General features: G+C 43.1%; 2 protein-coding genes across 5 annotated transcripts; one reads left to right on the forward strand and one right to left on the reverse strand.

Annotated features, from left to right (window-relative positions):
- Positions 1-56,014: 56,014 nt before the first annotated feature.
- Positions 56,015-90,265, reverse strand: LIG4 (DNA ligase 4). 3 transcript variants are annotated; one of them, XM_073614477.1, is made up of 3 exons: positions 90,246-90,265; positions 62,355-62,435; positions 56,015-59,075 (listed from the first exon to the last, which is right to left on the reverse strand). In XM_073614477.1, exon 3 carries the CDS (start codon positions 59,065-59,067, stop codon positions 56,332-56,334), a length of 2,736 nt encoding a protein of 911 aa, XP_073470578.1. In that variant the 5' UTR covers positions 59,068-59,075; positions 62,355-62,435; positions 90,246-90,265; the 3' UTR covers positions 56,015-56,331. The 3 variants fall into 3 exon arrangements, with proteins under 3 accessions (XP_073470578.1, XP_073470577.1, XP_073470579.1); XM_073614476.1 differs by having other exon boundaries at positions 90,147-90,262; XM_073614478.1 differs by lacking the exon at positions 90,246-90,265 and adding an exon at positions 80,713-80,731.
- Positions 90,266-90,345: 80 nt separating this feature from the next.
- On the forward strand, positions 90,346-119,719 carry ABHD13 (abhydrolase domain containing 13). 2 transcript variants are annotated; one of them, XM_073614480.1, is made up of 3 exons: positions 90,346-90,647; positions 93,445-93,606; positions 115,622-119,719. In XM_073614480.1, the coding sequence occupies exon 3, from the start codon at positions 115,642-115,644 to the stop codon at positions 116,650-116,652; it is 1,011 nt and encodes a 336-aa protein (XP_073470581.1). In that variant the 5' UTR covers positions 90,346-90,647; positions 93,445-93,606; positions 115,622-115,641; the 3' UTR covers positions 116,653-119,719. The 2 variants fall into 2 exon arrangements, with proteins under 2 accessions (XP_073470581.1, XP_073470580.1); XM_073614479.1 differs by having other exon boundaries at positions 90,346-90,619.
- Positions 119,720-144,179: the final 24,460 nt, after the last annotated feature.

The following is a 144,179-nucleotide window of genomic DNA, read 5'->3' on the forward strand; positions in this document are numbered from 1 at the left end:
TGTACCGAGTGATACTCACATTTAGGACCCTTTGCATTTAGGGACAAAAAGCAGAATACAGGTACTGAGAGTACTGCACCTAAGACTAAAGATCTGTATCTTTTGCTGCATATTTTCCTATACAACAGCATTTGCTTGTCAGCAGAAATATTTTACGCGTGATTAACTGTATTACTCATTTTCAATATCATTTCCATACAACACCACAGAAGATGATAACGTTTTATAAAAAATACACTCTAATAAATATTCAGTGTCAAAGAATGATATTTCTTCTAAACAAAAGGTAATCATTTATATTGATATTCTTCAACATCTTCAAGCATCCCATCGTCAACTACAATAAAAAAAAAAAAAAAACACCCCAATGTTCACCTAAAAACTGTACTTCCACAATCGTCATCAGCCCACACCCCACAGCTATTACATTTTGTACCACTTCCCCCTCCCTTTTAGATTGTAAGCTCCATGAGTGGGGCAAATTCATGAACTTACACTACTTGCTTTCTAATGGAAGCACACAGCAAGTGTTTCTAAGTTGTTAGAAACTGACTGAATCTCAACTATAGAGTCTTTGCTGTGATCTTTGAGAATAAATACATTTGCGCTTAAAGTGTATCTAAAGGCCAGATTTTTATCCTCCTAAAGTATTTCCTACCTTGTCCTTCCATCACCCTTAAATAGATGTCTGCTCTAACTCCTCATTAATAATATTGTCTGTCCTTGTTTTCTTTCCCCTAATGACACCATCCAGTCAAGAGAAGAATGGCTGTTACCCGGGGATGCTCATTCCTGAAGTAAACTACACTTTAACGTGCCAATGCGTGTCTCACAGACATAACCCTCCGCCCCCCCATTTGCAACTCCAAACATTTCTAGGCATAGCCTTCTTCTCAGTCAACCCTGTTGCATCCCTTTCAGTATTGGCTGATCCTCTGCTGTACAGACTGTGAGAGGAGAAACAGGAGGATGCTTGCACATTTATATCTTGCACCTTGAGGCTGGGTTCACACTTATGTGAACTGGATGTGGGTTTACCCCCATCCAATTCGCATGACAGGAGAGTGTGCCTGGCTCGTAATGGAGCCGGTTCGCACACCTACGGGGCGGCCGCAGTTCACAGGGTCCTGTGTGTCTTTGGTTTTGATTCCGGTGCGAATTCAGGCCAAAATTCTGACCTGATTCGCACCTAAATCAGAGAACAGGGATGCATCGGAACCCATGTTGTGAACCGCAGCCGCAGTACGTGTGAACCCAGCCTGACAAAATGCTCACTGGAAATCATAGTCTAATCAGCAACATGCACCCATGGTTTATGTGCTGGTGTTACAAGCAAGAAATAGCACTGCAATTGTACATAGAGGTCAGTTTTTGTTATTTCAAATTTGGGAAATTTTGTTATTATCTAATTTGGGAAAAAGTTTTATAAAAAAAGAGTTGAGTGATTCGAACTATAGAAAAATCCACTGCAATTAAAATGCTTTTACTGCTTGTTAATAATATATAAATAGTTTAAGGTCCATAATCTGTGCACATGTGTTCTTTTAGAATATTTTAGTTATTTTGCACCATTACACAAAGCCAAATAACTAATAGGCAACAATTAGAAATCATCCACTTATCCCACTTTAGTAAATTGACATCTGATAAGTATGCTTTAGGTTACTGCACTTTCACAGCCTCATTGCTCTTTGGATTGCATTGATAAATCACTCCATAAGTGGCAGGTAATGTAAGGTCACATGAACGATTCCATAGTTTGCTCATTGTCCTCCAGTGATCACACAAATATCTGAGAATATCTTTAGTGTTACTAAACCCAGGACCCTGCATTCACTATATCTGGTCCCCCACAGTACACAGAAAATGGAAATGCAATTACATTAGTAAATATAAACTGCTAAATACGTTTTCTCATCAGCAGTATATAGCAGTCTTGTGACTTCTATCAGTGTCCCGCTGAGCACAGGTTAAAGCTTGTAGGAGGAGTTTTCATTCTCTGACTGTCCTATGAGGCTGCATGACCCCTGACCCTCTGTCTGGACAGTGCTGATTGGCCCTGTGCCAATCATATGCACCCTCCCAAGAAAAAGAAAAAAACTTTCTAGCAATACACACTGAACTGAGCATGTACAGAGTGCCTCCAAGGCACCAGTCTTGTTCACTTCTGCCCCAGAATGTAAGTGGCCCTCAAAGTCATCACAAACAATGTAGGGACAGCATTGGCTACTGGTCCCACATACTACATAGTGACAACAATGAGAGGGCGATGACATAACCGGAGAAGAGCAGTAGATTCAAGGCACAAGTGATCAATACAGGAAATGGGAGCCTGCAGGACCATGGCGTAAGGTAAGGAATCGTTTAAAAAAAAACCTTCTAGAACAAGCAAGCATTTTAACCTGTATATATGGGAAAGGCAACCACATTCCACCGTTGTTCAGCTTAATGTGCAAGTATGCACAGTACAACTACATATTAAGGCACATGCAAGTTACAAGTTTACCCTTCTCCAGTAAAAAATTGTGTACTTAAGCGCTGATGTGAACCAAAAATATTAAAAAGATAAATAAATGATTAAATCTGCAGCTATTTCAAAAGTGTACTGATATCACCATATAGTGCTAGGTTAATAAAGTAATAATGCGCTAAAATCAACCTTCCAATATTACATAAATTTATACACATTCCAAAATAGCACCTGTGAAAGTCCAAAATGTGAACAATTAGTCACCACTATCAGTTAGTGGGTGTACTGCTCACCTAAGGCTTCACGTACACGGGAGGTTTTTACAACCTCTCCTGAACGATTTAACTTGACAGATAGTAACCCACGTTTAAAATGTCCATTTTGCCGCGTTTACATGCCACGTTTAGCAGCGTTTAGATGCATTGGCATCTAAAACGTCAGAAACTTCGGCATCTGAACTTATTTTTTTGCCTTCAAAAAAAGGCCTATAAACGCAACTGCCTAAAAACGACAGTAAACGAACCTGTGTACATGTACACATAAGATAACATTAAATGAGTTCAGGGGCAGTTGAAAAAAGTGTCCAACTGCCTCTGAACATCCGTTTAGCAGCAGCAGTGTTCATGGGGCCTAACGGTAAATTAGTAGTTGATTGCCAAGAGAAAGGAAAAAACACACATCTATCTTGATTGAGAGAGCTCCCTGGAGTATTATCCAGATAGAAGTCCTGAAGGGACTTCTAGTAAAGAAGAACATGAGTCTTTGGATGTCCTGGTGGCCCTCTTACAGGTGAACCCTGATTTTGATTCTGATACAGAATCATCTACCCAGCTACAAATTAATCCACGTAAATCAAATATGACCATTAGATCACTCAAAATGCCCCCACTTTCTAAACATAAATGGATCAGCCTGTTCTTAGAACAAGTTAAAAAGGACCTTTCCAAAGTAGATTGGCAAAGAAGAGGTTTGGATAATTTAACTAAAGAAGAGAGAAAGGCCTGTAGGGAATTGGAAGAAGCCACTGATATTATAATCAAAAGTAGTGATAGGGGGGCAATACGGTCCTTCTATCACAGACCCTATATGAGGGAGAAACATGACGTCTTTTACAAGATGAAACCACATATCAGAGGCTCTCTTCCAATCCCTTTCAGGAGATCGTAATAGATCTGAATTGTAGATTGAGATATGCTCTAGAGGAACAACTTGTTACAAAAAAAGAATACGACTATCTGACTGTGCAGGAGTTAAACATCCAGACTTTTTATACGATCCCAAAGCTCCACAAATCCATGTCCAAACCGCCAGGGCGACCAATTATGTCAGCCATAAAAGGCCCCTTAGAGAGAGTGGGAAAGTATGTGGATACTTTGATTAAAGAGCTAGTGCAGGACCTACCTTCCTTAGTTCAAGACACCCGCGATGTCCTTTGGAAATTGGAGAACTTCACTCTCCTACCCCAGGCCCTACTGGTGGGAATAGATGTGGAGTCACTATATACTTCAATTCCACACCAATGGGGACGCAAGGCTGTCTATCATTTCTTGGAATCCAAATTTCCATTGCTTGCTCCACAAAACTAATTCACTGTGGATATCCTACAATTCATGCTTGAACACAATTGTTTCCAGTTTTTGGGGATAAATTACCGACAGATGAGAGGCACGGCGATGGGAGCCCCGTGGGCCCCTTCCTATGCGTGTTTACATCTGGGTCTTTGGGAGGGGGATCTTGTTTGCTCCTCACCGATGTACCTCAGCCACTGTTTGTTGTGGCTGAGGTACATCGATGACGTGTTTATGGTATGGGGGGGCACACCCCAAGATCTTATTCTTTTCATTGACGAACTTAATGACAATGACCGCAATATCCAACTTACCTTTTCTTATGACTTGATGAAACTGCCGCTTCTGGACCTTACCATATATGTAGAGGAGGGCAGAATTAAGACAAAAACTTTCAGGAAGGAGACAGCGACCAACACACTTTTGTTGGCCTCGAGTCACCACCCAAAATCTCTAGTACAAGGAATTCCCGTTGGCCAGTTTCTCCGCATAAGGCGAAACTGCTCTGATTTGGAGAATTTTAAGAATGAGACACGGGAATTATACGGAAGGTTCCGTGATAGAGGTTATTCACATACCTCTATCAGAAGAGCTAAAAAGAGAGCCTTCCAGACAGCGAGGGGTGAACTTTGACTAATAACAAAGTACAAACACATAATACGGGGAAAAAATCATCAAAAAAATATGAAATCCACCCCACTAAGAATAATCACCAGATATGGAGCACAATGGGAGCAAATTAAAAATATTCTCAACCAACACTGGCACATCCTAGCAGATGCTCCAATCCTTGGTAACTTTGTGGGTGATAGACCCCTCCTCATGGCCAGAAGGGTACCAAACCTTAAACATAGGTTGGTACATTCGGAATATTAGAGACCAAAAAAACTTAACTGGCTCACTGACCTCCCGCCAATGAAAGGCATGTTTGCATGTGGAAAATGCCATATTTGCAAATATGTAGACAAAACTGACACCTTTGCTGACTCAGAAGGCAGAAAATGGTATAAGATAAACAACTTTATCAATTGCTCTACGGAGCGTGTTATCTATATGCTCACCTGCCCTTGTGGCTTAAACTATGTGGGGAAAACCAAAAGACAGTTCAAAATAAGAATAGATGAGCATATACAGAGTATAATAAAAAAGGAGGACAATCGTCCATTATCTTTACACTTTCTCAAGTTTCATGGTGGTAGACCAACTGGCCTTAACTTCATTAAAACTAAACATAAATAATCCAAGTGGCTATCTCGGTTTACAAACGTCTTTTTCTTCTGAAGATATGTGGGGAAGCTGTCTCTACCAACAGTACAATATATTGGAATTTATAACTGCATTTATAAGGTATGATTAAAACAACTGCTGCATGGGGGGATCTTTTTGTACAAAATGTTGGCAATGGGTGACTGCACAGGGTGAAAGTCTATTGTATATACATGGTGAGACTGGATATTTACTTACCGCAGTCTAAACAAGGTGTTAATTTGATATGTACTTAATCAATTAAGCTTTTTGACATTTAAGGATACACCTTTATCAACTGCGCATGCTCTGAGGAAGCTTGGGTTACAAGCGAAACATGTAAGCAAGTAAGACATACTCACATGTCTCCAGAGATGTGAACACCGACCTATCTATCCATCTGGCAAACCCAGCTCACTCATCTGAATCTCAGCTCAGCATCCAGTACTCAGCAACCTTTTTGAGCCATCCCATGGTGTGACTAGGACAACTTGGCAAGCATCTGCATGATACGCAGAATACCCTGAAAAACTAACCGGGACCACTCAACTGGGAATAATTCTAAGGAAGGTCTATAAAGGACTATTGAATAAAATATAGGTGGGACTTTATATGAGCCGTGACCATCCAGTGCACAGGTCTCCATCCCTAATTATTTGATAAGGAAGGGGGAATTGGGACTTTATATGAAACAAGACACTTGGGTAGATTAAATCAAAAATTGATTGATTTAATCTACCCAAGTGTCATGTTTCATATAAAGTCCCAATTCCCCCTTCCTTATAAAGGACTATTACCCATTGTTCTTTCAAATGGAAGGATGACTGAGTATACTCTGTGACTTATGAGTTTCTATCCCTGATCAATTAACTGTGATCCATATTCATATAGAGGATCAACCAACGATCCGTGCATTTCAAATTGTGCGATTTGAAATCTTTAATGCATTGCTCCGCTACAAGTCTGAGTGGAAGTGAATTGCTGAGCGGAACACATGAACTTTGTATACAAAAGTCTAACACATGGCTAATACAAATGGCTAACTTTGTTCAAATTACAGCGACTTTTGTCTCTATTGAGTTCATAGGCCAATTTGTGGTGAATATACAGCAATCAGATTGATTCGTGTGTGTGAGATGGGTGACTGATTCGTATGGCTGGCTCTGCTATGGACACCGGTGTTCCATTAAGACTTTCTTGTCTTAATTTTAACTTAATGTGTTTGGAGGAGGGTATTAGGAACTAACTTTTTCACTAATTTAGATAAGTATCATCTGAGGTGCTTATTTTTTTAGTCTTGGTAAATTTATAATAAAGATTATTAGTCCTTTATACTATTGTATCCTTTTAGAAGAATACCTTTGGGGACTTCTGTCCCAACTTTATTGAATATTATCCAGATAGAAGCTCACATCAGAGACTGATAATCTTCATATATAGTGGATAATTATATCATGACTTCTCCGAATACAGTGATTCTCAAAGAAAAATGAAGACATCATCATTGCACAAGTTTGCTATGGGATAGTAGAACAAGAGCTTTGGATAGCTACACTCACATTTAACTTGATAATGTAACGCTTATAGAGTGGTCAGAGCAGACAGCCGAATCCTTCTCCCTCCACATCCAGCACATTCAAGCACTGTGGGTAGTGTCACTGGGTCCTCCCAGTCAGTGCTGTCTTAACTGAGCGCTCTATAAGCGTTACACTATCAAGTTAAATGTGAGTGTAGCTATCCAAAGCTCTCTGATCTAGCTGTCAGTCATTGCCCATCTCCTCTGCTGCTTCTTCCAGGTTCCCAGTTGTTCTCTTCAGCCACTGGACAACAGTTGATGTAACTTCTGTGCATGCACATAGCCATTACATCGTCCCTGGAGCAATTTACAGAATGGGGTGGGAGGGTACATTGCACGACATATGCACATTTACAAAAAATGAAAAAACATTGTTAGAGGGAAACGTTTTTTTAGGCATAAAACCTTTGCTTGTCTCTTTGGCCAAAATCCCTACCCCCATGCATTTTTACATGCTTGCTCTTCTATGTTTTTATTGTATTAAATATAGAGAATTTTATGAACCACCAGAGGGAGCTGTCTTTCCTTGCAATCCCATTGCCCACCTTTTTTTTTTTTTATTTATTTATTTTTTTTTAATGCACACTCTTAAACTGCAAAGACGAATTGTTCAGGCATGCATACTGCATACTTGCAGAGCAGTGTTAACTTTTGCATTATCTAGTCTTTTTAATTATCCACATGCCATCTTGCCTAGTCTGTTATTTATCATTAGTTGGAGGTGATGAAGGGGTTCTGCCATCTAAGAAAGTGATACAATAATTTCCTTACGGAATCTTCTCTTTAGGAACAATTGTTTTTTAATTTGTTGCCAAGAATATGACATTTCATAGGGCAATTCTATCCTCAACGAATCCTCCTTCTCTCCTGCTCTGTTACGTGTTTTTACATAAAACAAATGAGAAGGCAGTACACAGGACAGAACTGGGAGAAGTCACGATGTTCTGTCCAGTAATGGTCTCTGCTCCTTATGCAGATATATATAATGACATACTAAAGAAAGGGGGTGAGAAGCTTATAACCTGTGGACTGTTCAGCCTGTAGAGCTGAAGTAAAAACATCAAACAAAATCCTGGGTCCTGAGTTGATGTTACTCTGGGTTAAATTTACCCATACAAGGAGACCCCCCACACTGCATGGGTTAAATGTTCATTTGGCTAAGGGGGAAAGGAATACATAGAAATACTTACCTTATTATTTGACCCCTGAAGATGCTTCACTTCACTGCTCAGCCAGTCGCAACTAGACAGATACCAGGTCAAAGCAAAACCTTATTGTTATATCAAAAAAGAAACGCTGACAACTACTCTCATCTGGGGTCAGTGTGTGAAGATAAGAAAGCCAACAACCAACTCATAGTTTACTCGAGTCTCTTTTAACTTGTGCAAATCAACAGCCACCCAAATGATAGAGAGTGGATCAACTTGGCAGGCATGTGAGCAGCTCAGTACCTGTTCAAAGATTATTTGGTCTGGGAAAGCACTACTTCCAATTGGTTTACATGGGATAATACATCTAGCCCTATTATGCAGCTACAAACATCTGGAAGCCCAGACAACCCTTTGCACTCTCATGAATTAGCAAGTGGAGCTTGGCGGCATTCAGAACACACCAAAACTTTACCCAGGCATTTGACTATGTACTAAATAATTGTATCAAGTTTTAAAGTGTGACAGAGAAGGGGGTGATGTGCATTTGGTACATTATGTATATTGTTTTTTTTAAGAAAATGTTACGGCATTTCTGCTTTAAGAGAAAATAGGAGGAGATCGAACAGGAAGTTTGCAAGGTTAAGGTAAGTGTGTATATTTATTCCTTTCTAGTCAAATGAGAATTTAACACATGCATTGGAGGGCACTGCATATATACCTAAAAACAAAAGAACAAAATACATTGCTTCCAAAAATTAACCGATTCACAAAAAATGTTCTCACAAGTTTAATATACTTTTAATTAATACATTAATTAATTAATTTTAATTTTGGTATTACATATTTTTTTGCTATATTTTTATATTTTACAAACACAAATCCCCATCATGTTAACAGAACAAAAATATAGTTTGCAAGCAATTATTTGTGTAATGTTAGTAGCGTACTTACTAACTATAAGCATGTTAATTCTTTAATGCAGTAAACTTAGAAAGCAATCAGAACTCATCTGTACCTGATCTGACCTCAACAGACACAATAATGATCAGTTGTTTTGGGTGAGTACACTTCAGAATTATAAAATTATTGAATAAGATCATTACATTTAAATATTTTACAAGCCTACCAACTGGTAGATTAATACACTGATTGGTATAATATTATACTTTATACTTATTCATTAATTCATCTCTTCTGCGAAAAAGATCCAAAAGGCAAGAAGATGTAGAGGCCAACCCTGACTAACTTTCTTTAATGGCCCACAACCTCCACAATAAAGATTAATCACCTTTAATACTTGTACTATTCTTCAGCTCATTATAACCAGCTGCACTTCTGTCACATAAATACATTTGTTTTACCTTTTTTGTTTAGCACTTTCTAAAAAATAATGTCTTACACTTTAAGGGGATGTCAGGTTAGAAAAAAGGAAGTCCCTACATCAGTATCACACTCCTGAACCTGTTCTTATGCTAAATCTGGTGATTGTCTCCATCTGCAGGAGATTGAATACCCATACAGGTACCTTGTATCACATATACTGGGACTACGTTAAATAAAACCTTTTCAGTGAACTATCCAGTCTCTTCTAAATACATTAATTGATCAACCTGTTCCTCTTGAACTGGTCCACTTCATCCTGGACCTACTCATAGCAAATTCCCCCAGATGTTCCATTAAATTAATGAATGGTTATGACTGTCGCAAAACACTAAATAGCCTTAACATCGAGACACACAACTGGACCATCCAAATCCAGTCTATACAATCACATTTACAATATTCAATGGACAGGCACACCAAAACAACACTGGCAAACCAGCCCAACAAGAAAAACAACAAAGGGGAAACAAGGGCAATAAATAGCCACTTGGAGATATTTCCAGCTGAAACCAGAAACTGCAGAGGCAGATGTATCAACCCTGCTGAACTTAGAGAATATGCAAACAGAAAACTAGTTCACAGCCTAACAGATCCGAGGCCACAGAGGGTTAACAATGAAAAGCCCAAGAAGTACTCACTACTCTAGTGATGCGGGCTTTAACGGGAAAAGGAGGCATTTTTTCTCACAAAATGAATGGGCCTGCAAAACAGATTGTCGAATCCACTCAGAAACAGTGGACATGGAGTCTAGAGAACCTTTTTTGAGGACCTTCTGGAATAACAAAAAGCAATCCATCTGCCTAAAAGAAACAGTGGGCGAGAGGTAACACCGTTGGCCCTTACAACAGCCAAACAATAGAGATATTTCCCTGGGTAAACTGGAGCTGGGCATAACAATGATAACACAATATCCTCAATAAGAAAAAGCAGAAATCACATTGGGCAAAAAAAGATGTAATTGGTCTCAAAAAACCCTGTCTTTATGTAAAATCCCCTTATGGGATAACATGAGTTAATGTTCCAAATAGGTTCAAATGGGGTTTTTGAAAAACCAACACTGCGTGAATTATATCCCATGGTTGGCACGAAGCTGAACAGGGGGAGCAATGTATGAAACTCCTCAAATAAAAATAAATTATGAGTTAATTATTGAAAAAGAACAGGCAGGTCAGACACCTGTTCCTTGATGGTGCTAAGGGCTAAACAGCGTTCTACCCCAAAATGGAGAAAGGAAAGAACACAGCACACTGAAAAGGCTCATGGGAAAACCCCCAATAAGCCATTGAAACCATGGAAAATCAGGGCAGAAAATTGCCTCTTTAGATAATACTGTTACTCTGACCTATATAGTGAAGGGCACGGAAATTATTTGTAATACACTCCCCAAGGCCAATCTGAGGTTATTCTCTGAATGAACAAGGGGAGGGGAAAAGTGGATAAACAACACGATCTCTCCACTGTGAAGGAGCCATAGCTCTCAATGCTACAATGCTGAAAATACACTCTGGCTGTATTATCTAACATATACAAATTATTGAAATATACAGTAAACAGGACTGAAGGCAACACTGAACACACCTAGCACACGCCTGTTTTTTTTCCCCATAAGATTTTATATAGATGCATGTGAATGGATTTTAAAACTGTAAACAGGTTTGAAGTAATTCTTGAACTCTTTTGGTTGGGGAACAGAAAGGATACCCTCTGGGACAAAAATCCCTGAAAGGCAGAAAGACATCTATCTGACATTTCAGAGACATGGGAAAATGCAAATTGTAAAACTCACAGTCGCTGATGGTAAATGTGACACCTGGACGTGAGACCGGATGGATGGCTCAAGCCCCGGGAACTTCTGTGGTAGTGGTTGGGTGACAACATGAGTGGAGGCCAGCAGCAGCCAGGGGATCCAAAAGTGAAGCACCCGCAGGCCAGATGTGACCATCTCGAACCCAGAGATGACATCAGGTGCTGGAGGAAGCGCTCCACAGGCTTCTACTGTGTGAGGGGACCAATGGACTCAGGAACCTGTCCCAGATGGCAAAAGACTGCAGGAAACAGGTCAAAAAAGGAATACAAGAGTACTTGGTAGATAGAACCAGAGACTGCATGTTTCCGGGATTACCCCCTTCCTCAGGTCACATGGTGCAAACCGGTAGAAAGGAAGATTTATAAAAGGAGGGGCCAGGGGGATGAGTCATCCATGTTTTCCCACCTCCAGCAACAATAACACTTTATTATGTGCCTCCTATTACCCATATACCTTAGAGAATGTTAAACAACAAAAAAAAACAAAAAAATTTCATTAACCACTTAATGACCGAGCCTCTTTTTGTGATGTGCTGTTTACAAGTTAAAAACAGTTTTTTTTTTGTTAGAAAATTACTTAGAACCCCCAAACATTATACATTTTTTTCTAACACCCTAGAGAATAAAATGGCGGTCGTTGCAATACTTTCTGTTACACTGTATTTGCGCAGCGGTCTTACAAGCGCACTTTTTTGGAAAAAATACACTTTTTTGAATTAAAATATAAGACAACAGTAAAGTTAGCCCAATTTTTTTTTATATTGTGAAGGATAATTTTAAGTAATTTGATACCCAACATGTCACGCTTCAAAATTGCACCCGCTCCTGGAATGGCGACAAACTTTTACCCTTACCTCTCCATAGGCGACGTTTAAAAAATTCTACAGGTTGCATGTTTTAAGTTACAGAGGAGGTCTATGGCTAGAATTATTGCTCTCGCTCTACCGATCGCAGAGATACCTCACATGTGTGGTTTGAACACCCTTTTTTATATATGGGAGCTACTCACATATGCGTTTGCTTCTGTACGTGAGCTTGGTGGGACAGGGCGCGTTTAAAATTTTTTTTTTTCTTATTTATTTTACCTTTTATTTTTACACAGTTTTTTTTTTTTTTAAATGTCACTTTTATTCCTATTGGGGATGTTTCCATTCCTTGTAATAGAAAAAAAGCATGACGGGACCTCTTAAATATGAGATCTGCAGTCAAAAAGACCTCAGATCTAATATTTACGCTAAAATGCAAGAAAAAAAATACATAAAAAAAATTGTAATTTAAAAAAAAAATAAAAAATGGCCCTTTAAGAGCTATGGGCGGAAGTGACGTTTTGACGTCTCTTCTGCCCAGCAATGTTATGGAGACAGGTAGGGGCCATCTTCCCCTCACTCGTCTCCATGTCCAGCAAGGGTGAAGATCCGATCGCCTCCGCGGCTGCCGACGGCTCATGTAAGCGGCGGAGGGCATCAGAGCGCGGTGGGAGGGGGGCCCTCTCCCGCCGCCGATAAAAGTCGATTCTGCCCAGCAATGTTATGGAGATGGGTGGGGGCCATCTTCCCCTCACTCATCTTCATGCCCAGCAAGGATGAAGATCCGATCGCCTCCACAGCTGCCGATGGGAGGGCATCAGAGCGCGGTGGGAGGGGGCCCTCTCCCGCCGCCGATAAAAGTGATCTCGCAATGAATCCGTTGCAGAGACCACTCTTATCGGAAAGCGGACCGCCAGCCGAAGAAGAGGTTACCGGGGTTATGGCAGCTAGCTGCTGCCATAACAACAATATTCCTCTTCAAAGTGAGGACGTATATCGGAGTTTGGTGGTCTAGAAGTGGTTAAATTTGTTATCGAAGATCTAATAAAATAAAACTTGCATACAGTGAAAAATTATTCATACCCCTTGAAATTTTCCACAATTTGTCATGTTACAACCAAAAACATAAATGTATTGTATAGGGATTTTTCTGTATGTGATAAACCAACACAAAGTGGCACATAATTGTGAAGTGGAAGGAAAATGATAAATGGTTTATTTTTACAAATAAATATGTGAAAAGTGTGGCGTGCATTTGTATTCAGCCCCCCTGAGTCAATACTTTGTAGAACCAACTTTCGCTGCAATTACAGCTGCAAGTCTTTTTGGGGATGTCTCTACCAACTTTGCACATCTAGAGAGTAAAATTTTTGCACATTCTTCTTTGCAAAATAGCTCAAGCTCTGGCAGATTGGATAGAGTGCATTTGTGAACAGCAATTTTCAAGTCTTGCCACAGATTCTCAATAGGGATGAGCCGTTGTTCGAGTCGAACGTAAGTTCGACTCGAACATCGGCAGTTCACCTGTTCGCCAAACATTATGCGGTGTTGGCGGCAAATTCAAAAGCCGCGGAACACCGTTAAAGTCTATGGGACACTAACATGAAAAACCAAAAGTGCTCATTCTAAAGGCTTATATGCAATTTATTGCCATAAAAAGTGTTTGGGGACCAGGGTCCTGCCCCAGGGGACATGTATCAATGCAAAAAAAGTTTTAAAAACTGATGTTTTTTTGGGAGCAGTGATTTTAATAATGCTTAAAGTGAAACAATAAAAAGGAAATATTCCTTTAAATATCGTGCCTGGGGGGTGTCTATAGTATGCCTGTAAAGTGATACAGTTTTCCCATGTTTAGAACAGTATCACAGCAAAATGATATTTCTAAAGTAAAAAAGTAATTTAAAACTGATCGCGGCTGTAATGAATTGTCGTGTCCCGGCAATATAGATGAAAACCATTGAAAAAAACAACATGGGTTCACCCCACCCAGTCCATTACCAGTCCCTTTGGGTCTGGTATGAATATTAAGGGGAACCCCAAACCAAAAATGAAAAAAAAATGCATGGGAGTCCCCCCAAAATCCATACCAGGCCCTTCTGGTCTGGTATGGATATTAAGGGGAACGTTGTGCCAGTTTCTTTTAAAAGATATGGCGTAGGGGTCCCCCCAAAATCCATACCAGACCCTTCAGGTCTGGTATGGACTTTAGGGGAACCCTGTGCCAAATTTAAAAAAATGCCGTAGGGGTCCCCCGAAAATCCATACCAGACCCCTATCCAAGCACGCAACCTGGCAGGCCGCAAGAGGGGGGGTGAGAGAGTGCCCCCCTCCTGAACTATACCAGGCCACATGCCCTCAACATGGGGGGATGCTTTGGAGTCACCCCCAAAGCACCTTGGGGCACAAGGGCCTCATCCCCACAACCTTTGCCCGTTGGTTGTGGGGGTCTGTGGGTGGGGGCTTATCGGAATCTGGAAGCCCCCTTTAACAAGGGGATCCCCAGATCCTGGCCTCCCCCCATGTGAATTGGTAACGGGTACATTGTACCCCTACCATTTCACAAAAAAAAATGTCTAAAGACAGGAGACACTTTGGGACAAGTCCTTTATTAAAAGATAAAAAATAAAAATGTCCCGCGATGTAGATCCATCTTACTCCGCCCGACGAGCTGAAAAAAAGGAAAAAAGCGCAACAGCTCCGCCTCAATGGGAGGCTCCCGCCAAGTGACACTTCTTCTCACTTCTTCTCTGTGACAGCTGTTATATAGCTGAGGGTGGGGCCACTTGGTGATGTAAACTGGCAACCCCGCCTTCCTCTGACGTCACGTGGAGTCAGAGGGGGCGGAGTCACCGATTTACGTCACTGGGTGGCCCCCCTCAGCTATATAACAGCTGTCACAGAGCTGAAGAATCACTCAACAGGAGCCTCCCATGGAGGCGGAGCTGTTGCGGCTTTTTTTTGGCTCGGCGGCGGCGTGAGATGGATTTACATTGCGGGACATGTTTATTTTTTTAACTTTTGACAAAGGACTTGTCCCAAAGTGTCTCCTGTCTTTTTTACTATTATTGGCACTTTTTTTGTGAAATGATAGGGGTACAATGTACCCGTTACCAATTCACATAGGAGGGAGGCTGAGATATGGGGTTCCCCTTGTTAAAGGGGGCTTCCAGATTCCGATAAGCCCTCTGCCCACAAACCCCCACAACCACAGGGCAAGGGTTGTGAGGATGAGCCCCTTGTCCCTATCAAGGTGCTTTGGGGGGCTACTCCAAAGCACCCTCCCCATGTTGAGGGCATGTTGCCTGGTACAGTTCAGGAGAGGGGGGCGCTCTCTCATGCCCCATTTTTTTCCTGTGGCCTGCCCTGTTGCGTGCTCAGATAAGGGTCTGGTATGAATTTTGGGGGGACCCCTACACCATTTTTTTTAAATTTTTGCACAGGGTTCCCCTTAAAATCCATATCAGATTTCATGTCTGGTAAAGATTTTGGGGAGGACCCCCACGCAATTTGTTTTTTAATTTTTGGTTTGGGGTTCCCTTTAATATTCATACCAGCCCCAAAAGGCCTAGTAATGGACTGGGGGGGGAACCCATGCAATGAGTTTTATCTATATTGCCGAGATCCGACAATTCATTACAGCCGCGAGCAGTTTTAAATGACTTTTTTACTTTAGAAATGTAATTTTGCTGTGGTACTGTTCTAAATATGGGAAAACTGTGCCACTTTACAGTCATACTATAGACACCCCCCCAGGCACGATATTTAAAGGAATATTTCATTTTTATTGTTTCACTTTAAGCATTATTAAAATCACTGCTCCCAAAAAAGGCCATTTTTAAAACTTTTTTTTGCATTGATACATGTCCATTGGCAGGACCCGGGTCCCCAAAGACTTTTTATGACAATAACTTGCATATAAGCCTTTAAAATTAGCACTTTTGATTTTTCATGTTCGTGTCCCATAGACTTTAACGGTGTTCGCGTGTACATCCAAATGTTTTGCCTGTTTGCATGCTCTGGTGCGAACAGAACCGGGGGGTGTTCAGCTCATCCTTAATTCTCAATGGGATTTATGTCTGGACTTTGACTGGGCCATTCTTACACATGGATATGCTTTGATCTAAACCATTTTATTGTAGCTCTGGCTGTATGTTTAGGGCCCTTGTCCTGCTTAAGGGTGAACTTTTGCAGACTCTAACAGGTTTTCTTCTAAGATTGCCCTGTATTTCGCTCCATCTATCTTTCCATCAATTCTGACCAGCTTTTCTGTCCCTTCTGAAGAAAAGCATCCCCACAACATGATGCTGCCACCACCATGTTTCACGGTGGGGATGATGTGTTCAGGGTGATATGTAGTGTTAGTTTTCTGCCACGCATAACATTTTGCTTTTAGGCCAAAAAGTTCAATTTGTTTCTCATCTGACCAGAGCACCTTCTTCCACATGTTTGCTGTGTCCCCCACATGGCTTCTCGCAAACTTCAAACTGGACTTCTTATGGCTTTCTTTCGTCGTGCTGAGAATGAGAATAGTTTTTCTGTAGGGTATTTATGATTTAGTCATTTTTAAGCCATAATATTTTTAAGATACAGAATCATTTAATATGAACACAGACTAAAATTAGGAGATTTATTCACCAGACATGTATTCATACAAAATAGTTATGTATATTGGTTGACAGAAATAAATGTTACATAAAGATTGTAAGCTCTAACGAGCAGGGCCCTCTGATTCCTCCTGTATTGAATTGTATTGTACTTGTACTGTCTGCCCTAATGTTGTTGTAAAGCGCTGCGTAAACTGTCGGCGCTATATAAATCCTGTATAATAATAATAATAATAATAAAATCAAGAAAATTAATTGAAACACCCGCTAATGGGAGTGTTGTACTTTTTAAATGACACAAATGATAAAACTTCCCTGTAGAGTCATTAACCGTGTATATATGATGATTAGACAGAACATCTGTATTTCCCAAATTTAACCGTTACTATGCTGCAGGTAGAATAGACATCTGCTATGTCAACAGAAAGGAAACTACAAAAATGATTTGATGTACAAAGGAAGCTTAGAGAAATATCTACAAGGTGGTTATCAACTCGAGAGAAATAGTTATCCAACTGTATAATCAAAATCAATAATCAAGATTTTAAAAATAAAACAATTGAATATAATGTAAAATCAATGCAATAAAATGACCCTTTCCAAAATGGCTGCTGACCCTTTTCTAAAATGGTGGTTACCAAAGTTCTAAAATGGCTGCTGTAGTTTCCAAGATGGCTTCTGCTTAAAGAGGAGTTACATCTTGCGTCCTCAGAGTTTCAGAGTATAAGGTGTCAAGGAATCTTAATGAATGTGGGTGGGGTTATGAGTTGATGAATGAAGTGTGTGTGTCTGTGTGTTCGATTGAGTGTCCTTTGGGAAAATCAGTGGTCTTAAATACCACTATAAACAATGAACTCATATCATAACCTAACCCACAAAGTGTGTCTTCATTTCCATTTGCGGATCCAAGGGCATAAATACTTAACTTGAAATATCTTCTAAGTAATATGTTTAATCTTCATAATGTGTATCTGCTTGTATAGTGTTGCTGGTATACAGTATCTCACAAAAGTGAGAACACCCCTCACATTTTTGTAAATATTTTATAATATCTTTTTATGTGACAACACTAAACAAATGACACTTTGCTACAATGTAAAGTAGTGAGTGTACAGCATGTATAACAGTGTAATACCCTGTACACACGGTCGGACTTTGTTCGGACATTCCGACAACAAAATCCTAGGATTTTTTCCGACGGATGTTGGCTCAAACTTGTCTTGCATACACACGGTCACACAAAGTTGTCGGAAAATCCTAACGTTCTATACGCGGTGACGTAAAACACGTACGTCGGGACTATAAACGGGGCAGTGGCCAATAGCTTTCATCTCTTTATTTATTCTGAGCATGCGTGGCACTTTGTCCGTCGGATTTGTGTACACACGATAGGAATTTCCGACAACGGATTTTGTTGTTGGAAAATTTTATCTCCTGCTCTCCAACTTTGTGTGTCGGAAAATCCGATGGAAAATGTCCGATGGAGCCCACACACGGTCGGAATTTCCGACAACACGCTCCGATCGGACATTTTCCATCGGAAAATCCGACCGTGTGTACGGGGCATAACAGTGTAAATTTTATGTCCCCTCAAAATAACTCAACACACAGCCATTATTGTAAAAATCGCTGGCAACAAAAGTGAGTACACCCCTTAGTGAAAATGTCCAAATTGGGCCCAATTAGCCATTCCAACCCCGGTGTCATGTGACTTGTTAGTGTTACAAGGTCTCAGGTGGGAATGGGGAGCAGGTGTGTTGAATTTGGTGTTGTCGCTCTCACTCTCTCATACTGGTCACTGGAAGTTCAACATGGCACCTCATGGCAAAGAACTCTCTGAAGATCTGAAAAAAAGAATTGTTGCTCTACATAAAATGGCCTAGGCTATTTAGAAGATTGCCAAGACCCTGAAACTGAGCTGCAGCACGGTGGCCAAGACCATATAGCGGTTTAACAGGACAGGTTACACACAGAACAGGCCTCGCCATGGTCGACCAAAGAAGTTGATTGCACATGCTCAGCGTCATATCCAGAGGTTGTCTTTAGGAAATAGATGTAGGAGTGCTGCTAGCATTGCTGCAGAGGTTGAAGGGGTGGGGGTTCAGCCTGTCAGTGCTCAGACCATACGCCGCACATTGCATCAGATTGGTCTGCATGGCTGTTATCCCAGAAGGAAGCCTCTTCTAAAGATGATGCACATGAAAGCCTGCAAACAGTTTGCTGAAGACAAGCAGACTAAGGACATGGATTACTGGAACCATGTCCTTTGGTATGATGAGACCAAGGTAAACTTATTTGGTTCAGATGGTGTCGATTGTGTGGGGCAGCAACCAGGTGAGGAGTACAAAGACTAGTGTGTCTTGCCTAGAGTCAAGCATGGTGCTGGGAGTGTCATTGTCTGGGGCTGCATGAGTGCTGATGGCACTGGGGAGTTAAAGTTCATCGAGGGAACCATGAATGCCAACATGTACTGTGACATACTGAAGCCGAGCTCGATCCCATCCCTTCGGAGACAGTATTTCAACATAATAACGACCCCAAACACACCTCCAAGACGACCACTGCCTTGCTAAAGAAGCTGAGGGTAAAGGAGATGGACTGGCCAAGCATAAACCCTATTGAGTATCTGTGGGGCATCCTCAAATGGAAGGTGGAGGATTGCAAGGTCTCTAACATCCACCAGCTCCGTGATGTCGCCATGGAGGAGTGGAAGAGGACTCCAGTGGCAACCTGTGAAGCTCTGGTGAACTCCATGCCCAAGAGGGTTAAGGCAGTGCTGGAAAAATATTGGGGGCCACACACAATATTAACACTTTGGGCCCAATTTGGACAATTTCACTTAGGTGTGTACTCACTTTTGTTGCCAGCGGTTTAGACATTAATGGCTGTGTGTTGAAGTATTTTGAGGGGACAGCAAATTTACACTGTTATACAAGCTGTACACTCACTACTTTACATTGTAGTAAAGTGTAATTTCTTCAGTGTTGTCACATGAAAAGATATAATAAAATATTTACAAAAATGTGAGGGGTGTACTCACTTTTGTGAGATACTGTATGTCCTATGGATAGATTTTCCCACTGGAGCTGTGGATCTCTGCAGCTACTCCAGAGTTACCATGGGCCTCTTGGCTGCTTCTCCTTGCCTGGCCTATCAGTTTAGGTGGACGCCCTTGTCTTGGTAGGTTTGCAGTTGTGCCATACGCTTTCCATTTTCAGACGATGGATTGCACAGTGCTCCGTGAGCTGTTTAAAGCTTGGGATATTTTTTTTTCGAACCTAACCCTGCTTTAAACTTCACAACTTTATCCTTGACCTGTCTGGTGTTTTCCTTGGCCTTCATGATGCTGTTTGATCACTAAGGTTCTCTAACAACCTCTGAGGGCTTCACAGAACAGCTGTATTTATACTGAGATTAAATTACAGACAGGTGGACTCTATTTACTACGTAGGTGAGTTCTGAAGATAATTGGTTTCGCTAAATTTTAGTTAGGGGTATCAGAGTAAAGGGTGCTGAATACAAATGCATGTCACACTTTTTAGATATTTGTTTATAGAAAATTTTGAAAAACATTTATCATTTTCCTTCCACTTCACAATTATGTGCCACTTTGTGTTAGTCTATCACATAAAATCCCAATAAATTACATTTACGTTTTTGGTTGTAACATTACAAAATGTGAAAAATTTCAAGGGGTAGGTATACTTTTTCAAGCCACTGTACGTATAATTCATTTGCAGATATGGCTATGTGTGTCAAATATCATCATGATTAATATGCTGATAAACAGCATAGACATAATGAACAAAAACAAAAGCACTAGCTATAAAAACAATACAAACAATAAAATCCTGTATAACAAAACAGGAAGAAAATTGACTCTAGAAAATGTGGACTAGTACAAAAAGAAGGAAGGGGGTGGGGTGTTAATCAAAGGATGTGTAAATCACATGACAGCGTGACTGTCAAGTTTATCATTCAGCCCAAGAGGATTATCCATGAAAGACCCCTTGGCTATATGCTCAATCGCTAATGCAGGCAGCTCTTTATAATTTTTCCCATGGTGTGCGGCGAAATGGCAGGGAATGCTGTGTTTATCTTTTCCCTCTTTTATGAGCCTATGGTGTTCCCCCACTCTTGTGCGTAGAGTGTGTATAGTACACCCCACAGAGTAAAATGCAACGTAGGACATATACTACATATTGAGTGGAACAGGTGATAAACTGTCTGATGGAATAAAGATTACTAGAACTGTCACTGAAGGAGAATTGGCCATGTGTAATAAATTGGCAAGTTAAACAACCTTGTTTTCTGCACTGGAAAAAGCCAACACGGTTGTCAAAATAACATCTAATGTCTGTGGATCTCTTGGTCTCAGTTTTTTTAAGGTTACTCAGTGCAATTCAATTTTTCAAAGTCCGCGTGCTTCTGAATACAACTTACAGGTACAGATGGAAGGTGGGGACCTAGTTTGGGATTGGCGCATAGAATATGCCAGTTATTTTTCATAATACTGGTGATGGCCCTAAAATTACTATTGAAACCTGTAATGAATCTGACAATATGTTCAGAGGGAGCTGTAACTGTCTTCAGGGTACCCCTTCTCTTCAGAGTTTTTAGTGTCTTACTTTATGTGACATAATCTTGGATCCTAGGACAATTCCTTTTAAGCCTGAGAATTTCACCTTTGGGTATATTATTCTTTCATCCCGGATGGTGGCAACTGGCATAATGCAAATAAGAGTTGCCACCAACCAACTTGGAATGATTTTTAGCAACAATGGAACCATTTTCATGTGTTAATTTAGGATTCAGAAACAACAGATGGTCAGAATCGATAATGTGGATAAAGCTAAGGCCTAGGTCATTGTTGTTGCAATGTATAACAAAGGCCAGAAACACATTCATGCCACCATCCGATATAAGGAGAACATCATTGATATATCTTCCATAAAATATGATGTGTCTCGCATAGGGGTTATTATTCCATATGGAACGTTCTTCCCAAGACCCCATGGTGATGCTGGCTTAACAGGGGGCGAGGCTATTATCCATCACTGTGCCTCTGGTTTGTAAGTAAAATTTGTTAGGGAAAAAGAAGTAGTTATATTCTAAACAGAATTTTGTACCATCTAGTAAAAATTGGGCCTGGCAGGAATTCATCTGATAACCTTTACACAAAAAATGATTGAGTGCCCTGAGACCTACCTTGAGGAGGATTGAAGTATAAAGTAAACTGACGTCAAGGGACGCCCACATGTATTAACTCTCCAAACCATAATTCTGGAGAACCTCAATAACATGTCCAGAGTCCCTGATGTTGGAAAGAAGTTGTTGGATGATTGCTTGAAGAAACCAATATAACGTTGGTTAAACTGCTAGTGCCTGCCACAATGGATCTATCTGGGGTTTTTGAAGGGACTTATGCACCTTGGGTATGTGATAAAATTATTGGGTGCTTTATTTTAAACGTAAAAGGAATTGTCTCTCCTAATTGAGCACCCTGTCCCCACTTGCCTCATTCACAATTTCCCTTAGGTCCGTTGGAACGCAGGAAAGGGGGTCTTTAGACAGGGTCATGTAGGTGTTGGTGTCTAGGATTCATTGAAATAGTCTGTGCGATCTTGAATAACTAGGCTACCCCCCTTATCTGCCTGCTTGATGACAATGTTGGAATTACACTCCAAAGTGAGTAAGGCTTGGCACTCAGAAAGGGATAGATAAGATTTAGAGCTAGAGGCCTTATCCAACAAGCTTATTAAATCCCTATAAACTACTTGATAATAGTTCTATAAAAAGGACCCTCTCGATCAGGAGGGATAGAATGTGGAACTGGGTCAGAACTTAGTGTGCTTAACAGGTGGATCAAAACATTTCTCAAGGGGTTGGTTATCAATGTGGCCAGCTTCCCAAAGTTCCCATAAATTTTAAACAGTGTGTCATTATTAACCTTAAAATCATGATCCATTTAAGGGATTTTCCTGGGAACCTATATTAGTGTTTGGATCTTTAACCATAATGACGTTTAACTGTTAGGTTGCGGATAGAGGTTTAAAATTTGAATAGACTAAATTTGTTAGCTGTGGCATGGGAAGCAAAACTGATGCCCTTTATTAACAAAAAATGTTTTGCTTCACTCAGTGTATGGGAAGAAAGATTATATATTTTGATGGTACTGTTGGTGGGGTCTAGCTGTTCACCTTCCTGTCTTTTTTGTTTAATCTTAATTTGCCTTCCCCCACATCTACCTCTATGTATTTTCCTTTTCTTCCATTAAATTTGTAAGGACTGCTCTAAAAAAGGACTATTGGGGGTATTGTGTGCCCCCTGAACTGATGAGTCTGGAGCTTGACACATGGGGATCTTGGAACAGGCACCCCCTTTAATAAAGTGGGAGTGGAGAAAGATCCCTCAATGGGAGTGGTATGGGCTGCAGAACAATTGGCCAAAACGTTTGTAGAAGGACTAGGCGTATCATGTGTGGTATGAATAAGGGGAGTGTCCCCAGTACTGGGATCATTAAGCTGTACCGAAACTTCCCTAACAGGTTGTGTGGAATTAGGGGTGTTTGCAACCATATGTGGTGTGGACCCAAGATTTAAAGAAACTACCGGGGGGGCAACTAACGATGGGATATTGATGTTTGTTCTCGAGTTAAGTGTTTTTTTTTTTTTTTAGGGGGCTTATGGGTCTGGATTGTTTTCCAAGGATGGGGAGAAGCAGAGTTATAACCTTTAGTGGACATGGGTTGAGAGGAATGTAAAGAACGTCTCCAATTGAAGACACAACCCTCCTTATAGTCTCTCAGATCACGCTTAAATATACCCTTTATTTATATACCAGGTTGCCCTCAAATTCCTTTACATTTTGAGGACCTGGGACCATTTTTCAGAAACAGAAAGATGCAAAGCATTGAATATATTTCTATAGTCCATAACCATTTTTTTATGCTTTCTCAAGTTTTGTGTCCCTTTGTTTTATAATGAGTTGGATTCACTTTATAGTGCAAAAGTGCAAAAGTTAATAAAGCTGTTGCACTATTAGAAAAAAAGATGCCAATCATTCTTAAGGTCCACATCTAAAAAAAACACGATTCTCACACCTCTAGAAGTAATTTTAAATTCTAAATATATTTCTAAAAAAAAATTGTCCCACCACTGAATACATGCGTACCGGCGAGCATTCTGTAAAGCGTGAAAGGCCTTTCTCATACAGATCTATAACTCCTAAGAGTAAGGGGGTTGAGATTTGTTGATAACTTTACCAGGAGGCTGGACTTTTTATTATGATGAATATCATCCCTTGGATTGTTGGTGGCCACTTGAAGCGACCGAAACAGTGAATTAAGTCTGGTTACTCTGGCAGTAGACATCTTAAAAATAAAAAAAGGGGGGACACACAAGAACACAAATTAATACTATAGAGGCTAAAATTGTAGACCATGAGATAATGGATTAGAAACAAAAAATGTCCATTATTCACTCTATATGAACAGGGAGTGCTGCAGATGATCATGGGAAGTTCTAATAGCTGCCCAGTATCAGGAAAAGCAGTCTCAGGGCTAGAAAAGAAATTAGGTCCACAGGGAAAAAAAATCTTGCTGCCACGAAAAGGTCCAAAACAAAAACCACAAAACCAGGCGCATGGACAAATTCCCAAGCGGATATGTTGAAAGGACCACGCAGAATGCTGTCCCAACTCATGTAACCAAAATGAGGAAGCAATAAAAACATCCACATGGAGCGCTGATCCAAATGTTGTGGTAAGATAGCAGGCTCACTTATGCGAGTTTGACTTGTTCTCTCATTTGTTTTTGCACCCTGTCATCTGGAACTATCTTTGCGAGCATGCTTCACATTTTATTAAACTGTGAATTTGCACGTGATCTAGTAAGCCTACTATCTTACCACACTATTTAAATCAGTGCTCATAAAAAAAATCAGTGGATTATTTTTATGAGCCCTGACCTTAACCCAGTCAGTTTAAAGTAGAAATGCAAAATATAAATATTTTTTTCTTTTATATACAGTAAGTGATTACATGGTGGGGGTGGAGAGCGCGGGGGGGGGGTGTTAGTAGGAGGCAGAAAAACAACAGTGCACTGACCTTCCCAGTGAAGGGCTGTACAGGGGGGTGTGTCAGTAGGAGGCAGAGAAAAAGAAGTACACTGATCTTCCCAATGATTAGCTGTGCAGACCACCGGAGTACTGGCAGACTGTGCTCCCAAGTAGAATGCAAATAAACAAACTGACCAACAGAATGGATGTGCTTCTGTGCCATGGTGTGGTCAGTTTGAAAGTGTAAAGCAGGGGCACTGGCAGGATCATGAGGCATTTCACACAAAGTAAGTCATGCAAAGAGAACAGGATACTTTTTATTACAAGTACATAGTGACATACAGTAGACATATATCAGGAATATGAAATGTTGGGGTAACATACACTTTAAATTTAAGGAATATAGTAGTGACACTTCCCTGACCCTAGTGCACGTATTGGACAGTAAAAGAGCTGCAGCAAACCTAGTAGGGCCATCTCCAGGAATATAGTAGTGACACCTCCTATCAGTTTGCTACTTGTATATACATTTACATGAACCAACCTCACCCAGTCTGAGGGCTGCTGCACACAAGGCTGCAAGAAGCTAAAGCACACAATTAAGATAACTGACACAAAAAAATGAAATGTTGTTGCTTGGAGATTAGATAAATACATAGAAAATGAGGTTCTGGGTTGAAAATTACTTCCCTCCCCATTCTAAATATATTATTATTATTATTATTATACACGATTTATATAGCACCAACAGTTTAAGCAGCGCTTTACAATGTAGAGGGGGGACAGCACAATTACAGTACAGTTCAATACAGAAGGCACAGAATGGCCCTTCTCATAGAGCTTACATTCTAAAGGGAGGGGGTGGTGGTACAAAAGGTAATAGATGCAGGGAATGATTTGATAGGGGTGTTAAATATATTTAACACTTCTCACCTTAGATCACTTAGTAACCTCCTCCAGTGGCAATCACCTATGATGTTTTTTTGCAGTCCTCTTCAGGTAGTTGATGGGCAATGTGTACTGTGGATGTGTTGCTTTTTACTTTAGGCACTAATAGATAAGCTAGCCACTATCAAGCCTGCAGGCACACAGCCTCTCCATTAGAGCCTACATTTAAAGCGGGGGTCCACCTATCTATTGTTTTTTTTTTTTTGAGTTCATTCACAAACTTTTCTTCTCAGCATTACACTCTCACATATTGTGTGTAATATGCCTGCCTGTGTCAGATTTCGTCGGAAAGAATAACTTATATTATTCACTGCAGGCGGTTTCCATCTTCATTGTGGGCATTTGAAGCCCACAAGCATTTATTTCCTGGATGTGGTGAATGCTGTGCTCCCAGCATTCACCGCTCATTCCCGCACATGCTCAGTGGCATCCTGGGAAGCCTGAGACTAGCTCCCAGGAGTCTGGGAGAGGCTAGAAACACGCCTACTCCCACAGGAGGAGAACCAGGAAGTGCAAAGAAGAATAGAAAAATAGAAGGTAATTACTGCAATTTAAAATTTTTTAAACGGCATGTCAGCATCTAGGCAAGGAAGAGAATACATACAGATATTGTTCAAAATTTGGGTGGAACCCCGCTTTAAAAGCTATACATGCCAAGTAGGCCGAATTGCCAGCACCCTGTGGAGATCTGCAGAACCACTAGGTTGCAGCTGTTTCAAGATTCGTACTGTTGGGTATATAAGATGGAATTGACAAGTGGGGCAGTTAGACCTACATTTTCTAAAAGGTTAGTTATCATTAAAAGGGGACCAGTGCTTTGCTCATGCTGGACATTTAATGTCCTCTCCCTTAAGAGCACATACATACATTTCTTTTGATCCTTCACTGAGCTGTTCAGCTCCTGCTATGGAGGAGCATGTGACAGCTCTACAATTGATGACTCGCCCATCATTGTCACAAGGGGGGTAACTCACAGCTTAGAAAATTGGCACTGGAACACGTGTCCCCATTTGAAGATTTCCCCTCACCTCCTGTTCTTGTTACAATAGTAAAATTTTCAACCTCCTATCACTTTTGGTCCTAGTTAACCAGGGAAAATATTGTTCACATAGAAAACCAGCACACCACATGGGTGAACCTCAAAAATGCAATGTATTGAAGTTACTTTTTTAAATGCATAATTGTAAAGTGCACTTTCTGACAACTGTTTGTAAGTTTTGCTTGTATTTTGAGCTTCACCCATGTGGTTTGCTGGTTTTCTATGTAAATGGTTAACTAAAACCCTAACAAAGGTCTAACCTTTCCCTATTCTATTTGAAACTAGAAACAAAGTTTTGGCTACTGACATACTTTTGAACCTAAATTAATAAGGACATGAGAATTATCAATTATGAATAAAATTGTATACTTACTGGTTCTAATTAATGGTTAGTCTTCTGCTTAGTTCTCTTTGCAGAAGAGGAAACACGTGGGAACACTCTGTTTAGAGGTGGGGTTACTCTGTAGCAGGAAGATCTTAGGAAAAAAACTACTAAGTGGTTCTTTAAATGTGTAATGTTGCTTGACCTCTACAGCCCCATCTAGTGATTGAAATTCGGAGTGCTTTGCATATTTTCATCAGTGCTTCGGCTTGTGTGAAATCTGTTAAGAAACTGATCTAGCTAATGTCTTGTTACCATGGATACTGCATTTTATCCAAGTGTGGTGGCTGTAAGAAAATTGGATTTTTAAGCACACTTGATTTAACAGCATGCTTCATTGTATTTGTCCATTCCAAAGCATGCATTTCCCTCTAAAATTTGTACATTAAAATACATCTTCCAAGTTAGTGCCATCACTTCTCATCCAGGTTTAAATGTGCTAAAATGCATAGACCAACCTCTTAAAACTGTGTGTGACGTCTGACATTAATATTAAATAGTTTTCAGATCACATCATCAGTGTCCACAATGGCAAAGTCAATATATTACCTATGGGCAATCAGTTTCAAGCAGGGAGCTTGCAGAGAGGTAACATATATGCTAAAGTATGTTTAAAGGCTTCCTGCCCATGTTTATTCACAAGCATTGCAGAAAACATGACCGAACAAGACCATAATTACAGTCCAAAGTCCAGCAAAACTTATTTAGCCTCCTGACTAATAGCAAGACCACACTGGGTTTGCTCAAACATGCAGTCATAATCCAACATATCCCACATGCATCCCTTCTCCAACAACAATGATTATCACAGGGAAAGACAATTACACTCTAGGTGGGGAACAAGGTGTGGCCAGTGCTTAACACGTTGTATACTGCTACAGAACCTTCCCTGACACCAATTTATTTTATGAAATTTCAAAACCTATGAAGCAGGTACACTCTCCCCTGGACTGACAGGGGCTGCTTGCCAAACTCCACTCAGTCCCCAAGTCCAACCGAATTATGGTTCCAGAAAGGTCCTACTGTTTTTGTTAAATATGTCTTTTGCTTCCTACTTGCGGAGGAGATTCATTTTCATTTCCTCTCATTTCCACTAGGCTCTAAAGAAGGGGGGTCGTTTTTGGATCACCAAATTACAACCCCCCACACACACACACTTACCCAAATCCACCCAAATATGGTTAAGGAAAAGTCATACCTTCTGTTGAGGATCACCTTCTCCCCTGCTTTTGCTGAGCAGATTTATTCAGCTTCTTTGAGAGATATCTCTTCTTCTCCAAGGCTGTGATGAAGGGGGGCATTTATGGACCCACAAACATGTTCCCCCTCACAGCCACACACCTGCCCCCAAAATTCATCACATACACTCACACCCCAAATCCACACACATGAACATGCCACACAAAGAAAATCCTTATGTTAAAGGTGACCTTTTTCCCTGCATATCCTGAGGAGATTTATCCAGCTCCTCTAATGTAATACCTCTTCTTCTCTTATAGACTCTGAGAATGGGGGGGGGGGGCAGTTTTTAGATCCCCCTCCCAAATCCACACACCTACCCTTCAAGTCCACACACATATACACCCATCCCATGCACACGCACACACACCCACAGACATCCACCTCACTAAATCCATACACACATGCACCCAAAATTAATTATCGTATTTATCGGCATATAACATGCACAGGCGTATAACACGCACTTTCATTTTAAGAGGAACGTTTCCGGAAAATAACTTAAATTTTAAATAAAGAATTTTGAAGCAAAATAAGGGTCAGTGCCCATCAATGCAGCCCTATCAGTGTCCATCTGCAGCCTTGCTGTTGCCCATTAATGAAGCCTGATCAGTGCCCTTCTGCAGCTTTGCCATTGCCCATCTGCAGCCTCACCATTGCCCATCACTGCAGTCTGATCAGTGCCCATCTGCAGCTTTGCCACTGCCCATCATTGCAGCCTTGCCCATCATTGCAGCCTAATCAGTGCCCATCTGCAGCCTTGCCCATCATTACAGCCTGATCAGTGCCCATCTGCAGCCTTGCCCATCATTGCAGCCTGATCAGTGCCCATCTGCAGCCTTGCCCATCAGTGCAGCCTAATCAGTGCCCATCTGCAGCCTTGCCCATCATTGCAACTTGATCAGTGCCCATCTGCAGCCTTGCCCATCATTGCAGCCTACTCAGTGCCCATCTGCAGCCTTGTCCATCATTACAGCCTAATCAGTACCCATCTGCAGCCTTGTCCATAATTGCAGGCAAATCCGTGCTCATCTGCAGCCTTATCATTGCTGGAATAGACAGAGACGGATCTCTTGTGTACTCGGCTCAGCTCGCAATCACGCCACGCTGCCCCTTGGCTTGGCTCCTATGATGGACATAACATAGGCCCAATGCTGGGATGTCAACGCTAGGAGCTGTCCAGGGGGCGGGTCTGGGTGTGACTGCGAGCCGGGCCAAGTACACAGGAGATCCGGCTCTGTATTTCGGCATCGCTCGTTCCCTCCTTCCCCTTCGAGGCAGCCCTATATCGTTGTACAACACACACACAATTTTCCCCCTATTTTAAGGGGGGAAACGTACGTATTATGCACTGATAAATAATGGTAATTACATAGTTGGTAAGGTTGAATAAAGACACTAGTCCATCCAGTTCAACCTGAATGCATGTGTTTGTTCTTATGTCACCACCATTTTCTATAGCCCTGCACATTAGGCTCACTAAGAAACACATACAAAAGTTTTTTTTAAATCTATCTACATTCACTGCTGACACCACCAACTGTGAAAGGGATCTCCACATCCTTACTGCTTTAACAGTAAAGAACCCCTTATGCAGTATAATGTGGACCTTCAGTCATTTTTCATCTTTCCATCTATTAAATCTTCTGCCCTTGTTATTTTAACTTTGGATAGTAAACTTTTTTTTTTCTGCCAGTAAATACCTTATAAAGCCCACTTCCTCTTTCTCATAAGCCTAGGCTTATGACATCATGAACAGCTCTCTCTCTCTTTCTCTCTTACTCTCGTGAGAATTTGCCAGGAAGGTGGGGTGAGTCATAAGAGGGCCAAGGAGAGCTGTGGGGCTTCAGAGCTGGAGGTTGCCCTCTGTGTAAATACAGGAAGTCAACAGGCAGCAGCTTCAGCTGTCCACAGTTAAAATGGTTGCAGTCAGTCTCAGTGGAGGGAGATTTCTGCAGCATATTTGGCAAGTACAGAATCACATTATATATAAAATAATATGTGAAGTGGTTGGAGGGAAGCTTCAGAATGGTAAAGATGTTTTTATTACAAATTATGTGAGCAGACTGCAGTTCTTCTTTAAGATTGAACTGCATCTTATTCTACTTCATTGCGTGACTATGTGGCTTCTTTAGAGACCTTAGGTTAAGTAGTTTTCTCCCAATGCTGAAGTGGCCACCTAAAGATGTGTATATCGATATCATATCCCCTCTCAAGTGCCTCTTTTCCAGGGAGAATAAATGTAATGTTTGTAGTCATTCCTCATAGCCGAGATCCTTCAGCCCCCCTAATTAGCTAGGTTGCCCTTCTCTGGACTCTCTCCAGTTTAAGGATGTCCTGAGGATTGGCAATCAGATCTAAACTGCATACTCAAGATGCAGCAAAACCAGAGTTTTTTTTTGTAAATGGTAGAATTATTGTTTTACCTCTTGAGTAAATACCCCTTTTAACACATGCTAAATAGCCTACTAGCCTTGCTTGCTGCAGCCTGGCATTGAATGCTGTTCCTGGGTCTGTCATCTACTAGGACCCCCAGATCATTTTCCATCCTCAATTCCACCAGAGGTTCACCCCCTAGCATGTATCTTGTATTCAGATTTTTAGCGCCTAAGTAGATTACTTTTCATTTTTCAATAATGAACCTCCTCTGCCATATAGCTGCCCACCCATTTATTTTATTAAAGGTTCACTTGTAAAATTTCTATATCCCGTTGTGAAGTTATTGCCCTGCTTGGCTTTGTATCTTTAGCAAACACCAAGATTGTTAAACCAAACCAAAGAAAATTCCCAGCTTAACTTACCAACCAGCCTGCAAACAACCAAATGATCGTGGCTAACAGTATGCATTAAAAACAGGGGTTTAGTTTGCACACATTTGCAAATATATGTGTAAGCTGCAGAGCTACTTCATGGCACCCCATTATTATCTGCAATGCTAACTGTATTTTGAGAGCCTCCACAGAGGAAGCACGTGCCTCATAATGGATAGGCAGAGGGCAGGTGAGCCTGGAGGACACCCAGCATATAGCACAGTGATAGCAAAGGTGTTCAGTGCGTCCCCGCACCAGTATTCCAACAGTACAAACAAATGGCCACTGCCCCCACAAATAACTGGCCTTTGTAGCAAGGAGCACATGGACAGAGTTTCTCCCACTGTATTTTCTCTATCACAAATGTACCTAAAAAAGTTTTTATTCCCTTTCTTAATAGATTTAGCTATTCCTCTTCTTTCTGTGCTTTGACAATACTGATAATGCGTTTGGCCTCCTTTTATCTATTTTTATAGTCTTCTCTGTCAGCTACAGCTCCTGCTTCCTTGAATCTTCTATTTGCTCATTTTTTCTCCTTTACTATCCTACCTACCTCTTTGGAGAACCATATTGTTTTTTTCTTCTGTTTATTCTTACTAACTTGCCTAACATATACCGTAATCTAGTTGCCTCCACGATGTTAGAATTTAACAGTGCCCACTGATTACTTATTCCTGTCGTTTTACTCCAACCTTTCAGTTAATTTTTTAGAAACGTTCCCATTTCAGCAAAATTTGTCCTTTTAAACTCTAAAACTTTTGTTTTTGTCAGGCAATATATCTAGGTCAGCTGCATTCAGGAGTAAGATAGAATTTCGCAAATTATACTATACCCAAGGAGATATTGGCGTTTAGAGCCACACCCTGGTAGGACCTTCCATGAGAAAAAATTGAGTGCCTCAGACTGAGAGAGCGAGCTGTATGAGAGAAATAAATTATAAAAGACTGGCTAAAGAGGTGTCATTTTATCCAGCGATCCATGTTAAAATATTGATTCCTCCTTAACCCCTTCCCCAGTAGGACATACCCATACGTCCTATGGTTTAAGAGGATATACTGGGGCCATGGCTGCAGTCATGACCCTGGTATTGTTTTTTTTCTCTACAATGTAAAAGCAACCCTAGCAACTCACCCATCCCAGCGGGGAGCCGGGACTGAAGCTGGCGGTTCCGCCAACTTACCTTAGAGATGACGGAGGACCGGAATGTCCCCAATTATTTCTATGGTCTAAGAAACCGGAAGCGACAATTGTTTGGTCACTTTTGCTTTCGGTCTAATGGAGACATTACCAACCTGTCAAAGCATCTTATCAAACTGATCTCCCGAAGGAAGTTGCCATTTTAGCCTCTGATTTATCTCCAGTTGCCATAGTGTGGATAGGTGACCAATTCTGACACCAGCTATTTGATGGCTTGACAGTTCTGTTGAGAGCACAAGCAACTGTGACCATTATCTTTCACAGTATGCCCTAAAAGTAAGTAATTGATGGGTTCATTTCTGCTTTAAAGCCTAAGTTTAGGTAAAACTCAGCACAAGGGACATTACTTACATAGTAGGTGAGGTTGAAAAAAGACACAAGTCCAACCTATGTGTGTGATTATACAGTATGTCCGTATTTCCTTGTATATCCCTGTATGTTGTGGTCGTTCAGGTGCTTATTTAATAGTTTAAAAAAACTATTGATGCCTCGACAACAGGAACCGCCGCAACAATCTTAGGGTGCGCGGAGTGCCTGAATCGGTCACCGATTTGCTACCCACAGTGCAGAAGATTTTCCAATCCCTCTTACCAAACTCCCCACTGTCGGCCTTCTCCTGCGATAGGATTCATAGAGCCCTTTGCCCCCCCCCTCCCCCAGAGAAACCACCAAGGGATATAGTGCTCTGCCTTAAGGACTTCCTAATCAAAGAGGAAATACTTAGAGCCTCAAGGAACACCCCTAATATCCGACTGGAAGGCACCCCAATTCAAATTTACCCGGATATCTCCCCTACCACCCTTGATAAGCGCAGGAGAATGAAAGAGGTTACATCTGTTCTTCAAACTGCCAGTATTCGCTACCGCTGGGGCTTCCCCTTCAAGCTGCAGGTGCCCCACAATGGCACAACCTACACCGTAACCACACTAGCAGAGGGAAAGGAATTACTGGTGAAGATGGGCCTTCTTGATGCGGCTTCCCTGCCCAGGCTACCCTCCACCCCACGTCACTCAGCTATTTGGGCAACCCCTCCACCTAGAAGAGACCGCCGAGATCAACGCCGTGACTGACAACAAGACACATTTTTCTTTTGTCTCTCTTTTTTTTATTTACTTTTTCCCCCTACCCTTGTTTTTCTCTTTGTTCTTCCCCCTTCAAGATACCGAGATACGATCATCATCTCCCAACATGTTTAGAGAAAATTGAACTCTCCCGGCTCACTACGGACTCCCGGTTGCATCCGCGTGATTGTCCCTACACTCTTTATTGAAGAGAACTGACTGGCTCCCCGTCTGGTTAGTGACGTCAGAGCTGGTTGATTCCCCACAGGTAAACTCCTCAGACGAATTTAAGTCTATACGGATGACACGAACACTATCATGCAGAGTGTCGGACCTTTTGGTCCGAATGGACATTTTTTTTTGGGTCCATGGGACGTTTTTCCCCATGACCCCCCGGAGCTATGTTCGGCCATTTTTTGGCCTAGTTTTCAGGTTTCCAGTCTTTTTGTTTTTTTTATGTTTATGATCCTATGCTTTCGTTTTCTTTTTGTGTTACTCATATCAGATGGCTCTATCATAGTGATTTATGTGTTACTAACTCAGAGTATGGAGACGTGCAGTCCCACAGGACTGTGCGCCATAGCTGTGTCATGCCTCTGAGGAGGCCGGGTTGCTGTTTGGCTGCTCCCTCTCGGCCTGGACCCCTTATTGATCCTAGCAGATTCACTATTAAAAATCATGGGTATTAAAATAATTTCCCATAATGTAAAAGGGTTTAATACCCCTCAAAAAAGAAGAAAAGCGTTCAAAATGTATAAATCTCTTGGCGCAGATGTTATCTTGCTCCAGGAGACTCATTTTTCCAGAGATAATCACCCATCATACTTTGATAAATCTTTCAATCAAAGCTATTTCACCACGTATGGGTCCAGGTCTAGAGGGGCGGCCATTTTCATTTAAAACTCAGTGATGTTTCAGGCTCAACAGATTTATAAAGATCCCAACAGTCGTTTTGTGATAGTTCAGGGTACCATCCAGAACAAACTTCTAACTATGGCTTCAGTGTATGCCCCAAACGCCTCACAGGCTACATTCTTTAAAGAATTTTTTCAGACCTTGGATAGGTTCCACTCCCCCCACATGTTAATCGGAGGGGATTTTAACTTAGTAGCCCATTCAGGACTTGACAGAAGCCGAACATGCCCGACATCTAAGGCCTTTCCTAAATCCCTTCAACATTCTCTAAAATCCTCTCAACTCATAGATATTTGGAGAGCCCACAATATCGGCTCTAGGGAATATACGTTCTATTCCCACCCCCATGACAGTTACTCCCGCCTAGATTATATTTTTGGCACCCCCTCCCTGACAGTGAACTCTACTACAGCCAACATACATGTTTGCCCCTGGTCGGACCATCACCTCGTATCCACCCATATCTCTTGTTTAGGCCTCCCACATATAGCCAGGTCCTGACGCCTTAATGACGCACTACTCACTGATCCTGTGATTATGGCTCAGTTGATGGAACGTCTCAAAGAATATTTTAGGCTTAATAATGTAGAGAACATCTCTCCTATCTCTCTATGGACAGCACATAAGGCTGTGATGAGGGGCCACCAGATCGAGATTTCCACGACCCAAAAACGTCAAAAACAACAGGACACTCACAAACTCACCCTAGAATTGGAACAACTATATCATAGACACACTCAGACCCCTACGCAGGAGTTGCTCCTCCAAATCACCAAAAAAAGGAGAGCCCTAGATGATATACTGTCAGGTCAAATTGAGAAATCCCTTAGATGGTCTAAAGCTCGCTTCCTCCTTTACAGTAACTCCGCTTCCACGATGTTTGCGCAAAAGCTTAAACAGTCCTCCCAACCGACCCACCTTTACAAATTAAAAGATTGCCACGGCAACCTCACCTCCCATCCAAAACATGTGCTGCAGATTTTCTCCTCCTTCTATCAAAAACTTTTTTCTGGCCCAGACCCTTCGCACCTTCCCCCCATGCAATCCTGGTTGGATGCCCTCTCGCTTCCTCGACTTTCGGAGGAGCAATTGGGTATCCTAAATGCCCCCTGTTCATCTGAGGAAGTTGCCTCCATTATCTCCTCTCTCAAACCCTCCAAAGCCCCAGGCCCTGATGGCTTCTCTCCTGTTTATTACAAAAAATTTGCTGAATCCCTACTCCCCACTCTTACTAATATGTACAATCAAATACTTAAAGGACAGTGTTTCCCTGAAGAAATGCTGCTAGCCAACATGTCCCTCATTCCCAAACCCGGCAAAGATCATACCCTCCCCCAAAATTTTCGCCCCATCTCGGTAATAAATAATGATCTAAAAATATTTGGGAGGATTCTGGCTGACAGATTGGCCAAAGTTATTATAACCCTGATATCACCCGATCAAACTGGATTTATCCTATCGAGGCAGATCACAGATAATATCCGTTTAGAGAGTCTAGACATAAACAAAGCATTCGACAGTGTCCTCTGGACATATTTGGATACAGTCTTATCTAAGTTTGGTTTTAGTGGGGCATTTATACATGGCTTCAAAGCCCTTTACCATAACCCGAAAACCCGAATTAAGCTTCCAGGTTGTTACTCAGATTATTTTTCTCTGAGGTGTGGCACTAGACAGGGGTGACCTTTATCCCCGCTTCTGTTTGCGCTGGCTATGGAGCCCCTGTCTAGATCCATCTCTAATGACCCAAACATCAAAGGCTATAGAAAGGGAGATCAGGAATTTAAACTTAGCCTCTACGCGGACGACGTACTGCTATTCATTTCAGACCCCCTACTCTCCCTCCCAAACCTCATGTCCTCCCTTGACTCCTTCTATAAATTATCAGGCCTGGGCGTCAACCCCTCCAAGTGTTCGGCTCTACCAATTCACCTTCCGCAACTTCTATTGACCACTCTTACAGATAAATTTAAATTCTCATGGAACCATATCTCCCTACAATATCTAGGTGTTAAACTAGCCCCCTCTTTGAAACAGCTATATTCATTGAATTATCCTCCTGCTTTTTCAAATGTTAAATACCTTTTAAATCAATGGTCCTCATATCACATATCATTTCTAGGGAGAATTCAGGCAGTGAAAATGAACATCCTCCCCAAACTTCTATTCCTCTTCAGATCCCTACCCCTATATGTTTCTCGATCAGTCCTACAGAGGGTTCAGATGGACCTGCTTAGGTTTATATGGCAAAACAAAAAGCCACGAATGGGACATGGACTGATGTATAGAGCCCAGAGAAGGGGTGGCTTGGGATGCCCGGATCTATGGAAGTACTTCCTGGCATCTCGGCTTATCCAACTGGCACAGTGGCATTCCATCCCTGCCTCTATACCATGGCTACAATTTGAACGGGTCTCGGTGACCCCATACTACCTCCCCGGTCTTCTCTGGTCCCGCTCAATCTCCCCCAAAGATATCACCCCATTAAACAATATTGTAGGCAAATCACTTTATTTATGGTCTCTCTACCGCAAAAAATTTAAGCTACAATCAGATGTGCCCCTTTTATCCTCTTTTTTGGGAGAACCCTCATTCCCCCCAGCCTTTTCCTCCTGTTTGCCATATCTTAAATGGATTGAGCTGGGCTTGGTGAACCTCGCGTCTCTGTTGCAGAACACCTCCTTTTGTTCCTACACTCACCTGCAGCAGACATATAATATGGGCAGATCCGAGTTTCACCAATACCTGCAAATTCGACACTTCTACTTGACTCTTATGATGGGCGGGGTGGAGATGTCGAAAACTCCCTTTGAACTTTTATGTGGAGAAGTGGCGAGGGATAAGGGGACCATCTCCGTACTTTATAGATACCTTAAGGACTATAACTCCCCTCAAAAATCCTTAGCAATGGTGGCATGGGAGGTAGAGCTGGCTCAAGAGGTCCCTGATGGAGAGTGGCAAGACATGATAGACAACATGCACAAATGCACACGATCAGTGTCAATTAAAGAAACGGTTCTCAAACTTCACACTAGATGGTACTACACTCCGGACCGTCTTCATAGAATGTATCCCCTGGTCTCTAGCACATGTTTTAGAGGATGCCAGGACAGGGGTGCATTGCTGCACACGTTCTGGAGCTGCAAAGCCTTAGACACCGTTTGGCACAAGACTACATCTCTCATTAGGCTTCTCTCCGGTATATCGCTTACTCTGACATGCCAAATGTGTCTGCTGTTTGCGGAGCTTCCAGATGTTCCCCTCCCCCTACAAAAATTAATCCACACACTTTTTAGCGCGATTCAATGGGCAATAGCATTGAACTGGAAGCGCCCCCAAGTATCCTGGTCACAGGTGATTTCTCGTATGGAGTCCATCAGGTCTATGGAGAGAATACATCATACTCTCTTAGACTCCATGCATATATTTGACCGAAAGTGGAACATCTGGACAGCCCATCTGCTTAGTAACAGTCTGGAAGACCCCTCGGTACCCACGGCTGACCCTCATTAATGCAAATCTTAATTCTACTTGTTAGAACATGCCGATGGGATGCTCCTGGGCCTTCACAGCACATCTGATCTTTATGATAATAGAAACATCATTTTTTGTTCCCTGACAGTAAACTCATTTAATTAGAAGTGCACATTTATCACGATTGTATGCCTCCTGTTTTTTTTTTCTTTTTTCTTTCACTGTCTGTCTTTTTATTTCCTTATTGTTTTACTACCTCTGTTGTATGGGCTTATTTAGTACATTTATGAGAACTATGGTTCACACTGTGTGTGATATAACATTCCTCTGTTGTGGGCTTTCTAGCCATCTTGATTCATGTCACCACAGTGCCTGTACACCCAGATGTTATATTTTCCTACAATAAAAACGTTTGAAAACAAAAAAAAACTATTGATGCCCCCCGCTGAGACCGCGCTCTTACAGTAAAGAACCCTCTATGTAGTTTAAGGTTAAACCTTTCTTCTAATTTTAATGAGTGGCCATGTGTCTTGTTAAACTCCCTTCTGCGAAAAAGTTTTATCTCTATTGTGGGGTCACCAGTACGGTATTTGTAAATTTAAATCATATACCCTCTCAAGCGTCTCTTCTCCAGAGAGAATAAGTTCAGTGCTCGCAACTTTTCTTCATAACTAATATCCTCCAGACCCTTTTTTAGCTTTGCTGCCCTTCTTTGTACTCGCTCCATTTCCAGTACATCCGTCCTGTACATCCGTCCTGAGGACTGGTGCCCAGAACTGGACAGCATACTCCAGGTGCGGCTTGACCAGAGTCTTGTAGAGTGGGAGAATTATCGCTTTATCCCTGGAGTTAATCCCTTTTTTAATGCATGCCAATATTCTGTTTGCTGAGCCTATCATCTACTAGGACCCCCAGGTCCTTTTCCATCCTAGATTCCCTCAGAAGTTCACCCCCTAGTGAGTAGTTTGCATTCCTATTTTTGAGTCTTGAGTGAGGAGTCTTTTGTGCTGCTATCTCCTGGTTTAGGAGAAATCTTCTCCCTCAGATCCCTCCTTACCCCTGCTGCTGTAATCTTACAGTGCAGCAGGGGTTAAAGTGGTTGTACACCCTGTACAACCACTTTTACCTACAGGTAAGCCTATATTAAGGCTTACCTGTAGGTGCTTGAAATATCTTCTAAACCTCCACGGTTTAGGAGATATTTAGAAAAAAGCCGAGTGGCGATGACTACGCACTTCAGAAAGGGCACATCGTGCCGTTTCTAATAGGGGTCATGCCTTGACTGGTGGCTCCGGCGCGCATGCGCGGGAGTGACGTCATGTGTCAGTCACAGAGCCCATTGCATAGTAGCATAGTATGCTTTACCTTTGCAGGGAAATAAAGAGGAAGTAAAACCCACCAGCGTTTACTTCCTCTTTAATAGAGCGGAGGGAGTTCATCAAGAGTGCGCAACTATATCCCGCACCTTCCATCCAGCTCTTCCAATCATAGAAGCCGTACTATAGCTACCATGAATGAAGGCCAGGCAGAATGACTGAAAGGTACGCCTCATGTATTTATAGATCATGTTTCATTCTTGAAAGCAATAGTACAGCTTGAATAGAAGAGGTGGGCAGAAAGGGCAGTCTTGATAAGTGCCTGTTAAAACTCCTCCATTATATTAACCCCAGCCGCACTGGAAGATTGCAGGGATGGGGGTTGGGTGTCAGAGGAAGAAGATTTCCACTGAACCAGGAGACAGCAGCACAAGAGACACACCACACTGATTGTATGCAATGTCCCTTAGGCTTTGAATTAAACTGAAAAATAACGGTGGAATACTGCCTCCATTTTATATGTTTAATGATCTGTATAAAACACAATACTTACTTTGCCAAACAGCTGTGTTTATTAAAAAAACTGTAAGTCTATGTCTATGTCAGGTTTCTTCTAAGGCCCCTTTCACACGATCAGCCAGCAAAGATCCGCCTGTCCGTTTTTCAGGCGGATCCGAGCGGGCCACCCATTGACTTTTATGGGCAGGCAGATATCAGCAGAGATGTGTCCACTGACACCCATCTGCCATCCGATCCGACAAGATCCACTCAAAACAGACAGATGGCAACACACATGAAAACGGACAGGCTGTACGTTTTCATCCAATCTTGCCATAGAGGACAGAGGAGCTCTGACAGGTCTGTCCCTGCACAGAGAGCAGAGACGGACCTGTCATCTGCCAGCTCATCGGCGATCAAAAGAGCAATCGCAGCTGAGCTATCAGAATCCATCAAAACGGATCTGCTCCATGTGAAAGGGGCCTAAAAGAGTCCTGCAAAGTACAGTGGTCAGTACCCATGTTATATGAACTGATCTAAGGCAACCCACTTTTTCATTCAAGAAGCTTTCAAATGCCTAATAGAATGACACCCTGGCCCAATTAATTGTAAGGGACATCATGTAAATTGAACATGTTGAATAAATACATTGTGCAAAGCTGCGTGAAATTTAATGCTGAACACAGTTTTCAGCATTGTTTCACATAGCACAAGGTGCAGCCTCCAATACCATCATCCTTTACCTCAGCGAGTAACTGATCGGAAATGAGGTGGACTCGTGACCCATATACGCACGTTTATTATCGCTTAAAACCTCCTTTCGCTGCACTGAAACATTGGATATTTGCTGCAACTTCTCAATGGGAATTTGCTATTTAAAGCAGAACTCTGGGGGAAAATATGCTTGTTTAGTCTAGGAGGAACATAAAAACGAATTGTACACACTTTATGTCTCCCTTCAGCAGGCTTCCTCCAGCTGCACGGCCACTCTTCCAAAGCCACTTCTAGTTGCAGCTCCAACCACTGCTGGCACTCTCAATATCATCATGTACAATGTAGGACCACCAGGGGCCTTCCCACAACCTACAGCATTAGAGAGAGGAGAAGAGTGCAGGTGGCAAGAAGAGTGGGGGATAAGGTAAATACTGTTCCTTTACTCTGTCCCCCATTTGACATAAGCATTTAAGCCTTGCAGTGCTGGGGGAGCCTCACAGCCAGGGTCTTTTTTTTTTCTCTTAAATTTAAAGCTTAGCAAACTCCTGTATTGCAACTATTACCTTGTTTTTATTACTGACGTTTTACCAGAAAATTGGTGCTTGTAGAAAATGTAATACCTGATTTCACCAGCAGAAGGTGCTGTAATTGAGCTCTAGTCAACTAAGAGCTATAAGGAAAAAAATCTAGTAGAAAAAAGGTGAAGGTCACAGAGTGGGATGCCGATTAATTAGTTGAGCAAAATGAACACAACTCTATCATGCACCTTTGTAGAAGGTGACCCATACCTAACAGTTTGACACTTTGAACACATATTGTAAAAAATGCATAACCAGATGTTACCTACAGTTAAAACCACATAATCAAAATGTTTGGTGGATGTAGAGATACAGGCAACAGAAGTTATATGCAAAGCTCATCTTTTTCAGTAGCTGAGCTGTGCACTGTAATAATCTACTGCTGGGCTCTTGACGCACTTGCATGCAGTACAGCAGGATGAGAAGATGTTGCTCAACACTGTCACAGCCTGTAAGCATGTCAATCAGTGCCTGGACACTTAGTCCTGTAGACCTGCCCACTGATTTCTGGATTGACAGCACTGCCTCTGTTGGTGAAACCCATCCACTGAGAACTTCAGTGTCAGAGAGGAAGCGTGCGAGAAAGAAATAAGGGGAGGGTAAAAGTTTTTTCCTGGTGCCTATCCATGGTGGCATACCTGTGACAAGCTTCGCCTTGGCTCCTCCCTCAGGACCAGTGAATATTATAAAAGAAAAGGATTAGTGCACTCCCAGCATTCTCCTTTTTTTCCCCTCATACCTCATGGACAGTGAATGGTGGTCGAACGTCCATTACCTCTGCAGTCGACAGCTTCCAGCTGGGTTCAAGCCTCTCTCAGGTGCAGTCCCTGTTCTTGGGCAGCTAAATGCACTGATAAGATGGAGAGTCCCTTCTGTGTGTCTTTTAGGACAGCAGTTGTCTCTTAATTAAGAGCTCTTATCTGCATTTATATACTGGCATTTGTTCAAGCCTGCAGCAGAGAAAGCAGCTATATCTATTTTTCACTTAGCCTTATCCTTCCATTTCTCCCTCCTGTTATCCATTTTCTCTCACTTTCCTTTTCTTGCATTCCTCTCTCTCTTTTTCGCTTTCTTCCTCCCCCACCACCTTCCCCTCCTTGTGATATTGTACCTTCATTCCTGTTTGCTATAGTGGGAGGCATGGACCTCGCCCTGGCTTTTCTGAGCCCCTTAGCGTCTTCCTGCCCGCTCTGCGCATTCACGGATATCAGGAGCCGGCTCAGTGGGCCGGGCTGAGTCAAGTGGGCCACATAGGTCCAAGTGCCGCCGGCTGCGCATGCGAGGTCGTGGTGGCTATTTTGAATATTGGCAAATTTTACATTTTTTGCCCTTGTTTGTCAAAATAATTTTTAAGAGGGTTGTATCTTCCACAGATGTCCCCCTCTCCATTGTTTATTACTGGGGGCTTTCAGCATGGCAGCCTGTTGTCATCTAAGGAAGTTGCCTATGCGGGAGCCCCTGGAGGGGACCCTGTTTTTTGCCAATAGTAAGTGTAATTTATTTTTCTTTACTCAGGAATACCATTTCCTTGCTCCAGCTGAAATACCAGTCGCCAACTCCTTTATCTTTCTCTAGCTGCTTTTTCTGTCTGTTGCCTAAAATAAGCAGTACGTCACCCAAACAAGACCCTCTCCAACATTTAAGGTAGGGACCGTCGTCCAGATGAGTTAAAATAATATATATATATATTGGTATGTTTATGTATTTCAGCCTTGTACGCCAGAAGTCCAAGCGGACATCAAGGCGACATAAACAAACCTATGATGGCCCCAATCAGATCAGGATATTATGCAAGCGCCGAGGATTCATCTGTGAACAGACATAGTTCTTCACATTCACCAATTCTCAAATCTCTAAATGCCGAGCATGTGGGATCACCCCATTACCAGCAAATTGGTCTGCAAAAGCTGTTTTAGAGTCTATGCAGCAGACAGAGAGTCAGAGGGTTAACAGGTAAGCTGTCGTACTCAAAAGATGGGCAGGGGATACATAGCGGAAGGAGCAACAGCAGTTCTATTGCAGCAATTAGCTCAATCTCCTCCAGAGATGTTAACGCTTCCTGGCCCATCCTCGAGAGAATCCTCTCACCACGCAGCAAGTATCCCTCCTAGACATCTGGATGATGGAGGGCCATCTGAGGATACCTCAGAAGAGCTCGGCCCTCGGACTTCAACTTTTTCCTAGTTCAGCCCAATGTCCAGCCTATAAAGCCAGCTATTGGCTGGGAGAAAGCCAACACTACATCTGAGTAGTCAAAAGATGTACTTCCCATTTCTAAAGAAGCAGGTTTCCTTCTTTCGGGTCGGTTTCCACTAGTGCGACTTGTCATGCGACTTGGGACTACAAAGTCGCATGACAAGTCGTACCCCATGATCTCCAAAAAGTACCGTTTATCTGTGCGTTGTCAAGTCGCAGCAACTTCAGGAGTAGTCCCTGCACTACTTTAGTCCCACTTTGATGCGACTTGAGGTCCACAGACCTTGAGAATACACAAGCATTGTTTCAAGTTGCATCAAAATGGTGCGACTTTCAGGTCGAAATAGTGGAAACATAGGCTTACTCTGATGATATCAGAGACATTGTTGAAGAGGAAAGGAAAAAAGAAAAAAATAATGTTTTTTCCTCTCAATTGCCTAGGAAAACTTTATCCACGGTCGGAACAAGATTTTGCTATGCCAGGCGGTCCACTGTAGGTAGACGCGGCAGTGATTCATATAACAAGCAATTTCACCTCACTAATCGATAATTCAGCCTCAATTAAGGATCCTTTACACAGATGAATAGACCCCAACTTAAAAGGAGCTTACCAAATGGCGGGTAAACGCCTGGAAGTCAGCAATTGCCTTATCTGTATCCAAAGCCCTGTGGGCATGGACCAATAACATGGGAAGTGATTCATCAAAATGTTCCTAGGGATAATATAGTCAAGGCTTTGGACGAATGATGGCGACATATTCGTTACCTCGCAAGATCAATGTCACTACTTGTGATACCCATATGGGTATTGTGGTCACAACTAGGGGCAGCTGACACTGTGTCAAAACAAAATTAGTATAAAATAGCCTTTTTTTGATGGTGGTAAATCACTCTTTGCAGAAAGGTTACAGAAAGCCATTTCCTGCGTCACAGAAGGAAAGTCAGACTTGATTCCCTGGAACTGCAGAATTAGATGTACCCTGGGATTCAGGGATGCTTACTTGCAGGCACCAATACTACAACTGTTACAGAAGCATCTGAGATTTTCGGCCAGGCCCATCTACATTTCTAGAGTCTCCCCTTCGGGCCCTGCACTTCCCTCAGAGTCCTCACAAGGGCTCGGATCACTATTCAAGCTTCTTAATGAGAGCTGGGTCTCAGTTCTTATCACTAACCAGGCGATATCCTCCTTTTATCAAAAGATCCAGCCCAGCTAGTGGAACACAGGTGGATGCTGTGGCCTACACTATCAAGATACGGTTGGATGGTAAATCATCAAACGAGTCATCTTTTCTCCAGTTTAGGCGCCTTATTCAACACCGCAAAAGGGACAGTGTCCCTGCCATCTCAGAAAGTGTGGGCAATCATTCAGAAAGTAGGGAGAGTGAGGACATGGTCCTACATAACAGCTTCAAGCTAACTCAACTTAATGTTGATGCTTGTAAAGCCACGTCCATTAACGCATGTCTTCTGGACCACAGCTCTCTCAGATCAAGGACAAATCAGTTCTGATTCGGATAGACAAAAGAGCTGCAATATCATACATAAATCACCAAGGCAGAACCAACAACAGTTCCTTACTAAGGAAAGTGGAACCCATCTTCATTTGGGCAGAGGGGAATCTGAAGGACCTAAGAATAGTTTATCTTCCAGCCTACTTAAACACAGACGCCGATCAACTAGCCCAAGGATTCCTGGGTCCTTGGAACAAATGGTCCCTACAACCAAAGTTATTCAGTTGGATTGCGGGCCAGTGGACCTTTCTTGAACTGCATCCTTTTGCTACAGCAAGCAATACCAAGCTGCAGAGGTTTATTTCACATCTACCTCATCCTTGGGCAGAAGCAATAGATGCCCTGTCAAGTCCTTGGGCATGCAATCCAATTTAGGCCCCTTCCGGCCTCCTACCTCAAAAATTCTCTCGAGACTTGCAATATCAACAATAAACGCTGATAACAGTCCTGCCATATTTGCAGGGAGACCCATGATTCCCTAGGGCAATATTTCTTAGTGTCCAGCCTCCGGTAAATATTCCTCTAATACCCCTTCTTCTGGCTCGAGGCATCACACCCATCAGAATCCTCACAGATTGAACCTTCACATTAGAATGTTAAAACAGAGGGTTTAATCATAAGGATGTTCCTCCAGAGTTGTTTCAACTCTGCTCAAAGCACAGGAGCCTTCAATGAACAATACATGTAACAAGGTTTGGAATAAGTTTAGATCTTTCGCGAATGGCAGAACTTCAATCCTGAGACTCTTCCTCCCAACTCCTTGACTTCCTGCAAACAGACCTTGATTTAGGATTAAGCAATTTAAAAGGTACAGCTGGTGGCAATCTCTGCTGTGACAAGAGATGGCCGAAGATCCTTTAGCCACTTGAGGTCCGGGCCATAGCATAATGACTGCTACAGCGCGGACCTCAATCTCCGGGAGGACGTCATATGACGTCCTCCCCTTTCCTCGTTCCCCGTGCGCGCTCACGTGCGCGCATCGGGGAAATTCTGTGCTGGCCGTGTCCCTTGGACACAGCCAGTCACAGATCGCGGTAAACGGCCAATCACAGCGGCCGTTTACAGCGCGATCGCCGGTTCCAATGAGAGATGATCTCAAATGTAAACATATGAGATCATCTCTCATTGCCGTCTCTCTCTCCTCACACAGAGACCGCGTGTGAGGAGAGAGAGGATACTGCAGCGATCTGTGCCTTGTGTGAGTTCTATCACAGTTTTACTTGCTGTAAAAGTGCCCAAACAGTGCCCAAACAGTGCCCAAACAGGATCTGTGCCAGTCAGTGACCACCTGTGCCAACCGGTGACCACCTGTGCCAATCAGTGCCCACCTGTGCCAATCTGTGCTCACCTGTGCCCACCTGTGCCAATCTGTGCTCACCTGTGCCCACCTGTGCCCATCTGTGCCATTGGTGATCAGTGTCCAGACATCTGCAATCAGTGCCCACCTGTGCCACCTCATCAGTGCCCACCTGTGCCACCTCAGCAGTGCCCACCTGTGCCACCTCATCTGTGCCCATCTGTGCCACCTCATCGGTGCCCACCTGTGCCAATCAGTGCCAATCAGTGCACATCTGTGCAATCAGTGCACATCTGTGCCGCCTCATCAGTGGCCATCTGTGCTGCCTCATCGGTGCCCACCTGTGCCACCTCATAAGTGCCCATCTGTGCCGCCTCATCAGTGCCCATCTGTGCCGCCACATCTGTGCCACCTCATAAGTGCACATCTGTGCCACCTCATCAGTGCAATCAATCAGCGCACAACTGTTCTGCCCCATCAGTGCCCATCTGTGCCACCTCAGTGCCCATCTGTGCCACCTCAGTGCCCATCTGTGCCATCTCATCAGTGCCACCTCATCAGTGCATATCTGTGCCGTAAATCAGTCCCCATCTGTGCCGCCTCAGTGCACATCTGTGCAATCAATCAGTGCCTATCTGTGCAGCTTCATCAGTGCCTATCTGTGCAGCTTCATCAGTGCCCATCTGTGCAGCTTCATCAGTGCCCATCTGTGCCGCTTCATCAGTGCATATCTGTGCCGTAAATCAGTCCCCATCTGTGCCGCCTCAGTGCACATCTGTGCAATCAATCAGTGCCTATCTGTGCAGCTTCATCAGTGCCTATCTGTGCAGCTTCATCAGTGCCCATCTGTGCAGCTTCATCAGTGCCCATCTGTGCCGCTTCATCAGTGCCCATCTGTGCCGCTTCATCAGTGCCCATCTGTGCCGCTTCATCAGTGCCCATCTGTGTAATCGGTGCACATCTGTGCAGCCTCATCAGTGCACATCTGTGCAGCCTCATTAGTACCGCCTCATCAGTGCACATCTGTTCCGCCTCATCAGTGCACATCTGTTCCACCTCATCAGTGCCCCTCTGTGCCACCTCATCAGTGCCCCTCTGTGCCACCTCAGTGCCCATCTGTGCTCATCAGTACCGCCTCATCAGTGCCGGCTTAGCACACACCTGTGAAGTCGCATCATCACCAGCAAGCATGTCCAAAAGAGTTTTTTCCGCCGAGGAGGCATACCAGATTCTTTCCCAGGCCGACGAGAGCAACGGGGAGCTCTCTTGTTCGGATTCCATTTCAAACTCCGATTCTGAGTCGGACGTCAATTATGAGCCAGTCCTCAGTAGTGGAACACTGAGTGACTCAGAGGAGGAAGAAATTCGGCCCGCCAAACGAAGGCGTTCTAGTGTGGAGGCAGTGGCATCCACCAGCACCGCAGTGCCTTCCACCAGCACCGCAGTGCCTTCCACCAGCACCGCAGTACCTCCGCAAAAAAGGCCAAGGACCCATGCCAGCCTTCCCTATGCCCTTCAAAACCCCTTGTGGCTTTCTCCTAATTCAGGAGAAGCCAACATTCCCCCTTTCACTGCCCAGCCAGGAGTCCAGGTGGACAAGGAAAATTTTTCTCCAATCAATTTTTTTGATTTAATTTTTACAGAGGACATGTTATCAACAATTGCGGCCCAGTGCATCCTTTATGCACAGCAATTTATTCTAAATAACCCAACGTCCTATTATGCCCGTCCCTACGAGTGGAGAGACCTAACGGTGGAGGAGTTGAAGGTTTTTTTAGGCCTCACATTTGCTATGGGACTCACCAAAAAAAACACCTTGAATTCCTATTGGTCAACCCTCCCCATCCACCACATGCCAATCTTCTCCAAGGTAATGCCCAGAACCAGATACCAAATGATAATGAGGTTCCTTCATTTTAATAATAACACCCAGTGCCCTCCCTGAAATGACCCAAATTATGACAGGCTTTTCAAAATTCGGCCAATATTAAATTATTTTTCTGAATTATTCCCCCAGCTGTTTACCCCGGACCAACATATATGTGTGGATGAGTCCCTTGTGAAATTTAGTGGCAGGCTTAAAATTAAGCAATTTATCCCCAGCAAAAGGGCCCGCTATGGGGTGAAGGTGTACAAACTATGTGACCGAGTCACAGGGTACATGTATGCCTTCAAAGTGTACGAAGGGAAGGACACCCAGCTGCAACCCCCTAATTGCCCGGACTACTTGGGATCAAGCGGGAAAATTGTTTGGGACCTGATATACCCCCTACTGGAAAAAGGCTACCACCTGTACGTAGATAACTTCTACACATCTCTGCCCCTGTTCCACAACCTTCACCGGAAGAAGACGCCTGCATGTGGAACCATAAAAAGGAACCGGAAGGGCTTTCCTCAAAGTCTTGTCAATAAGAGGTTGAGGAAAGGAGAAACGGCAAGCCTGCGGAACAAGGAGATTTTGGCAGTGAAGTGGAGGGACAGAAGAGATGTCTATATGTTATCTTCAATCCACAATGATACCTTCGTAGAAATCCCTAGAAGAAATGGCCCCATTCAAAAACCAAAATGCGTTTATGAATATAATTTGTACATGGGGGGAGTCGACTTCAATGACCAAATGATGGAACCATACCTTGTCACAAGACGGTCATACCATTGGTATAAGAAGGTCGCAATTTATTTTTTTCAATTGGCCATATACAACTCATATGTAATTTACCGTAACTCCACCCAAAACCCCAAACGCTTCCTTGGCTACCAAGAGGAAATTTACACCGCCCTTATATTCCCGAACGGCCCCCCAGAAACCATCCGATCTGATGTTCTTAGTCGACTCTCCGAGCGCCACTTTCCAGATAGACTCCCTCCCAGACCAACAGGCCAACGACGTCAAAAAAGATGTAAGGTGTGTACCAGAGCAGGAGTCAGAAGAGATACATCTTATTACTGTGCCCAATGCCCTTCCGAACCAGGCCTCTGCATAAGTGAATGCTTTCGCCGTTACCATACTTCACTAAATTATTAGTGAAGTATGGTAACATAATCCTCAGTTCCTGCCTTCACACACCTTCACACCCCTTATGCCACTACCTGCTCTGTAACTGACCCTGGCTTGTTATTTGACCACGCTTCTGCCTGCCGATTCTGTACTTACCGCTGCCTGATCTGGAACTGACCCTGGACTGTTATTCGACCATGCTTCTGCCTAACGATTCTGAACATAACGCTGCCTGATCTGGAACTGACCCTGTACTGTTATTCGACCATGCTTCTGCCTAACGATTCTGTACATACCTCTGCCTGATCTGGAACTGACCTTGGACTGTTTGACCATGCCACTACCTGCTCTGTAACTGACCCTGGCTTGTTATTTGACCACGCTTCTGCCTGCCGATTCTGTACTTACCGCTGCCTGATCTGGAACTGACCCTGGACTGTTATTCGACCATGCTTCTGCCTAACGATTCTGAACATAACGCTGCCTGATCTGGAACTGACCCTGTACTGTTATTCGACCATGCTTCTGCCTAACGATTCTGTACATACCTCTGCCTGATCTGGAACTGACCTTGGACTGTTTGACCATGATATTTGCCTGCCTCTTGGACTGATCTTGTACCCTGAAACTGGACTAGTGGGATTCAACACAGGGGTCTCACATATGTGAGGGGCTCCAGAATTGTTTTTCTGGATGAAGAAAACAATTTTTTTTGTTTTCTCATTCCTAGATTAGGGTCTGGAGATTCGGAGGCTTCAAACAGATTTGGGTGGGAGAAGCCTCTACCCCTGTCCCCATTCTGTCCTGAATGAGGCCCTACTGCTGCCTGTAGGACTTACTGCCATTATGTCCCTGCCTGTCGCACTGACCACACCACATGGACCTGCCTACTACCAGGACCAATATTTATGGCACTTCTGACAATATCTCTGCCTGCACTAACCCTGGACTGTATATGGACAGTATCCCTGCCTGCTGCCTGGACAATTGTGTTTGCCGTTGCTGACCAAGTCCCTACCTGCTGCCTGGACCAGTGCTATCCTCCTGTGTACAACTGCGCTACTACAACCACAGGTAATCTTTTGTTTACACTTTGCTCGTCCTGTATTTTGGGGTGTAATTCTTGGTATGTGCATGCTATGTGTTCCTGGAACACCTAACGGTGTTCCTTGCATGTTGGATCTCTGTATGTGGTCAGGCTGTGTAGAAGTCTGACACATGTGGTATCGCCATACTCAGGAGGTCATTTGGTGGGTGTTTCTATTGTCCTGGTGCTCCAGGGCCTTCAAAAGTGTAATAGGTGGTTGAGAAATGAGATGTGTAATTTTTGCTCCTAGAACACCTGATGGTGCTCCCCTGCATGTTGGGCCTCTGTATGTGGCCAAGCAGTGAAAAAGTCCCACACATGTGGTATCGTAATACTCAGGAGTAGCAGAATGTATTTTGGGGTGTCATTTTTGCTATCTAAATGCTATGTGTTGGAAATATCTTATAAACTTACAACTTTGTGTAAAAAAAAAAAAATGCGTTTTCATTTTTTTCCACATTTTCCAAAAACTTCTGGAAAAAAATTAACCGTTCAAAAGACTCATTAGGCCTCATAGATTATACGTTGGGGTGTTAGCTTTCTAAAATGGGGTCATTTTGTGGGTGTTTCTATTGTCCTGATGCTCCAGGGCCTTCAAAAGTGTAATAGGTGGTTGAGAAATGAGATGTGTAATTTTTGCTCCTAGAACACCTGATGGTGCTCCCTGCATGTTGGGCCTCAGTATGTGGCCAAGCAGTGAAAAAGTCCCACACATGTGGTATTGTAATACTCAGGAGTAGCAGAATGTATTTTGGGGTGTCATTTTTGCTATCTAAATGCTATGTGTTGGAAATATCTTATAAACGTACAACTTTGTGTAAAAAAAAATGCAGTTTCATTTTTTTTCCACATTTTCCAAAAACTTCTGGAAAAAAATGAACCGTTCAAAAGACTCATTAGGCCTCATAGATTATACGTTGGGGTGTTAGCTTTCCAAAATGGTGTCATTTTGTGGGCGTTTCCATTGTCCTGGTGCTCCAGGGCCTTCAAAAGTGTAATAGGTGGTTGAGAAATGAGATGTGTAATTTATGCTCCTAGAACACCTGATGGCGCTCCCTGCATGTTGGGCCTCTGTATGTGCCCAGGCAGTGAAAAAATCCCACACATGTGGTATCGTTATACTCAGGAGGAGTAGCAGAATGTGTTTTGGGGTGTCATTTGTGGTATGCACATGCCATGTGAGAGAAATAAGTTATTACAATGAAAATTTTGTGAAAAAATAAAAATCTTAATATTGCAAAGAATTGTGGGAAAAAATTACAAACTTCAAATAACTCACCATGCCTCTTACTAAATACCTTGAAATGTCTACTTTCCAAAAAGGGGTCATTTGGGGGGCATTTGTACTTTCCTGGCTTGTTAGGGTCTCAAGAAATGAGATAGGCCACCAGTAAATCAGATGTGATACATTTTTTATGATTTGCACCATAGCTTGTAGACTCTAAAACTTTCAAACAGACCAAATAATTTCTGCTAATTTTGGGTTATTTTTACCAAAGATATGTAGCAGTATAAATTGTGGCCAAAATTTATGAAGAAAAATTAACAATTTGCAAAATGTTATCACAGAAATTAAGAAAAATTCGTTTTTTTTCAAAATTTTTGGTCTTTTTTCATTTATAGCGCAAAAAATAAAAAACCCAGAGGTGATCAAATACCACCAAAAGAAAGCTCTATTTGTATGGAAAAAAGGAGAAAAAAATCATTTGGGTAGAGTGTTGCATGACTGAGTAATTGTCATTCAAAGTGTGAGAGCACTGAAAGCTGAAAATTGGTCTGGACAGGAGGGGGGTTTAAGTGCCCAGTAAGCAAGTGGTTAATAATCAAATTCTTCAAGACAGTCAAGAAGATAAGCCCACCTATTAAAACAAATCTTTCCCATTTGGGATCTCTCTATCACTCTAGAGCCCTTATCCAAATAGACTTTTGCCCCATCTGATTCAGCATCACTTGGAAACTATTTTTCCTTTTGGCGATGGCATCGGGCTGGGGAGTACCAGAACTTCAGGCTTTGGGATCAGAAGACAATAATATTTTTTGTACTCAGATAGAGTGTACCTTAGAACGGTACATGGATTCATCCCTAAGTTTTCCTCTACTATCTCCGAGCCTTGGACCCTGCCAATCTTTTCAGATTCAATTTTGACCTTCTTCACGAAGATGATATTACTTCGGTACTAAGACACTATTCTTCAAGCCACAACTCCCTTCAGACTTTCATCTAACCTATTTGTAATACTCCAAAAAAATAATAAAAATAAACAGGGGCAAAGAAGCATCATCTGCGGCACTCCAGCCATTCCGGAAATGCAATATCCATCATGTCTAGTCATGTCTGTGAATATCAGAGCTTTACAATACCTCATGGGACATGTGGTTCTGCGGCAGCTAGGGAGCCATAGTTTTCAGGTCCCTGCTCTAGTACAATAGTTTCATGGATAATCAAGTTGGTTAAGAAGGTGTACAGGGATAGGGGACCGGAACCCCCTCTTCAGTTGGGCTGTATGCCACCCGATTTGTTTTCTGCTTCTTGGATGGCCAGAACAGACGTATCCATCAAAACAATCTAAAGGGTAGCATCATGGTCATCCCAACATGTGTTTACGAGACGTTACAGAGTAGACCCGGCAGCTTTATCATCTGTAGAAACTGGCAGACAGGATATTGTGCCGGCATTTGCCCATTTTAAATTATTTTTTCCAATAAATCTTTTACTATGAATCATCCAACCCATTTCAGCTAGTTATTTGTCACAGGTATGCTGCCATGGAGGCACCAGGAAAACAGAAAATAGTTTCATACTTACCATAATTTTCTTTTCCTGGTGCCTATCCATGGCGGCATACAATCCCACCCTCAATATGCTATATTACACAGAATGCTGGGAGTGCACTAATCCTTTTCTTTTATAATATTTACTGGTCCTGAGGGAGGAGCCAAGGCGGAGCTTGTCACAGGTATGTCGCCAAGGATAGGCACCAGGAAAAGAAAATTATGTTTTTTTCAGCTTTATGAGGCTTGTACAGTGCATCATATAATAACTTGTATTATGGCACTTACAATGTCTTGAAAAAGTTTTCATACCCCTAGAAATTTTTCACACTTTGTCCTGCTACAACCAAAAACGTAAAATGTATTTTATTGGGATTTTATGTGATAGACCAACACAAAGTGGCACATAATTATGAAGTGGAAGAAAAATGTTAAATGGTTTACAAAATATTTTACAAATTAATATCTAATTTGCCCCCCCTCCTCCCGCGACTCACTCAGGCTCTCCCTTCCCACCGGGAGGCCCGAGCGACCAGCCGGAACATCCGCCAGCTAGCTAGGGACCCAAACGAAGCCAGAATTGGCTTCGATCGGGTCTCGGATCTAGTAACCCGGAAGCGATGTCATGACATCACTTCCAGTTTACTGAGGACTTAAAGGTGCCAAATTTTTAAAAATGACAGCATTCAAAACTGCCAAACTTGGCGTTTTGAAAGCTTTTAAGTGCAAAGGAGGGATTTGGGTTCTTACAGACCCTAGATTTCTCCATAAAGAGTGCCTGTCACTGACTATTACTGTCACAAGGGATGTTTACATTCTTTGTGACAGCAATAAAAATGATCAGAACATTTTTTTTAATTTGTAAGCAACAAATGTCAGAAAAAGGCTTAGGCATGAAGGGGTTAATATATATTCTCAGTTATAATTGCACCAGTGAGTGAAAGATGTATTTAAAAAAAAAAAAAAAAAATACCCTAACATAACCCTGAAAAAGTAAATAAGCAAATATATAGCAAGTGTACAGCTTGTATAACTGTAAATTCGCTGTCCCCTCAAAATAACTCACACAGCCATTAATGTCTAAACCGCTGGCAACAAAAGTGAGTACACTCCTAAGTGAAAATGTCCAAATTGGGCCCTAAGTGTCAATATTTAGTGTGCCCACCATTATTTTCCAACACTGCTTTAACCCTATATAGTGTCTTTCCTGTGATTTAGACATCCCTGCCAGATAGCACAGACATGTCTAAAGTTGACCACTATACAATCACCTTTAGGTCTACCAACAACATTGTATTGTAAGGGCTTGTGTAATTGGATACAAATTGAACAACTCATTTAGGTCTGCCCCTGTATAACACTTTAAGTGTAAGTGCACTTTTAGACAGATTCCATAGACCAAAAGTAGGCGTTTAACACTAAGAACCTATCATATACTCATACACCACCTTAAATAAACCATAACAGTTAAATAAATCCCCAAAATTTCAAAAAGTCCAAAAGTGTTACTAAACCCACAACAGTAAAATCAGTCTGTATGCATGCTGGTTATATTCACTGAAGGGGTTAATGCAGTGCATTGTGTAAAAAGGCTGTTTGATCCTGTCTTCGCTGATCCTCCTCTTATTCCACAGTCCCCAATCTATCTGTTGATAGAACAGAGCCTTGGAGGCAAGCTGCACATGCTCAGTTTGGTGTGTATTGCTAGTGAGAGCATGTGTGAGCATAGGGCCAATTAGCACTATCCAGAAGGATAGGGGTCCCACAGACATTTATAGGACACTCAGGGGAGAATGAAAACTCCTAAAAACTTTAACTAGTGCTTGGCTGGACAGTCACAAGACTGCTCTAACTGCATGAGAAAGGATATTTAGCAGTTTATCTTTGCTAAAACAATTGTATTTCCATGTTCGGTGTACTGTGGGAGACCAGATATAGTGAATGTAGGGTTCTGGGATTAGCAAAAAAACATTAAAGCAGTTGTAAACCGCTGTTTTTTTTATTCTTTTTTTTTTTTTTAGGACCTGCAAAAGGTAAAAGGCATAATGAGCTGGTGCATTGCATATTAGCACATTATGTGAAACTTACCTGAACACAAAGCTCTCCAGTAATGTGATGTACTCGCTGGAGGCAGCGCCTATCTTATATTAATCTTCCTTCGGGGTCCGCGGCTTTGGCTCTGTGACAGACCAGACCAGAGCCGCAATGACGTCACTCCCGTGCATGCTCGGGGGAGCAGTCATTCACGGCACACGTATCTGAAGGAACAGCACGGGTGGCCTCTCCTTCAGAGCGCATGCGCCGATGACTTAAGTACATATTAGGTAAGCCTTATTATAGGCTTACCTATAGGTACAAATTATGCACAGGAGTTTACTTTCGCTTTAAGTTCATAAATCAAATCAAAATGTGTCCCCTGCACCACGTGTCTTAATTCTCATAGATACTCCTCCTCACCACCATGCAAGATGAAAAATCACCACATTATGATAGTAATGCACTCGCCAAAAAGTTAAGCAAGAAGATCAAAGATAACCCCACATACACCGTAATATACTCATAGTGTAGAATTTATTATTCCAATATCAGCTAATACACATAAAAGAATTGCACTTACATTTTCATGTGCTCCACTCACTCTGGAGCCTGCTTATGCTCGACTAACGAGAAGATAGTACCTGGATGTGATGTCACCACTTAACCAGAAATGACGACGAAGTCCTGCCGTCAACATATTTCGTCGTACGGGTGTCCTCAGGAAACGTCAGTGTTTGTGGCCTTTAAGAGAAACAGAGTGGAGCCTGGGGGTCCCATACAAGCTTCCTAGGAGAATGAATGCCTGGAATACAGTGGATTCCACAGTGCCTTGGGTTACAAAAAGCGTATATTGACCTTCTTTCTTGCTTAAAGGGGTAAACACTTTTTGGTGAGTGTGCATTATTATCAAATTATTTTACACAGAATGTTACAGCATCTTGCATGGTGGTGAGGAAGAGTATCCACGATAACTAAGACACGTGGTGCAGGGACACATTTGATTTAATTTATTAAACGTAATTCTTTGACTTTTGGAAGTGATGGTATTTAACTCATATGCTTTACTTAATTTTATACTGTTTATGACAGAATGGCAAGTGTGAAGACTCAGATAAAAAGAGGGTGTTTATATATATATATATATATATATATATATATATATACATATATACACATACACACACACACACATATATATACAAACACACATCCATTAGCGATCCCACAAACAAGACAGGCAAGTAAAGAGAACCCACAACGCTATGTGTCACCATCATTCATAATAAAAAAAAAAATATTTTTTATTTGATAATTCTAAAACAGGAGTTAAAAGGTAAACACAAAATACAATTAAATGTAGATATTTTAAAGGCATAAACAGATTTTTGCTCCTTCAAGGCTAAGATACAAAGAAAGTTAATTAAAACAAGCACACATATAAAATGTGTGCAAGAATAAATGCATAATAGACAAAAAATACGTTCACCCTAAATCCAAATGTCTAAAAACTATTAAAATAGAATTATGATAAAATATTTTGAACAAATACACTATTAAAACATCTTCATTTTTTTAAAAAAACATTACATTGCTTTACAATAAATAATTTTGTTCCATCTGGAATTTCCCCAATTTTAGTGAATCCAAAACCCATGAAGCTGAAACAATTTTAAATTTTCTTTGAAATGTTCTCCTCTGAATTTTTATCTCTGTTAATCGAGACTTGTCATCACCTACAATTACATGAGAAACTCCTTCTTGAAGGCAATTCACCACTTTGGCTCCATGAAATCGCAGCTGTAATGCAGTTATATTTAAACTAGAAGTTGGAATTTTAGTGTCTGGATCATTAATAGTTGTAAACATGTCTATGTATGCAACACATTGGCGAAATATACTGTGGAAAGTCTCCTCCCATGAATAACGTTGTTCTAGGTCAGCAATCATGTCTAGAGGAATTTTTTCCTTGGTGTCAGGCATTCTGCTAAACAGGTCCTTCAGCTCGCTCTCATTAGTATCTGTGATATAGCTGTCACCGTAGCAGTCATATTCAGAGGCAAAGTGCTCTTTGGTGGATGGACACATATGAATCATATGCTGAGGCTGCCAAGGGACAATCTCCTTGCTTTCAAAACACTCAAGAAGCCAGGCTGCTCTAACAACATCATGCTTATCTGATGAAATTATGTTCTTTACTCGAATGTTTATAGCTCCAGCAATGATACAATAGGTGTCTTGCCCAGGATTTTGCACAACTATGCCATCGCATGCAGCGATCATGCTCTCAAGGTCAGCCTTTGAATGTTCTTCTGTTCCGCTCATTACGCAAAATTCAACGTCTTCAAACATATTGGACTGTTTTGTGATGTTAGACAAATCTGGTGCCTTTAGATGTGAAACCACTCCTATAACCTTCCTAATTTTAGGGGCTTTTTTCCGCTTTTTCTCCTGAGGTTCATCATTTACATCTAAGTGCTTTGAAGCCAATTTTCCAGAAGCCTTTTCTCGAAATTGTTCCAAGTCATCAACAGTCATACAGTCATACCAATCCTTGTCCTCTCTGATCTTCTCAATTCGAGGAAAACGGAGAGTACAGTTAGTTTTGTACATATCACTGGGAACAATTTCAGCAGCCTTTACCTGAATAATGACAGAGTTACAAGGTTGGATATAAACCTCAGGCTTCTCAATTCCACACAGAATATCAGAAGGAGGATCTCTCTTGCGGTAAACCTTCCAGTGTGGAGCCAACTTTATACCAAGGTCATATAACTCTTTCATGGTGTAGCCAGAGCCTATGCGACACACAGAATGAAAAACAGATGGCTTGTCTCCAGGTACTGGGGTTTCAGCTACAGCACATAAGAAATGAGACATCATGCCACCTCGCTGGCCCTTGCCCCAGTAACCTCCAACAATTAGAAGATCTAACTCATCCATTAGTCCATTAACATATTCTGGTTTGATCTTCAGCCACCCCTCCCCACGTTTATCTGGTTTATAAATGGACATAGGATCTTTTACCATTATACCTTCTTCACGATTATCAATGGCTTCATTTAGTGCATCCACAACCTCTTTTCTGGTGGTAGCTTCTTTTTTCTGAACAATGTGAATTCTCCCAGTAATTGGAGTGAATATTTCATGAAGGATATCATACCTTTTTCTCAGTGTTTCATGAGCTAATTTCTGGTTATTAAACATCAAGATATCAAACACACAGTAACAAGTTTGGAGATCAGAATCATCTACCATTCTCTTTATATCAAATTTGTTCCCTTTTTGCATAAATGCCTTTGTATTTGGATTGTAAGCCATCATCTCTCCGTCCAAAATGCAGTTCTGTAAATCCCTACAAAATACGTTATGAATAAATGGTGTTAAGGAACCTTCAAGGGGAGACCCACCAAACTGTTGAGTGTAATCAAATCCATTTCGGGAAAAGTATTTGTACACGTCACCATCTTTGTGCAACTGCATTCTCTCCCCATCAAGCTTAGTTTCAATGTAAAAACTCTGGTGGTTCATCTGTTTTTCTATTCGTTGAATATTGGCAATAGCAGCAAGCATGGGTTTGAAAGCAGAAAATATAGAGATGGACACATCACTTAGACATACACTGGGGTCATGTAATTGAACACACACTTTCTCAAGATCTGTGGTGACATTGTGAAGTTCTGCAGCATCACGGTGAAAGATGGAAAACACAGTTTGTTGGCTAAAGCCAAGTTTCATGTCTTTAATAATCATTCTTATAAGCCACTTCTGTTCCAGGGCAGTAGTATTAGCAATCACATTCAGAAGGCTTTTCTCTATTAGTTCTTTCTTTCTAGCTGCATTGTTGCTTGCTATTGCATCCAACTGATCATTGACATCTTGTATGGTCAAGTTCCCATCTTTTCGACACCGTGATTTAAGAACAAAGTAAGCAATCGCAGCAAAATCTCCAGTGTCAGAACTGGAGCCAGTAGGAGTTCTATAATTTAAAAGTTTCAAAGCATCTTTACCTTCTTTGGGCAAGCCCAGAACTTTGATATATAGTTTGGCAAGCATAGTCTCTTTGATTCCATATGCCATTCTCTCCCTTTCCAACTGTGGCAGGATAAGTCGCATTGCTGGATAGAAAGAGTCTGTTGTCTTGGGGTTATTTTTATGTAGAGCATCATGAAATTTCCTCCATGAGTCAACAAACTGCTTTAAAATATTTACTTTATCAGCTCGGTTCTTCGTCCCCTGAACTTTTTCCAAAGTACGGCAAAGATCAGCAAATGGGACTTCCGATGCTACAGTGCCCTTGACCAAAGAACTTGAGGAGCTAGATGCAGACATCAGGAATTCTGTAAATTAAAAGAAATCAGCCAGAAATATTTGTCTGAAATTGAGTTTCCAGCAAAACACACATATATAAAATTTAAATTTAATAATGGAACATGATCATTTTAAAGCGGGATTCCGGCCGGGAAAAAAAAAAAAATTAAAGTCAGCAGCTACAAACACTGTAGCTGCTGACTTTAAATAAGCACACTCACCTGTCCTGGGTGCCCGCGATGTCGGCCGCCCGAGGCCGACCCGTACCTTGGCTCTCGGGTCCCGGCACCGCCATCCTTACTAAGAGAAACAGGCAGTGGAGCCTTACGGCTTCACTGCCCGTTTCGTACTGCGCATGCGCGAGTCGCGCAGCGCTTTGTGAATGGAACGCGATGTGTTGTGGGACACACACAGTTCCCATAACACACCGCGCCCCATTCCCCAGAAGACAATGCGGGAAGGAGAAGACTGAAGATCACCGCGGCGTAGGAAGAGGCAGATTAGGAAGACTGCCTAGCAACAGCCATTTCACGTAAGTGAAATTTTATTTTATTTTTTTTTCCTCCATTTTTTTAGGTTTTTTTTTTTATGCAATTTTTTTTTCAGGGTGGACCTCCACTTTAAAGTATATCTGAATTCAAAACTTTTAGTTTTAGTTTTGGATAGAATAGGGAATAGTTAAAACCCTTACAAACTTATTTCTGTGTGTTTTCTACTGGGGATTTTTCTTCTTCACTTCCTATCTCAAAAAACAACACAAGAGGAGGTCTCTCCAAAGTAAACAGAAAACTACTGTATATGCCAGCATATAAGGCAACTGGGCATATAAGACGACCCCCTAATTTTCCAGTTTAAACATAGGTTTTTAGCTATACTCGCCGTGTAAGACTACCCCCTACATAACCATTTTGACGATGCTCATGCACCATGTCTGCTACATGATTTTTGAGTTCTGGCCAATGTGGGGTGCCTCTTCTTAATGCACATTTACTCCTTGGCATACTCTTGAATGCATCTTGTTTTGCTTTCCATTCTCGAACCATCTTTTCTGTTACTCCATACTGTCTTGCAGCAACCCAGTTATTATGTTCCTTGGGAAAGTTTACAACTTTCAGCTTTAAATTTGCTTCATATTTCCTTCTTCTTGCTGGTGGAGCCCGTTGGATGTGTAGTAATACTGTATGTAGCTTCGGCTACATACAGTATATCAAGCTGAGCCAATCACGGCAAGCGATGTATTCTATTAATGAATACAAAGCCTGCTTGGATTAGCTGAGTCAGAGGTTGTAACATCATCAGCCAGCCTCTCTGACTCAGCCAATCTGAGCAGTCTTTGTATTCATTAATAGAATACATTGCTCACCGTGATTGGCCCAGCGCAGTATACTGTATGTAGCCAAAGCTAAATACAGTATTACTGCACATCCAGCGGGCTGACAGATTAGGGACGTTCTCTTAAGGTTCACATTTTATACTCCACGTATAAGACAACCCCCTAATTCTTGGGGGATGTTTTTAAGGTTAAAAAGTCATCTTATACATCGGCATATACAGTATTTTAGATCATTATCAATGGAACCAGTGACATCTTTAAAAATGTCCCTTACGTTCAGTTCTGGTCACAGTGGTTACCATGACAGGCTAAGTTTTCCTTTTGAGCAAAAAATGCTATACATACAAGGGATTTAAATAGATAATAGGCAGGGCAGCAATCAGAAATTTTTGGGCCCCTTAGACAGCTTCAGGCCTGGGCCCCCACGGGCCATCTCACTGAATCCGCACTTAGTCCCCCTCACACCTGTACGCACTCGGCTCCCCCTCATCACGCCTGTGTGTGTGTGTGTATATATAAGCTCCTCCCACACCTGTATATATGTCAGCCCCCCTCAATCCTGTATATATATCATCCCCCCCTGAATCCTGTATATATGTCAGCCCCCCCACATTCCTGTATATATGTCAGCACCCCCCCTCAACCCTGTATATATGACAGCCCCCTCACACCTGTACATATGTCCGCTTCTCCTGTATATATGTCAGCCCCCCACATATACACATCTGTAAACACACAAAGCTCTGGCCCCTCCCTGTACACAAACAGCCCCTCTCCTCCCAGCCTCCCTTTTCTTAATAGCCCCTACTTTTAAAGGAGGAGATCTTCCTACCTAGTCCCAGCTTGTTTCCACAAAGCTGACATGTTGCTGAGACATAGACGAGCAGCAGCTAATAACACTACATAACACAGTAGAGGCAGCTCACATGAGGGGAGGGGAGCTTCGATGTCTGAGCTCAATGACACAGAGCAGCACAAGCTGCCGAGATCTTTTCTGTACTGCACAACATGGCTCCCCTTCACCCGCTCCTGCTTTCTCCTGGCCTGGTCGGACACCTCCAGACGTTTGGGCCCCTTACAGTTGTATCAGCTGTCCCTCCCTGATGGCAGCCCTGCCTGTAGGCCGTTTAGGTCACCTCTGAAGCCTGGCTAAATAACTCCAACATTGTTTGCATTGTCCCATCCTGAATAATTGGCAAAAGAAGAAACCCACTGGTCACTCGCCCCCAACACCACAGGAGAAATTACACTCCCATGTTCACATGCTGCACATATGTAGTGTGCTCTTTCTCCTGTTACAGCAGCTGACCTCAGCATTGTAGGGATAAGGGAAGAGAGAGCACACTGTGCAAACATGGCATTTGAACAAGGGAGCGCAATTGCTAATGTGTTGCTGACAGCCAGTGGACAACCGATTTCTTGCCCAATTAATTATCCAGTGTGAAACAAAACAATGTGGGAATTTTTCAGCCAGGCTTTTAAGGTCATTTAAATGGCCTATAGGTAAGTCAGCTACATGAAACAGTAACCTAAAAATGTGGGTTCTGGAATTCCTCCTACAAAATAGCAGAGCATTTTCTGGTATGTGAGTGTGCCAAGGCAATCCTGTACCTAAATAGTGTCTACTGCTGAACTGCTAAGCATTATAGCAAATCTGTTGTTTTGCTTACCAGAAACAAAGCCAAAACGTTGCTTTCGGGTATTTCAGCAACGGGTAAATAGGGAGTACCTGTATTGTTTTCAGTACAACCTTGCCTTTAAAGGCACAGTGGAGCATCACACTCAAAGCCACCCTAAACTGGCATTTTATGTGTAAAGATCTATCTTTGCACACACATTTATATATACACAAATACTGCATATATACATATTTTCACAGTGATTTTGTTACATTTGGTACAAAACAGCTTTGCCCTTCTATTTTACGGCTTTCCTAATGCTAAAAAAAAAAAAAAAAAACATGGATGAGACAAACCTGATCGGGGAGAGATTCTTCTGTAGTAGTGGCTGGTTAACGTCTGGGGATCTCTAGTGTTAAAAGGACAGGCACAAGAACCTGGAAAGAAAACAAAGTCAAAATATTTATATAGGTTGGACTTGATGGACTTGTGTCTTTTTTCATCCTCACCTACTATGTCACTATGTAACTATATTTGTGTAAGATTTACCCCATACCAAGAGGGGAACCTAAATCATTATTCACATAGCTCAGCTAAGCAGTGTATCTTATGGCCATCATTCCCACTTTCCTTAGGATATAACAGTAGAGGTTTAAAAGGTGTTGTAAAGGAATACGTTTTTTTTTTTATCTCAATGCACGCTATGCATTAAGATAAAAAGTAGAGAAAGGGGCGTGGCCTGGACATGGCTGAGTGAGGCTGCTTTTCTCCTGAGCTCCCGGCCTGTCCCGAAAACCCTGGCTAAATACACTTCACTAAAGGCATGCTACCTACTAAACGGCATAGGACAAGAGCATCAACCCGGGGTACACCCGTTGGAAGAAGCCCAGGAGAGATCCGCCACTATTTTCAGCAATTACAAGGCACATCTCCGGGAGCCACCGTAGCGGCGCCGCGAGGCCTACCACGAGGTGATCAGCGAAAGACTTCCAGTCAGAGCGGACATCCCCCAGCAGTACCCTGTCTCCGGGACGCTGTTAACAACTCCCCGGAAGATAACGGAGGCTCTACGAAGGGCACAATGGCATCCCCACGATCTCCGGAGCCCATCATGCTCGAGCAGGACATTCAAGCCCTGCTTCAGGCCCTTCCCACCCGCTCCGACATTGAGGCGCTTATACTCAAGCTGGAAGAGACACACCGGAGGGATATACAAGAAGTAAGGGGCGAGGAGGCTACTCTGGCTGAACGAATGACCACAGGGGAAACATCGGTGTCCTCCTTGGAAGGGAGAGTCGCAGCGCTCGAGCGGGAAAGGGATCATCATCGTGACTCCGCCATCTTCTGCAGCTACACCTGGAAGACATCGAGGACCGGAGTCGCAGGAACAACCTGCGGCTCCGGGGGATTCCAGAAGAAACAACTGCGGAGAACCTAGGAGAGACGGTCAAAGACATATTCCGTACAGTACTGGACAACCCTGAACTCACCATCAAATTGGACAGAGTGCATAGAGCCCTTGGGCCCAGGTCTGAAGACCCGAGCAGACCGCGGGATGTGGTTTGCAGACTGCACCGCTACACTCAAAAGGAGACTATCCTCCGCCGTGCCTGGGAATATGGTGAAGTGGAAGTGAGAGGCAAGCAGGCCAGAATACTCCCAGACTTATCGAGGGCCACACTGAGATGCAGAGCCCTCCTCCGTCCTCTACTGGAACTTGCCTTGCAAAAAGGTCTGTCATACAGATGGGGATACCCGCTGTCAGTAACGTTCCGCAAAGACACAGAATCTTTCTCCCTTCAAAAAACCGCAGACTTACCAGCGCTCTTCAGATTCATGGATGCAGAACCGATCCAAGTACCTGACTGGCTCCAGTTCCTGTCTCGTCCACAAGGACGATCGGGACCCCTGAGACAGCACGGACCCCTCCCTCCTCGCCACCAAAGAAACTGAAGGAGACGCAGGACGGCATCAGAGGGAGAACCGCGTGAGTAGGCCTATGGCCACCCCTCCCCATATCCAGCCTTACTCAATCCAGGACAGACCGCAGGGAACTTAGCCCCCACACACAGGGATCAGTTGTTTGGTCACCCCTGCCGCTAAGAGAGAGAGAGATTTGGACATACCTTACCCTAATCTCCCCCTACCTAACCTCCCCCCCCTCCCTCCGGCCTCAAGAAATACACCGGGCTCGGTGATGGTCGGTGACGAGGCCTGGAAGGTCCCTTGTCACTCTGGAGGGAAGACGGAGGCCTAGTGTCTGATGGCATGTGCCCCTTTCCATGATTTAAGCCACACCTAGACTTGCTTGTTCTGTTGCACGGTGCCTGTCCTCTCCTGCCCACCGTATTTGGTCCTCCCCTGCATACCTGAACGGACTTTATGTGAGCTGTTCGGAATCATGCGAACTGGACGGATGCAGGATGTTGAGTCACATGGGAACGTCAGGAGATGGACCTGCACCGATACTCACCTTCAGACACCTCACGGTTGGATACAGGTGTTCCATGGAACTACTGAGGTGACAGAAGCCACACATGTTGCGATGACTCGGACTCTTACTGCAGTTGCTGTTATTTGTCATACTGCCAGGGCACAGGCCGGTTTCAAAGATCTGTCACTTGGGCCATGGGGGGAGGAGGGGACCCACCACAAGGTTAGCCAGTAAAAGGGGGTTTTTGACCACGGAAAATGCTTGACCACTTCGTTAAGGCCTTGTGCGGGATTGAACACTAATAACCCTGGGGTCTCATCCTGTATTTGAAACTGTTGAACCTAGGTTGAATGCTCTCCTTACTATACAGTTTACTCGTGCTCTTAGTATATTCCATGCGGCTCAACCACATTATATGTCACTGGTTAGGGAGGAAAATAGGACTATACGTTATTGCACTTGCCGAGTTATTATGTTTACACAATTGTGTTCGTTGGGCTCTAGGTAGGAGAGCCCCACCCTTATATCAGTTTTTTTCCTTTTTGTACCTATGGCTATACCACGTTCTTTAAAGGTAGCAGGTAGAATGCTAATGTGTCTAGAGTGCTACAACTTCTTAGCCTGTTATGTTAATGCTAATGACACTAAGTATACACGCATTGAAATCATAGTTGGCCGGGGGTGGAGGGAGAGGTTGGGGGGCCCTGGCCCTGTCTTTCCACTGTCCCACATAGGATAGCGCTCCATTCCCGGTAATTTGTCCGGGGAGCGTAATAGCCTTATTGGCTAATTTAGTAACTGCACCAAGCTGCACTATCTAGTGACAGCCTCTTTGTTTTCTTATTTACTCTCTCTTGAGTTCAGCTATCTTCTTTACTTGACCTGCTCTTTACCCTCCCTACCCATCCCTTGCTAGCCCTTCCCCCCCCCTCAATTCCTTTCCCCCTCCCTGGGACTCAATCTTTAATCACCAGTAAATCCACCATCTACAACCATCACCTCCATAAACATAATTTCCCTTAACGTAAAGGGCCTCAACACGCCTGAGAAAAGACGCATGCTAACCAATGACATGAGACGCATGGGTGCAGACATTGTTTTTCTGCAGGAGACCCACTTCAAGGAGGGTGCTCTACCAACACTACAGAACCGATTTTTTCCAGAGGTATACCACTCCAGGTACACAGAGGCTAAGTCCAGAGGGGTCTCTATCCTAATCTCATCTAAAATACCATGGACACTTACGGAGGTAAAGTATGATAGAGAGGGTAGATTCCTCTTCGTAAAGGGGAAGATAGGGGACACAAAAGTAACTCTAGCTAACCTGTATGTCCCCAACACACAACAAGACAGATTCCTTAAACGTCACCTGGACCTACTATCACAATTCTCAGACGGACACCTGATCCTGGGAGGAGACCTTAATGTTCCCCTCAACCCTACGGAGGATACCTCCACTGGATCCTCCTCGACCTCGAGAGATCTTCGTAAACGTATCGTTACAACGTTACACAATTCACAACTGATCGATGCTTGGCGCCTGCTCCACCCAGGGGAAAAGGATTTCACTTTCTTTTCCAAACCACATCAGACGTACTCCAGAATCGATTACTTTCTGATCCCCCACAGAGATTTACAAGCGATTAGAGAGACCACAATAGGCTCAATCACAGGGTCTGACCATGCCCCAATTACATTGCGATATGTCCTCCGAGACATGAGGTCGACACAGAAACCACCTTGGAGACTGAACGAGGGTTTATTGAAAGACCCAGAAGTTCTGGCTGAGATAACTAGAGAGATAGGACATTATTTCACCTCTAATTCTACCCCCGACTGTGACATAGGACTAGTGTGGGAGGCACACAAGGCCGTAGTCAGAGGAATACTCATCAAACACGGCTCACGACTTAAACGACAAAGAATCGCACAATTGAACACTTTACTTAAAAAATTAGAAACACTAGAAGTACGACATAAACAGACACCCACTAAACAACTGGAAATAGAGTTAGACACGACCCGTACACAGATCACCGACCTACTGCGCTATAAAGCGAAAGCGGCGATACAAATCAGCAAAAGAAAACATTACGAATCAGGTAACAAATGTGGACGACTGTTAGCCCAATCACTAAGAGAGCAGAAAATAGCTTCATACATACCCCATATTATATCTCCTACAGGCCAGAAAGCCTCTTTACCACAACAGATTGTGCAGGAGTTTAGCTCCTTCTATTCATCCCTATACAATCTAAAAGAGACACAAGCTACCCCCGAAAAAATGACAGAGTACATATCATCCTCTCTGATGCCGACCCTCCCGGATGACGCAAAATCCATACTAGAAGACCCTATCACGCTAAGCGAACTACAACTCGCCTTAAAGAATTCTAAATCGGGTAAAGCTCCAGGACCGGATGGGCTTACCATACCCTATTACAAGTCCTTTCTCCCATCCCTAGGACAACACCTGGTTAGACTCTATAACAACTTAGGCTCTGAGGGAAAGTTTCACAAATCCACACTACAAGCACAAATCTCCGTTATACCTAAAGAGGGAAAAGATCCAAGCCATTGCGGCTCTTACCGCCCGATCTCTCTGTTAAATTCGGACCTAAAACTTTTCACGAAGATCATCTCCATCAGGTTGCAACAACATCTCACCTCACTAATTCACCTAGACCAAGTAGGTTTCGTCCCAACTAGGGAAGCTAGGGACAACACGATCAAGGTCCTCAACCTTCTTCATATAGCTAACAACACCAAATCCCCATGCATCTTACTAGGAACGGACGCCGAGAAGGCTTTCGATCGGGTCAGCTGGAGGTTTATGTTTGCAACGCTGAAACACATAGGACTAGGTGACAAAATGCTACACTGGATCTCAGCAGTTTACACAGGCCCATCGGCCAGAGTAAGAGCGAACGGCGTACTATCCGAAGCCTTCCCAATTACTAATGGGACCCGTCAAGGTTGCCCCCTGTCACCACTGCTTTTCGCACTATCCCTGGAACCATTCCTTTGCCACATTAGATTGAACCCGGACATCACAGGAATAGAAGTAAATAAAAAGCAATTCAAGGTATCAGCATACGCTGACGACCTGATGTTCTCCCTCACGAACCCAACCATTTCTCTCCCCAACCTTATGAAAGAATTCCACATCTATGGCCAGCTAGCTAATCTGAAAATTAACTTTAGTAAGTCCGAAGCGATGGGCCTGGGAATCCCACAACCACATCTCACACAACTCCAAAATAGTTTCCACTTGAAATGGACCACTACAGCACTGAAGTATTTAGGCACGCACATACCCCCGACATTCTCCCATTTGTTTAAGCTTAACTTCCCACCCCTATTAAAAAAAGTCCAACAAATGTTAGATAAATGGAATGGAGGTCTCCATTCCTGGTTTGGGCGTTGCAACATTCTCAAGATGACAATTCTACCCAAATTTTTGTACCTTCTGCAGACTATTCCAATACACATACCCGCTGACTACTTCAACCAAATACGAGCAATATTTATTAAATTCCTTTGGGCAGGGAAAAAACCACGACTACACAGGAAGATCCTCTCACTGCCCAAACGATACGGAGGATTGGCAATGCCTGAACTCCAATCCTACTATAGAGCCACACATCTGAGTAGGCTTATCGACTGGTGCAGACATACAACCACCAAACTATGGACACAACTTGAACAGGCACAAAGCGCATTCCCTATACACAGGATCCCATGGTGTTACACGACACTCCCTACAGACCTCAAACGCCACCCGTTAATAGGCAACACAGCACGGGTCTGTGCACATCTGATAGACTCGTCCCCCCTCTTTACCCGTAACTCACCACTCAAGCCCATTTTAGGGAACCCTTTATTCGAACCAGGATTAGAGGAGGGAAGATTTCGAGAGTTAAGGGAAATTGGGTTATACCAAGCCTTGCATTTCAGTGTTGGGGGGAGGTGGAGGACTATCACGGAGCTCTCCGACCCTGAAGGACAGTTCCGTCTAGATTTTCTGCGATCGCTACAGCTCCACCATTTCCTCAGCAGTATGCCACCACCCAATGTTACCGATCAAACCCTCACGCCCTTGGAAGACCTATGCTCGGGAACGGAACCCTTGCTACACACACTTTCTCTAACTTATGGCATGTTAATCACTCCAACAGGAGATTATAAACCACAGGGCCTCTCCAAATGGGAAAAAGACCTAAATTGCCAATTCACCACTAACAAAACTCAACACATCCTACAGTTCACCCACAAATCCTCTCTATGCACCAAAATTCAAGAAACAAATTTTAAAATCCTTACTCACTGGTACAGAACACCGGCTCTGCTTAACAGAATATACCCCTCGACACCGGATGTCTTTTGGAGATGCCAGGAGGGAAGGGGCACACTCCTCCATATTTTCTGGTCCTGCCCTGGGATCCAGAACTTCTGGAGAGAAGTCCGCCAATTAACGCAGAGATTCACAGACCGTGTTGTACCAGATGACCCAGCGTACTTCCTGTTACACGCCAATGACACCCCAGCACGGGTATACAAGAAATCGGTGGTAAGACACTTACTGGATGCGGCGAAAACTTGCATCCCAATCCTTTGGAAATCCACCCAACCGCCAACCATAGCTCTCTGGTTCCAAAAAGTAGAGGAAATAAATCAGATGGAGGACTTAATTCTCACAAGCCAAAATAGACAGGAAATATACTCCAAAACTTGGCAGTTGTGGAATATGTTCAAGTACTCAGAAGAAGGCCAGGCACTCCAAGGTAGAGGAGTTTAATATACACTCAGTTCCCAGGTTTAACTGCGAGTAGATACAGGCAAACACACATACTTACCATTCACTATCCGATTCCCCAACCCACCCTTCCTCCCTCCTCCCAAACGTGCAACCCCCCCCCCCCCTCTTTCCCCACCTCCCCTCCCTTCTAACCTTGTCCTTTTCCATTTCACTTTTTCCACCTATTTTTCGTCACACTAGTGACTCTTTCTCTTTCTTAGTCCTTCATCCTGTAATAATAAAATAAATAGGAAGCCGCTTGACCCGGGATTAAGTTACACCGCGGTGCTGAAGACACAGGCAAGACACACTGACTGACAGAAGACTAACAGAAATTACTGGATAGATGGTTTCATAGGTTTATGCCACTACATGGAAAACAGGTCAGAAACTAGGTAGTAATTTAATCTGCACGTTATTGACCCTGTAATCTGTTTGTATGCCTCCCAAATTATGGAAAAGAGATGTCATATCTTTCATTTCTGTCAGTGTACGTTACAGGGGGTCCCCTAGTTACAAACATCCGACTTACAAACGACTCCTACTTACAAACGGAGGCAGACAACAGGAAGTGAGAGGAAATCTACCCCTAGGAAGGGAAATTCTCTCCTGTAAGAGCTATTTTGGGGAAAAGGTACCTCCACTGATGCTTTATCACCAAGGCTTGTTTCCACAACAACCCAAAATTTTCAAAATCCAATTGTCATTGGGACAGAAAGTGAGGTGAAATCTTCTGAACAGGGGCACAGACAGCAAAACAAATGTCACAGGGGTGTTAACCCTTCCCTATGCTATCCAAAAAGCTTAAAAATAGTTTTTTTGGCTGGAGCTACACTTAAAAAATGTACCTGTTCCGACTTACAAACAGATTCGACTTAAGAACAAACCTATAGTCCCTAACTTGTTTGTAACCCGGGGACCCCCTGTATTTTGTATTTTTTTATATATTTCTGTATGTACCTATGTTGACTGAAGCCGTACTTTTGTTGTGTGTCCCGGTGATCCGGTTTTCTAATATAAATAAATAATTAAAAAAAAAAAAAAGTAGAGAAAGGGCGAGGGGCCGAACTGCAGCTCCATGTCTGATTGGACATATAGGGGCACCTGAGCTGGGCTGCTGCATCCTAGCAAGCTGCTTGCTGTGGAGGCACTAAACAGGAGGGAGGGCCCAGGAGCAGCGAAGAGGGACCCGAGAAGAGGAGGATCCAGGCTGCCCTTTGCAAATCCACTGCACAGAGCAGTTAAGTATAACAGGTTTATTATTAAAAAAAAAGAGACTTTGCAATCACTTTAAAATGGGGTAAGGGTTTTAGAGGGTAGCTAATACTAAGAGAGGGTGAGCGCTTACTTTGCAGCGGTTATACTACTAGTACCCCACATCAGCAGTGAAACACGAGCAATGTGCATTCCAATGACACACTCTAGACTGCCCACTTGAGGACCAGGCTCTTTTTTTGCAAGAAAATTACCCCCAAACATTACACTTTTTTTCTTTTTCTTTTTTTTAGCAGAGACCCTAGGAAATAAAATGGTGATCGTTGCAATTTTTGTGTCACACAGTATTTGCACACCCGTTTTGCAAATGCAATTTTTTGGGAAAAAACACACTTTAATAAATGAAAAAAACAAAATATATACTCCAATTTTTTTGTATAATGTTAAAGATGATGTTACAGCAAGTACTGTAAATAGATACCCAACATGTAACGCTTAAAAATTACGCAAGGACATGGAATGGTGACAAATTACGATACTTAAAAATCTCCAAAGGCGACGCTTTAAACACATTTAGGCCCCTTCCACACAAGGCGAATCCATTTCAGTGGAGTTCGCCAGCTCAGCGGGAGAGTCAGTGTTTAACCTGTTTGGTTTAGTTTGTTAGGCCCTGTTGGCTTTTTGCTGTGTTGCCCTTCCCTCATATTTAGTGCTTTGGGACATCCGTATTAATGAATATAAAGATTCTCTGTGTCCCATGATGCGCTCCAAGGAAAGGATTACACAGGTAACCAAAAATCCAAAATTTTCGTCACGGTTTGTTTCCTTTAGAATGGCTTTTTAAAACCATAATGTGACAATAAAAAGGTTTATATGAAAGGTTTATAATAGTGTACCACTTCTCGTTGTGAAGTAGAGCTAAAAGCAAAAAGTGAAAAACAGGCAGGCTTTTTATTGTAGAAGAGACATGCTATACCTTCTCTGCACATAAATAAATCTACTTACCTGTTCGCAATCCCCTGTAGGATGCACACTGAGCTGCGCATGATATGAAGATATCAGCCATAACCCCGGTATCGTTTTTTCACAGCTGGCTCCTTCCTTTCTCGTGAAAGTGCTCAGAGCGGCTCATGAGCCGCTGGAGCGCTTTCAGAAGCGGCAAGAGGGGACGACCCCCCTCCTGCTGCTCGCCAGTGTCTCTCAGGCTTACCCCTTTTGTCTGTTCGCTCGAGAAACGTTCCCAAGGTGCGAGTGGCTGCTCCTATAGCCGATCAAGGAGTAGATCCTCTTTGATCGCCTCTATGGCCTTGAAGGACCAGAGCGACATCACAATGTCACTTCCAGTCCAGGCTGGAAATAAATTATTTTTTCTTTTCTTTTTGACCCCAGATCTCTCCATAAAGAGAACCTGTCATGCTTTTTTCTATTACAAGGGATGTTTACATCCCCTGTAATCGGAATAAAAGTAATTAAAAAAAAAGGAGAAAAAAAAAAAAAAAAGGGACGGTGTAAAAATAAAAAGTAAAATCAATAAGAATTCTTTTTTTTTTTTTTTTAAAGCACTCCCATGTCTCCGTGCTCGCGTACTGAAGCGAACGCATACGTAAGTCGTGTAGGCATATGTAAACGGTATTCGCACCACACATGTGAGGGATCGCCACAAACCATTACAGCGGCAGTAATTCTAGCGCTAGACCTCCCCTGTAACTCTAAACAGGTAACCTATAAGGCCCCTTTCACATAGGCGGATCGTTCAGGTCCACCTGTCAGTTTTTTAGGCGGACCTGAACGGACGCTCCAAAACACATCAAAGGTAGCATCTTTAGCAACTCTAACATCCACTAGGTAAAAATATCAACAGAAGACCAGATAGCAGTTTACAAAAACTTGAGCTACCAAAGTCAAATATTAAAAAGCTCAAGAAATACCCACATTTTGGGTTAAAAGAGCCATCACCAAAACTAACTCAACAAGAAACTAAAGATATGACCCCCTTCTTGGGTTTTCCAGAAGCACAAAAAAGGGAATCCGACTGAAGAAATATAGCAGTCGACTTCAGGGAACTCTTGATAACACAAACCACATCCAAAGTGTTATGCGCATGTGCATGGACAAGAGTCCCAGATGAGAAAAGTTATTACCCATTAACTCACTTTCCATAAATCTTCCAGAACAACCTACAAGAGAGGCTCCTATCACCCAGCACAGGAAACACATGATCCACATTCTAAAAAGCATGTAACAGCAACTCTATCCTCAGTCATAGCATCATATACAGAATAATAAAACAACATCTACCCCATAACAAAAAATAGGGTGGGAAATGGATTGGTCCTGGAAGATTCCTGGAAAGTGAGTTAACAGGTAATAACTCTGTTTACCCAAGTCATCTTCCAGGATGGCTTACGAGAGTGGACAAAATATAACTACCCGATTAGGGCGCAACCATAGTTTGCAGCACCTTCCTTCTGAAGGCCTGTTCCTGACTAGAAACCAGGTCCAAATGGTAACGTTTTATGAAGGTTAGGAAGCTGAACCTGGTTGCGACTTTGCAGATCTGGAGTGGACAGATGCTAGCCCTTTTAGCCCATGACATAGCCACAGCTTTGGTGGAATGAGCCTTGATTTTCAACTGTGAAGCCAATGAAGATGCCCGATATGCATTTGTGATTGTTGACTTCATCCATCACGCAATAGTATTTTTTGAGGCTCTCTTGCCTTTGTTAGGCCATGAGACTAGCACAAACAAACTAGGGGTGGATCTCCAATCTTAAGTGTTTCTCAATGTAAACCGACACCTTATGTCCACTTTATTGAATCCTTCTCTTTCGGGTTTCTCGGATCACCACAAAATGAAGGGATTATAATTTCCTCAGACCAATGAAAATCTGATGCCACTTTGGGTAAGGCTGGGTTCACACTTATGCCAACTGGATGCGGGTTTGCATGACAGGAGATTGTGACCAGCTCTTAATGGAGCCAGTTCACACATCTCCGTGGAGGCTGCGGAGCGAACTGCACAGGAGAAATTCAGGACTGAGTTGTCCCTGAAATGGAGAACAGGGACGCAACAAAGGGCAACAAAGCTAATAAAGGGTCTGGAGGATCTTAGTTATGAGGAAAGGTTGCAAGCACTGAACTTATTCTCTCTGGAGAAGAGACGCTTGAGAGGGGATATGATTTCAATATACAAATACCGTACTGGTGACCACACAATAGGGATAAAACTTTTTCGCAGAAGAGAGTTTAACAAGACTCGTGGCCACTCATTAAAATTAGAAGAAAAGAGGTTTAACATTAAACTACGTAGAGGGTTCTTTACTGTAAGAGCGGCAAGGATGTGGAATTCCCTTCCACAGGCGGTGGTCTCAGAGGGGAGCATTGATAGCTTCAAGAAACTATTAGATAAGTACCTGAATGACCGCAACATACAGGGATATATAATGTAATACTGACACATAATCACACACATAGGTTGGACTTGATGGACTTGTGTCTTTTTTCAACCTCACCTACTATGTAACTATGTAACCTAAATCCCCATGCTGTAAGCAGCATGTGAATGCAGCGTGAACCCAGCCTAAGAGAGCTGGATCTCCATCTTGTCTTGAAGGATAACGCAACAAGGTTCTGCAATCGACAGAGCCTGGAACTTGCTGACAAGAGCCACCAAGAGAAACGTTTTCAGGTTTAATATCTTTGTTGAACAGATCCCATGTCGTGAATGCATAGTTACTGGGTTTTCTTTTGACACCATTGCTATTAAGAACCTTTTGACTAAAGGTTCTTCTACCAAAGGTAGTTCTAGAAAACTTTGAAAGAGCAGCCACATGGACTTTTAGTGTTTTGAGAGCCAGACTTAGATCTGCCCCATTTTGCAGAAAGTCTAATGCTGCAGGTATTATCGGCCCCGTCATCCTACCATTAGTTTTACGCCAACTATAGATTATTTTACACACTTTAGATGTTAGTAGAAGCTTTCTTGCTGCTGTGGATGGTTTCAATCACTTTCTGTGACAATCCTTTTTGCTTCAGAAATTCCCCTTCAGAAGCCAGACCGTCAGTGATAGCTGGTCCACCGCAGGGTGCATCACCAATTTTTGATGGATGAGGTCTGGCATGCAGGGTAATCTCTAGGGGTCTGTCACACTCAGTTTAAGAAACACCATGAACCGCGCCCTCTTGGGTAAGTAGGGAGCGATCAGAATTACTTTTGCAATGGAATATTTTATCTTCCTGATTACCTTCTGAATAAGAGAGGGAATGCACATACCAGCTCTTCTACCCAAGACTGAGATAGGGCATCCAAGCCCCTATTGAACGGGTCCTTCCATAGGAAAAAGAAGCTTTCCACCTTTGCGTTTTCCTCCTGTATCGAATAGATGGATCAGAGGCTTCCCCCATTTCCCGAAATCTGAACGAAAATAGTCTGATTTAGACTCCATGCTTTCTTCTGCTCCGACAATCAGCTAGGGTGTTCAGCTCCCCTTTCAGATGTACAGCTGATAGAGATGTTAGATTTTCTTCCACCCATTTTAAAAGATTGACTACAATCTCCATTAGACTTGCCACTCTTGCACCTCTGTGTTTGTTGATATAACTTACAGTGGTTATATTATATGAGAATACTTGCACGTGTTTTTCCCTTAAGGCTGGACTGAACTCGACCAGGGCTTCTAGGACTGCCCTCAGCTCCCTTACGTTAGATGGGTTGTTGGCGCATTGAATCGTCCATGCTACCTAAGCTGGCCGATCATTAATGTGGGTTCCCCACCCCCAAAAGCTTGCATCCGTGGTGATAATTCCTGAATTTTGCTGCGACCAGAGATGACCTCTTGACAAATGCTCTAGTCTTAACCACCGTTTGACTGGCTGTTTACTACCTGTGGAGCTACAGTTGATAGAAACTGGACATTCCAAACTGACAGCATGAAGTTTTGGAGGGGGACATATGAAACTGGGCCCACTGAACTCCAGGAATGGATGCAGTCATGAGACCTAGAATCCTCAAAGGATTTTTTGAGGAATACAAAATTAGGCAGAGATTGACAGTTAAAACATACAAATCTGTTGTGCCTAAAATTAAAAAAGATAGCAGCTAGCACTATATTGCTGGGTACAATGAAAATGAATAAAAAGGTGTAGCGCTAATTTAGAAATAAAGTTCACCAATGATAAGCTGTTAAACGATCTAAAGTCCACCACAAGAATCAAGAAATAATGGATAGAACAGCTGCCACCAGCACCTAATAAGACTCTTACCCTCAATAGAATTGGTGGACGAGGGATACAAAAAGAGGATTAGTTCAAAAAAGGAGAAAGCATTTTCAATACCAGTGGCACCTAGGGTTCCGGTAATTTATTACCTGCCTAAGGTACACAAGGATCCTGTTTGCCCCCCTGGAAGGCCAATCGTTTGTGGCATCGATTCAGTTAATTCCAGGGTGGGCAACTACGTAGATCATTTCTTGCAACCTTTGGTGATTAATACTCCATCTTATTTGAGGGACTCCACACAGGTTATTAATGCCCTTAAGCTTGTGGAATGGCAAGAAAGCTACATTCTTGTCACTGCAGATGTTTCTTCACTATACACGGTGATCTCGCACCAACATGGTAGAGAAGCAGTGGAGAACTTTTTGAAGTCAGACACCATTCGTGACAAACAGAGGGGTTGTATTTGGAAACTTTTATTATGCCATGGAACACAATTATTTCTGGTACGACGGTTCTTACTATGTGCAGAATAGAGGTGTGGCCATGGGGGCTAAATTTGCCCCCAGTATGGCCAACCTCTTCATGGCCAAATGGGAGGAGGATGTCGTCTATCAGGAATCCAGATCTGAACTGGTTTTCTGGGAAAGATATATAGACAACATCCTCCTCCTATGGGATGGCAATTTTGAATCCCTCAACATCTTTATGGCCGGGTTGAATGTTAACGAAAGAGGTATTTCCCTCATACATGAATCTAGTAAGTCGGAGATACACTTCCTGGATCTGAGGATCAGGATCTTCGATGGTGTAGTGACCACATCGACTTATTTTAAGGAAACCAACCAAAATGGTTATGTTGATGTTAGTAGTTGCCATCATAAAGTCTGGCTAAAATCAAATTCCTAGAAGTCAATTTCTGAGGTTGAGGAGGAATTGCACAAGTCAGTATGATTTAGTACAAGAAGCCTCCATACTCAAGGAAAGATTCTCAGAAAAAGGCTATGATGCTAATGAGTTGGAAGAAGCCTTCAAATCTGCACTGGAGAAAAAAAAAGGGATGATTTATTAATTCCCAAATCTAGGAGTCATGATGATGGTTTCAAATTTTTATTTGTTACCACCTACTCAAATCAACACTATGAAATCAAAAAAATTATGCAGAGGCATTGGAGGGTTCCGTAGGGTGATAGAGTTTTAGGATCAAATCTACCTGATAAACCACGGGTGGTGTATAGAGGAGTTCCTCCGCTAAAATTACAGGTAGCCCCTAATGTCGTGGACCCTCCTAAGCAGCTGTCTTTGTTTCAGAACATGGGAGGCTTCTTCCCTTGTAGGAAATGTCCAATTTGTAAATTAAATGCTAACAAGAGTAGGAGAATTGAGTCGTTCCAGTCCACCTCGACCCAAGAAACATTTCCTATTAAACCTTTTACTAGGTGCTCGACCAAGAATGTCATATACATTGGTGCCCCTGTGGGCTTCAGTACATAGGGCGTACTATAGGTATGTTGCAGACTAGACTGTGTGAACATGTAGCAAACATAAAGAGGGGTTTCCCCAAGCACAGTCTTTCCAAACATTATGCTTTTAAGCACGATTGTAATCCTGAAGCAACCATCTTCTTGTGAAAAACATAACTATGGCCACACAAAAAAACCTTTTCCTACTCGGGGGGGGGGTTCATCAGCACAGACGAATCCAGGGCACTCTCCACTTCATCTATCACAGTGGGCTCTGCCACTAAGGGACGCTATTCCCCCCACATCGGACCACTACCCTGGACCTATATAGCACCCTACTGGTCCACCAGGCAATATATAATTGCACAGGGTCCCATTCTCAGGGTCCAGTGCTGAACCTTTACAGGCCGCCCTTGTATCATCCAGTGCACGGTCTGGGCACCATACTTCTGAGCACTGAGAAAGTAGTTGGTAATAGTAATAATTTTTTTTTTTGCCAGTGTCCACTCAGTGTCCCGTGATGTACAACCTGTGTAAAATCTACATAAAAACACAATGCAATGATTTGCAAATTTAATAAAACAGTGTCCTAACTTTTTTGGCATTGGGGTTGTATGAAAAAGAAAAAAAAAGACCTGTGTGTTTAGCCATTAATATTTTCTTTATTAATTCTTTATGGGCCACCTAACTGGGTGTGTCCTTTGACTGCACACTTTGTGCTAAGGGGTGATAGAAAAAAAAAATCTTTCTTAAAAACAGTCTCACTTTTATTCTTATTCATGTGTTGTTGCTTACTAGCCTCTGGGTTTCCGGTGCCAGCATCCTAACTGTGGGCAGCCAGCTTTCACATCCAGCTGTCCACTGCGCATGCTGTGCTTTGTGAATGGTCCCATGGTCTTCTGGGACCTGTGATGTGTCCCAGGAGACTTCGGGGAGGAAGGAGGGAAGGAGAACTTCCAAGCAGACCTGTCAAAATTTGGTACTCGCTCCCCCCCATCCAAAATTACATGCCACGTTAGTCAGAGGAGGAAGGGAAGAAGTCTCAAAGTAGAACTTCCCCTTTTGGGTGGAGCTCAGCTTTAAAGCGTTTGTTACCCTAAAAAAGAAAAAATAACATAAAAAATGGAGCCTGTTTATTTAACCACTTGCTTACTGGGCACTTAAACCCCCCTCCTATCCAGACCAATTTTCAGCTTTCAGCGTTGACGCACTTTGAATGACAATTGCACGGTCATACAGCACTGTACCCAAATGAAATTTTTATAATTTTTTTCCCCACAAATAGAGCTTTCTTTTGGTGGTATTTGATCAACTTTGCGGTTTTTATTTTTTGTTAAATAAATGTAAAAAGACCTAATTTAAAAAAAAAAAAAAAAAAATTTTTATATTTTTTTATAAAATTTTAAAAAAGGTAATTTTCTCCTTTATTGATGAACGCTGATGAGGCGGCACTAATCGGGTGGCACTAATGGGCACCAATAGGTGGCAATATTGGGCACTGATCAGTTAGATAGGCAGCACTGGTGGGCATTGATACGTGGCACTTGTGGGCATTGATAGGTGGCACTGGTGGGCACTGTCAGGTGGCAATGGCAGATTGCACTGGCAGGGGGTACTGGTGGCACATATGAGGCAGAATTGCCTCTTCCTCTTCGGGACCGATGTCCCTTTCAGATAAGCCGGTGATCGGCTTTTTTTTCTCCTCATGCTGTCAGCGTGAGGAGAAAAAAAAAAAATTATCACAGAGCTTTTGTTTTGATCATGTGGTCAGCTGTCATTGGCTGACAGCTGATCACATGGTAAGGGGCCGGGGCCGGGACCGGCCCCTTACTTGGATCGGTGATCACCCGAGTCTCAGTGACTCGCTGATCACAGCGTGCTCCGCATGCACCCTGCAGGGCGTGTGCACAGGAGAGGCCATCATATGACGGCCTCCTGGAAATTCAGGTCAGCGCTGTGGCCGTCATTCGGCTATAGCGCAAATGTCAAGCGGTTAAAGCATGTTATACTGCGTCATTTGGCCTTCTCTATCACCTGAAATGACTGGCTATGTCCTCCCCTCTGTAAACTGACAATGGTTTATCAAGGCTGCTGAGCCCTGACACCATGGTCAGTTTACATGCCTCTGTCATCTGCAGCTCTCCTGTACTCCTCCCCCCCCGCCTGTGAGCTCTTACCAATCCTGACTCCCCCACCCTCCTGCTGCTGAAATACCTTTATAAACTACACACAATCCCCTCTGTTATAAAGCCTCCTATGTTGCAGTGTATGTTCTTTGTAAAAAAGATGCCTATCTACCTGAATTCACAGCATCGATCAGCAGTCACCTGACTCCTCGAGGCTCCCCTCCTCATGTGTCGGCTCTCTCCTCCCCTCCTCCCAACTGACGTCAGTGGTAGAAATAGGCATCTTATTTACAAAGAACATACACAGCAGCATAGGAGGCTTTATAACAGAGGGGATTGTGTGTAGTTTATAAAGTGGCTCAACAACTACTTTAAGGCCCCTTTCACACTTCCATGATTTTTCTGCGATTTTAGCGAATGCCTGTGTAAACTTGAGGTCTAGGGACCTCAACTTGCATCAAAGTAGGACCAAAGTAGTACAGGCACTACTTTGAAATCACACAGATATGAACGGTACTCATTGGAAATCATGGGATATGACTTGTCATGCGACTTTGCAGTCCCAAGTCGCAGGACAAGTCACACAAGCATGAAAGGGGCCTAAGTTGGCAATGCACTGATTGAAAGTCAGCTAGTCCAGCATGCACTGGATGAAATTCAATCAGCATGTGGCCTCCCCTTCTCAACAGAAGTTGATTATTTAAAGCAGAACGGAAACCATTGATTTGATTGATTGATTTCCCAAAACAGTTACAGTATCTTCAAGGTATGCAATAATTATTAACTGTCACAGGTGCTTGTGCTCTCAATTGAACTATCCCACCAAATGGCTGCTGTCATAACGGATCACTAGGAAAGAGCTCAATCCTAGGCAACTGAGGCATTCCCGGTCCCGCCCATATACAAGGGGCATGTATATGCGCGTCTGTGATTGGCTGTTGGCTTTGACAACTTCCTGGTAAAAGAGCTCAAGCAGGTTCTGACTTATCTCCGAACACACATTAGATCATCCATGCATGTGTAGCACCATGCCAACTGCAGATCAGAGACTTACGGCCGGTTTGCACCACATGCAGTCCAGTGCATTTTTTTTCTGCATCAGAAATGCATTGATAGTAGCAGGGTGGATCTGATTTAAATCACTATTAAAAAGGCTTGATTTAAATCATAATTTTTAAAGAGCAACTATCATCTCTGTCCCATGGCAGCTCCCATTCTGACCCGCTGTAGTCCCATTCCCTTTAATGGGATGGCTGATGATGCAGCAGTGACACAACAAGGTGAGGGACATGGTGGCAGCAGGTGAGCGGATTCCCGTTAACAGGTGCTGCCATGATGGATATGAAATGATAGGTGCTCTTTAAATGTAAGGATGTTATCTTGCGGGTATTTATGCAAACAAAATGAGGGTTTCCTATTTGGAATAATAAGCTATCAGGTTAGTAAAACCCCCGTTAGACTTACCGGTAACAGTATTTCCAGGAACCTTCCAGGACAGCTACTGGAGAGATGATCGGCTCCGCCCTCTACAGGAAACACAAATCAGATAGAATTTAAAAGGCCCCTCCCTTTCCTCTGACCCTCAGTTGTTTAGAAGATCAAGTAACCTCCACCGAAGGTGCACTCGGCAGAGGAAAAAAATAGAAAACATAAAACACACCACCATCAGGAAAACATGGTTGACCAGTGAAAAAATAGAATTGGGTGGGAATATAGACGCTGTCCTGGAAGGTTCCTGGAAATACCGTTACCGGTAAGTCTAACGGGGGTTTTCCCCCCTCACCTTCCAGGACAGCTACTTGAGAGGATAAGCAAGATATTATACCTTAGGGAGGGACGACAGCCTGAATCACTTTCCTACCAAAGGAAAGGTCCTGGCTGGAAAGCATCTGAACTCTATAATACTTGACAAATGCATGAGAGGAGGACCAGACGGCAGCTTTAGAGATATCTTCCCATGAAGCTCCCGCTCTTTCTGCCCATGATGTGGCCATGGATCTCGTTGAATGGGCCCTAATTCTAGAAGGAGGGGTGCGACCTGACGCTTTATATGCCTCACAGATAGCTCCCCTAATCCACCTAGCAATAGAACTTTTAGATGCTTTGGACCCCTTCTTGGGGCCACTGAACAAAACTAAAAGTTGGGAGGAACTCCTAAACCCACTGGTCTTTTCTAGATAAAGTAGAAGACACCTCTTAACGTCTAAAAGACCAAACCTTTCCTCTTCCGCATTTTTGGGAGAGGTTCAGAAACTAGGGAGGACTACCTCCTGGGACCTATGAAAGTTGGAAGAAACTTTGGGTAAATATAGTGGATCGGGTTTAATCACCACCCGGTCCTCTAAAATCATCAGGAAAGGATCTTTACAGGAAAGAGACTCTACATCAGAAATCCTTCGCCCTGACATAATAGCCAAAAGGGAAGACAATTTCAAAGAAATCATTTTCAGGGAAGCCTCATACAAAGGCTCAAAAGGAGCCCTTGTAGTGCATTTAATACCAACAACAGAACCCAGGGAGGAACATGTTTGAGAATCCTGGGAGTATGCCTGACTAAAAGGAACCTCCTGAATAAAGGATCTACCGCTAGTCTTCTGTCTGAAAATAAAGATAGGGCAGCAACCTGAACCCTAAGGGTGTTGACAGAGAGCCCCTTTTTCACTCCTTCCTGCAGAAAATCTAAAATGCAGGGAGTGGAAAAAGAATCTAAACCAGATTTCCTTTGCAAGGAAATAAAAGTTTTCCAAACTTTCCCATAGATTCTTCTTGTGACCAATTTACGGCTGTCCAGGACAGTATGAATAACCCTCTCTGAACATCCATTTTACTGTAGGATGCGCCGCTCAGCCTCCAGGCCGTCAAATAAAAGGTCTGAGGGTTTGGATGCAATACCGGTCCCTGATGGAGTAGATCCTTACGAACTGGAAGGGGCCAGGGAGGATACACAGATAGGGCCTTCAGAGAGGAGAACCAACTCCTCCTGGGCCACCAGGGGGCAATCAGAACGACTTCTTTTCTGTCCTGCATAATTTTCCGAACCACTAGGGGCAAAAGGGGAAAAGGAGGGAAGGCATAGGCCAGGCTGAAGTCCCAAGGGAAGGACAGTGCATCCGTCCCCAAGGACTCTGTTTCTCTCTCCAGAGAGAAGAACGCTGGTAGTTTCTTGTTGAGACTGGAGGCAAAAAGATCCACTGTGGGGAGACCCCATCTTAGCACCACCTCCTGAAACGTGCCTTGATGTAGTTCCCAACCGCTGGAACTGATGCTCACTCTGCTCAGAAAGTCCGCCAGCACATTTTCTGACCCCTTGATGTGAATTGCCCTTACTGACGAGACATAGATCTCTGCCCAGGACAGAATCTGCTGCGTTAATGACAGAAGTGATTCCGAGCGAGTGCCCCCTTGCTTGTTCAAGTACGCCACTGTTGTGGCATTGTCTGAAAATATTAAAAGGTCCTTTGAATAGACCCTCTCTCCCAGAGACATAACTGCTTTCCTCACAGCCAGAAGTTCTCTGAAATTCGAGGAGCGACCTGCTTCCTTTGGCAACCAGGCTCCTTGAGCCTGCCAATCCTGTGAGTGAGCACCCCAACCCCACAGACTGGCGCCTGTGGTAATCTTGATTGGGCAATGTTGTGCCCAATCCTTCCCCCTCTGCAGATGTTCTCGCTGCTCCCACCAGGCGAGATCTAGAAAATTCCCTTCTGGTAGTTTTACCAGCTGATCCAGAGAATTTTTCCTGCGATCCCAATGGAGCAAAAGAAAAGCCTGAAGGAGTCTGGAATGCAATTGAGCCCAAGGCACCCCTGGAATGGCTGCAGTCATTAGGCCCAGCAACTGCATGATTCGCCGAAGGGAGGTCTGAGGGAGCAGTTTGAAGGCCTGCACAGAGAGAAGAATTTTCACAATTTTCTCTTCGGGAAGAAAAATCTTTAGGGCAAGAGAGTCTATTAGATAACCCAGAAAAAGCATGCTCTGTGAGGGTACTAGGCAAGACTTCTGTTGGTTGACCTTCCACCCTAATTTTTGAAAGGTCCGCAAAACCAACTGTAGGTCTTGAATAAGGGACTCCTTGCCCTGAGAAAAATTTAAAAAATCGTCTAGATATGGGACGATTGATACACCTTGAATCCGAAAAAAAGGCCATGACTTCGGCCATGATTTTTGTGAAAATCCTTGGTGCTGCCGAGAGACCAAAAGGAAGAGCATGAACTGCTAATGAGACGGCTCGTTTCCCACGAGCACTGCAAACCTGAGGAACCTTCGGTGGATCTGGCAGATTGGTACATGAAGATAAGCGTCCTGAAGGTACAGGGTCACCATGAAGACCTCTGGTAACAACAGATTTCTTACTGAATAAATGTTCTCCATACGGAAACGTATGTAAACTATGTATTGGTTCAGGACGCTTAAATTTATGACCATACGAAAGCCGCCGGAAGCTTTCTTGACCAGAAAGATGTGAGAAAAAAAACCCCGGAACTTCTGATCTTCTGGGGCAGGAGAAATAACTCCCTCTGTTTCCCACACAGAGATCAAATTTAACATGGCTTGCCGTCTCTCTTGATCTCTCGGCAGGTGGGTAAGAAAAAACCTCTGGGGGGGGAGATTTTTGAACTCCAATCTGTAACCCTTTACCAGAGTTTGAAGGATGAAGGAATTGGTGGAAATCTCTGCCCATTCCTTGATGAAATGGCACAATCTTCCCCCTAACCTGGCGTCACTGGGTATTCTTGGAAGGGGCTGAAGGAGCAAAGGGAGTTCCCCCTTTGAGTTTGTTCTTTTTAGCCTGTTGGCTTTAAAATTAGCCTTGTTTTGGAAGCCACGAAAAGGCCTCTTATTCTGGGGCTTATTCTTTTGGGAAGAAGGGAATCGTCTACCTTTCTCAGAGGAACGAGATAAGACTTCTTCTAAGGAAGAACCAAACAACAGTTTGCCTTCGAAAGGAATGCCACAGAGCTTATTTTTGGAGATAAGGTCACCTTCCCAAGATTTAAACCAGATAGCTCGCCTAGCTGAATTAATGAGAACAGAAGCCCTGGCTGCGGATTTCACTGAATCTGCTGCTGCATCAGCTAAGAAGGCGACTGACTTGGCATTGAGTGGGAGGGATTCTTTAATCTCTTCCTTGGGGGTGTCAGATGCCAGAAGATCATCTAGACGCTGAACCCATATGTCTAGAATTCTAGCCACACAGGTAGATGCTACCCCTGGGCCTAAAGAAAAAGCTGAAGCATCCCAGGCCCTATGCAGCAATGAGTCGGCCTTCCTATCCATTTGATCCTTAAGGACCCCAGAATCCTCAAAAGAAAGATCTGATCTTTTGGACACCTGCGACATAGGGGCATCTAATCTAGGACACTTAAAGAAAACCTACTCAAAGTCAGGCTGAAAAGGAAATATTCTTTTGTGTCCTCTGGATTGGAACAACCTTTTTTCAGGTTCTTTCCATTCAGATAGAATCATGTCTCTAAGAGACTGATGTACCGGAAAGGTTCTAGATTTCCGTCCCTGAAGGCCCCTATACATTTTATCCTGTACAGACTGAGCATGCTGTGGCATCTCAATATGCTCTGAGGTATAAATTGCTTTAAATAGTTCATCAATATCCTCAACTGGAAAGAGATACTTGGATGAGCTACCTGTATCTTCCTCTGATGCAGACTTTTCATCAGATGAAGAGACTGAATTCTCACCCTCCTCCAGATCAGAGGTATTGCGTGAACTAATAGTCTGAGATACTAATAAGGGAAGGGACTTGGCAGAGCTTGAAGGATCTTGAGCTATGGGTCTAGAAGAGGGAGGGCCTAAACTAGTAACCCTGTCATTCCGTGACCGAAAAGAATCCACTACCTCCTTCACAGAAGTCATTAACTCCCTAAAGGAGGAAGACTCTGAACTAGCTCTGGGTGGGATACAATCCTCACACTATAGCTTTTTATAACTATCAGAGAGCCTGGCGCTACAGTTCCCACATTTCTTCCTCACCAGTTTGGCCTAGAAGAGAGCAGAAACAAGGGCCATGAAAAAAGGATCCATACAAAAGAAGTCCCTTGCTGTAGCTATCCACAGACCAGGGCTTACCTTGGGGGCAGTATGGGACCCGGATGCTGCCGCTGGTTCAATACGAGCGGACGTTCCATCCCCAAACCTGTCCTCAGGCTCCATGAAGCAAGCGAACGGTCGCAGAGAAGACTGCTGCTGTACCGCAAAAACTGCGCCTAGAATGGTGTTTTTAGCAAGCCATTCCCCTGCACCATGTCCTCAGTGTCTCCACACCATGTTCCTTATAAAAACTCGGTGTCCGGAAGTGCGTCATGTGACTTCCGGTTCCGGCGTCATCTTGTTGCATCACCGGAAGTCCTCCTGACGCCATCTTGGTACACCGGAATGAAGCAATTAGGAGGACACAGTTCCACACAGCAACGCTGGGGAAAGGAAGGGAGTTGCCACCATTTTACAAAGGCAAGTAACCCTTAGAAATAGGAAACCCTTCTGGTACAGACCATCATCCAGCACTTGGCCACAACTAGTCCTGGATGAAACCAGAGAAGGGGGGTCCACCAACCACAGTTACCAGACCATAAGAAAAGAACAAACGTGTCGGTGCTCCTGGAGGGACTGGAAACACAAAACAACTGAGGATCAGAGGAAAGGGAGGGGCCTTTTAAATTCTATCTGATTTGTGTTTCCTGTAGAGGGCGGAGCCGATCATCTCTCAAGTAGCTGTCCTGGAAGGTGAGGGGGGAAAACAGCGATATCAGAACCGGTTCAATCATACAGTTTGTAGTGTACATAGATTTGCACAACAATGGGATAAAGGAATATTTGTGACCTTTGTTTTATCTCATGGTTACTGTGACATTATGTGAATGCATCAATGCAGTGCATGTTATCTCAGCTTGCAGAGCTTGGATTTATTGAATGAGTTTACCAAAAATGTAAATATTGCAGAATATACAGCCTTATGCTACATAACTAAGCTCCATTTCATGCTGAATAAACTAAATTATTAATGTATCTTAACTACTTGCCGACCAGCCGCTGCAATTGTACTGTGGCAGGCTGGCATGGCTGCGTGAATTGCCATCATTGTACGTTGGCTCTTTAAAGCGATATGGCAGGTGCGCGCAAACCCGCAGCGTGTGCCCAGAGCCGATGCACATGGCTGGCGGGCGCGATGTCCGCCGGGCACCCGTAATCGCTCCTGACAGAGCCAGAACTGGGATCTGTGTGTGTAAATACACAAATCCTGGTTCTGTCAGGTGAGTAGACAGATTGTGCGTTCCTACTAAGTAGGAACAGCGATATGTCTCCACCCCAAGGCGCTCAATTCCGAATTTACATGTGAGTGTATATTTTACTATGACTAAATAAAGCCTTAAGATTTTACACTAATGGAGCCCCCCCCCCCTTTTTTTCCCATACATGGTTACATCACTCTGCTGAGAGCCTGATTCCCCGCTGATCCATCCATTCACACCAAGGTCCCTGACGTTCCATCTCAGTGCCAATCTCGGTTTTTCGGTGGTCCGGAGCAATCAGATCTAACAGCTCACTCAGACCCTCTGTAACGGGGGGTCATGAGTTTCTGGTAAGCGGCCAGTCTCTCTGTATGTGGTGGTGGACTTAAGCACCTTGTCCTCATCCAGAAGGACCTCCATTCCAATTTAATCAACACCCGGGTGTTCTATTTTTTCACATATGAACTCACACTAATAATTTTCTCACTGTTGCACATCAAGATTGCACTTTTGATGATTGATTTATTTATTTGCTATTTATTTATTTATATAATGCCAATTTATATAATATATAATTTCCATGTTTACACATTTATTTGGATTATATCCCAAAGGTGAACTGATCGTCACTTGTATGCACATCTGTTTCTTAATAGCGCGATTCAATAGTTTTATATAACTTATACGCAAACCAATCAAAATATGCTTATTGCGATTTTTTTTCTTTACCAAAAATATGTAGAAGAATACATATCAACCTAAACTGATGAAGACATTTTTTTTTTTTTGGCCAAAAGTACAAAATAGTGTTTTTTCAAAATTGGCACTCTTTTCATGTTTATAGCACAAAAAATAAAAACTGCAGAGGTGATCAAATATCACCAAAAGAAAGCTCTATTTGTGAGAGAAAAAAGGACATAAATTTTGTTTGTGTACAGCGTCGCACGACCACGCAATTGTGAGTTAAATGGACGCAGTGCTGCATCGCAAAAAATGGCCTGGTCATTAAGGGGGAAAATCCTTCTGGGGCTGAAGTGGTTAAATAGAAAACTACCTTTAGATACATTTTTACTCCAAAAGCTTTTTTTTAAAATACATTTGATTTAAAAAAAAAATTGATTTAAATTAAAAAAAAAAAAAAAAAAAAAAGATTTTTTTTTTTAAATCCACCCTGGATAGTAGGTTAAATGGTTTCCAATGGCATAGTTCACACCAGTGCTGTCAGTTACAGTTTCAGAAAAAAAAAAAGTAGAACATGCTGCATTTTTTCTGCACTGAACTTTACTGGAACACTGTAAAACGCATCAAAAACGCAGTGGAATGCACCTAAACCCACCAAAAACCACACTGGAACGCACATGTCCCCATTTAAGACGAACAAAACAAGGAGGGGAAAAATGCACTGGAAAGCATCAAAAACGCACATGCAGAAATGTGTCCGCACTGCGTTTCTATGGTGTGAACTGGCTCTAAGAAGGCAGATTCCTTGGTTGTAAAGGATAGGAGGGTTTAGTTCCCCTGCAATTGACAGCTGTTGAAGGAACATGTCAGAACATTTTCAATCTGCAGCTGCAATCACTGATCAGTATATTCTGACAGTTATACAGGGGACATGGGTATTCCATTTTGTTCCATCATTCTCTATGGGCATTCCATTTTGTTCCATTATTCTCTATTGGCATTCCATTTTGTTCCATCATTCTCTATGGGCATTCCATTTTGTTCCATTATTCTCTATTGGCATTCCATTTTGTTCCATTATTCTCTATGGGCATTGCATTTTGTTCCATTATTCTCTATGGGCATTCAATTGTGTTCCATTATTCTCTATGGGCATTCAATTGTGTTCCATTATTCTCTATGGGCATTCTATTTTGTTCCATTTTTCTCTATGGGCATTCCATTTTGTTCCATTATTCTCTATGGGCATTCTATTTTGTTCCATTATTCTCTATGGGCATTCAATTGTGTTCCATTATTCTCTATGGGCATTCTATTTTGTTCCATTATTCTCTATGGGCATTCCATTTTGTTCCATTATTCTCTATGGGCATTCCATTTTGTTTCCATTATTCTCTATTGGCATTCCATTTTGTTCCATTATTCTCTATGGGCATTCTATTTTGTTCCATTATTCTCTATGGGCATTCCATTTTGTTTCCATTATTCTCTATGGGCATTCCATTCTATCATTCCTTATAGTATGTACATGGCAAATGAGGTTTAATGTAGAAAAATGTAAAATAATGCATTTGAGTGGCAAAAATATGAATGCAATTTATACACTGGGGGGAGAACCTCTGGGGGAATCTAGGATGGAAAAGGACCTAGGGGTCCTAGTAGATGATAGGCTCAGCAATGGCATGCAATGCCAATCTGCTGCTAACAAAGCAAACAGAATATTGGCATGCATTAAAAAGGGGATCAACTCCAGAGATAAAACGATAATTCTCCCGCTCTACAAGACTCTGGTCCGGCCGCACCTAGAGTATGCTGTCCATTTCTGGGCACCAGTCCTCAGGAAGGATGTACTGGAAATGGAGCGAGTACAAAGAAGGGCAACTAAGCTAATAAAGGGTCTGGAGGATCTTAGTTATGAGGAAAGGTTGCGAGCACTGAATGTATTCTTTCTGGAGAAGAAACGCTTGAGAGGGGATATGATTTCAATTTACAAATACTGTACTGGTGACCCCACAATAGGAATAAAACTTTTTCGCAGAAGAGAGTTTAATAAGACTCGTGGCCACTCATTACAATTAGAAGAAAAGAGGTTTAACCTTAAACTACGTAGAGGGTTCTTTACTGTAAGAGCGGCAAGGATGTGGAATTCCCTTCCACAGGCGGTGGTCTCAGCGGGGAGCATTGATAGCTTCAAGAAACTATTAGATAATCACCTGAATGACCACAACATACAGGAATATACAATGTAATACTGACATATAATCACACACATAGGTTGGACTTGAGTCTTTTTTTCAACCTCACCTACTATGTAACTATGTCCCGTTATAACAGTTGTTAGATTAAAATCTAACTATACAATATAATTGATACTTACTAAACGTATGTAGCTTGAGGACACAGCTAAACAGTCCATTGAAATAGTACCCTATCAGGCAGGCCCTGGCTTTACATAGTTGATGGTAGCTCTAATGGAGATTGTACAATTTGATTGTATAGTGTATGGTCAGCTTTAAACTGGTCATACACTATATAATCTTACTGGGCAATCCATGTGCAAATTCCTTCAGATGTACCAAAATGATGTAAAAGTGGGACACATCTAAGCCATCCAATCAGTATAGGGTAGATCTAAAGCAGATTGTATAGTGTATGGTCAGGTGATCTGTCTTATAAGGGATGACAGGAGACTGACGTTAGGATTGGGTCACTTCTGTTATTTCTATGTAAATACATTTCCGAATGTTTAATAAACATATAGAAGAATGAAGTGACAGTTGTACATCTTCGTGTGGTAGTAAAAATCCAATTGCAGCCTGATAATATTAGACAATAGAAGAGAAATGTGATATAGCAGTTACTATGGTAACAACAGAGGCCGCCCCAGCCACAAGCAGCATGACACAGAACACAGACATGCCCAGGCTCGCCCCCCTAAGCTTTCATTCTAATCCCCCATCTTCCGCCTCTCACCTGCTGCCCTCCTCTTATCTATCACACTTAGAGGGCCGTGCTACATCACTGTCACGGACAACGCGGAAGACTACGTTATCACTAAGCGCCAACACCAACCTGGGCCGCCAACCTTTGCCCTCCTGACGTCACCCGTGCGACGCCCTACTCGGCCACCTTTGAAAATCCTGACCTACTGTGAAATGGAATTTGTTGTATCAAGCTATGGTGGCTGGGCGCACATTTGTCACCACATATGGTGTATAACCAGTACATTCTTTATTGGATACTAATACGACGTGCGATAGTATCATTGATGTTGTAAGTATCCATTAACCAAGATGGCGGCCCGGATCGAATCACGTGGCCCGGGTGACAGCTGAGCCTTAGTGACGTTTGGATCCGGATCCCGGAAGAGCAGCGGGACGTGATATCGGGGCGAGATACAGCGCGATGGGATGAGAGCACGCCGCAGAGCCGACCCTTCATGTCACGTGAGCTGATCCGGTTGTGGGAGAGGGGGTGAGCTGGGGTCACCGGGTAATAGTGGGGACACACTGATCACTCACGAGCTGTGCCATGGATAGACTGTTCTGTGCACAGTCCTATGTCTGTGCACGGGCCCCCGTCTACTGAGTGCTGAGGATAATATTGGGCTCATGCTTTGTCATTGCTTCCTTCGTTTTATACAAAGTTCTGGGTGCCATGGTCTATGCAGGATCTCAGATAATGCTCCATTTACAGCAGATCAGTAGCAAAATGACATTAACCTCTTTATACCAAAAACTGCAAGCTGTGCATCCAGAGGGGATTGTACAAATTGCAGGTGATCGCTCCATGTGTGTGTGAACTGCTGTCAGCCGCTCATTGCTTTCTGCAGGATGACCACAACTATCCGCGTCCACCTGCACATCTGGCCTCAGGAATATGTGGATTGTTTGCCAAAGCTGGCATTATAATGCTTTGTGAATGAGGCCCAAGATCTCTCTTATGCCAGCGGTCTGATTAGGACCACCTAACCGTTTTTTAAGGTGGACCTGATCAGGCAGGTCTGAAAAAAATGCAAAATGTCTGTGTCTATTTCTTCTTTTTTTTTTTTTTTTTAGACCTAAACATGACAGATCAAGGGTAATCAAATGTTACCTGACTACAAGTGCACCCAAAGATCTAATATGGGTCTGGAAAGTGCTGTCTTTTAAAAGTGGATCTTAAAGCGGTAGTAAACCGCAGTTTAAAAAAAAAATAAAAAAATCCCCTGCAAGGCATTGTCATAATGCACTAGTATGCATCACATACTAGCACATTGTGAGAGACTTACCTTAAAACTAAGCCCTCCAGCATCGCACTGTCACCGCTGAGAGGGCGTTTGTCTTCTAGGTTCGCGGCCTCAAGTTACATGAGTGGCCCATGGCGCGATAATGTCACTCCCGTGCATGCTGTTGTTTCCCTTTATCATTGCAAGTGGATCCCAAATTTTGGGTTGTCCCCAGAAAAATAATAGAGGGGAAATCTTCCAATAGGGACACTAGTTATGGTGACCTGGAGGTCCCCAAGGGATTCCCTTAAAGTGGTAGTAAACCGCCTGTTAAAGGAAAAAAAAAATAACCTGCATGGCAATGTCATAATGTGCAAGTATGCATTGCATACTAGCACATTATGAGAGACTTGCCTTAAAACAAAGCCCCCCAGGGTCGTGCTGTCACCGCTGAGAGGGCTTCCATCTTCACCCGGTCTTTCTTCTGGGTTTGGGTCCTCCAGATACATGAGTGGCCGGGGGCGCAATTATATCTTTACCACCATTTATGGCATGGGCTCTGAAGGTCCAGAATGGTATGGCTGACCTTCAGAGCACATGCGCCGGTGACATCACCTGAATAGTGCAAGTTTAGGAAGATATTCACAGTACCTACAGGTAAAAGATGAAAAAGTAGGTTTACTACTACTTTAACTGTGTTTGATCATCACAAACTGAAAACACGATTGAATTTGTTTATAAGATTCAAAGCAAAATCCCACATCCATCCATTTTCCCATGCTTTATTCTGCTGAGAAATTACTTTGTAAAACGCCTTTCTAGCATTTTTAGCTGCAGAAAACTGTCCCCAGCAGAAAACGTAGTAGACCCAAATGCACATGTGTATAAAGATTCAATCTCAATGGCACTCCTGCATTTAGTTTTTCTATTCACAGTATAGGAGAAGTGATCTGGGAAGCATAAACAACTTTTATGCCTCCCAGATCAATTTTCCTGCATTTAGACGTTGCTGCTTTAAAGCAAATTTAGACACATTTGCATGCGTTTATCTGCTTCCAAAGTGTCTAATTAGATCCTGGACCCACATCATTCTGTTTTCTCTAAACACATCTATACTGATTAGGCCTAAATGCACTTAAATGCTCAGTGTGAATGACACCATTGAAAAATCATTACTTGCATTTATATGCATATAGACATGTCCTCTAAACACACAAATGTAGGTTTGACAATGCCAGTGTGAATGAGGCCTAAATGTTTACACAATGTGCCTAAAAAGGTGTTTTATCCCCTAGCCATAATTTCACAGGCACATTGACCATGGCAGTGGCGCGGCGCCTAAATTTCAACCCTTCTTACATTACAAGCCAATCAAAAGACAAAAAGCAGCGGTCTATGGGTAGGAGCCAAAATTTTATATATATATATATATATATATATATATATATATATATATAACCATGGACTGGATTCAAAATAAAATAAAATAAATTATTACACTCTAGACAGGGGAGCCGGGGAATCCGAGCGTAGCCACTGGAGCCGGGCACACAAGATGATGTCAGCGCTATTCCAGAAGCAGTAACCCTGCGTGTGGTGGTGGACCACAAGCTGAAAAGGTTGCCGTAGCTTACATGTTTTCATACATGCTTTATCAAGGCCTCCTGAAAGCATTTGTCCTCTTCTCATCCAGACATTATGGTGGTACAGTTTTAGTTTTTAACAATACATTTACATAGCTATATGCTTTTTATTATCTGCTGCAGTTTGTACCAGCTTTCTTTAATTAGCTGGGTAACTGCCTACAGTGCAATAAACTAATTATGAATCCAGTCCATGGTATGTATATATATGTATGTGTGTGTGTATATGTGTGTATGTATGTGTATATGTGTATGTGTACACCAACATTAATACCTCAAGATAACAATACCAGTAAAACAAACCTATGGGTCCAGCACTATCTTTCAGCTTTCCTCTTTTTGTTTTATAGCCTGTGCAATGCAGTAATATTACAAATATAAAGATCTAGCTAATGTTTTATTATTCCAATAACCCATGCAGGTCCCGTTAATTGTTCTGGAGCTGTGGCAGTTGATTCATTTGAGGCTGCAGAGCAAACAACTTTTCAGAACGATCATTGTAACTACAGAAAGCTGAAAACCTGTACAGCCGGATTATTTCTGTCTATTACAAACTCTTCCATACTGGATTTTTGCTTATCAGGTACGTGTTGAAGGAGAAGAGTAATTGCTCTGTATATATTTTCTTTCTTTATAATGGTGTGGACTAAAATATATTTTTTAGTTGGGTAATCATATTGCATAGAAATATTTAATCATCTTTTTGGCCTGTAGATGTCAATTGGGGCTTCTCTGCATGTTTTCCCAAGTTGTCTTCCAGGACAGCCCATGGGTTCCACCCGCTGGGACAGGATACACTTTTTCGCTCTTGAATAAGTGGCCTAATCAAGCAAAAACCACTATAGTTTGTAGCAAGCTAGTATCTTTAGTAAAAGAAGAATTGGCCTCCACATTCCATGCCTTCTCTTCCATCTCTCCTCTTGTGTATTTGAAGATCTCTTCTTCATTTCCTCCTAGTCAGCCTTAGTCCTTGACAGCTGGTACTTTGTCAGTGTTTGAGGAAGTTTTGCCTAGGGAGAATGTTGAAGAGGCATCAGTCGCCATCTCATCCTCAGAAGCAGATTCATCTGGAGAAGCTGAACCCGGGATGAGGATGTGTCCAAGGTGTCTAAATACAAGTTATCCGTAGAAGACATGGACGATTTGCTAAAAGCATCATTCAAAAAATTCATGTCAGCGCAGAGTGGTACTGCGGACGTATATGGGTATACTGTGCCCTGTCCCAAATATCGAGATATTGGGTAAATGGGAGAAAAATAGTACTTTAATGGCACCACATTTGAGATAGACTTTGTATAAAAAAAAGTATTTTTATTGAAACTTTCTCAAGTCGTCTACCAGGACGGCACCCTGAGAGATGACTGGTCCCACCTGACAGGAAACACAATCAAAGAGGTTAAAAACCCCAGCCCCTCCCTGTGCTCCTCAGTTTTTGATTGTTTCCCCACAGCAAAACCAATTGTTTGTTTTTTTGTTTTTTTGTTTTCCAAAGACGCGAAGCCTGAGGCTGGTGGTTTCCCCCTGGGAGCCGGACCACAAGCTAGGGAAGCCTCTGGATCTGGTTTTCCCTGTCGGATTTCCTTAGGGGGGGGCAGCATTTGCAAGAGCTCCCCTAAGGACTGAAGGACCCTGGGTACAGTGGAGTACCCAGAACTTCAGGGGCCATTATCCTGTCTTCCCTCCTTACCTTATAGTATTTTATGGCTAGGGTCCTCCCTCTGTGGGTATCAAACATATGCATTGACATGCTTAGTACCAGACTAAAATCATTACAAGGTGGCCACAGAGCAGGGTCCACAGGGTCAGGTCAGTGTTCTAAAATGCTGTCTTAGTGGAGACCATCAAGGACCATCCATGTTAACTGCACTTCCTATCCAACAAGAGATCTATGCATACAAGAGATGCATATTATTATAACCAAACAATAGTTCGAATTATGAATAATTAGCTAGAATAAACAATTAATAGGTCCAAAGTGCAAGCATCTTAAAGTCAGGGCATTAGAGGGTACATAGATGTAAAGTCAAACTAAGACATTGATGGTATATAACTCTAACAAATATCAATAAAATATAGGTCCCCCTCACCATAATTATTCCAACAGTTTAACCCATTACTAATGTGTTGTTGTTTGGCCCTGATGGCCACACATAACGTGGGATAGCCCTAAACTTTTCATAAGAGCAGGGTTATTTTACAGAGGCACCTAATCCTATCAGTATTAATTGGTAATTTATAAATAAAGGTTTATAGGAACAGACTTCGTTGAGGTCTGGTGGATATGTAGCACTCCCAATCCAGAGGGTTTCCCTCTGGAAAATTTTCTTATACCAGGTTCCTTCCAATACATTTAAAAAGGGGATTCATTGCATTAAAAAGGGGATTAATTCCAGAGATAAAACAATAATTCTCCCGCTCTACAAGACTCTCTGGTACAGCCGCACCTGGAGTATGCTGTCCAGTTCTAGGCACCAGTCCTCAGGAAGGATGTACTGGAAATGGAGCAAGTACAGAGAAAGCTAATAAAGGGTCTGGAGGATATTAGTTATGAGGAAAGGTTGCGAGCACTGAACTTATTCTCTCTGGAGAAGAGACGCTTGAGAGAGGATATGATTTACAAATACCATACTGGTGACCCCACAATCGGGATAAAACTTTTTCATGGAAGGGAGTTTAACAAGACACGTGGCCACGCATTAAAATTAGAAGAAAAGAGGTTTAACCTTAAACTACGTAGAGGGTTCTTTACTGTAAGAGCGGAAAGGATGTGGAATTCCCTTCCACAAGCGGCGGTCTCAGCGGGGGGATCGATAGTTTCAAAAAACTATTAGATAAGCACCTGAATGACCACAAAATACAGGGATATACAAGGTAATACTGAAATATAATCACACAAATAGGTTGGACTTGATGGACTTCGAAGCAATGGTAGAGGTCAAGGTGCCGACTAACTGGGGTAATCATTTTGCCACTGGAGACATAATAGCGGTCTGATTGTCTTCCCAACGTAGAAGGACCCACATCGGCAAGACCTCAAATAGATCAACCCCCTGTGTTTCACAATCCCGCATGAAAGCGGGGTTTAAAATATTCACCATTAGGTAATCTGAACTGTGTACCCTGGTTGACCCAAGGGCACAGATCACATTTTCCACATCTATAGATACCTTGAGGTGTTGTATATCTACGGTTTGGTACGTAGTGACTGGTTGTCAATTGGTCTTTAATCAAGGGGTCCTTACAGAACATCATTTCAGGATATTCTTTAATATATTTGGAAATATAGGTATCCTGTAGGAGAATGTGCCAATGTCTGTTAAGAATACCTCGCAATTCCTAATCCTTTGATGAAAATGGGTTATGAATCTGACTGTTGGAGTAGTATTGCAAGTACGAGATCTATATAGTAGAGTGTTCCTATAAGGCAGGGGTAGGCAACCTTGGCACTCCAGCTGTGGTGAAACTACACATCCCATCATGCCTCTGTCTCTAGGAATCATGGCTGTGATTGTCAGGGTCTTGCAATGTCTCATGGGACATGTAGTTTTAAAACAGCTGAAAGGCCGAGGTTGCCTACCACTGCTCTAAGGAGAAGCCGAGAGCGCCATTGTGCTGCCTGGAATTTGAAATCTTAGGCGCAAGAGAATACTAAGAACCAGTGTTGGGGAGTGAGCGCTCCTTGCATGTAGCAATATATTCCCTACTGTCTTCTTGCGATAGAGGTTAGTAGCTAGGCATGAATTCACAAAGATTTCAAGGTCCAGAAACATGATCGTGTGAGGATCATGTGATAGTGTAAATTTAAGATTATAAGTGGTGGTGTTGATTTTTTATTTTTTTTTTTTTTCCAACAAATGTACCAAGCTCCTCTACAGATGACAAAAAGTCCAGATGACAAAAATGTCATCGATACCAACATAAAACATGATCCACGAGTCCTTCTATAGTATCATCTTTCCACAGGTTGCGCTCCCAGCAATTTATGAACCTTGGAGATTGAAGAAAAGGTGCAGTTATCTATACAATTTCTTATGAATCAGGGGCAGCAAAATAAAAAGCCTGTTTTTTTTTTTCAGTACATACAATGGGTATAGAATAGAATCGCTCCCCTTTTTATAATAAGCACATCTTGTTGCTTTGCAGCTTGATGTGAAGGCAGACACGGTTTTTGTTTTATTCAGCTGTATTTACTCAGTGCAACTTTATAACAGCCAAGTAAAAGATATAACAACATGTCAGAGGAAAAAAAAAAAAAAATCAAAACAGAATCACTGAGTTGGAAAAAGGATCACCCCCTTGTGCCAGAATTTTGTTTGCTTTAATTCCAGTCTTTAGTCTGTTGGGATATGTCTCTACTAACTTTGCACATCTAGGCTTTGCAATATTTGCCAATCTTCTTTGCAGAACTGCTCAAATTCAGTTAAATTTGATGGTAACAGTTTGTGAACTGCAGTCTTCAAGTCATTCCTTAGATTTTCAGTGGGTTTGGGATCTGACTAGGCCATGCAAGGACATTAACCTTTTTCACCTTCAACTACTGTGTGGTCATTTTTTCTGTGTGCTTTGGGTCATTCTCATGTTGGAAGGTAAGCCTTCTTCTCGTTGACAACTTTCTGCCAGAGGGCAGCAGATTTTCTTCAAGCATGTAATGGTATTTTGTCCCATCCATTTTTTCTATTCTGACCAGTCCCTGCTGCAGAGAAACGCCCCCATAACAGGATATTACCACCTGCATGCTTTACTGTTGGAATGGTGTTATTTGGATAGTAAACTGTATTGGATTTATGCCAGACATATCGTTAGGTGTCCAGGCCAGATAGTTCAAATATAGTCTCATCTGACCATAACCCCTTTTTCTCTAAGCATCTTCAAGGAGAGCCCATGAGACCTAGGGCTCCTCCTACCAGGACAGGAAACACGTTAACCCCCACCAGATAAAAGGGGGGTCCTCCAGGCCCCTTTTCAGTATTAGTGTTTCCTCCGGACAGGGGGTTAACATGTTTCCTGGAACTGGTTCCTCTAAGTCTCTTGCGCGTGGCTCCTGTGGGGATGGGGTGGAATTCCTACCTTCTTATGTCCCAGAGCAGCACATCCACCGGGGGAGTAGGTTTGTGGCTGCTGTCCCTGCTTCTCAGTGCGTGGGGAATGCCAGCACCGCAGTGTTCGTCTAAGGTTCCTGCCCGAGAGCCGCATGGCGGCAGTCGGCTTGTTTTCCCTGCTAAACAGCCTGGCTGGAGTGTGTAGTGAAAGAGAGGAAGCCGCACGCGTGGAGGGGCGGAATTTGCGTTCCAAGCTGGCCCACAGGAAGTACCCGGCGGTGTCACATCTGGGGCGTGTGACGTCATCAGCGGACGCCGGAGACACTAGTTTCGGTCTCTAAACAGCGCGAACAGGGAGGCTGGTGGTTTTTAAAAACAGTGAAACCCAACAGAGGCTGCGGACCATTACAGGGGAGGGATGGGCTCCTCTGCGATACCTGCACAGACAGATCTATTTTAGAAGTCTATTTTACTTGCTTGCACATCCAGTGAGTGTTCTCCCCCTTGTAACCAGTAGGGACTAGGTGAAGGGGGCACATTTTCCTTTTCTCCTGCATGGAGTGTTATGGAGTGTATGTGGCGTAAAATTTATTTGGGTCAATTGTTCTCTTAAGGCCAAGACTCAGGACAAGGCCCAAGCGCAGCCACCACAAAGGAAACGTGCGGTTTGCGGCAACAAATTGAGCTCCCCATGGAGCAAAGCAGTTTGCTGCACCTGTATAGACAGCCTAGTTAGAGCCCTTTCACACTGGGGCGGGGGGGCGGTGTCGGCGGTAAAACGCCGCTATTAGCTGCGTTTTACCGTCGGTATGCAGCCGTTAGCGGGGCGGATTTACCCCCGCTAGCGGCCGAGAAAGGGTTAAATACCACCGCAAAGCGCCTCTGCAGAGGCGCTTTGCCGGCGGTATAGCCGCACCGTCCCATTGATTTCAATGGGCAGGAGCGGTATACACACCGCTCCTTCACCGCTCCGAAGATGCTGCTGGCAGGACTTTTTTTTACCGTCCTGCCAGCGCATCGCTCCAGTGTGAAAGCCCTTGGGGCTTTCACACTGAAATGCAAGCAGCGGCACTTTCGGGTCGGTTTGCAGGCGCTATTATTAGCGCAATAGCGCCTGCAAACCGCCCCAGTGTGAAAGGGCTCTTAAGGATGACCCGGCTGACTTCTGTTAGAGATGAGCTTACGTCTACGTTTAGCTCATTTAAAACTCTAATTGACAAGATGCAAGTGACCTCAGGGTCCATCTCCAGTTAGAACTTCAGCCGGTCCTAGCGCTCCACAGCAGAGTGCGGAGAGTGAAGACTCTGAGGCTGAAGCCAGATCTGCCCGTTCTTCTTTGGAAAAATCAGGGTCAGATACAGGGCCCAGGGATAGAGAATCTGCAAGGGGCTTGAGGTATAAGTTATCATTGGAAGATGTAGATGACATATACGACACTTGATATAGAGGAGGAGAAGGTACAATTGTATAAACATGACCTTATGTACAAGGGTTTGCATAAGAAAAAGGCTAGAGGTTTTTCCCGTGCATAGTTCCCTTCTTGATACTATCAAGCTGGAGTGGGAAAATCCAGAGAGAAAACCTTTCTTTTCCGGTGACCTAAAAAGGTTTCCATTTGAAGAGGACACCGCGCAGCCATGCAACAAAAATCCTAAGTTAGACGCACCTCTTTCAAAAGTTTCAATAAACTCGGACCTAGCGTTTGACAATATGGGCATGCTTAGGGATCCGATGGATAAAAGCGAGATCCTTCTTCACAGAGCCTGGGACTCAGCCATTTGGAATCTTAAACCAGCTCTGGCCTCCACTTGTGTAGCCAGAAATCTAGAAGTATGGTTGACACAAGTACAAACACATTTGTTGGCAGGTACCTCCTAGACCAAGCAGAAGTTATCCTGATTGCCCCTCTGTGGCCCAGGAGGAGTTGGTTCTCCTCGCTGAGAGCTTCCTCAATAGGACCCCCCTGGCCCCTGCTGGAATGGAGGTACCTTCTCCGTCTGGGGCCTGTGCTCCATCCAAACCCTCAAACCTTCCATTTGATGGCCTGGGGGCTGAGCGGCGCATCCTACAGCTAAGAGGGTGTTCAGAGAGGGTTATTGAGATATCCTGGACAACCGTAAGTTAGTCACAAGAAAGATCTATGGGAAAGTTTGGAAAACGTTTGTTTCCCAAGGCGTCTTTCAGGACAGCACCTGAGAGATAGCGACTCCACCCACCGGAAACAGGAAACACCTTCTTCCTCCAAACTTTAAAGGGAGGCGCCTCCCTACCATACCTCAGTTTTTGTGTTTCCTCCGGCCCGGAGGGAACATCTTTTTGAAGGGGAGTCAAGGTCTCTCAGATGCCTGGGAGACAGGGCTTCTGTTTCATTTTTTCCTCCTTTTGGAGACCCGCTGTCCTCCCGGCCTACCCAAGCCTTGGCAGCGGTAGCAATCGGGCTCCTCTTCCCCTCCTGGTGCTCGGGGAGAGCCGTAGACCCGGTGATCTGCGCAGTCATAGGAGCGGCGGTGCGCGTGCGCCGCCGCCATGTTTTTTTGGCCGGCAGGCGCGGCGGAAGTGACAAGGCGGGTCACTGGGTCAGCAGAAGCGTCATTTCCGGCGTGGATGCGAGAGGGGAGGAGGGAGGACAGGAACTGGCGCCTACTTCCGCTTCCGGTCCGGTGCAGATGCACTATGGGAGTCCGGAAGCGGCATATGAAGCCACAGGTGGAGAGCTGCACACCAGAGATGGAGGACTCAGCGTCTGCAGCGGTGGGGACAGGCACAGGCGCCAGTAAAGCTCAGGTAGGAGCAGCAGTTTAAGTCTGCCTTTCTTCCTTTTCCTGGGTTTGGTCTATTTTCTTTTTTCTTACCCCCTAGTGGCAAGGGGCCTGTCTGGGCACTGGAGGCTGACTGGTTTCTTCTTAGTGCACCTGTGGGTGATTCTTGTGTAGCTGAGACCGGGTCTCACTAAAAGGTCCCCTGGTTTTTTTCCCTTTTTTGTTTTTTCTCTCACAGGCTAAAAGCTCTGACCCAAAAAAGAGATGTCCTTCTTGCAGGGCCAAAATGGGAGAAAATTGGAAAAAAGTCTTATGCAGTACATGCATCACTTCTTTAGTTAAGGAGGAATCAGCTTCGGTTTGTGATGATCTGGTTGCCTCTGTAAAGAAGGAACTATACGCCACGATTCAGACTTTTCGTGACTCTTTAGTTAATCCAGCTGCTAGTCAGCCATCCACTTCTGAGGCTTCCCAGGGTTCTATTTCTTTCCCCATGGTAGAAGTCTTACCTGAAGGCCCCCCTATCAGGGAAGAGCAGTCCCCTACTCCTTCCGTTAAAGATTCGGAGGAGGAGGGTGAGGAAGCGGAGGTGGCTCCTTCCAAATTTAAGCTTTCCCTAGAGGAGGTAGACGGACTCCTTAAGGCTATCCATGTTACACTTGGCTTAAGTGAGGAAAAGAAGGAGTTATCTCTTCATGACCGCATGTATGCAGGGTTAAATGAGCCTAAGGGGCGAACATTTCCAGTTCATTCGGTCATTTCTGACGCCATTACTAAAGAATGGCAAGATCCAGAGAAAAAGCCCTTTTTTTCCAGAGCCCACAAAAGGCGCTTCCCTTTTGAGGAGGACCCTTCTGCGGTGTGGAATAAGGTGCCCAGGTTGGATGCGGCCTTTTCACAGGTCTCAAGATCCACAGACCTGTCTTTTGAAGACATGGGTGTGCTAAGGGATCCAATGGACAAACGCATGGATCTTTTGCTCAAAAGATCATGGCAATCAATCATGAGCAATTTAAAACCAGCAATGGCCACAACCTGTGTAGCCAGGAATCTGGAATACTGGGTGAACCAACTTAGATCTCATATAGTGGCAGATTCCCCCAAGCAGGAGATCTTAGATTCCTTTCCTACCCTGATTTCTGCAGTTGCTTATATTGCTGATGCTTCGGCTGAAGCTATCAAAATGTCAGCTAGGTCTGCAGCTTTAGCAAATGCTGCGAGAAGAGCTTTATGGCTAAAAACCTGGCCAGGTGATACAGCTTCAAAGAGTAAACTTTGTGGTATCCCCTTTTCAGGTGACCTTCTTTTTGGCCCAGATCTAGATAATATCCTAGACAGAACTGCCGATAAGAAGAAGTCCTTTCCGGTCAAAAAGAAAAAGCAGACCCCAAAACGTCTTTTTCGACCTCAAAAAACTCAGCAGCAACAGCAGGAAAGTAAGTTTCAGGGCAGGAGGAAAAATTGGTCTGCGCAAAAGGCGAAGGGCAAAGGTGGAATTCTCTTCCGTCCTCCTTCACAGGCCGAAAACTCACAATGACTCATCTCTGCGGGTCGGCGGAAGATTACGAGAGTGTCTTCCGCAGTGGTCAGTGATAACTACAAATCAGTTTATTCTGACCACTCTCTCGCAGGGTTATACTCTCGAGTTCTCCAGAAGCCCCCCAAGAAGGTTTCTGGTAACAAATGCTCCCCGAGATCCAATGAGGGCCCTGGCCATGAAATCCTCTCTGGAGGAACTAATGCAACAGGGTGTAGTAATCCCAGTGCCACCAGAGGAATGGCACGAGGGCTTCTATTCACATGTCTTCCTGGTAAAAAAACCAACAGGAAGATTTCGTTTAATTCTAAATTTAAAGCCACTAAACAGAGCCATCAAATACAGAAGGTTCAGGATGGACTCAATTTTCACCGCCAGAAATATTCTGACTCCAGGTTGTTTCATGGCGTCAGTGGATCTAAAAGATGCATACCTGCATATTCCAATCTCATCCCAGTCCCAGGGGTTTCTCAGGTTGGCGGTAAGGTTGGAAGGCAGAATTCAGCATCTGCAATTCAGAGCCCTACCCTTCGGGCTATCATCCGCACCCCGAATTTTTACCAAAGTAATGGCAGAGGCCCTAGCTCCGCTGCGTCTTCAGGGAATCGCAGTAATTCCTTACTTAGACGACCTGCTATTTTTCGCCCCCTCAAGAGAGGAGTTGAGGAGCAATTTAAGCAGAGCATGCAGCCATTTGGAGTCTCTAGGTTGGATCCTAAATCTCCAAAAATCTTCCCTGGAACCATCTCAGGAGATTCGGTTTCTAGGGTATATAATAAATTCGGTAAGCCAAAAAATTTTTCTTCCTTCAGAGAAGAAAGGAAAAATCCAGGATACAGTGTCTTTTTTGCAGACCAACCAGCAGCTGACGGTAAGATTGGTCATGTCAGCCCTGGGGGTTCTGACTTCGTCAATGCCAGCTGTTCAGTGGGCAAGACTACACTTCAGGCATCTGCAGGCTTTTCTTCTGAGATCTTGGGATCACAATTTAGAATCCCTAGACTCAGAGGTAAGAGTTCCAACCCAAGTGAAGAGGTCACTATGGTGATGGAAAAGGCAGGATATCCTATCGGAGGGGTTAGTCTGGGCCTTTCCAATCGAAAAAAGGCTGACAACCGATGCCAGTTCCTGGGGTTGGGGAGCCCACCTAGAAAAAGGTTTCACTCAAGGAAACTGGTCCAGGAAAGAGGCGACCGAGTCCTCAAACTGGAGAGAGCTCAAGGCGATCGACTTGGCTCTGAAGTCATTTGCTCAGGGGCTTCAGGCCCAGCATGTTCAAATACTAACAGACAATGCCACGGCAGTGGCTTACATAAACAGGCAGGGAGGTACAAGGAGCAAATCGCTGCAAGTACTAGCCATGAGCATTCTCCGTTGGGCAGAAGGACACTTGCTGTCGTTATCAGCAGTCCATCTAAAGGGATCCCTGAACGGAGTGGCGGATTTCCTGAGCAGAAACCCCATTCGGGAAGCAGAATGGTCGCTGAACCCAGAGGTTTTCGCCATGATTGTCGAGAAGTGGGGGCTGCCAGAGGTGGACCTGTTCGCCTCAAAGGAGAATGCCTTGGTTCCGCAATTTTTTTCCCTAAGCAATCACGACGGGTCACTAGGAACAGATGCCTTGGCGTATCCATGGAGATTCCATCTCTGCTACGCTTTCCCCCCATTTCAGTTAATTCCCTTAGTATTAAGAAAAATTCAAAGGGAAGCGGTACCGGTTGTCCTAATCACGCCCTTTTGGCCAAGAAGGGCTTGGTTTTCAACCATTCTGAAAATGGCGGTCAGACCTTATTGGCATCTGCCCCTCAGGCACGATTTACTATTTCAGGGACCAGTAAATCACCCAGAGGTAGCCACTTTGGCGCTCACTGCTTGGTATCTGAAGAGCAGCTCTTAAGGAGCAAAGGTTTTTCCAACCGGTTAATCTCAACGCTATTATCCAGTAGGAAAAGGGTGACTAGAAATATCTATTCCAAGGTCTGGAAGGTTTACAATACGTGGTGTAATTCATCTGACCAGGACCCAGGGAGTCTTGTTACCATTCTGGAATTTTTACAGGTTGGTGCTGACAAGGGACTAGCAGTTAGTACCTTGAAGGTACAGGTGGCTGCGCTAGCAGTGTTCCTAGAAAGATCTGTGGCCTCAGATCCATTGGTAACCAGATTTTTCAGATCCCTTACGAGATCCAGACCAGCACCACTTAAATTGTTTCCCAAATGGGATCTGTCGATAGTCCTCCAGGCTCTAACAAGGAGTCCCTTTGAACCTTTGGAAGAAGCGCCACTCAGATATCTCACTTTTAAGTCTGTGTTTCTGATTGCCATGGTCTCTGCACGCAGGATCAGTGAGCTTAATGCTTTATCAGTTAAGGAACCCTATTTATCTATCTTCCCAGATAGGGTTATACTTAGAACAGATCAGAAATTCTTACCAAAGGTAGCTTCAGTACAAAATCGTGTTCAGGACATTGTACTTCCGACCTTCTGCCCCAACCCAGTAGGGGAGAAGGAGACTTGTTTTCACATGTTGGATGTTAGAAGAGTTTTGTTATGTTACCTGGAAAGGACAAAGCTCTTTAGACGTTCAGATTCTCTGTTTGTGTTATTTTCAGGCAACAGGAAAGGTTGCCAGGCTTCTAAAATCTCTTTAGCAAGGTGGCTGAAGCTAGCCATTTCAGAGGCTTATTCGCATGCAGGCGTGTCTCCTCCTGCAGGAATTTCTGCACACTCAACAAGAGCATTAGCGGCCACTTGGGCAGAGAGAGCTGGTGCCACCCCTGAACAAATCTGCAAGGCGGCAACTTGGTCAAGTTTTCACACATTCGTGAAACATTACAGGCTGGACCTCACATCTGCTAATGATCAGGCGTTTGGCAGAAAGGTCCTGCAAGCTGTTGTCCCGCCCTAAGGGGGTAAGTCTCTGTTATCCTCTCAGGTGCTGTCCTGAAAGACGCCTTGGGAAAAACCAAGTTAGACTTACCGGTAACTTGTTTTCCAGAAGTCTTTCAGGACAGCAACATCCCGCCCTATTGTATTGTATATACTATGCTGTGACTAACGTATGTGTTTATGTGTTCCAGCCGGGGCCGGAGGTCTTCTCTACTACAACTGAGGTATGGTAGGGAGGCGCCTCCCTTTAAAGTTTGGAGGAAGAAGGTGTTTCCTGTTTCCGGTGGGTGGAGTCGCTATCTCTCAGGTGCTGTCCTGAAAGACTTCTGGAAAACAAGTTACCGGTAAGTCTAACTTGGTTTTTCTTGGCTGAAGACAGGAATAGATTCATTTTCTACTCCCTATATAGTAGATTTTTTACAGAGAATAGTGGAGAAAGGACTTTCTGTCAGCACCCTTACGGTTCAGGTTGCTGCCCTATCTTTGCTTACAGAAAAAAGACTAGCTAAGAACCCTTTGATCAGGTGGTTCCTTTCAGCCAGATCTAGGCGTACACCCAGCTGTTAAACAGATTCCTCCCTGGGATCTGTCGTTCGTATTAAATGCTCTGACTAGGGCTCCTTTTGGAGCCTTTGCATGAGGCTTCTCTGAAATTGATTTCCTTAAAGATTTCCTTTCTTTTGGCTAGAACGTCAGGGAGAAGGATTTCTGATCTAGAGTCTCTTTCCTGTAAGGACCTTTTCCTGAGGATTTTAGAGGACAGGGTGGTGATTAAGCCCGATCCTTTGTTCCTTCCCAAAGTTTCTTCCAGCTTTCACAGGTCCCAGGAGGTAGTTCTTCCTAGTTTTTGTTCCTCCCCCCAAGAATGCGGAAGAGGAAATATCTTGATTTTTGGACGTGAAAAGATGCCTTCTGCTTTATCTAGAAAGGTCTAGTGAGTAAGGATGAGCTCAGGCATGTTCGCACACCCCACGTGCAGAGCCCCCCCAGGAATTTGGCACTGAGCTGCGCTAATCACAGGCATTGAGACATTTCCCGATCTCTGTAGCCGAGCATCGGAACAATGTCTTGCTGCCTGTGATTAGCGCAACGCAGTGCCGACTTCCTGGCAGGCTCTGCACGTGGGGTGTGCGAACTTGCCGGCGCTCATCCTTACTAGTGAGTTTAGGAGATTCTCCCAACTCTTAGTGTTGTTCAGTGGCCCCAAGAAAGGGCCCAAAGTGTCTAGAAGTTCCAGATGGATTAGGGAAGCTATTTGTGAAGCTTACAGAGTGTCAGGTCACAGCCCTCCTTCCAGAATTAGAGCTCATTCAACGAGAGCCATGGCCACATCATGGGCAGAAAGAGTGGGAGCATCATGGGAAGACATTTCTAAAGCTGCTGTCTGGTCCTCCTCTCATGGGTTTATCAAGCATTATAGAGTCCAGATGCTCTCCAGCCAGGACCTCTCCTTTGGTAGGAAAGTACTTCAGGCTGTCGTCCCTCCCTAAGGTATAGAATCTTGCTTATCCTCTCAAGTAGCTCTCCTGAAAGATGAGGGGGGAAAGCCCCCGTTAGATTTACCGGTAACGGTATTTCCATTAATCTTCCAGGACAGTGTCTATATTCCCACCCTATTCTGTATTCATTGGTCTCCTTTGTTTACCTGGTGGCAGTTCTTTAGTGAGTTTCTGTTATTCCACTGCCGAGTGCAGTTTTGGTGGAGGTTTACTTGATCTTCAAACAACTGAGGGTCAGAGGAGGGGGGGGCCTTTTAAATTGTATCGGATTTGTGTTTCCTGTAGAGGGCGAAGCCAATCATCTCAAGTAGCTGTCATAGAAGATTCATGGAAATACTGTTACCGGTAAATCTAATGGGGCTTTTCCACGTGGCCTCAGAATCTTCAAGGTGCGTTTTGGCAAATCTCTGTCGTGACAGCATGTGGCCTTTTTCGAGGAGGGGCTTTTTTCTTGCAACCCTCCCATACAAGCCACGTTTGTGGAGAATTTGTGATATTGTTGTCATATGCACACAATGATCACTCTTTGTCATACATACCTGCAACTGCTTCAGAGTTGCCGAAGGCCTCTTGGCAGCCTCTCTGATCAGTTTCCTCCTGACTCTATCATCTAGTTTGGAGTGACATCCTGATCCAGGGAGGGTCATTGTTGTACCAAATATCTTTTACATTTTTTAATAATAGACTTCACTGTGCTTCTAGGCATTGATAAAGCCTTTGAAATGTTTTTGTATCCATCTCCTGACTTGTGCCTGTCCACAACTTTATCCCAGAGATCTTTTGACCATGCCTTACCACCAATAGTTGATTGTTTGCTTCAGTTGCACTACTAGGGACTGAAATGCTCCAGGAAAGCTCTTTTCATGCCGAGCAAATCAAAATGACCCCTGCTGATCCCACTTTGCGTATCATTAAGAAGGTGATTGGCTACACCTGATTAAGTTTACAAGTCATTTTTAGGAAGAGGGTGATCCCTTTTCCAACTCAGTGATTCTGTTTTTTATTTTTTATTTTTCTGATATGTTGTTCTATCTTTCACTTAGATGTTATAAGTTGCACTGAGTTTATATAGCTAGAAAAAAAAAACGTGTCTGTCTTCATTTCAGGTTGCAAAGCAACAAAATGTGACTATTTATACCCACTGTAAGATCCTGACAGATTCTATAATTCAAGAGTGGACGAGCCGGAGAAGAAGCCTTTTTTTCTCCTTTTGTCTTCCAGGGTAGCCTCTGAGACATAGGGCTCCACCCTCTGGGACAGGAAACACATTCACCCAAATTGTTTAAAGGCGGTCCTCCAGGCCTTCCCCTTCATTTTTTTGTGTTTCCTGCCAGATGGAGAGAAAGCATGTTAGCAACCTGGGGAGCTCCATGTCTCAGGGCTGTCCTTGGTTGGCTGATCATTCTGGACAAGTCCCAGCTAATCCCAACCCAGGTAGTACAGTACCTGGGTTACAGGATATCATGAACAGAGAAGAAAGTCTTTCTCCCATTGGAGAAGATGGAGAAAGTGGGTCTAGCAGTGGCACAGCTTCTGCAGGAAGTTTTTGTGTTATCATTCATATTCTCTGAAAATTGTCCCAGAAATCATAAATTCTGCCAGGGTATGTAAACTTACGATCAGAACTGTACATGAGTACTCCGGAAATACTTTTGTTATGTATCATAAGTTTATTTCTAAAAATAAATATTCAGTTGGCCCCAAAACTTATAGTTTCCCTTCAAAATAAAAGTCTGTCTTTCTGTCAGTGTTTCATATTACACTCATATTCAGGGTGTAACGTGAAACAAAGTTACAGTCTACAGCTCCCCTTCTCTCCTTAAGGATTCCATGTTTTTTTCCAACCACAGCAACCAGTCATTTATTTAAATTTAACATTGCTCGACCCCCACAGCCACATCATTCATTCACAGATATAAGTGAATATCTATCACCACACCAGTGGGGCACTTGTAGTCCGTTGATACTTCCTCCAGCCTTGTCATTTATGGTCCGTATTTTGGTACAGACCTTGTGCTGTAGAAAGAATCTGCAGGAGCCAGAGCATTGCACTTGAGATCTACTGATTGCGGCTGCAATATTTTGTAGGCTGCAATGCAAAAATAATTATAAATGCACATTTTTATAACCAGTATGGGTGCATTTTTTTTTTCTTTTATGAGTCTCGTAAGTGCCCACTGTTACTATTCGCTTTAGATTGAGTATTCACTTTTTAGAAGGCAGTGTTTCACTCCCAAATTCTCACAATCAAAATTTCTGCCTATAATCCACCAAATACATTTTGCTTTTTTACAAGCCTGATCCTGGATGGGAGAAACTCATTGATTGTGATACAAGCACCTGCTCTGCCCGTCCCTCTTCTCTGCTGTCCATTTACAGTATACTTTGAATTTTGCCAATGGGTTGATATAATACAAACTGACCTATGATTGAATAGGAAGAGAGGAGGAGCAGGCAGAGCAGCTGAAAACCACTCCACAGCTTACATGGAGAAGACCTGAAGGTCCAGTGTCAAAGCACTTCAATTTTAAATTGTAAATAAAAAGGAGGTACATCCACGAGGTGGCATACAACTTATCCCCCTTATAAGCCAGCACATTTTAAAATTAAAAAGTTCTTCAACTATGTTTTGTACAGTCATTCATGTTGATACTATTAAACATTCAGCATACTTTTTTTTTTTTTTTTTTTTTTTAATAGGTCAGTGATTCCCTTTTATAACTATCAGTAAGTTAGGAAATGTGCTAATTTGAGGTTTTGACCGAGGCAACTTTTAGGTTATTTTTAATAATGTATGTGAGTGTACATACATGCAAACATGCATACAGGCAAATGTCTGTAGCAGGGTGTCTGGGAAAGGGGTGTGTATATGTGTATATACTGTATAAGCATACATATTTTCCACCCTGGGGGTAGTTTTATCAAGCCCATGTCCAGCCTCTCCCTTAAGCAGGATTACCAGCTGTTTGGCTATAAACCTTAGTTTTCTCCAAGCGTCTTCCAGGACAGCCCATGAGACCTTGGGCTCCTCCTACCAGGACAGGAAACACGTCACCCCCACCAGATAAAAGGGCGGTCCTCCAGGCCCATGTCAGTTATTTGTGTTTCCTCCGGACGGGGGGTAACATGTTCATGGAACCTGCTCCCATAGGCCTTATAAGCAGGGGCTTTGTATGGCCTTTTTTCTGGGGCATATCACTTACCTCTTCCTCTGCCAGAAGCAGCACACCGCTGGGGAGGTTGGCTGTGTTGCTGTTCTCTGTCCTCAGTGCCTGGAGAGGGCCAGGACCGGTGTGAGGTCGTGCCCCTAGCGCAGTGCATTGCACTCTAGCTCAGCTGAGCTTCGGTTGTCCTTCCCTGCCGACAGCCTAGCTGATCTGAGCAAGGAATGGAGGAAGCCGCAGCGTTCGAGGGGGCGGAGCTATTGCGCTCCAAGCTGGCCCACAGGAAGTGCCTGGAGAGGGTTACTTCCGGGGCATATGATATCATCATCGGGCGCCGGAGACGAGGTTCCAGTCTTCATAAACGGCGCGAACAGAGAACGCTGGCTGCTGGTGTTTCTTGGTGTTAAGCAGCCAGGCTGTGGATGACCAAGAGGGGCAGAATGGATCCTCCTACAGTACCTGCACAGGCAGCGGATGCAGTTCCCAACACCAGCACCTCACAGGTAAGCCTGGGGTGTTCTGTCACCACCTTACTATCCCTGTGAGTGTTCCCTCCCCCTCTCCCCTCTGTAGTAGTGGGTGTAAGGAGACACATTTCCTCCCTCCTGCACGTGGTGTTACGGAGTGATTGTGTGGCTTTAATTACATTGTGGGTCATTTATTTTGTCTTGCAGACCAAGACTCAGGACAAGGCCCAAGCGCAGCCACTTAAAAGGAAATGTGCGGTTTGCGCAAACAAATTGAGCTCCTCATGGAGCAAAGCAGTTTGTCGCACCTGTATAGAAGGCCTAGTAAAGGATGACCCGGTTGCCTCTTGCCAGAAGATGCTTACTTCTGTTAGGGAGGAGCTTGCGTCCACCTTCAGTTCCTTTAGAACGCTTATTGACAAGCTCCAGACTCCAGCAGAGAGTCCGTCTTCACTGAAGGCGTCAGTAAGCACTCTGCAGCAGGCAGAGAGTGAAGACTCTGAGGCTGAGGTCAGATCTACCCGTTCTTCTCTGGAAGAATCAGGGTCAGATACAGAGCCCAGAGATAGAGAATCCACTCGAGGCTCAAGATTTAAGTTATCTGTTGAGGATGTAGATGACTTATTAAAGGCTATCTATACTACCCTTGAATTAAAAGAGGAAGAGGTTCAGTTATCCAAACATGATCTTATGTATAAAGGATTACATAAGAGAAAATCAAGAGTGTTTCCAGTTCATAGTTCTTTGGTTGATACTATTAAACTGGAATGGGATAATCCTGAGAGAAAACCATTCTTCTCCAGTAACCTAAAAAGGAGGTTTCCTTTTGATGAGGACACTGCGCAGCCATGGAATAAGAATCCCAAGTTAGACGCACCTCTTTCAAAAGTTTCAAAAAACTCGGACCTGGCGTTTGATGATATGGGTACGCTTAAGGATCCGATGGACAAGAGGGGGGATATCCTTCTCCACAGAGCCTGGGACTCAGCAGTTGGAAACCTGAAACCAGCTTTGGCTTCCACTTGTGTGGCCAGAAATCTGGAGGTTTGGTTGACTCAGATTCAGTCACATCTGTCAGCAGGTACCTCCAGAGAGCAAATTTTAAAGTCTTTTCCTCTCCTATTTCAGGCAGTGGGTTTTTTGGCAGATTCTTCCGCTGAGTCGGTAAGAATGTCAGCCAGGACTTCGGCTCTAGTGAACTCGGCCAGGAGAAGCCTTTGGCTTAAGACCTGGTCAGGGGACTCGGCCTCCAAGTTGCGCCTTTGTGGCCTTCCTTTAACTGGCGATCATTTATTTGGCCCAGGTCTACAGGAGGCACTGGAACGCACGGCTGATAAGAAAAAGGCGTTTCCAGAGAAAAAGAGAGTTCAGACAGCCACAAAATTTTTTCGTGGCCAAAACAGGCAACAGAGTCCTAGAGAAAAGGACAGCAGGCCGAAAAAGCATTGGACTGGGCACAAAGGCAGAGGCAAAGGGGGAGTGCTATTTAACCCTCCTCAACAGCCCGCCAAGCTGCAGTGACTTGTGTTCCCCGGTGGGAGGGAGATTGAGGGCCTTCATCCCACAGTGGGCAGCAGTCACTCTGAGCCCCTTCATCCTGGACCTAGTGACCAACGGGTACAGGCTGGAGTTTGTTCACCAACCACCAGAACGTTTGTTGGTCACATTTCCTCCACAAGATCGGGAGAAAGCAAGGGCTCTGGGTCTCCAGATCGGAGACTTATTAGATCAAAAAGTCCTGATTCCTGTTCCTCGATCGGAGCGGGGCAAGGGATTCTATTCCTTTGTATTTGTGGTCAGAAAGCCAGCAGGAAAGTTTCGACTTATCCTGAATCTCCGGACCTTAAACAAGTCCATCAGATACAAGCATTTCCGTATGGAGACGGTTTTTACAATCAAAAACCTACTATACCCAAACTGCTTTATGGCCACGTTGGACTTAAGGGATGTTTATCTTCACATCCCTATCCATCCAGCCTTCCAAAAGTTTTTGAGATTGGCAGTGAAGACGGGTATGGGGACCCGACATTTTCAATTTCAGGCCCTCCCCTTCGGTCTTTCCTCAGCCCCACGCATCTTTACGAAGGTGTTGGGGGAAGTGCTGGCTCCTCTAAGATTAAAGGCAATAACGGTTATCCCTTACTTAGACGACCTCCTGATAGTGGCAAAATCATACCAAAGGCTGTTGGAAGATCTCCAGGCTGTACAGGACTTCTTACAGTCCCTAGGCTGGCTAATAAACAAAGAAAAATCGTCCTTGATTCCGGCCCAGAAAGTAACTTATCTGGGTTACGATTTTTGCTCCGTGAACCAAAGAGTTTTTCTTCCTCAGGAGAAGATTACCAAAGTGTTCCAGACTATGTCAACATTGCAGACCAACCAGTCGGTCTCTCTGAGACAGGTGTCGAGGGCAGTGGGTCTTATGACCTCATGTTTTCCAGCAGTACCATGGGCGAGACTCCGTCAGCGTCCGTTACAAAGGTTTCTTTTAAGAAACTGGGACGGGGACGTAAGGTCCCTGGAGTCAAGGATCTGGCTTCCCGACAGGATAAAAAGAAGCCTGTGGTGGTGGAGAGCTGGTCAGCACCTAGCAGGAGGTCTCCCATGGTCCTTTCCCATTTCCCGAAGGATTACCACGGATGCGAGTTCCTGGGGATGGGGGGCCCACCTCAGCAATGCAGTAGCACAAGGAGAGTGGTCCCCAGAGGAGGCAAGGGCCTCATCCAATCAAAGAGAGCTGCTTGCAGTCCAGAGAGCCCTCCAGTCTTTTCAGATGGAGATCAGGGGTCACAACCTCCAAATCCTGTCAGACAATATAGCGACAGTCGCGTATATCAACAAGCAGGGAGGCACGAGAAGCTGGAGGCTTCAGTCCATTGCCCAGGAGATCCTTTCATGGGCAGAGGGGAATCTAGCCTCCATTTCTGCTGTACACCTGAAGGGGAAAAACAATTGCCTGGCAGATTATCTCAGCCGTCACAGGATAGACCGAGACAACTGGTCCCTTCATCCCGAAGTCTTTGCAGACCTCACCAAGAGATGGGGTTATCCGGTAGCGGATTTGTTCGCAAACCGAAACAACCGCAAGACGGAGATATTCTTTTCCATGAACCCGGCAGACCAAGCCTTGGGGATCGATGCTCTGGCGAACCCGTGGCCTCCAGGCCTATGTTATGCCTTTCCGCCAATCAGGCTGATTCCAGAAGTCCTCCGGAAGTTTCGGCTGGAAGAGACAGATCTGATTCTAATTGCCCCGTTTTGGCCCAAGAGGCCATGGTTTTCCCTGCTACAGTCTCTGGTTTCAGAGCCTCCGTGGAGTCTTCCGAAAAGGGAAGACCTATTATTGCAGGGTCCAGTATCACACCCTCAGGTGGTTTCCTTAAACTTGACGGCCTGGTATCTGAAGAAAAGATACTGAGCGCCCAAGGGTTCTCTGACAAAGTAGTCAGGACTCTCGTTAATTGCAGGAAGCCAGTTACTAGAGCCATATATTCCAAAGTTTGGAAAAGGTTTAACTCATGGTTATCTGAAAATGATAGATTAACTCATGATATTCCGTCTATTTTGGAATTTTTCCAAGAGGGTGTCGACAAAGGTCTTTCTGTTAGTACCTTAAAGGTACAGGTGGCAGCTATTAGTGTGTTCCTCCAGTTTTCTCTCCTGGAAAATCCCACTATAGCCAGATTTTTCAAATCTATCTCTAGGGCCAGACCAGTAGTAGTGAGAAGTTGTCCAACGTGGGATCTGTCCCTAGTACTTCAAACTCTGGTAGAATTTCCGTTTGAACCTCTGGAAAGTATGTCAGTTAAATTACTTACATTAAAAACTGTGTTCCTTATAGCTGTTACCTCAGCTCGTAGGGTAAGTGAGTTGCAGGCCCTATCAGTTAGGGAGCCCTTCCTCACGATTTTTGAGGATCGAGTTGTGTTACGAACCGATCCAGGTTTTTTGCCCAAGGTGGCAAGTACATTCCACCGATCTCAAAACATTGTATTGCCAACCTTTTGTAGTTCGCCACAGGGCGACTTAGAAAGAAAATTTAGTTTTCTAGATGCAAGAAGGATTCTCTTGGTCTATCTTGAGGTCACGAAGACCTTTAGGAAAACTGATGCCTTGTTTGTCCTCTTTTCTGGAGTTCACAAGGGGAATAGTGCATCTAAAGCCACATTGGCTAGATGGATAAAGCAAGCCATCTTGGAAGCTTACAAAATTAGGGAGGTCCCTACACCTTTTGTTACTGCGCACTCAACTAGAGCCTTGTCTACGTCTTGGGCTGAGAGGGCTGGTGCCTCACCGGAACAAATTTGCAGGGCTGCCACTTGGTCCAGTTACTCGACCTTCATTAAACATTATCGCCTGGATCTCCTATCAGCTCAGGAGCAGGCGTTTGGTCGTAAGGTCCTTCAGGCAGTTGTCCCTCCCTAGACTGGTAAGTTCTGGCTCATCGTCTCATGGGCTGTCCTGGAAGACGCTTGGAGAAAAGCTGAGTTAGACTTACCGGTAACTCCTTTTCTGAGAGTCTTCCAGGACAGCCGGATTCCCACCCGGTATTGTCTGAAGTTATGTGTATTATGCATATGTTTTGCAGGGTCCTGCGGTTCTTGAGAATACTGACATGGGCCTGGAGGACCGCCCTTTTATCTGGTGGGGCTGACGTGTTTCCTGTCCTGGTAGGAGGAGCCCAAGGTCTCATGGGCTGTCCTGGAAGACTCTCAGAAAAGGAGTTACCGGTAAGTCTAACTCAGCTTTTTTTTTTTTTTTCCCCCATAACCTCAGTGTGGCTGCATGCATGTGGTAACCATATAACAGCCAGTTGCTCAGAGTCTAGAGTAAGCATCATACAGGGTACAGTTAGTCTACAGTGTGCACATACGAAGGTACTATAACAGTTCACAAATGTAGAGTGCCTTCTAAAGGCTCATGTCCAATGGTAAATATGAATTTGCGAAGAGATGTAACTTGCTGCATTGATACCTGCTGGCACCCGATGGTAACCATTTACTTCTGTAACTAAAATCATGCATTCTTACTCAAGGTGGCTGATGGGATGCCAAGTAGTTTAGCAGTGCATGGCATCCTCTAAGATGATAAGGGCCTTATTTATTGGCCAACCTGTATGCTTCAGGTGATGCAACTCTTCTTATGTACATACACACAAGGGCTTCCAGTAAGTCCTATGTAAATGTGTTTATATATACAATATGTTGTCATTCTATTTTTTTTTTTTTTTTTTAATGTTTTACAGGTAAACTATTGAAGAAAAAGATGGAAAAGCACTGGGTGTTTTGGGCTTGTGCAGAGAAATGGCTATTAACTTTGGGATCCTGGTCATGGGGACTTTGTAGGATATGTCTTCTGCCGTTAATATTAACTTTTAATATGTATGGTGGCATTATTTTGCTTCTCCTAATATTTGTCTCCATAGCTGGAATATTATTTAAATTTCAGGATGTTTTGCTGTACTTTCCTGATCAGCCTTCCTCATCACGACTTTATGTCCCAATGCCCACGGGAATACCACATGAAAATATATTCATTAAAACAAAAGATGGCTTGCATCTCAATCTTATCCTTCTGAGATACACGGGTGATAACTCAAGCTTTTCTCCAACTATAATTTATTTTCATGGTAATGCTGGAAATATTGGTCATAGGTTACCCAATGCATTGTTAATGCTGGTCAATCTTAAGGTGAACTTGCTTTTAGTTGACTACAGAGGGTATGGAAAATGCGAAGGAGAGCCAAGCGAAGAAGGTCTTTATCTCGACTCTGAGGCTGTGCTGGACTATGTCATGACCAGACCAGACATTGATAAAACAAAGATCATATTATTTGGACGGTCACTAGGGGGAGCAGTTGCTGTTCATTTGGCCTCAGAAAATGCACACAGGATTTCAGCAGTCATGTTAGAAAATACTTTTCTTAGCATTCCTCATATGGCCAGCACTCTGTTTTCTTTTCTTCCCATGCGCTATCTTCCATTATGGTGCTACAAGAATAAGTTCTTGTCTTACAGGAAAATCTCTCAATGCCGAATGCCTTCTTTGTTTATCTCTGGCTTATCAGACCAGTTAATTCCTCCTTTTATGATGAAACAGCTCTATGAACTCTCCCCATCGCGGACTAAAAGATTGGCCATCTTTCCTGACGGGACTCATAACGATACCTGGCAGTGCCAAGGCTACTTTGCTGCACTTGAACAATTTATAAAAGAACTGACCAGTAATCACTGTCCAGAAGAAAATACAAAGACCTCAAATGTGACGATAATATGAATGCCATCTTCCTTTGCACTGTTGTATATAAAGTTTTTGAGTGATGAAAAGAATGTAATTTGTACTGTTTGTTATCTAAACAGAAGAGGAGGGAGTGCATCCAGGAGGTAGCTGATACTTTTCAGCTTCGTCTCCCTAGAGGTTTTTCTACTTCTCTATAGACCTCTTCATTAACTAATGTTCAGTGCATGCACTGTTTTAACATATCATTCATTGTCACCAGAATGCTGCTTTGGTTTTCAAAGATGGCATTGGAATTATTTGGAATGACCTCAAATGTTCTTTTTTATGTTCCACATTCATAAATGTAAATCCCCTGGATCCAGGTGAAAAGCTGACATTGGGCTAATTATATATTTCTGCTAACTTAAATGGCTATTTTTTTTTTTTTTTTTTCATTTTGGTATTCTGCAGATGGCCTCAAGACTAAAAGTGTTTAAGGGGACTGTGCTTATTTTCAGGGGTAACCATGAAAATCTTCCTTTGATTGCTCTACACCACACTGTAGAAATGAAAGAGAGCATCTTGCTGACATTTGTGGGCAACGGTATCTTTTTTTTTTTTTTTCTTCAGTCACCTTTTCAATGTGAGGACCAGATGGAAGCCATGTTGTGTTTTTTGTTTTTTCTTTTCTTGCAAAATTCCTATGTAACTTTTGCAACTTGGTGCTTTAAATAATCCTATGGTAGCTTTTTTTAAATTTTTACTGATGATTTTTGTCATTTGTAATGAGATGTATTGACATAGTTTGCTACTTATCCATGAGGTTATTGTAAAAGATGTCCAGATTTCCAGATTTGTCATATCAGATAAAGAAAATATTAACTATTAAGTGTTAAATGTTGCAGTCATCAGCATCCTTAGCCTTGCTATAGTACTTGGTATGTCAAGGAGCCTTAAAAAAACATGCTTGTCAGAAGAACCTCCTTTTTCTTCCTACATGTATGTTGTAGCTTAAAGGGGAGTTCCACCCATTTTTAAAAGTCAGCAGCTACAAAAAGTGTAGCTGCTGACTTGTAATAAAGAGACACTCGCCTGTCCCACGATCCAGTGATGCAGCCGTCTGAAGCTTCACTCCTCTCCCCCTCCTCTCCATGGTGCCGGCAGTGCAAGTGTGGGCGCCCGGCTGTGACAGCTTGCGGCTTCACAGCCTGGTGCGCATGCATAAGTTGCGCTGCCTCGTCTTGAATGGCCGGGCAATCTTCTGGGACCTGTGACGTGTTCCAGAAGATTTCAGGGAGGGTGGAGAAGTGAGCTTCTGCTCTGCACCCCAGCCCTAGGAGAAGAAGTGGCATGTCAGGGGGTCGTGAGTACTTAAAGCGGAAGTTCAATTTTTGGGTGGAACTCAAACTGAACTAAAAATGTGATTCATGCAGTTATTCATCAGTTGAAAAAGTAGTGTATTTTAAATTGCAATTGGGGTTAGTACCTAAATTTGCCATGATATTGGCCTCTTACAGCATCACTTAAGTGTTGTTCACACTAAGAGAAAATCAGAAGAAAAATTCTGTACGAAATATGATCATCACTTTTCGTATAGTGTGTACACAACTTTCGACATCGGATTCAGCCTTTCCAAATGAAAATTTCTGCAGGGACACACTCCAAAATTTTTCTCATACATCAACAGAACTAATGATTTTCATTTTATTATGTACTGTTTTCGTATGCAAAAAATCAGATACCAACCACAGCGCGTGATCAGAAACCATAAACAACAAAAATGCTTGTCGTACGAGCATTTTTGTACAGTTCGTGCCATCCTCGGTGCTTGGAAACATCAAAGAAATTCGGACAATCATTTGTCTGATTTTCTTATAGTGTGTACTGGGCTTTAGAATTGGAGAGAGAAGTGAAACCTCAGAGCAATGTGAACTCTATTGGCTGCCTATACATGTGCTAACAGGAAAAGAGAGCAGAATCCTCAGGATGGCCTCTTTAATGTGCTGCTTCCCAACTGGCAGAGGTGTGTGTACCAGTGTTCTGGTCCAAGGTCAAAGTGGCTGCAAAGATAAACCAATTCCCATATATGTAAATTACCTGTGTCTGTAGCTGCTTTCCTCCAGCTCTTTGTAGTGAAGCAAGCCTAAAGATGACAGCCCTGGTGTGTGTACCTTTAAAAAAAAAAAAAAAAATCTGGAAATAGCAGTTTTTTATCTTTGTTCTGACAGGTTCCCTTTTAAGTAAGCCTGAAAAAGTAAAACTGAAAAAAAATGACAGGTGCAATATTTAATAGAAATTGGTAGCTTATACCAAAACATAGTACACCCTTGAGCACAGAGGGTCATACAGTGTAAAAAAAAAAAAGGCTGTGTTTTTGTGCCGGGTAGTAACAGCTGTTGTGTACAGCTGCCTGCTCAAATCAATGACAAGATGCAGCTGTGCTCTGGTATGAGCAGATCTGAATGTACAGGTGTACACCCCTGGATTCAGACAATCTCGCATCTGTTTTTTCCAGCCTACAGCTGCATCTTGTCATTGATATCTAGTTGCCTGTAACACCTGTAAATCCCATGCACAAAATACAGCCATTTTTGTACACTGAGTGGCCCTCTGTGCCCATATGCATGAGTGTTTAGATTAAGTATATTTTGCCCTGGGAAGGGGGGAGGGGAGCCAAACAGAATTTTGCTGTAATTGCATACATTATAAAAGGGCAATGGCAATAAAGCAAATCTGTGATAACAATGCTTCTTTAAAACTTCCAGGTATGCATTATAATTTATTTGCCGCAAGGTAGACAAAATTTGTGAAATCTACTATTCTGCATTCTTCAAAGTGTTGTGGAAGCCATCCATTGGTTTATAATATTATGTGTGCTATCCATCCAGCTGTTATAATGCATGCTCATATTTATTTTCAGGTTTTTTGTTGTACAACTTACCTTCTCACCTCATCCATGTGTGGACCTATTTACCTGGGGATTATCTGGGCTGGTTTAATGATATCCTCTTAAGATTTTTTTTTTCTTTATATTGTCCAAAAAGTGGTTTAAATTGACTTATATGTTACAACTTATATTTTTTATTTTATCCTTTGCAATAAATGGCCAGATCCCGAAGTTTAAGCAATAGTTACTTATTAGCATGCATGCACAGGTCCTGAGATATGTACCACTGTTACAAAAGTGTATTCAGGAACTGAACGTATTCATTACTGTGTTAAAGCACTAGATTGTAAGCTGAGGTCATAACAGTCCACGGCAATCCCCTATTGCCCCTATTTTACATTCGGTGATAAATTATTCCTTATAATACGCATGTTTCTCTTCAAAAGAGAGAACCTATGGTCCCCGTACCTTTCTAGAAAAAAGATCTTCAAGATTTCAGAAAATATCTGCAGAGGTCTCAAATTTATTTCTACTTCTAAAATGCTTTTCTCTTGTAAGAGAGAATTTGTTATGCATATCCTGCAATTGTGGACAACAGAAAAAAGTGTTATGAAGCAGCAAGCGGTTGCTAAAATCTCTGTGTAGTTCTTTTGAGATGTGTTTGACATTTACTGACAATTATCAATATTTTTTTACATTATTGATTTTGCCACGGAACAAAATGTAGTATCGTCTTCCTAGGTGCCCTGTAACACTAACTGCTGATGTCAGACAGGGCACCATCCTTTGCTGCATAGCTGCCCAACACTGCAGCTTAGGCTGGGTTCACACATGTGCAGTGCAAATTTGAAGCTCTGTTTTCACAACTAAATGACAAAGTAGTTGTTCAGCATTTCAGGTCTGGTTTTTATCTTGTTCACAACTGAATGATATGTGCGATTCAGAAGGGTTCCCATTGAAGTCAATGGGACTGAAATCGCACCTGAGCCGGACCGCACTGCTCAGAAAACTCTTTTTCAATTCGCACTGAATCCGCACTCCCGACTGCATCAGACATATATGAACAGGCACAATGGAAAGCAATGTTCTTTCACATGTCATGGGAATTGGATACGGTTCAACTTGCATCTAATTCGTATATGTGTGAACCAAGCCTAACAAATGGCTTTTTTGATAGCGAGCACCAGCAAGAGGAATGCAGGGAGACTGGAGGCTGACCATGTCTTGCCTCCATCTGCATTCCTCCTGCAAGAGCTGGCAGTTGGAGACAGATGCCTGCTATCAAAGAAGCCATCTCCTTGCAAGCTGTAGTGCCATGCGCCATGGAGGAGGGTAGCACACTGTCTGACATCAATGCAAGTGTTACAGGCACCTAGGAAGATGGGACAAAGTACAATCTAATAATGTAAAAAAAAAATGGTGATACTGCTTTAAGAATTGAGGCCTTTACTTTACAGATATATTACAATAATTTGTGTTCACATGTAAAATATACACAGACTACGACATTTAAATACACTTAAAGGCACAGAGAAGTCTCAGCCAGCAGTGTGCTTTCATACAACTCGTAGGACTCCAAACTGAGTTGTGAGACCTTATTTATTATGCAGTAAAGAAAATTGTTCTTATTACACCGGGTTGATGTTTGGAACTAACACAGTTTGCAATTTTAGGTAACCTCTTGCAAGCAACTCCCTAATCCACATAAAAATATATACATACACACAGCACATTTTTAAATAAGTGAGATTCCTCTAAAATCAATGAGCCCATTGTTTTCCAAGACTAAACAAAAACTCCAGACTGCTAAAAAAAAAAAAAAAAAAAACTATAGCAGCTATCAAATTTATTTATCAACCTCTGCAAACACCTCCATGGAATATGAGGCCAGCACTAGGAGGCAATCGGAATCAAGTGCATGCACATGTGCTGCTGCTCCTTCGTCATCCAACAACAGCTCTGCTATTGATGGAGCAGTAAAGGTAAACACATCTGCCTGTGCTGCCTGTGCTGTCTGGCAGGGGTGAGTGGATCTCAAAACTGGCTGTACAGAATTACAAATCCGTAGGTGGGTTTTCATTTCAACTGTGTACTCACCTGCTTTGCTGGAGTTTAGTTATACAGATTTAGTATAGAACATTACTTTTTCTACATAATATAATTATGACACATTCATGTGTTTAATATACTGTAAATCTGTATCTCAGGACCTGTTAAAAACAATTATTTAAAGTTATGGTGAATGATATGGCGTTGTAGTAAAACAAGAATACCAGGACTATATGCAAGGTATATAATTATATGTGATACTGACCATACACAGTAAAATATTGACTTAAAGTATACATAAAGCCAAAACTTTTTCTTTTCCTATTTTGGATGGAGTAGGAGAGGGTTTTTAGCCATTTATGTCTCACGAGGGAGATTTTCCTACCTTTCCGTCCAATAGACTCAATAGGAAGCAAGCGGGAGGGGGGTTTGCCTGTAGTTATACTTAACTGATGATACCTTCCTATACCGCACTCTCAGTAAAACAGAAGTATTATGGCTGAAGTCAATCTGTAGTCATAAACAAGTTGCAAGGGCTTATACATAATTGTAAGAATGTTCACTTTGTATGAAAGCTGTTTTAACTCCACACTTTTATTCATGTGACAATGTACATATTTAGAATAAATTATTCATGTTTTCAAACTGCTTGCTGAAGAGTTATTTCTGCTTTTGAAGTCTCCCTGGTTGTGGCAAACTTTTTCAGTAAAGTATAATTGCACTGCTGAAATCCATACTCCGAAGCCTACATTCTTCAGAATTCAATGACTTCAATATTCCAGATATTTTCATCATTTTCACAGTGAAAATATATTTTTTCTATATTCTGCTCAGATTTATCAAACTTCTAGAGCCAAATTTAGCAGAGGCTTTAAATTTCAGTTTCATAAATATGTCTGGCGGGTAGTAGAGCTGATCATTTGGGGGAAATATCAAACAATGTGTAAGTCATTTTTACCACACCCATGGAGGGGTGATAATAGCAGAAGCCAGCCTCACAGACTGGGGAGTGTGTTACAATACCTCACAGTTCGGGGAACATAGTCACACAAGAAAGCTAAGCTCCCTATCAGCATCCTGAAATTCAGAGGAGTCTGATCTTCCAATGGCAGGAGAAATACCATCCAGCCCTATTTGCAGTATATATCCCAGGAATGGACAAGTAAAAGGCAAATTACTTCAGCCATCACTCTCTGGACCAAGGGTAATGGACCCTTCATCCCGAAGTCTTCAGTCTCCTATTTCAGAAGTGGGGGGGCTCCAGATGTGGACATCCTGGCCTCCAGGTTCAACTTCAAGTTTGTAGTCCGGACCAAGGCTCCTCCAGCACAGCAATATATTCTCTGGAAATGACAGTGTCTTGAAAAGGTATTTTTGCCCCTTGAAATTTTCCACATTCTGTCATGTTACAACCAAAAACATAAATGTATTTTATTGGGATTTTATGTGACCCCAACTCTGACCAGCTTCCCTGTCCCTGCTAAAGAAAAGCATGTTTCACGGTGAGAATGGTGTGTTTAGGGTGATGTGCAGTGTTAGTTTTCCGCCACGCATAGCATTTTGCTTTTGGGCCAAAAAGTTAAATTTTGGTCTCATCTGACCAGAGCACCTTCTTCTGCATGTTTGCTGTGTCCCCTGCATGGTTTCTCGCAAACTGCAAATGGGACTTCTTATGGCTTTCTTTCAATGATGGCTTTGTTCTTGCCACTCTTCCATAAAGGCCATATTTGTGGAGTGCATAACTAATAGTTGTTCTGTGAACAGATTCTCCCACCTGAGCTGTGGATCTCTGCAGCTTCTCCAGAGTTATCATGGGCTTCTTGGCTGCTTCTCTGATTTAATGCTCTCCTTGGCCGGTCTGTCAGTTTAGGTGGAGGGCCATGTCTTGGTAGGTTTGCAGTTGTACCATACTCTTTCTATTTTCGGATGATGGATTGAACAGTGCTCTGTAAGATGTTCAAAGCTTAAGATTTTTTTTTTTTTTTTTTTTTTAACCTAACCCTGCTTTAAACATCTCCAACTTTTTTCCTGACGTGTTTGGTTTGTTCCTTGGCCTTCATGATGCTGTTTTTTTTCACTAAGGTTCTCTAACAATACTCTGAGGACTTCACAGAACAGCTGTATTTATACTGAGATTAAATTACACACAGGTGGACTCTATTTACTAATTAGGTTACTTCTAAAGGCAGTTGGTTCCACTAGATTTTAGTTAGGGGTATCTGAGTAAGTTTGGAAAACCATTTATAATTTTTCCTTCCACTTCACAAATATGTGCCACTTTGTGTTGGTCTATCACATAAAATCCCAATAAAATACATTTATTATTTGGTTATAACATGACAAAATGTGGAACGTTTCAATAGGGTATGAATAGTTTTTCAATAGCACCATACAATTTTTTTATATTAATGATTAATGCAGGTGGTTGCTTCACATCAACTGGATTCTACCCTGATTGTTTGTCTTCTGGTTCTGGGAAGGTTCACAGAAAGGTTGTGCCACCTGCCTTCTTCTGTATTGATATTGCTCGTCCTACCACTATCACACAATGCATCACACAGTAGGCGAAGTTGATGCTGATATTAAGCTCTTCATTCTCCATTGTGTGATAGTAGTAAGACGAGGGCAGCAAAACTTTTCTCTGTATCGGCAGCTTACCTTAACCTTCACGGTGCCGGAAGACAGATGTTTAGGTCAGTCTTTTATCAGAAACAGGCACCTACAGGTAATGAAATATACATGATTACACACAAATAATGTGTTTGGGGCTGTATCTAAAAAATAAACTTCAACTTTAACAACTTCACCCCGGAAGAATTTACCCCCTTCCTGCCCCGGCCATTTTTTGCGATACAGCACTGCGTTACTTTAACTGACCATTGCGCAGTCATGTGATGTTGTACCCAATAATGTAATTTTTCCCCCACAAATAGAGCTTTCTTTTGGTGGTATTTGATCACCTCTGTGGTTTTTATTTTTTTTGCGCTATAAACAAAAAAAGAGCGACAATTTAGAAAAAAAACAAATTTTTCATCTTTTTGCTATAATAAATATCCCAAATTAATTAAAAAAAAAAAAAAATTTTTTTCCTCAGTTTAGGCTGGTATGTATTCTTCTACATATTTTTGGTAAAAAAAAAAATCACAATAAGCGTATATTGATTGGTTTGCGCAAAAGTTATAGCGTCTACAAAATAGGGGATAGATTTATGGCATTTTTATTATTATTATTTTTTTTTTTTTTACTAGTAATGGCAGCGATCTGCGATTTCTACTGTGATTGGGGCAGACAGATCGGACACTTTTGACACTCTTTTTAAACTAGTGACATTTATACAGCAATCAGAGCTATAAATAGCCACTGTGTCCAATCACAGCTGGTCACATGTAAACACGGAGATGCCGGTAATCAGTGCTCCTCGTCTCACACTGGCAGAGTGTGAGAAGAGGAGGGCCGATCAACGGCATCTCCTCACAGGGGACAGCTAGGTATGTAATCAGGGCACTGATCATCAGTGCCCAATTAGTGACCACCAGTGCCAGTAATGATTGCCCACCACTGCCAGCAATCAGTGCCCACAATTGACACCAATCTGTGCCCACAAGTGCCAGCAATCGGTTGCCATTAGTGATGCCAGTCAGTGCTGCCCATCAATGCCCATTTGTGCTGCCTATCTGTGCCCACCAGTGCTGCTTATCAGTGCCCATAAGTGTGGCATATTCATGCCTCCTCATCAGTGCCTATCAGCGCCCATCAGTGAAGGAGAAAAATTACTTATTTACAAAAGTTACTGACAGAAACTAAGAAAAACTTTTTTTTTTTCAAAATTCTTGGTCTTTTTCATTTTTTCCTAAAAAAAAAAAAAAAAAAAAAAAAAAAAAAAAACCCAGGAGTACTTAAATAGCACTAAAAGAAAACTCTATTTGTGTGAAGAAAATGATAACAATTTCACATGGTTACAGTGTAGCATGATCCCGCAATTGTCATTCAAAGTGTGACAGCGCTGAAAAATGGCCTGGCAGGAAGGGGGTGTAAGTGCCCTGTATTGAGGTGATTACTGTATAATGTATAAATGTCAGGGAAGGCGTTAAATGTGTTCCCTGACTGTGTGTTCAAACTGGGGGGGGGGGGTCTGACTAGGGGAGGAGACCGTTCCGCCTGCTCAGCTTCGATCAGCAGGGGATCTGCTGATTGGAACAGAATTCTCCCTTTGTGAAAGGGGACTAAAGCCAGCCATACATGGATCAAAATTTGGCCCGTTCAGCAGGGACTGGTCAAGATTCGATCCATATATGGGAAGGCTGATTGTACTCAAGGTGATCCTTCGATTGACTTGGGTGCAACCAGCCTGTCAGATATTTTACATGCGATTAATGCCAGCGGCTATAGCCACTAGCAGTTATCGTGTTCAATCAGCCAAAAGTTCTTGAGGCTTTTTTCCCTCTTAGAATTAAATGTTGGGGAATGTTACATGAAATGTTAACAAAGCTATTTTTTTTTTTATAAACAGGCCCTTAACTGTGACTATTTATTTAAATTATCCAGTCGTGAAAAGCAAATTTCTGTTTACTCATTTAATCTGTACATGCTTGGATAATTGAGGTGAATATAGATATTTCACTTGGTAAATGAGCCTAATTGTAGAGCTGTTAACACTCAGTAAGGCCTAGTTTACACTTGTGGTTAGGGGAGTTGTAAAACTAGGCAGTTGAAACGTGTTTTTATCCCTGCCCAGCCACTACTCCTAGGCTGCAAAGGCAGCCATACGGGAGTATACACATGCCTTGACTGCAATGCTTTGCAAATATTATCCCCTTTGTCATATTCAGCAAGCAGTACAGGAAGTGGGGAGGTGACATAACACCTATTCATGCCTGTCAAACACCCTCTGAATTGTGATCCACTGCCAATCAGGTTAATGCAAGTGTAAATAAACTCTAAGTGTAACTTATGTTTAATAATAAGACATGTCTGTCCACAGATTCCACACCCTGCTTTAATTTGAATTTAGGCCTGGGTAATAGGATGGCCTTAAAGCTAATCTTCACTCTCACCAAACACTTTCCTCCTATTCTCCCTTCCGCTACCAGATTAAGGCTGTCTCTATTTATTTTTAAAGAAAGTGCGACCCTGAACCCCCCCCCGCGCATCATTTACCTCCCTTTGCCTCCAGGGATATACATGTCACATATCCCAGGAGGCCTAGTGCTTCATTGGAAACAACAGACCACCTAATAAGCGGGAAGGGGTGGGGTGAACAAAGACCTTTATAAGCCGAGACCCCTTTATAGATCATATTAAAAAAAATATATATTTTGATAGTTTCTTATGAAATGTTTGCATGTGTTTTGCTCTGTATTTCACTGGTCTGCTTTCATCATCACTTGCAATTATTAATGCATGATCAAGGATAACTCAGATGGTTATTTTTCAATCTAAATATAATCAGCTGGACATCCTGGTAATGAAAATCTGGTATGTGGGAATAGATTCTGCCATTATGGTATGAAAAAACTTTACACAAAAATGGCATCTTAATGGAAAATTAATGTCCTAAATGTATTGTAGGTGGAAAAAAATAATAATTTTAAAACTAATTATAAGTGTCTCTATAAAAGCGGTCCATAACATTTCTAACAGGTAAACAAAGTACTTCACTTTCAAAATAATCATATCCTAATTGATTTGTAACTGATAATAGGGAAGGACTTGAAATCCATATATGATTTATGTTACTGTGAGTGCTTTTTTATTTTTTAAAGACTAAGTTTACCTTTTGAAGCAGAATTTCAGTTTTCATAATAAATAGAAGCCTTTTTTTAATGTAATTTCTGCCCAAACCACCCAAATCTGCTTATCTATCACTTACCTCCTCTATAGAAACTTTACATTTTCATCTGTCTATTTGGATTGTTAAAAATGCTTTTTGATTCCATCACTTCCTGTAGATCATATCCCAGTAATCGCTGGCTTGCTGCATCTCAGAAGAGGGCATGATGGTGCGTGTTCTCCACGCTGGACCACATGTCCCTCAATACTACACAACCTCTTGTGTTATTTCCACCCACTTTCTGTACAATCTCCTTTATATCTGCCATCATGTAGTGCAAGAGCCTGTCTGATCTGATAAAAATTTAATAGAAAGCTTTTGCCTTTAAAAAAAAAATTGCATCAGATTGCCTAAAACAATAGGCAAACCGGTTAAAATTCTTTTCAGCTAGTTTGGTAATCGAGGCACTCCTCACAGACAGCACAGCCAGGTCAAAGACCTGCTGGCTAAAATACAGATAAGCCATGCAGCTCAATTAAGGGCTTATCCAAGTCCATATTTGGGTAAAAGAACTGAAGCACAATTATGAGGCTATCTCTTTGTTCTCCCCACATTTAAGAATGTTCAAAGCCCTGGACAATGCTGCTTTCCCCTCTCTCAGCCCTGCTCAGTCGGGGATTACTGGAGAGTATTTTAAACACAATTTCAGGTACCTATGCTAGTTGTTAATAAAAATACATTTAACCTTGGGGGCGTGGCCTGCAACGGAGCTGAATGGCAGCCTGATCCCAGAGTTCCGTTACTCCGGCGGACATAGCGGCTAAAATCAGCACAAAACACTCCAGATTTCTCTTCCCCTAGCTGGCGATCTGGTCCGGGCACCCTCGGAGGGCATTATGGACAAGCGAAAAGGCACATCCAGGCCACAACGGCTGACCAACTATTTCACACAGCCGCAGCATGGAGGTAGGCAAAATGGCGTCGGACACTCACCTACCATGACTCACAAGCACAAGCACAAGCCCGCTCCGCGCACAGCCGCCTCATCCCCTAAAAATAATGAGTCTTATGGTAGCCAACACTCCCTCCCTTCCTCCTCACCATCAGGGAGCCCTGCCAAGGCTAAGCTAAAGCTGGATGGCGCTGGATGCAGCCCCGCAATGAGCCCTGTAACTGACTCAGGAGATGATACTAGAGAACTCCCTGATTCCATCATCTCCTTCCCCACTATGAACCAGCCTGTGATGGACACTGTTCTTAAGGATATGCTCGTGTCTCTCAGAAGCACATTACAAGCAGACATGATGAACTGCATACATAGATTCAGTGGGGAGTTAAATGCAGTGGAGACCAGAGTAGAGCATATTGAAAGCAAGATGAGGGAATATGCCTCCACTATAAACGAGCTGGTAGACGCTAATGAAGAACAAGAAGAGGAATCTGCTTGGATTAAAAACAAAATCGCAGATATTGAGGACAGGTCCAGAAGGAACAACCTTAAAATTGGGGGGATCCCTGAAAAGAAATAATCTGAACACTATTACAAAAGTGCTTAGGAACCACAATATACCCTACAGATGGGGTTACCCTACTAAAATCACCGTCACCAAACAGGATCAAACGTATGTTGTGGATTCCCTGGACAAGGGTATCTCCCTGTTGAAAGATTGGAAGATTCTTCCTGACCCCAGTAATGACGGTAATCATTCAACCAACCGGTGACCATCTATCCCTGACTGGAAGACAGTAATGCAAAGGAACGCCAAATCGCATAAATAACACCCCTTGCAGATTAGGAGTTAATATATGTCCCTATAGAGGATGCCGGAGTAGCCGTTAGGCTTGAACTCATCCCCCAACTTACTTGAGCAGCAATTAGCTGCACACGGGTGAAACCCACTAAGTTCCATGTGGAGGTAGTTTTCCTTATGGTACACTTAGAAGTTGATGGAAAGTTGCAATGTTACTTTACTTGCTATGTTTTATATGTTTGGCTTTTCTTTTTCTGTTTTTTCTTTTTGTTTTTGGAGTTACACAGCCACCTGTCAAGTATCCAGCTCATCATGCCAAAGTTTCTTCAATCCACTAAAAATCTTCAGCACAAGGATCGGAACGATACAGCCTTTCCCAGGTTCATAGTGAATACCCTTCCCATAAGAGGGATAAAACAACTCTCGCAATGCCCACAAGAGGGAGCTCTTGTCTTGTTTATGTCTACGCACAGATCAAATTCAACATACCTACAAAACCAAAATCCCTTTGGAAAGAAACATTGATAAATAAATCTGACATTTTATGCGCTCAAGAAACGCATTTCTGTAACACGCCTGACCCAGTTTGCCAAAACAAGCACTTTCCACACACCTTTTTTGCTAACGCAGACTCGAAAGCCAGAGGAGTAATGACTGCAATAAGAGACACTTTAGCGTTTGTTTTACATGCAAAACTTACAGATCCACAAAGGCGTTACTTGGTTTAGGTGTTTGCGACATCAACCGAGTAACGTATACTATCGTAAACGTATATGCCCCAAACAATCACAAATTCATTTTTTTCACAAACTTATGCGGAAAATTAACATCCTCAGGAATGGACTTTTAGTGATTTGTGGAGACTTCAACATAATTCCTGACCCATCCATAGATACAACAACGAAGGCGAAAAGCCCAAATACATCTCTTCAGGATTCTTTACATAAAGAGGACCTATATGATGTGTGGCAGTGTTTGCATGCTGGAGAAAGGGATTTTACATTCTTCTCCGCCCCACATCGTACATACACCAGAATCAACCTTTTTTTGGTGGACTAACATACCTTAATCAAATCGGTTTCCACGACCATTAACAACATTACATGGTCGGATCACGCCTCTATTACATTATCCATAACAGACGCCTCTACAGTCAACGCTACTCCGATATGGAGAGCTAACTCATTTCTCATGCAACAACCAGAAACCAAACAAATTATTGAGGATCATTTGTTAGAGTTTTTTTCTATTAATGAACCCTTTGTTCAAAACCATTTTTCTCTGTGGAATACCCATAAGGCATATATTAGGGGGATATTCATAAAATTGGGAGCCAGGGCGAAGAGGCAGCGGCAAAAGAAGCTACAGAATATCACAGATGAAATTTTCAGTTTAGAATCCAAGAATAAACAGCAATCATCCCCCTCATTATCCAAAAGACTAAACCAGCTGAGGTATGATCCCAGACTCCTCTTACTAGAGGATTTTGAAAAATATACTAAACAACTTAAAATGACCCATTATGTACATGGCAATAGGGCAGGAAAATTATTAGCACAACAACTTAAGGGACATAGACGTAAAACTAAAATTCCCTATATCCTACACCCCACAAACAAAACCAAAATGCAACACCCACAAGATATAGCGGACGCCTTCAGCAATTATTATGGCGCCCTCTATAATCTCAAAGATGATGCAGACATATTCCAACCCACTACCACAATGATAACCGATTTCTTAAAACAGATCTCGTTACCAACATTGTCTCAGCAGCAAAGAGAGTATTTAAACGCACCATTTACCATAGAAGAAATCCACAAAACTATTGATTCACTTCCCGCTAACAAATCCCCAGGACCTGATGGCTTTATAGGGGAATATTATCAAGCATTTAAACTTCTTTTATTGCCTCATTTGGGCAAAATTTTCAATGCAGCCGCTGCCTCTTCCTCCTTTCCTCCAGAAATGATGAATGCTCTGATAGTGACTTTGCCCAAGCCAGGGAAAGACCCAGACACCCCAGCAAACTTTCGACCCATATTACTATTAAATACCGACTTAAAACTTTATGCCAAAATCATAGCTAACCGCTTGATAGATGTTCTGCCCCATTTAATAAATTCGGATCAGACTGGGTTTAATATGGGGCGTCAGACCTCTGATGCCACTAGAAGGTTGACAAACATTATTCACATTGCTAAGGCCCAGCGAAGGCCTTCTCTGCTTCTGGCGTTGGATGCAGAGAAGGCCTTTGATAGAGTTCATTGGGGATACTTAAACATGGTTCTAAGGAAGTTTGGATTCTCTGGATCCATCTTAACGGCAATAATGGCCTTATACTCGGAACCCTCAGCCCATGTGTATACCTCGGGGGTACTCTCCAAACCATTCAATATAACCAACGGTACCCGCCAAGGTTGCCCTCTCTCCCCTTTAATTTTTAATCTAATTAGAGAACCCTTGGCAACGTATATCAGATCACACCGATACATCAAAGGCTTCCCAGTCCATAAATCCAAACATGTCATTAGCTTATTTGCAGATGACATCATTTTGATGCTTACAAACCCTGCAATTTCCCTGGCTTCGGTTCATGACACATTACAATTGCTTACTAAAATTTCCTATTATAAGGTAAACGAGAGCAAATCCTACATATTGGGTATAGGCATAGGTTAACAACTAAAAAACAAACTCAGTTCACGGTTTCCATATACATGGTGCAGAGATGGGGTAAAATATCTAGGAATCACCTTAACCGCATCTCCAGAAGACCTTTTTAAGGCCAACTATGTCCCCTTTCTCAGCTCCTTTCCGTCAAGACTTCAAAATTTAGCTAAATCTGAACTTTTATGGTCAGGACGTCTAGCCGCTTTTAAGATGGTGATACTACCTCAATTAATATACTTGTTTAGATCACTTCACATCCCGGTTCCCAATTCCTATTTTTCCAAAATTCAATCTTTACTTAACGGGTTTTTATGGAAAGGGAAAAAAGCAAGATGGGCCTTTAAAAATTCAGTGACGTCCAGGAAAGTGGGAGGAGTGGGAAACATCGTGATTAGGGATTACTATCTCGCCTCAATTCTAGCGCAACTGAGAACATGGTTCCCCGAAACACCTAATCCTAGATGGCAGGAATTAGAGGAGAGCCAAATTCCTAACAAGAATCTTTATGAATATTTAATGATAAGTCCACTGAACTCTACCTGCATCCATTCTCTAGCTCCCTCGATGAAAGCATCACTCCAAGCATGGAAAACATTGGTAGAAAAACAAACATTTAACTCCCACGTCTCCTCACTACAGATTCCTATCACTAGCCTATCTGGAATCATACCAGACCTTCACATAACTCACTGGGTAGAAAAAGGCATCACGAATTTAGAGGATCTTATGATAGGCCCCACAATGAAAACGTTTAGAGCACTACAAATTGAATATGATTTGGAGCAGTCTGAACATTATAGATACCTCCAGATTAGTCATTTCCTGTGAACCAACCCTCCTCTTTCCATACAACTCCCCTGGAGAATAAAACTATATCTTACCAAACATTCCACCAACATCAAAGGCATCTCTTTATTGTATAATGCCCTAAATGATAAACTAACATTTGCTAAACATTCCCATATTGAGGCTTGGGAACGAGAACTAAAAGAATGCTATACTCCGGATCAATGGCAATACGCACTTCAAACTACATATGCCTCCTCAAAATGTATTCACTTATAGGAATTAACACAAAAGATACTAATGCGATGGTATCTAACACCATATAGGATCTCTAAGTTTGACCCTAATGCCTCCCCAGTGTGTTGGAGGAAATGTAACAATATAGGTACCCTATATCGTATACTATGTGAATGTCCAAAAGTACGTATAATTTGGGATAAGGTATTTGACATGCTTGCACAAATAATAAAACAACAGCTCCACACAACTCCGGGATTAGCTATTCTTTCTCTAGGTATAGACTTGCTTCCTAAAAGTTCCAGGATGATAGTGTCTCACGTTTTACTAAGCACCAGACTAGTAATTACAAGGCATTGGAAAGATCAGGAACTCCCCACAATAACAGAAATAATTCTAACTACTAACACACACATCACTTATGAAAAAATGTTTGCCTCATCCCAAGGTAAATTTCATGTATCACATACACAATGGAAACCGTGGACTGATTGGTATGAATCAAGAAAACTCTGAGTACTGTTAATGATTTATGCACAATCACATTCGATGAGCTTTATATTCATACGCTTTGTTTGACTCCAACCATTATTTGGTTTTACTTAATTTTATTTTCCTTTTTTATTAATGTTTAATACACAGTATAATCTGTTCCAAATAGCAGTATTTCTTGCTCGAAACAACAAATACACCCTAACCAGGATGGGTAGTTTTTTCTTTTTTTTTTTTAAGCCTTACAAAACATGTACCGACCGTTAATCCTTTCACAGAATTGTTGAGCCTCCTCCTCTCAGGTCACAGCGTGAACCCAGTAGGGGTGTTGGAAGTAGGGGACTCACCCTATTTTAATATAATAATAATAAATAAGGACTTGGAGATACCACATGATATCCAATCAAATCTTACATGTTACACGGTACATAGGCTTACATGCTGCTAGGCAATATAAGCATACAGATGCTACTTTTGAAATGTTTGTATTATTCATCTTTGTATAATACCGTTTTTTCTCGGTATATTGTTTTGTATCTTCTTTTGATGAAAATTAATAAAAAACTATTGAAACTAAAATACATTTAGCCTCTTGCTGCCCCCATAGTGCATATGTCACATGATCAGCCAGGCCTTTCCACCACTGTGCATAAAGATACCGTTAAAGACATGTTAAGGCTGGGGGAACGAATTATAGTGTATATAGTGGATCCCCATCAAAAACATTCCTTTTTTTTTTGTTTACACTTTACTGCGTGACCTTCTCTGCTCAACACATCTTGATAGGCTAACAGGTGGGCTTTCCACTGAAGTAGAAATAGATGCAGTGGTACACATAACGTGACAGCTGTGAAGATTGCATTGCCCTCTACAGCAGAGCTCAGATTGGGAAAGATAGAAGCCGTACAAGAAGCCAGTAGTATCTGCTACATGTGCTAATAAGGGAAAAGCTGATAGAGGAAGAGAGCAGAGTGACAGACATTCGTCTGCTGCTTCTCTCGCACTGTCCAGTCACATGCTTGGGTTAGGGGTAAGATCTATAGTATTCCTATTATTTAAAGGAGAATTAAATTCTGCTGGTTAAGGAGGGTTATAGCTACAATTTTCAAGTATGCTCACAATGTGCCATGCTGCAGCAGTGACAGTTCCAGGCTTTATTTACTGCTTTATCTGACCACTATGCCCTAGCTCTTCTTCTGGGTCCCATTCATGCTCCTTTTTGGCCATTAGATTGAATGGTGAGAATAAGCCAGGATGGGGGGAGGGCGCATTTGCACAGTTGAAGATGGCAGACGTGTGAAGCCTTAGCTCTGCTCCATGCTGGCCTGAAATTGCTGCTTTCCATCAATACAGGTCCCACCTGATCTCCCCAAACACTTGATCCAACTTACGCACCTTTTAGGGACATTCCCATGACCAAAAGAAAGCAGAAAGTCACCCCACAGCCACTGCTGGAAGACCACTGGGACAGCAAACAGGCAGGCAATATGGTACCATCTCCATTACCACTGCAACAGCTACAGCCTGATCCACAGATGCAGACCCAGAAAAGTTCTTTACAGCTTCAGGAGGGTAAGCAACCGCTTCACATGCTATACCCGTGTACCCATGGGGGAGATCTTTTTCGTTTACAAAACTTTGACAAAGCTCTATGTGATATTGTGATTAGTCAGGGGAGCATGGACGATAGTGTGCCCTCTACCCCTGGCACTCAGGCTGCTCTACCTCTGAAATGCTCAGGGAACCCAATTATTTTGGCGAGGTTTTCCACCCTCTTGGAACAGAGCCTTGAGAAAGCCAGTAAACACATTACATCTGAGTTAAAAATGAGTTTAAGGCGCTAGGTTCCTGTTTAGTGACTATTGAAACCAAAGGAAACTATAAGCAAAACCAGTCAGAGCATCGATTTGTATCCAGGACCTACAACAGCAATAAGTGTATGCCCTTAACAAGCTCAATGACCTTGAGAACCGATCTCGCCTTTACCATTTCAGGGTCCGCAGGATACCAGAATCTTTCACCAATTCTTCCAAGATAATCTGCAAATGAATACAACATCTCATTCCGGACATCCCATCACATAGACTGGAACTTGGTAGAGTTCAGAGGGCTTTGATAGCACTGTGAGCTAATGGCCAACCACAGCATATCATTGTAATATCAAATTCTATGCCATTAAAGAAGTGATGTCTAAACATCAAAAACCTTCAACTGTGGGGGCATACTATCCAAATTTTCATGGACATATCATCCACTACAGTTTAACAGCGCAGGTCCCTTAAATCCTTGCTCCAACCACTCATTGTTAAAGGCAAAAAATACTGCTGGTTTTTACCATAAAAAATAAGATGCATTTCTTCTCCATGTTCCAAGAAAGTGAAGCCCTGCTACACAACTCCGCCCTATCCCAACTGATCTAGTTAACTCGCCCCATCCTTCTCACCTCTGATCTCCTGGGTCTCACAAAATATCAGCAGCTCTCCAAACACCTGTGTGGCATTTCACTAGAAGCTGTGCCAAACTCCATCATAGATGTCCATAGTAAACACAGACCTGCGACCTGACTTTATGCTTTCCCATTATGGGTAGGTTCCTGACTTAAATCACTATGAGTACCTTCTACAGAAACTTTTTTTAGTTATCTGTTTTGCTACAATTTTTTGTGATGTCGCTGGACTTGTTGATCCTGCATTTATAATTGTTTTGGAACCAAACACTGAATATACTACACATTACTGGCTATTTAGATGGCCTGGGTGACACCAACCTTAAAATCAAGGGATTCCTCATTAATCGCATGGACTCTTTGAACCTGTAATGGCTTGGATCACTCACTTCTCCATATATGGGGTAAAACTCTGACATTCACAGACATGACTAGGCATGATGGGAGATGTAGTTCTTATACAACTGGAGGGGCATAGTTTGGAGACCCCTGCTTTATACCATTGTTATAATTTTGTTTGTGATATGGTTCTAGAGTACTTTAGGTTTACCATTGGAAGGCATTTTTTCCAGGAGGCTGATGTTTCAATTTACCATATTTTATAGTTCTTTAATAAGCATCAAGTTCAGCTAAGGCAAGCAGTGATGTGCCATGTACCCTATTTGACTTCGATCTCTCCTCTTGATGTTGAGAATGAACTAAATTTTCATGTTAGCTCTTGTGCCTACGCTGGTATACAGTGAAGTATGAGTATGAACCCCAAGGTTAATACTGTATGCTCTAGTTTGCTGCTGAATTTAATATATTCAACTTATGTTCTGCTGTTTTTACAGGACTCTCTTTGCCTGGAGCTCTCTCTGCTCCGTGTTTTCCTGTTCTCCCGCTCTCTCGGCTCACATTTTCCTCTATCTTGCTCCTGCCTGCTTGGCTCCCAGGCTCCTCCACAAGCTTTACTAGTTTAGAGAAGTCTTGCACCTTATTTCCACTGGCTTATAAGTGACAGTTTTTGCCATTGTCTGATCCATTTACCAAATGCCCTCTTAAACTCTTCACTCCTAATCTTAAGGGGCTGAACCTATTAAGAGATGTAAGGCCTTTAAGCATTATCAGTCATTACAGGCAGATGTCCTACTTCTCCAGGAAACACATTTCCCACCTACTCACAACTCTAAATTCTTGCATAAATACTACCCACAATTCTGTTTGGCTAACTGTCCAGGGAAAACGGGGGGGGGGCTGGGGGTTGGTGATTTGTTTCTCCAAATGAGTCTTGTTTTCTTTGGAAAACAAAGAATCACTGACCCTGAAGGATTATACATTTTACTGAAAGGCTATCTGGAGTGATCTCTGGTCACTCTTATATCCTATTATGCTCTGAATAATGGCCAACTACCCTTTTTCTGGAAATTGCCAAATATGGTGTTCCCAGAGATTTAGGGAGTTGCTCTTCTTGAAGTGGTCTCAAATACTGCTTTGGACCTGTTTCCTGACAAAACTCAACAACTTTTAGCCCAATATAGGCATTTTCCTAAGATTGGAACCAAATTTGCTAAAATGCTTTTGTACTATGATTTAGTAGACATTTGGAGAGAAATTAACCCATCCAGGAAAGACTACACATTTTATTCCCATGTACACAAAACCTACTCTCCCTAGATCTGTGACTTTCTAAGTTGCCACTTCAGTCCATCTCCTTGGAGGCTGAATGATTCTCTCCTTAACAATCCTTCCATACGTTTTGATATTGAACACCGTATTAAAGAATTATTTGCACAGAACAACCTGGCCACTTCTCCAGTAATTAACTGGGCGGCTCACAAGGCCACAGTAAGGGGTTATCTTATTAAGATGGCAGCTCAACTGAAAAAAATTTACCAAAGCAGAAAAAAAGCACAAGTTATCCCACTTAAGGCTATGCACAAACAAAGCCCGGGCTTAGACCTCAGAGATAAGATAGTATCTGCTGGGGCTGAAACTTTTGTTTGATGATGAAAGTGGAAAAGAGTCTTCACCTGAGTTGTGAGAAATTCTATACCCAAGCGGATCATCCGGGTACACTGATGGCCTGGAACCTTGACCACTTTGCTCGGCTATTCCAAAAGTTCGGAAGCCTGGTGGTTCTTTTACACAAAACTCCCATGTGATTGTGTGTCTTTTCTATTCCTATTACTCTAAACTATATAAGACCCCGAGGCACTGGTGCCGGGTAAAATAGATGATTTTGTAGAAAACCTGTCTCTTCATCTCAAATTTCCCAGGCCCTGATGACTTTTCGGCCTCTTATTATATAAAAAAAAAAAAAATCGCCCCTCATCTAGTGCCCCATTTACTTACATTTTTTACCACCCTTCGGTGCAATAGAGCCCACATCTGCATGATACCTAAACCAGAAAAGGATCTAGGCGACATAGCAAACTATCATCCAATTTCGCCAATCAATAGCGACCTGAAGCTACAGACAAAATATATGCCAATATGTTTAATACATTTTTAGAGTGTTACATAGTTAGTATTGTTGAAAAAATACACAAGTCCATCTAGTTCAACCAATAAAAGGGAAATAAAAGGAAATTATACAATCCTATATACACATTCCTATACCCACAGTTGATTCTGAGGAAGGCAAATGAAAATGGAATTTTGGTCCCAAATCCCTTACACTATTAAGCGCTTTATACTCGAATCCTACCACCAATATTGTAGCATATGGTAACAAGTCAGACACAATTTATATACAGACAGGCACTAGGCAAGGTTACACAAATAACATAAATAATATCTGCGCTTTGGCTAAAATTAGACTAAATGTCCGTGACACCAGCAGCCAGCACTAGTAGGTTTGATCGTATAACCACACAGCATAAATTACAAAGGGTGCAGCGCTGGCACAGAAAGAAATTTCTTACAGATGGTCCTTTCCGCTGCGACTCAATTTCTCCTACTGCAATAAAGGATATGGCTTTGCATCTTTCCAGGAAGGAGAGAGTATACTTCTACAACTGGGCCTGATATCTCAGGAAATTCAGCCTCCACTGTCCAGCAGAGGTCCAGCCTCTTCTACCAAAAGACCGTCACCCCCCCAGTGCTCTCTCCCCAGTATGGCAGAAGCAACAATTCAAGAGATTGAAGGAATCCCAGCCGCCATGACATCTTTGTTCAAGACTCTTATCACTCTGAGGGATTTGCCCTGACTTGACTGGACCACTGAGAGGTCCCTGCACACAAGTTGCCTACCGACCTATCTCCATCCTAGCTGTCTACTCTCTACCTTTTTGGTTAACCTCACTTCCTTCCGTTAACTTTTTACCTTTATCTAGGAGACATCTCTTTAGGGTGGGTTAGAGCATAAGTTCACAAGTTTAATAGCTTCAAGTTCTAAAGTTCTATTGGTGCTCTCTCCAAATGTCTAGGTACAACCTGCTTTATAGTGGCAGGGCAGGTCCGATTCCTTACCCAGCTTGGGCTGCCAATACTGATGCTTTGTTGTGACCATCAGGAGCAGCCTGGGGGGGTCCTGGACCTCTCCTCTTTGCACGGGGAGCATGGGGCTCTGCAACGGGCCTCCAAAAGCGTTGCAGTTGTACCAGAAAGCTACTTGGTGCTGGGAGTGACGGGCCCCCCGTCACCCTGGAAATCCCAGGGGGACCCGGGAGGTTACGGTGGTCCCCACGTGGGAGACTCGGGGTTGGCGGGGTTGCCCTACACTGGCTTGACTCTACCACATTTTTCTAATTACGAGCGCTCTGTTCTGTTCAGTTGATTATACTGTTTTAGTTTCAGATCTATCCCTAAGGTGGGGATGACCATGGCGGTATCAATGCGCCTCCATCTGTCTCTGTGGGACACATGATTTCCTCTCAAAGACAGATCGATGCTCCCTTATTCAAAGGTCATCGACCTATTCAGGTCACGGGTTGGAGAGTGGAGGGTGGGTTTTAGGGTTTATGTGCTTAACTGTTCATTCATTGGATGCCTGCATTATCTCATCAACCTCTCTTTTTCCTTCCTCCTGCTCTTTCCCTCTCAGCTATTCTCTCCCTACGGATCCACTGGGAAGTCTGATACCTGCCATTCCCAGGACTGGAGCTTGAACAGGGCCGTCATATCGCCGCAGTGCCAGGAAACCTATCCACATTGGGTAAGCGTTCATTTCACTATTGAGTCTCACTCCCCTCTTATCCATGGCTGACACAGGGTACACCAACACACCCATCCAGATCGTCTCCCACAATGTTCAAGGGCTTAACCCCACAGTGAAGAGATGGAAAGTTTTCCAACAATACCAGTCCCTTAACTCAGACGTTCTCCTAATGCAGGAGACTCACTTCCCCATTACCTACAACCCTACCTTTCTGCACTGACACTACCCACAATTCTTCATAGCCAACGCGGAGAATAAAACAAAGGGAGTAGCGATTTGCTTCTCCAAACACCTCCATTTCTCCCCTTCTAGAGTGATCAAAACCCGAGGGGCGGTATATCCTTGTGTTGGGTAATATTGAGAGACATACTCGTTCACATCTTATTATGCATCAAATAAAGGCCAAGCCAAATTCTTTGAATCTATGACACGATCTTTACAGTCACACTTGGAAGGCACGGTCATTTTCGGAGGTGACTCCAATATAGCCTTTGACCTCTCCCTAGATAAATCAGGACAGGGGAAACCAAAACCCAAAAGGCCCCCCAGACAAAGCATAAAAATAGCGCAGCTCCTATACTCACTTGGACTGGTGGACATTTGGAGGGAACTGAACCCGCACGATAAAGATTACACACATTTTTCCGCCCCACACAACACCTATGCCAGGATTGACCACATCTTCCTGCAAACCATCTGCGCCCCCTGGGCTGTGACCTCCAAAATCCGGGACACCCTCTTATCAGATCACTCCATCATGCTTCTCTCTTTCAAACAACACTTTGGGGGGAAGGGCCCTTTTAAGTGGTGCCTTAATGAAAGCCTTTTAAGGTACAATGCACAATTCATCAGCTTTGGCAGAATACTTTCTGCACAATGACCACGAACCAGTGAGACCAGAAACTCTATGGGCGGCTCATAAAACAGTCATAAGGGGTAAACTCATCCAAATCGCATCCAAGTTAAAACGCGAGCGCAAAGCTGACATTCAGAAACTAACAGAGACCTACCTCTCACTGAGCGCACAACATAAAAGCAACCCCAATCCTGACTCCTTAGCACAACTAGATTCCGCAAGAGTCCACCTTAATCTAGCACTAACCAAAGTGGCAGAGAAACAGCTTAGATGGACAGGGGCAAGATTTTACTCACAAAAGGATAAGATAGAGTCCTCCCTGGCGACCAGACTCAGCCCCAAATCCCGCAACCTAGCATTCCTGAAAATTCACACCGCAACAGGAGATCTGACTCAGAACCCGGTTCGGATCATGGCTGCTTTCCACAGCTTTTATGCAAAGCTATATAACACCGACCCTCCCATCTCCCCCCATAAAATGGAGGCCTTCTGGAGGAACCACCCCATCCCCAAACTCACTAGTAACCATAGGGAACTCCTTGAGAAACCGATTACCCCAGAGGAAATTCTAGAAACAATTAAATCTCTTCAGTCAGGATCAGCGCCAGGACCGGATGGCTTCTCGGTCGGTTATTACAAGAAATTTGGCCCTTGTCTAGACCCTTATATGGTCCGGTTCTTCAATTCCCTTACGGATGGAGCTCCACTAAACAAAGATCTGAATTCAGTTTATGTTTCAGTCATCCCCAAACCAGAGAAAGATACGAGTGAGGTTGGCAATTATCGCCCTATCTCCCTTATTAACAACCATCTAAAAATCATGACCAAAATATTTGCCACAAGAATGTCTGGCTTTATTGCTAACTATATACACAAAGACCAGGTGGGCTTCATTCCAGGAAGGCAGGATCCAGACCAAGTTAGAAGAGCCATAGATGTTATGTCCCTACTACACTCTCAATGGACAGTCCTCTCCATTGACTTTCAAAAAGCGTTTGATTCGGTCTCCTGGCCCTATCTCTTTAGACTTCTGGAGAGATGGGGGTTCGGCCCGGGATTTAGGGGTGTTATCTCCTCGCTATACTTGACTCCGAGTGCACAGGTACGCCTAATGGGCAAATTCTCTGAGACATTCAAAATCATAAGAGGAACTGGGCAGGGATGTCCCCTTTCCCCTTTAATTTTTGCGATTGAGATCGAAACTCTGGCTATTGCAATCAGATCACACCCCAACATTAGAGGAGTGCGCTGCGGACCTCAAGAGCACAAATGCGCTCTTTTTGCGGATGACTTACTCCTAATTATCACTTTCCCACTGACATCCACCCCCATACTTAATCACTTACTTAGAGACTTCGGCGCTATCTCGGGCCTAACGGTAAATTTATCCACACGCTGACTTGGTGGAACGAATGAAACAACACTTCAATTTCACTTGGTCCTCTGACTCCATTCCGTACCTGGGAATTAGACTCCCGAGGAACGTAAGCAACCTATACGCTGTTAACTACCCTACAATGTTCCGGAAGTTGGGGGGTGACATGCGGACATGGTCAAGGTGTGGTCCCTCCTGGCTAGATAGGATAAAGCCATTAAAATGACATTGTTACCACGCCTGTTATACCTCTTCAGATTCCTTCCGATTCCCATAAGGAAACATTTGCTCCTTAAGTTTCAGTCACACATCATACACCTCATTTGGGGGAAAAAGGGCTACCGATGCGCAAAAGGAAGTTCTTCTCCGCAGGAAAAAACAGGGAGGTCTAGGCCTCCCCAACCTTTGGTGGTACTACCAGGCCGCCCAATTAGCACAGTTCTCCATAGTGTATGCCAATGGCGTTAAACGGGACTGGGTCACAATGGAAAGGAAAGCGATCCCCCTCAATACGATAGACTACCTGCTATGGTGCACTCCCACATCAAGACCCTCAATCCTAGCCCCCACTCTATCCCGTTCCTTCACTTTATGTGACACCCTACATAAATTGCCACCACTAATATCCTGCACAAGACCTCTATCACACCTGTTTCATAACCCCTCCTTTCAGCCGGGCATGAATATAAAGGCCTTTCGTTGGTGGCTCAATAAAGGCCTATTTAAAATAGGCCACTTTCTTAACTCAACAGGACCCATCTCTCTGGGATACTGTACAAGCAAACTCGACATGCCCTCCTCAGAAAAGTTCAGACTTTCCCAGATTAGACATTTCCTCCACTCCGTCTGGCGTGACAAATCTGAACCTCCCACTTCCACACTATACGAATGTTGGTGCTCCAATATCATGGATCAGAGGGGAGGCCTCTCATTCATTTACTCCCTACTGGCACACAGAGGAGACAAACCACCCTATGCCCAGACCTGAGAATCGGACATGGAGATATTGTGGGATCAGACTCTCTGGTTCCAATCGTTGGAACACGCTTACAAAGGTATCATGAATGTGTCTCTGATCGAAGCAAATGTAAAAGTACTTATTAGGTGGTATCATGTACCTGCTAGACTGACCACAATTTACCCAGATTCCTCCCCACTGTGCTACAGAGTGTGCAATGTGGTGGGCTCCATGTTCCCCACATGGTGGTCATGTCCCCGCATAAGATCATAATGGAACAGAATATTCCAACTAATACGGAGAATAACGGGGGTGGCAGTCCCCCAGGAACCCACGATAGCCCTCTTGGGGGGAGGGGTTGACCGAGTTCCCAAACACACACAGACTTTAATCTTTTTCATACTCCTAGGAGCCAAGGTCACGCTGGCAGGGGCATGGAAAAAAACTTCCATCACCTTTGTATCAGCTAAACGGAAGATCTCCTGGATCACGGTTCAGGAGCAAATAGTGGCAAAACTACTAGACAAATCAACAACATTTGAGGCTGTCTGGCAACCTTGGGCGGAGAACATCAAAATTCCTCTCCGCCCAGGTGTCTCGACCCAATAGTGGAGAATTCCTGATGGATCCTTTTCTTCTTCGGCACTTCTTTCTTCTTTCCTGGGGGCATTCTGAAGCCCCCTCTCCTTTGATTTCACCTCTCTTACTCCCTAGCAGACCTTTGTTGGGGGGGGGTGAAATTCGGTTACTTTATGAATAAGGTTATACTGTTGTCTACAAGATTTGATAGAATACTTGATAGTATTCTTGACTTGACTTGATATTAATGACAAAGTTCTGTCTGCTTATCGCATTATGACTGGCTTACCATTAGGCGACCGGCTCCTCTATGGTCCTCAGACTGACGTGACTTGGGAGGGCGAGATATGTGCCCCAGACCCGTGAGAAGGGTATCCCCACTTCCACAGTGTGCTCCCAAGGGGGTGGTGTGGTGGATGCCCTCCTGGTGGGTGGGGCCCGTCGAACTCTCCTGGCAGTCTCCTCGGTGACCTGGACTCCTGGAGGGGTTAGGTACAGGGAGATCACAGCTTCCCCTAATCTGGAGGAGTTCACGAGAAAGTGTTTACGACTATCCCTCTTTTAACCGTGATATATTGGGTCGA

The sequence above is a fragment of the Aquarana catesbeiana genome, linkage group LG02 (genome assembly GCF_042186555.1).
Source record: "Aquarana catesbeiana isolate 2022-GZ linkage group LG02, ASM4218655v1, whole genome shotgun sequence".
In the NCBI taxonomy this organism is placed as follows: Eukaryota; Metazoa; Chordata; class Amphibia; order Anura; family Ranidae; genus Aquarana; species Aquarana catesbeiana.

Excerpts from the sequence above, each read along its gene's own strand:
- LIG4 (XM_073614477.1), bottom strand. The coding sequence starts at position 59,067 with ATGTCTGCATCTAGCTCCTCAAGTTCTTTGGTCAAGGGCACTGTAGCA.
- ABHD13 (XM_073614479.1), top strand. Across the intron at positions 93,607-115,621 it reads ACTGGATTTTTGCTTATCAG|GTAAACTATTGAAGAAAAAG; the intron begins GTACGTGTTGAA and ends AATGTTTTACAG.